This window comes from Zea mays, chromosome 2 (assembly GCF_902167145.1).
Source record: "Zea mays cultivar B73 chromosome 2, Zm-B73-REFERENCE-NAM-5.0, whole genome shotgun sequence".
NCBI lineage: Eukaryota > Viridiplantae > Streptophyta > Magnoliopsida > Poales > Poaceae > Zea > Zea mays.
Window position 1 is genome coordinate 157132131 of NC_050097.1, and position 129687 is coordinate 157261817.

The following is a 129687-nucleotide window of genomic DNA, read 5'->3' on the forward strand; positions in this document are numbered from 1 at the left end:
CGATAATTGTTTCCCCGAAGCATGTCGCACAATAAACTCAAATTCTTTGGCAGGCGCTTCGGAAGCAAGAGACTTGGACTTCTCAGGGGCACCTTCTTTTTCCAAAATTAGTGGTGCAGTCTCCGAAGGTCTTGCTTCGGCAAAAATTGAGGGTGCAGCCTCAGAAACAGCTTGCGCAGTGCCAGTTTCGTCAGATTTCTTTAAAATTTCGCCTTCCAAGCTAGGAACTTCAGCAGAAGCAGGAGTTGATGCCTTCACAGATTCCATGACAGCGTCTAGCACGCTGTCCATTCTCCTCTTCCTCAGAGTTGTTGCAGGGATCCTTGACGCCTTCGGCAATTCCATCTCACGTGGTGGACTCAGGGCCTTCAGCTACTCTACCGCCTTCTTCAGTTTTGGCTCTTCAGTCGGTCTTGTCTTAGCTTCGGTAGGCACAGAGCGACTTGGCTCAGATATAGAAGCAGACCCTTCAACTAGCTTCGGCACTTCAACTGTTTCAATGCGCTTGGGCCGATGAGTCAAAACTTTAACCTTCTTTGACTTCGGCGCGCTAGAAGTCACCGAAGTAGCAGTCTTTCTTTTCTTTCCTTGCTTTTGTGAAGGATAACAGTAACCTGGATATACGAATCCAATGACATCAAACACCTTGTTCAGCCTTTTCTTGCCTCGAGCCCCGAAGGCCGTTGTCATGGCATCATCTTCAGCCTTCGAGTAGGCTCCAAGCAATTCATCGTTGGTTGCTTCAATGGCATCTAGCAAGTCATCATTTGGCTCATCAAACTGACTCCTGTATTTGAAGGTGTACTTCAGGTAGATAAAACCACCTTGGCTAGAGCCAGCAGCAGCCTCCTTCGGCATCTCCCACCCATTTGCAAGTGGCCATACTCTATAAGCAATGTGCTCCTGGACTAAGTCCCTTGTGCCTATATAAGTGCATCCTGTATTGAAAGTCACCTGGCATGCTTGTATATCATTCCCAAGGGCAGTGGATGGTCTCCTAATGCCGAAGCAAGACCATATAGGATGTTGAATAATCCCCTTAATATCCTCCCTTTCACTTAGGTCATTCTTCACGTAGAACCATTCCTGCATCCATGCCTCCGACCATCTCTTCCGAAATGTGGGAACTGGGTAGCTCACCTCAGAGCGAGGCACGAAGCTATAACAACTGAAGTTGTTGTGATATTGCTCTTTTCCGGTAGCTTTCATATCATAAGACAGCTCATGGATGTTGCAGAAACATTTTGCATTTGGCTCAAGTCCAATGGCTCCTCATGGCCCATATAAAGATCCCCACCTTGATGATAGCTTCGGGAGTAAGCTGATGAAGGTAAATTTTGAAGGTTCTTAGGACTTCGACCAGCAATTTATCTAGAGGGAACTGAAGCCCTGCCTTCATGAAGCTTCTATAAACTACCACTTCGTCAGCTTCGGGCAGTGGGAAATTATTCTCCCCTCTAGCTCTCACAATTGAGATATCACAAAAGTACCTCCCCTCATTGCATCAATTTGCCCTTGCTTAATAGTTGATTTCCCGAAGACAACATGGCTTGGTCTCCAGGGCTGATCTTCAGCATCTTCATTCCCACTTTCTACATCGAAACTTTCACTATCGCTGGAGTTCTCATATATCCCAGCCAGCATCTCGTTTGCAATCTTCTCTGCGTTGGTTTTTTTCCATAGCTTCATAAAACCCGAACAGCGCCAGATCAACAATCTTCTTCTCATCGGACATTAAGCCGATGGTTGTTGGAATGCCAAAGCTTGAAATCCAATTAAACTCGACAAAGCAAGAAATGACACTAGAAATGCTTACAATGCAAGCTCCTATTTATATGTGCAAAGCCCCACAGTTTGGTGGGTCCCGCAGGTCCTTGTCATTCACTATTCTAGCGAAGGGAAGGTGTTTTTCGGACCTTCGGCTAAAGGCCTTTGTTCACGTCACAGTCTAAATTTGTTACAAAGAAACAAGTCAATACTGCGAGGGGCTACTGTTGGGGGCCTTCCTCCTCCGAAGGTCCTCAAAAATGTAACTAACCATATGTCTTCAGCATGACAAAGATTATTGCTGGAGGCTTTAGCTTCGGAATAGAGATCTTCTTCTGTAACAAGAGTAGAGGTGTAACCTGAAGGTAATGAAAATGGGCGACGAAGCTATATTCAAGGGACTTCGGCTCGGGTTGATGACGAAGACCAAATACAACAGTGACCAAAAAAGGATAAAGACTATTTAGTCCATAATATTTCGTATTATAATTGTAGACAGATGACAAGGACATAAATGTATTTTTACTCCGGCTGTGTCCTGTACCTATAAATATATGAACAGTAGCATCGTACTGTTCACGCTGGATTGTAATCGCTCTCCTGCATTTACACCTTCGAGCAAGCCGAATGTGTGGCAGAACCTCCCAAGTTATTGGGCCCACATGCACCTGTCCTTGTCTCAAAGACCTCAGACGGCTATGCATGTGCACCAGATAACTTAACAGGATCCGTCCGATTGCCCCAAGGACATCGGATAAACCACTTACAACCAGGACCGCAAGATTAAGTAACACAAATCACACACACCAATATTTTTGCAGCGGAAATCTTATTTCCAAATTTTACAAGTTACAAAAATTTTACATTAATTTATCAGAGTGATTACAAAAGTATAAGTTTGAAATATATGCTAGCTCAAGTGACCATCCTCAATAAGAAGTATGTAAGGGAGTTACTTAGACTTATAAGAAGGCCGAGCCCACCGGCACTTAACACCATCATCAGCAGCACAACACTATAACCTGAAAAACAATAGAGAAAAAGCCCTGAGTATGGAATTACTCAGCAAGACTTACTTGACTAAAGAAAAGACTCTCAAGGTTATGCTGGCTAGAGGGATTCAAGGTATGGCTTATCAAGAATCAAAGACTCTATTTTGCAGAAAAGCTTACTATGAGTGGATCCTTAAAATCTATTTTTATTTGTTAGGTTAAGTAAAGTTACCTGCATCTAGAGTTCTTTCTACCCTAGTTCAAGCACTTGACCTATACTAGCCAATTTCTTATCAACCCTTCTTATTCACTGGAATGCTACGCGTAGGGCAGTGACCAAGTCTTCATGTCCGCGAAGTTACGGCGATCCGAATCGATTATACTCAGCTGAGGATCTCCAATCACACGACATATGTAGCACTTAACCCTTGCATATGTCAACTCGCCACCGGGGTTCTTAAGACCAGATCAGGTTCACGCCAACCGAGAGCACAGATACACCACCGTCCAGCCTCTTGCCATGGAGGGTACACGCTACTCTCGCCATCTCTCCACTCCCATTGCGTGTTATCTTATTCTGGTATTAGTCTGCCCGAGGCAAAGCTTACCCATGATGAGGCATGTGACCAGTTAAAAGGTCCTCGATCAGCAAGCCTACATCGAGACGGTCCTTAATCGACTCAGACGGAGACACTACACCGAGACTCCCTTCTCATGCAAGTCAACCGCCCGGTCTTAGCTTTATTATTTTCAACCCAAAGTTTGGTACCTGGCAGAGGTACATCTTTTTCGATGTTGAACCCATCAAGGCCTTGATGGATCCACCATCACAAGTTTTTCTTTTTGAAAACATTCCCACCCATTGAAGCATCACTTTTGTTTTAAAACAAAACATTTTTGTTTGCTAAAGCAAGGCTAAGCATCATAAAATTCTTTTCAAAAAGGGTATCAAGGAAGGGTAATCAATTTTCAAGGAAGGAAATGCATCAGCGGTTTAGCACACAACTCCTATCACCTAATGCATCAAACAAGGTGATAAAGATGTTAAAACACAAGGAGGTGGCAAATGCACCGGGGCTTGCCTGAATAACACTAGGTTAGTGTTGTTAGACGATGTCCACTTGACGATCATCTTTGTCCTAGCACTTGATCAGGTAGGTTCGTCCATCAGCATCACCATGCGGATTAGCCCGCGCTTGGGGTCGACTTGGTTCGTCTTCCGCATCACGCGATTATTTATCGTACCTCATGAGATGCACGATGCACATGTATGAGCATGAGTATAAAGAGTATAAGATAGATATCTACACCGAAGAGAATGAAACACTTATAACAAAACATTAATCAAATACTAGCTAGCAATGTACGACTAATTATAATAATTACGCTTTTCTAGCCTATTCGGATGTAGTGCATACATCGCAATACAATAAAATATACACATGCTCTACTTTCTTTTATGATTTATTTACAGATTCATATTACTACATATATTTTTACCTAGTCAGCATATTTTATACAATATACCATCACACCAATCACTAGATAAGAAAATCATCGATCATATCCTACTCCAACATTATCGATCACAAACATAGATGACACTAACTACTAGCGCAGGACATCGATTTCATCTTACGCGCACTGAACACAACTAGCATCGACTGTTTTATCGATAATTGCATAAAATACTAAAGTTAACCTACACATCACCGAAATACTACACTCTGCAAAATAGAACTAGTTCAAATATACTTGATAACTAAATACAACGAAGCACACCTCGCATCACTGGTATTTCTAACTTAAACTTCATACACAAACTACGCGTCTTATTTCACGATCATAAAATCTATAGTAAAAATAGTGATTTAGCTCACCGTTATCAACTTGATTCAGTGTTTGCGGGAACGATGACAGTCTTCGATTGAAGTCTTCGATCAAACAACTGACGAGTATGGAATGGAGCTTCACTTTCTTTTCCATCCACAACTCTTGGAATCTCTCTATATTAAGTAGAACTCCGCATAAACGACGATGATTCTGGTTCTGGCCTTTCACCGAGCACTTGGGCATCGACCAGGAGCTTGCTTCTCTATATTTTCTTGGGATTCTTTTGTCGACGCGAACACAAGTCGGAGACAGCACGTAGGGACTGGCGTCGAAGCGAGGCGACGGAACAACGACGACGGGGTGGGGCAGTGTTGAAGGAGTTTGGCGGGATGACGAATATGAGTTCGACGGAGACGGAACCGATTGTCGAATAGGAACTGCGCAGATCAACAACCAAAGCATGGCGCGATAGACGGGGATGTCGGGGATGTCGTGATGGCCGACGAACTCTGAAGGCCAAGCACACGGAACAACGACATCCACGAGCTGGGGGAAAAAGAACATATGGCTAGGCGTTAACGGCCGGATCCAAGCGCGAGGGAGAAGCTCGACCGGCGAGCTGGGCACACGACGACTTGAGGAAGCTGCGCACACGCACGAACTCAAGGAGATATGCGGATCGACACAGTGGAGCAGTGCGCGCAGCGAGCTGAGGAACGACGGCGAGGTCGCGGCCGATCCGGACGAGGAGCACGCGGCAGGGAGTTGGGAGAGAACCGCGGCGCGAGCAAGGAACCGGCCTCGGCGAGCAGAGAGCTTCGTGCGTGCAACAGAGGAGCTCGACACACGCAGCAGGGAGAAGTGACCGAAGTGGGGATTGGGCAGAGCGCCGGCCGAGGGTGAGAGAGTTGATAGGCCTCGGCACAGAGGCTGGGCGCCGTGAGAGCTTGGTGAATCGGCGAAGTTGAAGGAGCGAGCAGAGAGATGCCATGGCATGGAGCTCGGCCAGGGTGCGAACACAGACCGACCATGGGCACCGACCGGACGAGCAGAGAGAGACAGAGAAACCGCGCGGCATAGCGGGGAGCTGGGCGAGCAGTGAGGAAGACGCGCGCGAAGCTCCGATCTGTGGCCAGCGCAGAGCACCAGAGAGACGCGGCAAGGGAGGAGCAGAGGCCAAGGACGCATGGAGGGGCGAGCCAGGGAACAGGAGCGTCGCACAGAGGAAGCTTCAGTCGGAGCAGGAGAAGCCCGAGCGCCATGGGAGGAAAATTGGAGCTGGACGGCGCGCACAGAGGAGCTCAGTTGCGGCGCGCAGAGGAGCTCTGAGCTGGAGGGCGCGCCATGGGGGCAAGCAGCGGACACGGCACCAGGAGATGGCAGAGGGAGATGGGAGGAGATGGAGACATCGTGAGAGCCGAGCAGAGACTGAGCGCCATGGAAGATGAGCGCCGGCCGAGGAGGGAGAGAAGCAGGGAGGGCACGCGGCTGGAGAGAGGTGGAGGGAGGAGAGAGGAGCGCGCACGGGAGAAGAAGCGCGCGCGGGGAAGAAGAAATGCCAGAGAACGGCGACGCTGAAAAAATCAGGGAGGGAGAGCGGTGGAGATAAGCGCGGTACTGGAAAAAAATCTGGAGGAGAGTGGCTGGGCGGTGGGGATCAGGACGGCTGGGGATTTTTTTTGATTTTTCTTCTGTTGAGCTGAGCTGCGCCTAGGAGATGAACATCGCTGAAAAAAATCCGCGGACGGCTGAAAAAGATAAGACGTTGGGATATTTGTTTCCCTTCCATTTTTAAGCAAAGTCATAGATATTTTGATGTTATAAAATCAATGTCTAAAAAGATATAATCGATGTATCCGTACCGTTAATTCACCTTTTTGATCGAGGCGAGAAGCAACGAACCAAATTAAACGGATTTCGGCTTCGTTAATTTGCTCTGTGTGATTCGACTAAAATTAGCTGAAACCATATCTGCTAATGTATACGCGATTTTGTCGCCACAACAGCGTGCTGAAGAATAAATTGAATCATCTCCTCGCGCACGATTTTTCTCGGACAGTGCGCGATTTAGATTGGTTTGCTCCGAACATTTCTATCGTCGAGTCCAAATTAATTTGTTCGGGACAAAATCATTCGAGTGGGTCGAGCTTCCGAATTTCGTATTCGCGCGAGCGATGAGTTTTAAATATTCACCGGACGTACCGATTTTCGGAACAACGATATTCCGAACATCACGAAAATTTAGGAAGAGCCCGGATAAATAAAAACGATGTCGAACTCGCGACCGACGAAACAGATGCGATATTAAAATCGCGATAGGCGAAGATGATTAAAATTTAGCATCTGTTTTATCCACTGATATTATGTTCTTAAATCCATACTCGTTGTCGAGCGGAATATAAACACCTGGGGTGTTACATAATGTATCAATGTAATATGAAATTTGTTAATATTCATACATGTTTTGTGAGATGCAAGTATAGATAAATCAATGATATACAATCATTGTCTACATTGTTCTGCATTCTTATTCATATAATAGATGATGAAGCTATGTCTTTCTTAACCTTCGTCTGATGAGTATTATACCCATGAGGAGATAATGCTTGTGAGAACGAATGTCCATTATAATCAACAATTATGTTGCCTTGTTCTTGATTCACATCATTTGAGAATAAGTGACCAACAATCACTATATCCAATTTGTAGAGCTACATCAGGTGTACAAACTTTATTAATTCACTTTACCCTAAATCCATATGGAATTGGTAGAAAAAGGGGCCTAAAGATGGAAAATTCAGTCTGAAAAATCAGACTGAGGCATTTCAGTCTTGCTGGTTTTGTAATCTGAAGCAGTTTTGTGATCTCCTTAATGGCTGATCCATATAGTTCTAGGCTATGAGTATTGAAACAAAGTGGAAGACCACGTGTTGGTATGTAAGTTTGATAAAGGATCCTACCCCTAAAGCCATATGAGACTAGCAGTAATAGTGGTCTAAATGTTCAGTGTTTTTAAGTCTGTATTCAGACTTAGTCCCATTTCAGCTCACTGAAATTGGTGTGATTGATCTAACTTTGGAGTTCTTTTGTGGATGATCCGTGAAGTATTGAGCCATACTCGTTATAGAAACGTTGTAGAGTATCTATTAGATTACATGTTTGATTAAGGGTGGTGGACTTGATACTACACAGAACATAGAGTAAATGATGCTTAAAGATAGGCTGTAGACTTCTAAAATTTTAGCTGGGGAAGAGTGCCCTGAATTGAAGTTGCTAAATTTGGCGCAACTTCAGAGAGTTCTTGCGGCAAATCCATGCAATTTAGGACTAGGAATTCTTCAAGGAAATGGTAGATCATATATAGTAGTACAAGGTTCCTTCAGTGGGTTTGGGTTGAGTCCACAGCAAAAAGTGAAGGTAAGGCTGTCCAATAGTAGATTTTCAGGTTCCAGGTCAGACTTAACCCAATGGCTAAGTGCTGAATTTCAGCAGGGGTTAGCCGTATTCAAGCATATGTATTAACTAATCCATAGAGATTCAAGTGGGAACTGTGTAGTAAAATGGGGACACTGTGTAGAGGAACAAATCTCTCTGAGTAATTCTGATTTGATGCCATAATAATGTAGCAGTAAAGGTGCCTCTAGAAAGGTGTTGTCAGCATGTGGGTTCTAAAAACCTAGTTTAGTGATAACAAACCAGATTTTGGGTCTTGCTGTGTTAAACCCATGCGGCTGTGACCCATGTTCTCTATAGAGAAGTTGTAGTTCATACGTTAGGGAACAATTTTGGTTAAGGAACATTAGCTTGTTACCATATGAAATAATGAAATAAAGAGGCATAAACACGAGTCGTTTAGGTGGATGCTGGAGTGCGAATTCAGTTTTGACAGATCCAAACTCTGGAAAAGATTTTCCCCTCCCTGCTGTATTCCACCGTGCTATACAAGTTCGGATGAGGTTGGACGTGGCTAGAAGTGAGTTAGAGAGGGCCTAGGAGTTTCTAATGCTGAGCCGGAAAGGGGGGCTTCACCTTGTAAATATTTGAAGCCTGGTACAGTCAAAAGAAATTGGTAGAAGCTAGTGACTCAGCTGGGGTACGCTCCTCTGTCAAAACACTAGCAAGCGCTGGCCTTTGCCTCACTGTAGTTGGAGCTTGCATGGACATGGGGTCGAAGCCGCGTGCCCAGTCCATGCCAACCTTAGCCAAACCTTGTCGTCGCTCAGATAAGGACAGGTCTTGCCGAGTGTCCGTTTTTTACTATAACTGTGGCCACCCGGGCAGTACACCATCTCTCGTTGCTTGTGCTCTTTATCTAGAACTGCTGCTCAAGGTCTTACTGTCACTACGTTCTCGTCCGTACTCATCTGGTCACGTGAAGTCTTTCAGGCTGAAATCACCTTGGCAACTCCTTGCTGTTCTGTCCGGTGAGCATGTCACCGTTGTTTCATCCTGTCGTGGCCAGTCGAGCTTGATTTTATTTCTTAGTTTTGATCACATGTTTTGTACTCTTTTGATAGTGGTGAAGCCGAACCGTTGTAGGTTGTTTAGAACGAAGTCGAACCGTCGAAGAACGTTGTTGTGAACCACCAAATCATTGACTAACCTAATTATGCCCTCTCCGTGCTCACTCATGTGAGCACCATGGTCTACGTTAGTCATTGATATTCTCTATGCGTTTCGTTTGAACTCTACCAAGTTGTTATCGTAGGAGCGAGCTTGCCAAATCAAGCTCTGAGTCGCGCCCATGGCCAGGAGAAACTGTGAACTTGGGAATCCAGTGAGAGCCCTAAAGCGGTTCATGGGGGTCATGACTAAGTTTTTGTGGCTTTTTAGGGCCCTTTTTGGACTGCGTCGTCGTGCTTTTGGTTTTTAGCTCGTCGGAGCCGCCGGCATGACAGAAGGACGTGGTTTTGTGAAAACGAAGAAGTCCAGAGGACCCTTGTGTGGTTGTTAGTGACTCACTTAAATAGTGATTAGAACCTGTGTGTGTTTACCCATTTCGACAAGGGTGTTTGTGCAAAACATGTGGCGCAGCGCGCGCGGAGCTGACCTAAGGCCGTTTTCGCGTGCGTGTGGGCCAACTTTTTAGATTTAGGCCTGGTTGCATCCATAGGATTTCTTATTTTTCTTTTCTAGTGACTTATAAATTCAACTAAAAATTGAGAAAACATACTAAAAATTCAAACTAAATTTTGCAACAACAAGTATTTTTGCATGATTATGTAGTTTCTGTAAAAAATTAGTTATAGGATTTTTTGCAGCAACAAGTATTTTGTTTAGTTATATAAAAGTACCCTTAGAAGGCTTAAAAGAATTTTAGAAATAAAACTATAGATCCAAAATTGATAAAAAATTGGGGAATGGTAATTTACCCTTGGAGTAACCCTTGGTAAAAATCCAAGACTGAGTGGGATAGCTTTACCTAGAGAACCAGAAATTAGCTAAGTATAAATATTTAAAACCCTAAACTTTGATACTAATTTAGGGTTAAATCAAACTTGAGCCATACCTAGTGTTAAACAGCAAATTGACCCACTAGAACCTATATAGTTCTCTGATTTTCTAAAGAAATGTTGATTTGATTCCTTTTAGGCAAAGCTATATAACATAGAAATATGAATATATTTATCATCTGTCTATTTAAAGAATATGTGAGTCTTCCACCTCTCCCTTCGTGAGAGTTTACATAGCATATCATTACATGAGCATTCATATACTTTTAATTGACTTGTAGAGCACCTAGAAGAAGAAATTGAAGTGGAAGTGGAAGAGGAGACAACTCCTCAATCTGAAGTTTCCCCAACTGAATGTGTTCATGAAGGCCTTTCCGAAGGTGCTCCAGTAGGGTTTGCTGCTAACTGCAATATTCTAGTCGAAGAGCCTGACTCTCCTCCTCATCAAGGCAAGCCCCGGTGCATTTGCCACCTCCTTGTTATTTTTAAACTTTTATCACTTATATGCTGCATTAGGTAGTAGGAGTTGAATGATTAAACCTTTGCTGCATAACTTCCATGAGTTATTGACTATCATCCTTGACACCGGATTTAAAAATCTAGTTGTGCTTAGTATGCTCATAGACTAGGAACAAAATGTTTTGATCTCTAAATCATGTTTTTACAAAGCAAAAGAGACTGGAATGATGAAGATATCAAAGGCCTTGATAACTTCATCATTTCAGTAGGGTATCTCTGATAGGTACCAGATTTTCAGAAATAATTTAATGTGAGACCAGACGTTGAGCAGGAAAGGTCGCCCGTCTGTGTCGCTTAAGGACCGTATGATTGTTGGCCTACTGATATAGGACCCTTTAACTGGCCACATGCCTCATCATGGGTAAGCTTAGTCTCGGCCGGACCAATACCAGAACAGCTCGCACGCACTGGGAGTGGAGAGATGGCGGGAGTAACGTGTGCCCACCTGGCAATTGGCTGGATGGTGGGGTACTGTGCACTCGGGTCGCGTGAACCCATTCTGGTCTTGAGAAACCCAGTGGCGAGTTGACATATGCAAGGGTTAAGTGCTACATATGTCGTGTGGTTGGAGATCCCCAGCTGGGTATTAATCGATTCGGATCGCCGAACTTCTTGGATATTAAGACTAGATCTTCGACCCTCATCGTAGATAACAAGTGAAACTAAAGTTGATAAAAGGAAGCTAGTGTAGGGAAAGTGAATGCTCTAGATTAGCCAAATCTAGATTCATGAAAAGTACTTAACTTGTGAAGTAAAATTTCGGCATAAGGATCCACTACTAGTAAGCTTTTCTGCAAAAATTGAGTCTTTGAACTTTGGTAAGCTTTACCTTGATTCCCAACAAACCAGCATACTCTTGGGAGTCTTTTGTTTAGTCGGGTCAGTCTTGCTAGTAATTTTATACTTAGGGTTTTATTCCCATTATTTCTACAGGAGAGACTATTAACACCTTTGAGTTTTGTTAAACTCACGATGGAGGCTTTTGTTTATTATGTGTGTGCTGCGGGAAGATGGTCTTTTCCCAAATGTTGTAATAAGTTAGCACTTGACTCTACCTCGGGCATGTAATAATAAACACCACTTGGTTTGGATACTTAAAAGTTTGCTAATGTATATTATCTTATTGTAAAGTCTTCCGCCCAACTCCTATGGTTAAAGTTTATGTTCATATCTGGTTATTGTAATATTTGCAACTATGGGTGAATGGTCCTTGGAAATGAACGAGTTCATCAAAACTCGGCACCTCGGGTAAGTTATCTGATCCGCTTACATATCTATCCAAGGTCTTGATGGAAAGGGTTGGTGTACGTGGGCCCGATAACTTGGTTGGGTTGTGGCAGCTGGTATCGGAGCCCTTCACACATTTTTGCAAGTAATAGAATAATCGTCAGAACCTATCTTTAAAGGAATTTGAGATCAAATGAATCTTTGGAAAAATTTAAGCTAGGATTACATGTCTGGTAGTAAAAGTGCAGTTAGTACTATATTAAGTTAAGGACTAATAGGTGGCTTAGTTGGAGGTACTAACCACTAACCCACAACTTAGGCTGGAATAGAATTGTCGGCGTTTCAGACCCACGAGGTCCGTCAACCGACCAGTGAATTTGTTGCTGCGTGTCCTTGCCCAGATGGGTTGATGCAAGATGGAACACAAGAGGGAAATGAGGCTTATGTTATCTCGCACCGGGGTGCTTGTAGTAGGGGTTACAAGCGTCACGAGGGAGCGAGGGCGAGAGCGAGAGAGAGAGAGAGAGTCTCTGCATGCCTCCGTCTCTATCTCAACGTATTGTGTCAATGTGTCTCCACGTCTGTCCTCGCGCTGTAATGTGTCGGTGTTGTCCCGTGCCTTAGGAAGGCCCTAGACATCCCCTTTTATAGATACAAGGAGATATCCAGCTGTACAACGGGGTGTAGCTATGCGCTACGTGGCTGGCGGGGAAGTGCCTTGAGCCCTGTACATGAGCCAATGTGACCGTCAGAGAAGTGCCTTAAGCCCTGTAGAAGCACAACTGTCGGGTGGCATGGATCCTGCTGACGTTGTCTTGCTTCCGTAGGGAGCTGAGAACCCTCGACGTCATGGGCGCACGCGAGGAACCATCATTACCTGCTATCGGAGTAGTTTGATGTGACTCCGGTCTTGTTCCTTCGTAGCAAAGGATGGCTAGCTAGCGGTAGGGTAATGATGTCTCCCCTGTAGCGTAGTCGGTCTGAGGCCCAGGTCGGGCGAGGCAGAGACTTCTCCAGAGGCCGAGGCTGGGGTCGGGCGAGGCTGTGACTCCTCCCGAGGCCGAGGCTGTGGCCCAGGCCTGGGGTCGGGCGAGGCAGGGACCTTCTCTCGAAGCCGGGGCTGAGGTCGAGGCCTGAGGTCGGGCGAGGCAGAGCTCCCTGTAGCGCCCGAGGCTAAACTCGGGAGAGGTCATGACTTGTCGTTGCTAGTCTTGCCCTGGTGGTTGGCATAGTAGCCAGAGCGGGGTGAATAGCGCTGTTTTCCTATCAGATTGGTCAGTAAAGGGGCAAAGTGACTGTGGTCAATTCGACCTTGCCGACTGAGACACGCGTGTCAGGATAAGGTGTCAGGCGATCCCCGCAATAAATGCGCATGCGATACGGTCGGTTGGGAGGGTGATCCGGCCGAGGTCGCTGTATGACAAAGTCCGTCGAAGTTGAGCTTCAGGCGAGCCGAGGGTGCACTCACTGCCTGAGGAGGCCCTCGGGCGAGGTGTGAATCCGCCCGGGACCACTATTTCCGCCCGAGGCTGAGGCTGGGCTCGGATGAGGTTGCGTCCCTTGGTGGACGAGGCCCTGACTTGAACCGCGCTTTATCAGCTGTTTATGGTTTGTTCTGAAGATGTTTTCCGGCCGGATTAAGGAGCATTGGGGGTACCCCTAATTATGGTACCTGACAGTAGCCCCCGAGCCTCAAAGGGAGTGCGGGCACTCGCTTGGAGGTTCTATCGGATGTTTGCAAGGGGACTGGCCCTTCTCGGTCGTGCTTGGTTCCGATGGGTGCGCGCGAGCGCACCCGTCGGGTGTAGCCCCCGAGGCCTCGGAGGAGTGGTTGGACTCCTCTGAGGTCTTAATTCTTTTTGCGATGCCTCGGTCGGCCTTGTTGTTCCGTCATGCGGCCTGGTCGTAGCCCGAGTGCACGGTCAGGCTCCGAGTTTTCACGCTGGTTTGTTGACGTGGTCAATGGTTCAGCCGTAGCCTAGTGCGAGAGCAGCCCCTGAGCCTCTGCACGAAGCGAGAGGACGATCAAGGACTGTCTCGACTTTTATTGTACGCCCCTTCGTCGCCTTTCCGCAAGGAGGAAGGGGGGAAAGCGCCATGTTACCCTCGGAGGGCACCGAACATGGTGTTTCCAGTGAGTTGCTAGCGGGTGATCCGAGTGGACGCCCGAGCCCCGTTCAATAAGGGTCGGCTAGTGGCCCAGAGGCACGCTCCAAAAGTACCTGCAGGTGATTTACCGGACCCGGACCCATTCAATAGGGTCCGAGGGCTCGATGCCTCCCTCCGGTGGGATTCTATTACAAATTGTTCCCGCTGGTCTCGGAAATGTCCTAGGGTACCTCGGGAGCGTAGCCCGAGCCTCGGCCATGTAACGGACGTACCCAGGGTCATCCCTGACTCTGCGTGATCTGGGGCGGCTGTCGAACCCTTCCGAGGGGCCAGCATTCGAACCCCTGATCAGTAAAGGGCACGGAGCCCGAGTGCTCTGGGGCGGTTGCCGAACCCTGGAGGGCTCAACCTTCGAACCCCTGATCAGTAGGAGGGCTCGGGGCCCGTTTCCTTCGCTGGGAAGGATCCTTTTTCGAAATACCCCCTTTCTCGGTCCCTGTGGCAAGAGAGAGAGAGGGAAAGAAAAAGGACATGAATTTAAATAAGACGGCACACCTTTTTTGACGCGGTCATCATGACGGAGGTGAAACGGCACCCGCTTCTCCTGCCAGAGGTGTCGCTTGCCCTGCCAAGGAGTTAATGCGACGGGACGGGTGATTCGCGGGGCGTCTGCTGCGCGTGCGCGAGCCGTTCGAGGAACAGAACACAGGTGCATCGTCTTTACTCCGCGGGAGAGGGCTCCCCTGCCGTTTCAGGAGAGGATGCGAGCCTGTAGGTGATTGGACTACTGCTTCCACACGTCTGTTGCTGCAATTACTGCCGGTCCGCTTTTGGCCATATTGACCGTCGCGCCTCTCCCCGCGGCTGACTGACCCGCGATCGTTGCACTCAATTGGCACTGTTGGGTCACGTGCAGGGCTACCTCGAGTCGCGGCGCTGGTTCCGCAGTCGAGAAGACGCGGCATTGGCACGAGTGGCGGTGCGGTTTCCTTGGACGTAGTAACCGTTGCGCCGGTTACATGACATGTGGGCCCGGGCCTCCATGCTGGACCGCCGGATGCGATGAAGCCGAAAGGGTGCACAACCATGGTGCGGTTGCATGCCTCCTGCGTGGCGGTCCGCCCTTCCGACCGCTGGTTTCGGCGAGGATGGGGGAATGCTTATAACCGCGGGGCGGTTACATGCTTCGTGTGTGGTGATTTGGCTTCTTCTATTTCGGGTCAGCTTGTAGGATGTGTGGGACCCAGCCCCCGCGTCGGAGGGTGAGAACCCTAGAGCACGTCGGTGGAGGCTTTGCCCATGACGCTTGGGGGTGTGAGTGAGGAGATCTGCCTTTAAAAAGGGATCAACCCCCCTAGGCAGTAGTCATGCCTCCACACTCTTCGCATTCATCGTGCCCTTCCACCTCCCGAGCCCTCGGATGGGGTGCACCTGTGTTTCCTTCTTTTTGCTGCTGTTTGAGGAGCACGACCCCGTGGGGGTTGGCGCTCTTCCGTCATTGCTCATCTTCAAGGATTTTCATCAGGCAGCCCGGCTGCAGTCCCTCACCAATGATCATCTGTAGGGATGATCACTAGCCTTGTGGTGGGGAGAAGCAAGCCGGGCTGCAGCCTCTGCCCCGCCCTCAGCTTCAAGGATGTTCATCATCTGGGCTGGGGAGGAGGGCGCGCCGAGTTGGGTCCTACCTCCGTGTGGGCCAATGGCTCGCTTCTTCCTCCAACATTCGGGGGGAGAAGGGCATCCTCCAGCCCTGCGGAGGAGGCATCCTCCAGCCATGCAGGGGAAGGCAAACTGCTGCTGCCTAGATAGGGTGTAGCTGTCCGTCCTCCACCCGGGTGACGGTCGCGCCATGCGCAGGTGGCTGCTGTCATCGGTGCTGAAGTGGTGGCCGCCGCTGGTGAGGCTTTCCACCGCAGCGGTGGTTGCTTCCGTCGACGAGACCGTTAGTGCCACCTGCGCTCCGGGCCTCCGGCTCTTTGGCTTTAATGGCTGGTTCTCGTCCCCCGTGAGGGGACGTGAACGAGGGCCTTTCAGCAGTAGCGTTTGCCCTGAGGCCATCGCTGCTGCTGTCTAGCCGTCCGAGACGGAGGTTGTTGTCGCGCTGCTGGTGCAGTGGTCGTCGGCGAGCCACCTGGAGTTTATTATCCCACAGGCCTTCTGGTGTGGAGGTTGTTCATTCCTGCGGGAATGGACCCGGAGTTCTATTTGTAATGGTACCCTCTTGAGGGCGAGATGTAATAGCTTTAAGTACTAAGACATCTGTCGTAGGTTGGGACAACCGCCGAGGGCGCTGCCGACGTCTAAGTCTAGGTACCATTGTTACCCCAAGTACGTGTGTTTGTTCTTTGTGGCTGCTGAGGCCTAAACATTTGGGTATAAAGCTGTGCTTCTTTCCTCTTGTTTCGAGCATTAGGACTTGTCCGTCGGTAGCAGAATCACTTATCCGAGCGTGAGCTACCTTTCGCGGAAGGTGACAAGTGAGGTATCCGTATCCCGGAGGCGTAGGAGTCCCTCGGCTCGGTCGGCCTTGCCATTCAAGGTCTCTCTCGCTCGTCATTAGGATTCCGTTATCGACACGGTCAAAAGGCACGAAAGTTGTTTTGGCGGAAAACTTTTCCGAGGAAAGATTTGACGCAGAGGGGGCTTCCCCCTTTCTAGACCCGAGGTGACCGCTCGGGCCAGGACCCTTGTGGAGGGTCTGGCCGTGGTCGTCGGGTCTGCCCGGTCTGCCCGAGCCATGGCTTCACAGCAGCGTGCCCGGGCCGAAGGTATGTTTTGCCCACTCTGTGACTTTGTTTTTGTATCCATTCTTCTCCTTGCGTCTGAAGAATGTTGTCCTGCTGTCTGCATGGTTCGAGACGGCTCTTGACGAGGCCATCAAGAACTGCAAGGCGCTTGCCGAGGTGGCTGGGCAGAAGGAGGTCGAGCATGTGTCCATGTTCGAGGCTATCTTGGCCCTGGAGGCCGAGCGTGTGGCCATGTCTGAGGCCATCTCGGCTTTCTGCCAGGCCTTTGGCCTCGACGGCGTCCCCTCAGGTAGCTCCCCCCAGAGTCATTTCGGGCCTTGGGCGGCCATGTGCGCAACAGACTCTGCGGGGCGCTGCACCATGGCGTTAGGCGGGCCTTCGCCGTGTTCGCTTCCCACTACGATGTGGATCTGGAGCGGGTTAGCGAGGGGTACTGCTTACCCGACAATGAGGAGGCTGCCTTAGCCGAGGTCCAGAGGCTTGACACGACTGTCGAGGGCCCAAGTGTGGCGCTGGCTTCCTCCTTTGAGGTGGAGGTCCTTTCGCCCGTGTCGCCGTCTAGGGCCGTGCCAGATTCTACCGAGGGTGGAAACGACGCCGAGAGTGCCGCTCCTCCCCCTGCCGGTGTCTGAGCCTGCAAGAACAGTTTGCTTGAAGTATGCGTATGTTTTTTGCGGCCGCTGAGGCCTAAACATTTTAATGTCGGATTATAAAGATGTGTTTTATTTCCTCTCGTTTCGAGCGTTAAGACTTGTTCGGTAGCAGAATCCCTTGTCCGAGCGTGAGTCACTTTTCGCGGAAGGTGATGAGTGAGGTATCCGTATCCCGGAGGCGTAGGAGTCCCTCGGCTCGGTCGGCCTTGCCGCTTACGTGTTCTCTCGTCGTTTTTAGGATTCCGTTATCGATATAGTCGAAAAGCACGAAAGTCGTTTTGGTAGAAAAGTTTCCGAGCGTTAGGACTTGTTCGGTAGCAGAATCGCTTATCCGAGCGTGAGCTACTTTTCGCGGAAGGTGATGAGTGAGGTATCCGTATCCCAGAGGCGTAGGAGTCCCTCGGCTCGTTCGGCCTTGCCGTTCAAGGTCTCTCTCGCTCGTCTTTAGGATTCTGTTATCGACGCAGTCGAAAAGCACGAAAGACGTTCTAGTAAAAGACTTTTCCGAGGAAAAATTTGACGCAGAGGGGGTTCCCCCCTTCTAGCCCCCGAGGGAGGGTCGGGCTTTGCCGAGGTAAGGCTGATCCTTCCTTGATGGTTAGACTTTACTTATGTATGTAAAGAAAGCGAGGTACGTAAACGACTTGAAACATTTTAAGGGTAAAAGCGACGTAGCTGTTGGATGTTCCAAGCGTTGTTGTAGACCTCGCCTTGATCGTTGGCCAGCTTGTATGTCCCGGGCTTCAAAATCTTGGCGATGATGAAGGGCCCTTCCCAGGGGGGAGTAAGCTTGTGGCGCCCTCGGGCGTCTTGTCGCAGCCGAAGTACCAAATCTCCCACCTGGAAGCCTCGGGGCTGAACCCTTTGGGCGTGGTAACGTCGCAGAGACTACTGATACCACGCCGAGTGTAGTAAGGCCACGTCCCGAGCCTCTTCTAGCTGGTCCAACGAATCTTCTCGGTTGGTCTGGTTGCTTTGGTCGTCGTAAGCCTTTGTCCTCGGGGAACCGTATTCTAAGTCCGTGGGTAGGATGGCCTCGGCCCCATAGACTAGAAAGAACGGCGAGAAACCCGTGGCCCTGGCTCGGCGTCGTCCTCAGACTCCAAACCACCGAGGGTAGTTCTTTTATCCACCGCTTGCCGAACTTGTTGAGGTCATTGTAGATCCTCGGCTTCAGTCCCTGCAAAATCATACCGTTGGCGCGCTCCACCTGCCCATTTGTCATTGGGTGAGCAACGGTGGCCCAGTCCACACAGATGTGGTGGTCTTCACAGAAGTCCAGGAACTTCTTCCCAGTGTACTGCATGCCATTGTCAATGATGATGGAGTTTGGGACCCCGAAGCGATGGATAATATTTGTGAAGAACTCCACCGCCTGCTCGGACCCGACGCTGGTTAAGGGTCAGACCTCGATCCACTTGGAGAATTTGTCGATGGCGACCAGCAGGTGCTTGAAGCCCCCGGGTGCCTTCTGCAAGGGACCGACGAGGTCCAGACCCCATACGGCAAATGACCAAGTGATGGGTATTGTCTGCAGGGTCTGAGCGGGTAGGTGCGTCTGTCTCGCGTAGAATTGACACCCTTGGCATGAGCGTACAATCCTAGTGGCGTCGGCCACTGCGGTCGGCCAGTAGAAACCTTGTCAGAAAGCGTTTCCGACGAGGGTCCGAGGTGTTGCATGGTGACCGCAAGCCCCCGAGTGTATTTCTTGTAACAGCTCTTGTCCTTGGGCGACGGATATGCATCGTTGGAGAATGCCTGAGGGGTTGCGGTGGTACAACTCTTTTTCATCACCCAGTAAAACGAACGACTTGGCGCGCCGAGCCAGTCGCCGAGCTTCGGCCTTGTCGAGGGGCAGCTCTCCTTGGAGGAGATATTGCAGGTACGGGGTTTGCTAATCCTGGTTTGGCGCAACCCCATTCCGCTCTCCCTCGATGCGCAAGGCCTCACCCTCGGCGGCTGAGGGTACCTCGGGCTAGGCCGAGGTCTCGTCGGGCTGGGGCACGTCATCGAGTTTGACGGATGGTTGATGTATGTCCCTAGAGAAGACGTTCGGGGGAACCGTCGTCCGCCCCGAGGCTATTTTAGCCAGCTCATCCGCAGTCTCGTTGTACCGTCGAGCAACATGGTTGAGTTCCAGCCCGTGGAACTTATCCTCCAAGCGCCGAACTTCGTCGCAATAGGCTTCCATTTTTTTATCGCGGCAGTGGGAGTTCTTCATGACTTGGTCGATGACGAGCTGCGAGTCGCCCCGAGCGTCGAGGCGCCGAACCCCTAGCTCGATGGCGATGCGCAACCCGTTAACCAAAGCCTCATACTCGGCCACATTGTTTGATGCTGGAAAATGGAGGCGAATCACGTAGCGCACATGTTTCCCGAGGGGTGAGATGAAGAGCAAGCCAACACCTGCTCTAGTTTTCATCAGCGACCCATCGAAGTACATGGTCCAAAGTTCGGCTTGGATTAGAGCTATCGATAATTGGTTGTCGACCCATTCTGCGAGGAAGTCTGCCAAGACTTGAGATTTTATGGCCTTCCGAGGGGCGAATGAAAGTGTTTCTCCCATGAGTTCCACTGCCCATTTCGCTATCCTACCCGAGGCCTCTCGGCACTGGATGGTCTCTCCCAGGGGGAAGGATGACACCACAGTCACCGGATGAGACTCGAAGTAGTGTCGCAATTTTCGTCGTGTCAGAATTACTGCGTACAGTAGCTTCTAGATTTGTGGGTAGCGGATCTTGGTCTCGGATAGCACCTTGCTGATGAAGTAGACCGGCCTCTGGACGAGCAGTGCATGTCCTTCTTCCCGTCTCTCGACTATGATCGTGGCGCTGAACACTTGAGTGGTTGCGGCTACATAGATCAAGAGGGCTTCTCTCGGAGCGGGGGGCACCAAGATGGGCGCATTGGTAAGGAGTGCCTTTAAGTTTCCGAGGGCTTCTTCGGCCTCGGGGGTCCAAGTGAAGCGCTCGGCCTTCCTTAAGAGGCGGTACAAGGGCAATCCTCTCTTGCCAAGGCGCGAGATGAAGCGGCTCAGAGCCGCAAGGCATCCCATGACCCTTTGTACTCCTTTCAAATCCTTGATGGGTCCCATGTTGGTGATGGCCGCGATTTTCTCCGGGTTGGCCTCGATGCCTCGTTTGGAGACGATGAACCCTAGAAGCATGCTTGGGGGACTTCGAAGATGCACTTCTCGGGATTGAGTTTTATGCCCTTTGCACGCAGGCACCCAAAGGTCACTTCGAGGTCGGAGAGGAGGTCGGAGGCCTTCCTTGTCTTGGCAACGATGTCATCGACGTAAGCCTCGACCGTTCTGCTGATGTGCTCTCCGAACACATGGTTCATGCACCTTTGGTAGGTTGCACCTGCATTCCTCAAGCAAAATGGCATAGTAGTATAACAATACATGCCAAAAGGTGTGATGAAAGAAGTCGCGAGCTGGTCGGACTCTTTCATCTTGATTTGGCGATAACCTGAATAGGCATCGAGGAATGACAGGGTTTCGCACCCAGCAGTATAGTCCACAATTTGATCGATGCGAGGCAGAGGGTAGGGAACGTTTGGACATGCTTTGTTTAGACCAGTGTAGTCTACGCACATCCTCCATTTCCCACCTTTTTTCTTTACAAGCACAGGGTTAGCTAGCCATTCGGGATGGAATACCTCTTTGATGAACCCTGCAGCCATCAGCTTGTGGACCTCCTCGCCTATGGCCCTACGCTTTTCTTCATCGAAACGGCGTAGGTGCTGCTTCATGGGTCAGGCACCAGCTCGGATATCCAGCGAGTGCTCGGCGACATCCCTCGGTATGCCTGGCATGTCCGAGGGACTCCACGCAAAAATTTCGGCATTTGCGCGGAGAAAGTCGACGAGCACCGCTTCCTATTTGGGGTCGAGCTCAGAGCCGATCCTGACTTGCTTGCAGGCGTCGTTGCTGGGGTCGAGGGCGACGGTCTTAACCGCCTCGGCCGGTTCGAAGTTGCCGGCGTGGCGCTTCGCATCAGGCGCCTCCTTGGAGAGGCAACCCAAGTCGGAGATGAGGGCCTCGAACTCGGCGAGGGCCTCATCATACTCCACGCATTCCACGTCGCACTTGTAAGCGTGGCGGTACGTGGATCCGACGGTGATGATTCCCTTGGGGCCTGTCATCTTGAGCTTGAGGTACGTGTAGTTGGGGACGGCCATGAACTTGGCGTAGCATGGTCTTCCCAGCACCGCGTGGTAGGTCCCTCAGAACCCGACCACCTCGAAAGTGAGGGTCTCCTTTCGGAAGTTGGAGGGAGTTTCGAAGCAGACTGGCAAATCAAGTTGCCCAAGGGGCAGGACGCGCTTAGCGGGGACGATCCCGTGAAAGGGTGCTGCACCGGCCCAGATTATGGACAGATCTATCCCCAAGAGCCCTAGGGTCTCGGCGTAGATGATGTTGAGGCGGCTACCTCCGTCCATGAGGACCTTGGTGAGCCTGGCGTTGCCGATGACGGGGTCGATGACGAGCGGGTACCTTCCTGGGCTCGGTACGCAGTCGGGGTGGTCGCCTTGGTCGAAGGTGATGGGCTTGTCGGACCAGTCTAGGTAGATCGGCGCTGCCACCTTCACCGAGTAGACCTCCCGACGCTCCTGCTTGTGGTGCCGAGCCAAGGCGTTCACCACCTGTCCGTCGTAGATCATGAAGCAGTCGTGGACCTCTGGGAACTCCTCTTCCTTGTCGCCCCCCTTCTTGTTGATGCCTTGGTCCTTGCCACCTTCTGCCGAGGGTCCCGCCTTGATGAAGTAACGTCGGAGCATGTCGCACTCCTCAAGGGTGTGCTTGATGGGACCCATGTGATAGGGGCACGACTCCTTGAGCATCTTGTCAAACGTGTTGACTCCTTCGGGAGGCTTTCGAGGATTCCTGTGCTCGGCAGCAGCGACGAGATCCGTGTCAACGGCGTCGCGCTTTGTTTGCACCTTCTTCTTGGCCTTCTTTTTCGAGCCATGCTAGACGGACGTCTCAGGGGCGTCTTCCTTCTGTCTTCCCTGAGGCTGCTTGTCCTTCTGGAAGATGGCTTCGACGACCTCCTGACCAGAGGCGAACTTGGTGGCGATGTCCATCAATTCGCTCGCCTTGGTGGGAGTCTTGCGCCCCAGTTTGCTCATCAGGTCCAGGCACGTGGTGCCAGCGAGGAATGCCCCGATGATGTCCGAGTCGGTCATGTTAGGCAGCTCGGTGCGCTGCTTTGAAAACCGCTGGATGTACTCTCGCAGGGATTCCCCTGGCTGTTGGCGGCAACTTCGGAGATCCCATGAGTTCCTAGGGCGCACGTACGTACCTTGGAAGTTTCTAGCGAAGGCCTTGACTAGGTCGTCCCAGTTGTAGATCTGCGCAGGAGGCAGATGCTCCAGCCATGCCCGGGCAGCGTCGGAGAGGAAGAGAGGGAGGTTGCGGATGATGAGGTTGTCGTCGTCCGTCCCTCCCAGCTGGCATGCCAGCCGGTAGTCCGCAAGTCACAATTCCGGCCTTGTCTCCCCTGAGTACTTGGTGATGGTAGTCAGGGCTTAGAACCGGGCCAGGAACGACGCCCGTCGTATGGCCCGGCTAAAGGCTCGCGGACCTGGCGGTTCAGGTGAGGGGCTCAGATCCTCCTCACTATCGTAGCGTCCTCTGCGCCTGGGGTGGTAGCCTCGGCGCACCCTTTCCTCGAGGCGGGCTCGACGGTCGCGGCGGTGTTGCTCGTCGCCGAGGCGATCTAGGGCTGCGGGCGTCCCGTCACGTGCGCGCTCGGGGCGGACCGAGGCCTCCCGCATGCGTCGGGAGGGCGTTGCGCGATGCTCCGAGGGGCACCCTTGCCTTCGGGAGGCAGAGCTCTCGGCTCGCCGAACTGCGGCATCTTCCAGGAGATCCTTGAGTTTGCCCTGGATACGCCGCCCCTCGGTGGTGGATGGCTCCGGCATTGTTCGAAGCAGCATCGCCGCTGCAGCTAGATTCTGGCCGACCCCGCTGAAGGCCGAGGGCAGCCCTGCCCTGGCATCGTCAACGATACGGCGCTGGACGTCTCGGGTCCGACGACACGCTTCTCCGGCAAGTGCTCGGCCTGCCCACTCTTCTTCGTCGAGCTTGGCGTACATCTCACGGAATTGCTCGAGCTGTGTGTCCTGACCCCCCGCAGGGACTGGCACCACAGCTAGCTCCCGCGGGATGTCAACACGATACGCAGGCAAAGGGGTGTTGTCATCTTCTGGCATGCCGAGGTGGTTGTCTTCGCCGTGATCCCCCTGATCGATGTGGAAACACTCGCGACTCGGGTCGCAACCCTCATCGCCGAGGCTGTGGTCATCGTCAGAGCAGCCGAAGAGGCAGTAGTCACATGCGGACATGAAGTCTCGCATGGCACTGGGATCACAGAGTCCGGAGAAATCCCAACCGAAGTCGGAGCCGTCGTCTTCCTCGGAACCCGCGAGTCCGGAGGCCGAGACAGCCGTCAGTCGGTCCCAAGAGGACCACATATGGTACCCCGGAAGGTTAGGATATGCCTTTACGAAAGCGCTTACCGAAGCGGGGTCACTTGGTGGATCGAAGCTGAATCTAAAAGGGACTGGGTGGAAAACGGACGGTACCTTTTGGTCGATGGACGGTGGGGAAGTCGCGTCGGGGACGGACTGCACCGTTATCTCAGGTACGAGGCTAACGCTCAGCAAGTCCTTCACGAGGGTGCTGGCTTCATGAGTCAGCTTGGGGTTGGCGTGTTGCAGGGAAGTGACACCCGTCGTTGTCTCAGGTGCGAGGACAACACCCGACATGGCCCCCGCAGGGGTGACGGCGTCGTCGACTCGCTCTGGCCTGACAGCCGACGATGTGCCGCCTCCTGCATGGCCACGGTTGCCCCGTCTCCTCCTCCTTTGGCGAGGAGGGTGGCGGGGCAAACCCGAGTGTTCCTCTTCTGCCACGGGGGGAAGTCGTCGTCGAGTTCGCCACCGGCGGGCGAGCTGACGACCGTTGTTGCTGTCGCGCTGCGAGGGGAGCAGCAGCATGTCGTAGCTGCCGTCACGGGACACGAACTCGAGACTCCCAAAGCGGAGCACCGTCCTGGGCCGAAGAGGTTGCTGATGGCTACCCATCTTGAACTCAATGGGAAAGTATTCGTTAACACGCAGCGAGCCCCTACCTGGCGTGCCAACTGTCGGCGTTTCGGACCAGCGAGGTCCGTCAACCGACCAGTGAATTTGTTGCTGCGTGTCCCTGCCCAGATGGGTTGATGCAAGATGGAACACAAGAGGGAAATGAGGCTTATGTTATCTCGCACCGGGGTGCTTGTAGTAGGGGTTACAAGCGTCGCAAGGGAGCGAGGGCGAGAGCGAGAGAGAGAGAGAGTCTCTGCGTGCGTCCGTCTCTATCTCAATGTATTGTGTCAAAGTGTCTCCCCAACTGTCCTCGCGCCGTAACGTGTCGGTGTTGTCCCGTGCCTTAGGAAGGCCCTGAACATCCCCTTTTATAGATACAAGGAGATGTCCAGCTGTACAATGGGGTGTAGCTATGCGCTACGTGGCTGGCGGGGAAGTGCCTTGAGCCCTGTACATGAGTCAACGTGGTCGTCGGAGAAGTGCCTTGAGCCCTGTAGAAGCACAGCTGTCGGATGGCATGGATCCTGCTGACGTTGTCTTGCTTCCGTAGGGAGCTGAGAACCCTCGACGTCATGGGCGTACGTGGGGAACCATCATTACCTGCTATCGGAGTAGTTTGATGTGACTCCGGTCTTGTTCCTTCGTAGCAAAGGATGGCTAGCTAGCGGTAGGGTAAAGATGTCTAACCTGTAGCGTAGTCGGTCCGAGGCCCAGGTCAAGCGAGGCGGAGACTTCTCCTGAGGCTGAGGCTAGGGTCGAGCGAGGCTGTGACTCCTCCCAAGGCCGAGGCTATGGCCGAGGCCTAGGGTCGGGCGAGGCGGAGACCTTCTCTTGAGGCCGGGGCTGAGGCCGAGGCCTGAGGTCGGGCGAGGCGGAGCTCCCTGTTGCACCCGAGGCTAAACTCGGGAGAGGTCACGACTTGCCGTTGCTAGTCTTGCCCTGGTGGTTGGCACAGTAGCCGGAGTAGGGTGAATAGCGCTGTTTTCCTGTCAGATCGGTCAGTAAAGGGGCAAAGTGACTGCGGTCACTTTGACCTTGCCGACTGAGGCACGCGTGTCAGGATAAGGTGTCAGACGATCCCCGCATTAAATGCGCATGCGATACGGTCGGTTGGGAGGGCGATCCGGCCGAGGTCGTTGTACGACAAAGTCTATCCAAGATGGGCTTCAGGCGAGCCGAGGGTGCACTCACTGCCTGAGGAGGCCCTCGGGCGAGGTGTGAATCCGCCCGGGACTACTGTTCCCGCCCGAGGCCGAGGTTGGGCTTGGATGAGGTTGCGTCCCTTGATGGACGAGGCCCTGACTTGAACCACGCTTTATCAGCTGTTTATGGTTTGTTCTGAAGATGTTTTCCGGCCGAATTAAGGAGCATTGGGGTTACCCCTAATTATGGTACCCGACAAGAATCTTCTGCAGGTACACTAACAAAACCTTAGAAGATTACGACTAGTGAACTTCGGAGTGAGTAGGATTGCCACCGCCATAAAGTGTGATAGCCAAATATGTTGGTAGTATTTGAGAGGCGAATAGGAAATGAAGCATGCATCATAACATTCACTCCTTTAATAAAAGCTTTCCCCTAAAGCTTGATGGTTATCATAATATATATATATATATATATGGGTTTTCCAATTATTCTTACTAATCCTACTAATTCCTTGATCTTTTCTTTTATCTTTATTCCTTAAAAACTCAGAATGGCTCCCCCTAAGCAGACGCCCTGCATGCGTGTTGGACCGTGAGGCGTGCCCAAGCATCAGTTGGCCTCCCGTACAGTGGAGACCGGCAGTAATAGTCGTACACCTCCGTTGCAGACAGACAGTGGCTGTCGTACACCCCAGTCGCAGGTGGAGCAGCTACAGCAGAATCTAAATGCATCCTTCAATGAGCGGTGCCTCGACGCAGCTCATATTCTGGAGCTGCTGGCAGAAAAGAAGCAGCATCAGATGGAGTTAGCTGAGCAGAAGGAACAACTGGCCGCGACAATGTGATCCAGGGAGGCAGCTTTTGCCCGTGAGAACCACCTGAGGGGTTGTTTCCAGGATTTGGTCCTAGCTTACAATGATCTGGAGGACTACTCTAGCTGTACTACCAACTGCACCCCGATTACGCACCAGGAGCCTGATGTAGATCTAGAGGCAGAGGGTGGTGTTGTGTTAGCTGATGGGGGTGAGCCTGATGTAGATCTAGAGGAAGAAGCAGCTCCTATGGTTGCATCAGGTGGTGGTTCTCCAGGGGGTAGTAGTGTGTCAGAGATAGACACTGACACAGAGGAATAAAATGGGCACTAGGTCTATGAGTGCATCCTCTGTTGTAATATTAGTACCAGCAGTAGTCTGGAAATTTTGGTATTTTAGCCACTAAGGATCATGTACTCTGCTTTTGTAATATATTATTGGTTGTGGACACGTATTTATGAGTTCTATTTTATTTCAGATGCCTAAGCGTGTTCGATTGTCTGATGTGGCTGGTACCTCTCAGAGTGGTGTGGAAGACGATCCTAATCCTCCACCGCCACCAATTCCTCCAACACTAGCTGCTGCAATTGCCGCGCTGGTAAATGCGACGGCTGATAATGCACGTGTGCTGAGTGAAGTGCTCCAGAATCAGAATCAACATGGGACTCGGGTACCTCCCAATAATGCCAGAAATGCTTCTTATATGGAATTCATGGAGACTCGACCTCCCACTTTTATAAAGGCCGAGGAGCCACTCAAAGCTAATGAATGGCTTTGGGTGGTGGAGCAAAAGTTTGGTCTGATCCAGTGTACAGAAGTGCAGAAGCCTCAGTTTGCGGCTTAGTTACTTCGTGGTCCCACCAGCACTTGGTGGGCAAACTTTATGGTTGTCCAACTAGCAGGACATCAAGTTACTTGGACTGAATTTAAGGAAGCTTTTCGAGCACACTATATTCCTGATGGAGTCTTGCAAATGAAACTAGAGGAATTTTTTAGGTTAAAGCACGGTCCTGACACGGTAATGCAGTATCTCGGAAAGTTTAATCACTTGTCTCAATATGTTGTTGAACATGTGAACACCGATGTTAAAAAGCGAGATTGCTTCATGAGGGGTTTGAGTTTTAAGCTGTAGAAGAAAATGACTACATGTTATGACCTGACATTTAACAGAGCAGTCAGTGTGGCGATTGCAGTAGAAGACAAGGGGCGGGTGCACCAAAATGCTAAAAGGATGTGGAAAGGATCTGGAGCTGGATCTTTCCAGGACCCAGCAAAGCGTTAAAAGGTAATAATCAGAACAGCTGGCTCTACCAACACTCCCTATCGTTCAGCCGCTTATCCTGCTAAAACTCCTATCTACATTCGTCCCACCAATATGCAACTCTAATCCCTACCCACAAATAGTCAACTTCCCTATTTGCCTGCTCCCACTGGCACCAAATATCCTTGCTACAACTATGGAAAATCAGGACATTTTGTTAAAGACTGCCCCTACCCCTGCCAAAATAACTCCAATTTCTAGAGACCAGCAGGAAATAGTTCTCAAAATCAGAACAAGAATACTCCTGTCAACAATGCAAAAGGAAAGGATAATAAGAAATCTGGGTGAGTGTTCTATACTCAAGTTGATGTGACTTCAGAAGGGCATCCTGTACTTATGGGTACATTCCTTGTTTCCCATCATCCTACCAAAGTACTTTTTGACACTAGTGCATCCCATACATTTCTCAATAAAGATTTTTTCATGCATCATAATATTTTTATTCAAGAAGCGAGATGGGGTGTGGCAATACAATCTCCTGGGGTCGATTGTTTACGAAGGAAATGGCTTTTCAAGTGCCAATAGAATTAGTTGGGCATAACTACCCTACCAATATGATAGTACTTAAGGGCCAGGACATAGATGTAATCCTAGGTATGAATTGGCTAGCTCAACATGAAGCCATTATTGACACAAACAAGTGGATTATTCAGATACATACAGTGTTAGGAGAAAGTTAGTTAAAAATCCAGTTGTCTTCTCTAGAAGAAGTTTCGGGAAGGGCTTATAGCGTAGTAGTTGAAGAGTTAGCCAATATCCCGGTGGTGCAAGAATTTCTAGATGTGTTTCCAGAAGAGTTGCCAGGTTTGTCGCCAGAACGTGATGTGGAATTCTCTATTGAACTGAAACCTAGTACATCTCATGTTTCTCGGAGATCATACAAAATGCCCCCAAATGAACTAGCAGAGTTGAAGACTCAATTGCAAGATTTGCTAGAAAAGGGTTTTATCCGACCCAGTTCCTCACCCTGGGGCTGCCTTGCAATTTTTGTGAAAAAGAAGGATCAAACCCTAAGGATGTGTGTTGACTATAGACCTTTAAATGAAGTAACTATCAAGAACTAGTAGCCGCTGTTGCGAATAGATCTTTTGTTTGACCAGCTTGTTGGGGCAAAGGTATTTTCAAAGATTGATCTCCGTTCCGGTTATCATAAAATTCGGGTTCGACCGGAGGATATTCCGAAGACGGCTTTCACGAGAAGATATGGGTTGTATGGGTATTTGGTTATGTCGTTTGGACTTACTAATGCTCCTGCCCATTTCACATATATAATGAACTCGGTGTTTATGCCCGAGTTGGATAAGTTCGTGGTGGTTTTTATCGATGACATCCTAATTTATTCCAAAAGTAAGGAAGAACATGCTACTCATCTTCGGGTTGTGCTGACTCGACTTTGGGAACACAAGTTATATGCTAAGTTCAGCAAGTGTGAGTTTTGGTTAGATCAAGTTCTATTTGTTGGTCATATTTTATCATTTGAAGGAGTAGCAGTGGATCCTTGTAAAGTGAAGGATATTCTAGAACTGCCTACCACGGTTCATCTTGTTCGAAGTTTTCTGGGCATGGCAGGATATTATCGTCGGTTCATTCCCAATTATTCAAAAATCTCCAAGCCTATTACTGAGTTATTAAAGAACAATGTGAATTAATTGTACCCCAGAATGTAATGAAGCTTTTGAGAAGTTAAAGATGTTGCTAACCACGACACCCGTGTTGGCCCAACCTGACATTGAGAAGTCCTTTGATGTCTGTTGGGGGCCTTCGTCTTCCGAAGGTCCTTAAAAACATGATTAACAATGTTTCCCAAGTGTAATATATGTACAGGAACCTTCGGACTCGGAATGAAACTGTACACAATATAAGGAGCATGGTTGGACGAAGGTTGAACCAGCTACGAAGCTACGCGCAAGGAAGCTTCGGCTCAGTAGCAGAAAAAGGAACCGACTTAAGGAGGAAAAGGCTATCTAGTCCTCGATAGATTGTCTTTAAGTCAATAGTAAACATAAAGGGCATGAATGTAATTTGACACAAGCTGCGCCCTGTGCATATAAATAGATGAACAGTACCCCTGTACTGTTCACGCTGTCTGGTATTCATTCTTGCGTCATGCTTGGACTTTTACCTTCTGTCAAGCCGAAGGTACAAATGTAATTCGATATTATTCATATTCATTTATGATGATTTAATAAAGATATGTTAAAGATGTTGTATAATTATTCATGTTGACTCTCATGTCTCACACGCTTCTTCTCTCATCAATATATATACCGAGATGATGAAGGTACGTCCTTCATGACCTTCGTCTGATGATCATTATATCCTAAGGGAAATAATGCTTCGGAAGATGAGGGTCTTTAATCATTAACATTTTGTGTTGCCTTGTTCTTAACTCGTAGCATTTGAGAACAAGTCCCCAACATTGGCGCCCACCTCTAGTGTACTCACTTCCACAATCTTCGGCAAAGCATCAACCTTCGTCATGCCGCCTAAGAAGATAACAATGCTAGGGGCTGCACTGCAGCCACTGGATACAAACCAGGAAACTCTCTGTCTCCGAGAGGCCAGAAGCCAAAAGAGAAAGGCCATCAGTCCAACACTTCAGGAGGAGGAGTTGGACCAGGAGATCAGGGACATGGAGATCATTCACCAGCAGGTGCAAAGGAAAAAGGAGAAGATGGCTCGGCTGGCTGACCTTCAAAAAAAGATCGATGAAGCTACTGAGGAAGTGCGTCATCTTACTCAAGATGATCATGACCAAAGGCCCCAACACAGGGAGCTTCGTCAAGAGGGCTCATTCAACGAAGATGAATGGTACGATGATTTTAATCATGGTAGCTTTACTTTTGATGATGCTTCTCCCCTGGCAGCAGAATTGCAGGCTATCCCATGGCCATAATCCTACAAGCCACCCCAGCTACCCATGTACGATGGGCACTCGGACCCAAAGCAATTCTTGATGAGCTATGAGGCAACAATATCCTCATATGGAGGCAACACAGCTGTCATGGCAAAGTCCTTTGTCACAGCAGTCCGAAACGTGGCCCAGACATGGTACTCTTCTCTTCTGCCAGGGACAATTACGTCATGGCAGAATCTCAAGGACATGCTGGTTACTAGTTTTCAAGGCTTTCAGACGAAGCCAGTCACAACTTAGGCCTTGTTCCAGTGCACACAAGACCATGAGGAATACCTTCAGGCATATGTCCGAAGGTTCTTGCGACTTAGAGCACAAGCGCCCATAGTTCCCAATGAAATTGTCATTGAGGCCATGATCAAGGGTCTTCGGCCAGGACCTACAGCCTAATACTTCGAGGAAACCTCCCCAAACTCTAGAGAAGCTGCTTCAGAAAATGGATGAGTACATTTGGGCTGACAATGACTTCCGACAAAGAAGGGAGGAAGCTTACAGATTTTCTGAGATGACTAGGGGCTTCGGAGGGAGAATCCACCCTAGGCATGTCAGATCAATCCACAACTCCAGTCAGAATGATGACAAAGGAAGCCAGCTTCAGAGGCCACAACACACCTCACAGTCTTCGGGAGAGCAGCAAAGCTCCTTCAGGTCACCAGCTCCAAGGGCCAGAGGCGGCAGGGGCTTCGGAGGAAGATATGGGGATCAGCCTAGGAAAATCTATTGCTTATTCTGTGGTGAGGACAAAGGCCACACTACAAGAACCTGCCAGATCACTATTCTAAAGCAAAAAGAGATTGCCGAAGCAGAAGCTCGGTAGAATCAACCGAAGCAAGTCCTACATACTGCTTCGTGCCACTCTCCCTACATACCAGAATATGTGGGCAACCAACGTGCAGCTTCTGTTGCTTCGGCAAGCCATTCACAGGCTTCTTGGCCTCAGCTTCCACCACCACCACTACTGCAACCTACTTACTCCCAAAGCCAGCAGCCAGAAGGGCGCCAGCACTCCCAACAACAACGTGAATTCAGGGAGGAATTCGAAGCTCGTACAGTCATTAGTACTGTACCAGAATCGAAGCACATATACTGAGCGATATCCTGCTTCTGAAATACTTTTATGTTCTATGCCATTTTGCTTTTTAATAAGGAACAAGCAATGTAAATTTAGTTTTAATTTCTTGTAATGATTTTGCTTCTATCAGAATGAAATATATCTTCTTCACAGATTTACGAAGCTCAAAAGTCGTTCCTAAGGGAATGCAGAGCTAAATTTGCCGAAGCTACAAAAAAGTCGTTCCTAAGGGAGCGCAGCGTAAGTTTTGAGCTCAAAAGTCGTTCCTAAGGGAATGCATAGCCTAAATTGCCAAAGCTACAAAAAGTCGCTCCTAAGGGAGTGCAACGTAAGTTTTCTGCTCAAAAGTCATTCCAAAGGGAATGTAGAGCCAAATACCACCGAAATATAAGGCGAAGAAGTTCAAAAGTCATTCCTAAGGGGATGCAGAACTTATACCGCCGAAATAGAAGGCAAAGAAGTTCAAAAGACGTTCCTAAGGGGATGCAGAACTTACATCACCGAAATAGAAGGTGAAGAAGCTCAAAAGTCGTTCCTAAGGGGATGTAGAGCTTGTGTGTTCCAGTGTGGGCGTGTGGGTGTGTGTCTTCGGCATCCTCATCATTTTGCATCATATCATCACATCTGTTGGGGACTTGTTCTCAAATGCTATGAATTAAGAACAAGGCAACACAAAAATAGGTTAATAGTTAATGCCCTTCGTCCTTCGAAACATTATTTCCCTAAGGATATAACGATCTTCAGACGAAGGTTATGAAGGACGTACCTTCATCATAACAACATATATCAATGAAAGATGAAGCATATGAAACATGGGAAATAACATGGATAATCATATGACATCATAATATATCTTTCATTATATGATCATGAATGAATGAGAATAACACGAGATTACATTTGTACCTTTGGCTTCATAGAAGGTAAGAGTACAAGCGTGACGCACAAGCAAGTACAAGTCAACGTGAACAGTACGGGGGTATTGTCCATCTATTTATTAGCACAGGGCGTAGCCTGTGTGAAATTACATTTATACCCTTTACAACCGATTACAATCATGACACAAACTATCATGGGTCGATCTGTCTTTTCATCTTTAAGTCGGTGCAACCCTTCGTCTCAAGCCATGTCGTTATGCCGAAGTTCCCTGGAAGGTAGCTTCGGCGTTATTTCTGTGCTGATCTTCCGAAGGTGTTTCTTCTTACAGGACCTTCAGCGACAAAGCAGACCCCCAACAATAGCCCTTCGCGGTGCTAGATCGTTTTTCGTAACGAGCTTGATCCGTGAAAAATTGTCCTAGGCTTCGGAATGCCGAAGGTCCAAAAAAAACACCTTCTCTGAGCTCGTTGTCGAAAAACAATTAAAATATTTCGAGCGCGAGGTGGCCCCACCATGCAGCGGGTACGCGCGATCTGGTGATTCATCTCGCACGCGCCGTGGTCCACCGTTCAGTGGGTGTGGGTGACTGTTGAGCGGGTGCGGGCGACTTGACGATTCACCTTCACACCTGCAGCACTATATAAACAGACGAGTAGGTGTGAAGTTACCACAGCATTCATTGCCATTGCACTGTTGTGCTGCTGAAAAATTTAACCATGGCCGAAGCTTTCTCATTGCATTCTCAAGCAAATCATCATTTTGATCTAGCTTCGGCATAAGAGGGAGCTTCGTCAAAACTATAAAAATCATCAACATTCGTAAGAACTGCAAGGAATTCAACACATGATGGCCAGAGTACGTTCAACTGCTAGGGTGACCCGTGACGGAGAGGAGGCCGAAGCCACAGAGACTGCCCGATCTCTGAAGTGATGAAGCAATCGGGACTGGTTGCGACAGAGGGAGCTGCTGACGAAGGTGCATCTGCTGCCGAAGCTGAACATGCTGACATCGAGGAAGATGTTGTTGATGAAGAAGAGGAAGATTATAACACTCTCATGCTAGCCAAACCCAGCCACTTGGACTTTGGAAAATCTACCGTTTCTGAGGCTGATATGCCCATGATGATAAAGCTAGGCTACTTCGGAGAAGCTGAGAAGAAGCTGATTCGTTTCACTGGGGAAGAAACCACTCCGACACCGGAAAATGATGAGGTGGTAGTTTTCAGGAGTTTCTTCAGAGCGGGATTGAGGTTTCCTTTGAACGAAATGATTGGGGAAGTTTTGGAAAATTACGAAATCTATCTTCATCAGCTGACTCCTAACGCTATCGTTAGGCTCAATGTCTGCATCTGGGCACTCCGAAGCCAAGGAATATACCCAAATGCCGAAGCTTTCTGCCGAGTGCATGAGCTTCATTATCAGACGAAGGCTAGAAAAGATGGACTTCATGAGAGTTTTGGTTGTTACAACTTCGCTTACCGCAAAGATATGAAGTCTCCAGTGGTTAGCTATCGCACCAAGTGGCCAACCGGTTGGAAAAATGAGTGGTTCTATGTTAAGGCCGATGAAAAGAAGAGGGAGAAGCTAAAGACGCTAGTACTGAGCCCGCTGAGCTTAAGCTTCGGGTTGACTAGGCCTCTATGCCGCATGATGCCGGGGTCACCGTGCCAAGAAGATGTGGTAGAATTCAGGGTGGTAGCCGAGCAGATCAGCACCAAAGATCTAGTCCAAGAATATTTGGCCTATAAGGTGTTCCCGACGCTGAGTGAATGGCATATGCCGAAGCTAAAGGGGACAAAGGAAAAGAATGAACTTGTGCGACTGCCTTATCGGTTCAAATTTGAGAAGCAATTCAAAGGGCCATGCCAAGAATGGTTAGAAATGATAGAAACTATGTGCAACGAAATTTTGGGTAATTACACTAAAAAAGAAGATCAGCTGATGACTGCAGCCTTCGACACCCAACCAAAACGAAGGTTGAATCGGGTGATGGATGCCCTGAACTTTGAATATCCTGACTATGAGCGATTGAACAAGGGTGCCGAAGGGCAAAAGAGAAAAATGATTGTTAGTGTTCTGAGCAGACAAGCTGCTAGGATGGTGAAAGAAGATGAAGAAACTCTAAAAAAGAGAAAATCCAGCCCTGAGCCGAAGGTGGCAGCTCCGAAGAAGAGGAAGGCGCGGCTCCGAAGCCAAAAACAACTGAGATAGAAGAAGAGACTCCTTCAACACCTTCTGCTACTGACATAGAAGAAATTCTAAAGGTAATGACCGAATCCTTACCTATCAAGCTAAGTCCACTGGGGCCGCATCTAACGAAGCTTTTACAAAAGAAGAAGGAGCCTTTGGCAGCCAAGAAGTCTGCTGGGCCAAAAAGGCAGAGGATTATTACTGTAATTGAAGCTATTGAAGAAACGCCACCGCTAGCCTCAACATCGAAGATAACACCGGCTGCCAAAGTTGCTACAGCTACCGAAGCTACAACTGCCGAAGCTGCAACAGCCGAAGATACAAATCTAGAGAGCACGTTTTCTGATATTGATAAAATGCTATTGAATATGGCCGCGGAAGAAGCTAGTGCAGCTGCCGAAGAAACCCTGGCCACAGTGCCTGGAAAAGGGAAGAAGATCGCCGAAGATATTTCGGAAGAAGAGGAATTTGATTTTCAAAACATAATTGGTCAAGAGTTATCTAAAGCTAAGAAAGAGGAGTTGAGAGATTATGCTATATCTTGTGGCTACCAGCCAGGAGCACTGATCTTCGGCAGCATTGACGAAGAAAGCTTAGGATGCCTCCGAGACCGAACTAGAGCGAAGGTTATCAATACTCTGTCGAAGAGTGTTGGTTTCCCGAAGCTTGAAGCTGACATCAGTCGCTACCGATGACAACATATAGTCGTTAGTTTATTCTATTCTAATTTCAAGGTAAAATTTTTTCCTTCGGCTTTTCATTGTTTTACAATGAAGGTAATTGCTGATGAAGGTTATTTTGCACAGAGTATGCTATTAAGTAAAGCCTTGAGGATGCAACAAGACCTCGAAGATAAGAAAAATGAGGTTATAATTGAAGGCTTGGAAAGGAAAATTAAAGATCATGAAGCTGCTCTTGAGAAGAAAGATTTTGTTCTTCAGACGATGGAGGGTTCACTGACAGAAGCCCAAGCCGAGATCGCCAAATTAAACAGTGAACTCCTCCTGAAATCAGAAAGCTTTGAGCGAGAAAAGAAGGATTTCGATACGAAGCTTAAAGCCGAAGTCGAAAAGAGTTCAAATTTGCAAAAATCCTTGATAGAGCTTCAAGACAAGTGCCTAAGCTTCGGCAAACGATGTGTGCAACGGTTGAAGCAGGTCTTCAACTCAGTTGGAGCCAGCTCTGAAAAATTTGAACCTTCGGTTGAAGACCTGCCAGGCACCTTCGATTATATTGAGGGCAAAGTTGATGCTCTTGACGACGTTATAGCTAGGCACGGTGACTTCTGTGCCCTGCTAGCTTCTCGGGGCACAGCTGTTGCTTTCATGAAGACTGGTTGCACGCATGGGAAGATCGTGAACATGCCAAACTTCAGCCTGTCACCAGCAGATTTGACTGACATCCCTAGTCTAGCCCGAAGCATTGGAAATAGATTTATAACTCAAATCTGGACGAAGGGTGGGCGAGACTTAGCTGGTGACGAAGCTCGAAGTCATCTCAAACCGGTAATACACTTGTACCTATTGCTTACCTTGTCCTTCAGATTTATGTTTACCTTATACCGCTTCGTTATGTACAGGATGCCGAAGCCAAGGAGCAATGATCCGAAGCTTTGGCGGATAGTGATGAAGTGATGAAGCTGAAGACACTGCTGTGAAAAAGCTCTAGAGAAATTTTTGAATTAACCTTGTAAAAGATACTGTAATTTAGGAATCAAACACTACTCTGTAAATTTGTCCATACCTTGTAATATATTTTTACCTTTCCATCCATGTATGAACTGCTTTGATGTGGACGAAACTTGTATTTTTTGAGCCGAAGGCGAAAAACACCTTCCCTTCTTTTAGTACACAACGAAGCATAAATCTGCTTCTTTTTGCTCTCGCTGAAGCCTTGTCATTAGAGCCGAAGCAACTGTTTGTACTTCTATGATATGATGATGATGATCCTACGAATGTCTAAATGAATGTATATGAATGCAATGAATGATGTGATGTATTGTGCAAATGAATGTCCAGACACACGCTTACGAAGCCAAATCCAGACTCTGCATTCCCTTAGGAACGACTGAAACCTCTTTGCCGTTTATTTTTCGGCTTCATCGCTTATTTTTCGGTGTAAGTTCTGCATCCCCTTAGGAACGTATTTTGAACTTCTTCGCCTTCTATTTCGGCGGTAAAAGTTCTGCATCCCCTTAGGAACGTATTTTGAACTTCTTCGCCTTATATTTCGGCAGTATTTGGCTCTGCATTCCCTTAGGAACGACTTTTGAGCAGAAAACTTACGATGCGCTCCCTTAGGAACGACTTTTTTGTAGCTTCGTTGTGCTCTGCATCCCCTTGGGGACGACTTTCGAGCTTCTCAATGCCCTTCTTTTTTTCCTGCACTCGATGGTGCATGCTCAGATTTTACATTTTACATTCTTTTGGGGGATTTGGCTCTCGTAGAGCTAAATAAGAAACGAAAAATTACAAACTATGGCCCCATTAAAAACCTTTCTCCCCTTTGTAAAGGAAAAGGGTGCCATAGGGAAGAATGAAAAAAGATTACATCAAATTGCACATAATATCTTCGAAGCTCATCTGCGTTCCAAGATCTAGGAATGTCGTTGCCGTCCATATCCTTCAATCTGTAAGAACCGGGCCTTGATGAAGATACCACCAGAAAAGGTCCTTCCCACTTCAGCTGTAGTTTGCCTACTGTATCCGGATTAGCCACTCTCCGAAGCACCAAATGCCCTGGTTTAATATTTTTCAACCGAACTTTTCTATCGCGCCATTTTATTGATTCGGCTTGATATTTATTGATATTCTCCATAGCCTGAAGTCTTGTCCCTTCTATAGTATATTTTGCCACGTGATAATCAGCTTCATCTTCTGCCGAAGCTACCGTGCTTATTGACCCCGCTTTAGCTTCTTCTGAGGTTATAGCTTCGTCACCAAATAATAATTTGAACGGCATAAAAGTTGTTGATCTTGATATGGTTGTATTGTGGCTCCACACCACTTTAATCAACTCATCTGGCCACTTTCCTCAAGGCTGATTGAAGATTAGCTTCATTATTCCCGTCATTATAATGCCATTTGGTCTTTCGACAAGTCTGTTTGACTCCGGATGCCTGACTGATGCAAAATGAATCTTCGTGCCAATCTGATCACAAAATTTCTTGAAAGTTTCGGCATCAAACTATGTTCCATTATCCACAGTTATAGCCATCGGCACGCCGAAGCGACAAACAATGTTTTGCCAGAAGAATTTCTGGACTGTGACCGAAGTTATTGTAGCCAGAGGCTTCACTTCAATCCACTTAGAAAAATATTCCATAGCTACCACAACATATCTCAAATTGCCTTGCGCTGGTGGGAGTGGGCCTAGCAAATCCAGGCCCCATCTTTGCAACGGCCAAAAGGGTTGTATTAGCTGAGTGAGAGATGAAGGTTGTTTCTGGTCTCTTACACATTTTTGACAATTTTCACATTTTTGAACTAGCTCTGCTGCATCCGAAGCTGCCTTCGGCCAATAAAATCCTTGTCTGAACACTTTTCCTAGCAAAGGTCTAGACCCAATATGAGATCCACACAGACCTGCATGTATCTCCTTCATTAATTCAACACCTTCAGTTCTTGATAAGCACTTAAGAAGTGGAGAACAAACTCCATGCTTATATAATTCCCCTTCTATTATCACATACGGTCTTGTCCTTGCTTCCATTCTCTTATTGTAAGCTTTGTCATCTGAAAGGCAATTACCTTGGAGAAAAGATATAATTTCAGTCCTCCAATCTTCACTATGTACTGGAGAAATAGTAAGCACTGCTCTCTCCATGAGTTCAACTGAAGGAGCCTTTATTGTTTCAAAAAATACTTCCGAAGGTAGAGGGAGCCCCTGAGCCGCTGATTTGGCTAGCAAATCTGCATGCTCATTTTCACCGCTTGGAATATTCTTGACAGAAAAACTTTCGAAAGAAGCCTCCAACCTTCGAACTGTATCCAGATATTTTTCAAGCTTCGGATCTCTTGCCTTGCTACTTTTGTCTACATGGCTAGAAATGACATGAGAATCAGTTTTCAGGATGGCCCTTTTTATTCCCATTGCCCTTAACTTCCGAAGCCCAACAGAAGTGCTTCGTACTCAGCAATATTATTTGTGCAACTAAAGTCAAGCTTGGCTGCATAACATGTTCTAACTTTCGAAGGTGCCACTAGGACAGCAGCCGCTCCTGCAACGAAGGTTCCCTAGGATCCATCACAGAACAACGTCCAAGCTTTGGCGTCTTTGTTTATTTCTTCGTCCTGAGCCCCTGGCGTCCAATCAACGATGAAGTCTACCAACGCTTGGGACTGAATTGAGGATCTATGCACATAGTCAATGGTGAATTCATTAAGTTCTGCAGCCCATTCCCAATCCTTCTAGTAGCTTCTCTATTCCTCATAATGTCCTTCAGAGGCTGTGATGAAGGAACAATTATGCGATATGCTTGAAAATAATGCCGAAGCTTTCTGGAGGCCATTAACACAGCATATAGCACCTTCTCCAATTCTGTATAATTTTTCTTTGACAGACTTAAAACTTCAGAGACGAAGTACACTAGAGCTTGCTTTTTGACTTGGCCATCTAGCTTCTCCTGTACAAGTGACACACTCACTGCAGAATGCGAAGCTGCAACATATAAGAGCAATGGAGCCCCTAGCGAAAGTGGAGTTAATGTTGTTAAATCAATCAAATATTGCTTCAACTCTTCGAAGGCTTTTTGCTGAGCCAGGCCCCATTGAAAGACTTTGGCTGACTTCAGTATTTCAAAGAATGGCAAATTTCTTTCTCCTGATCTGGATATGAATCTGTTTAATGATGCTAGTCTACCTGCCAGCCGTTGAGCCCCTTTCTTTGTACTTGGCGGTTCCATCCGAAGGATAGCTTCAATCTTGCTTGAGTTAGCTTCAATTCCCTTCGTTGATACTAGACAGCCAAGGAACTTGCGCTTCTTTACCCCAAAAACACATTTTTCTGGATTTAACTTCAAACCAGCTTGCCTGAATTTGGCAAATGTCTTGCAAATCAGCAATGTGATTTTCTTGCTTCGTGCTTGATATCATCAACATAGGTCAGCACATTCCTGCCTATTTGAGAATGAAGGACTCTGGTTGTCATTCTGCTGAAGCTTCCTCCAGCATTTTTAAGCCGCTCAGGCATCCGAAGGTAGCAATATGTGTCATTGGGGGTTATGAAGCTAGTCTTTATCTCATCTTCCTTCTTCATCCAGATTTGGTGGTAGCCTGAGTAACAATCAAGTAGACTCATGAGCTCTGACGAAGCTGCTGCATCTACTAGAGAATCTATTCTTAGCAATGGGAATTCATCTTTTGGACAAGCCTTGTTAAGATCTATAAAATCAATGCACATTCTTCATTTACCGTTGGCCTTCTTCACCATAACAGTGTTGGCTAGCCACTCTGGGTATTTCACCTCTCTGATAACGCCAGCGCTAAGAAGCCTCTTCACTTCGTTCCGAGCACCTTCAGCTTTGTCATCAGACATTTTCCGAAGCCTTTGTTTTCTTGGCCGAAAAGATGGATCCACATTGAGTGAATGCTCAATGACATCTCTGTTGACACCACAAAGATCATTGGCTGACCAAGCGAAAACATCTTTGTTGTTGAATAGAAATCTTAGCAAATTGTTCTCCTGCTCTTCAGATAACTGAGACCCCAGTAGTACCTTTTGTTCTGCTATATCTTCGCATAGAAGCATGGGCTTCGGCTGATCTGCCGAAGCAGCCTTCTCTCTCTTGTATCTGTACTGCTCACAAGCTTCGACTCCATCTATGTTATGGATTGCCTTTGTATCTATCCAGTTCCCTTCGGCCTTCCTGGCAGCTTCTTGACTCCCATGAACAGCAATGGGCCCCTGTTCTGAAGGTATCTTCATGCATAGATATGCTGGATGAAGTATTGCTTCGAAAGCATTAAGTGTCCCACGACCAATGATTGCATTATAGGGATACTCCATGTCAACAATGTCAAAAACAACCTGTTCAGTCCTTGTGTTATGAACAAAATAGAAGGTCACTGACATTGTGATTTTGCCGAGTGCTACAATCTACCTTCCTCCGAAGCCACATAGAGGATGTGTAGCATCATGAATCTTATCCTCTGGTTCTTGCATCTGTCTGAAGGCCTTAGCAAATATGATATCCGCTGCACTGCCTGTATCAACCAGAACATTATGGACCAAAAATCTCTTGATGACACAAGATATGACCATAGCGTCATTATGAGGGTAATCTTTAAGCTGAAGGTCCTCCTGGGAGAAGGTGATTGGGATGTAGGACCATTTTGACTTGATGAAGGGTCCCTGCACCCCAACATGTTGTACCCTTCTCTGTGCTTCCTTCTTCTGCTTCTTGTTAGCCGGCTCTGAACCTAAGCCGCCTGTTATCGGAAACACCAGCTTCGTAGCTGAAGATGCTTCGGCTTGGTTGCTGAACGAAGCCATCAGCTCAAAAGTGGAAGTGAGTTCACCGGAGGTGGACGCCAATGTTGGGGACTTGTTCTCAAATGCTATGAATTAAGAACATGGCAACACAAAAATAGGTTAATGGTTAATGCCCTTCGTCCTTCGAAACATTATTTCCCTAAGGATATAACAATCTTCGGACGAAGGTTATGAAGGATGTACCTTAATCATAACAACATATATCAATGAAAGATGAAGCATACGAAACATGGGAAATAACATGGATAATCATATGACATCATAATATATCTTTCATTATATGATCATGAATGAATGAGAACAACACGGGATTACATTTGTACCTTCAGCTTGACAGAAGGTAAGAGTACAAGCGTGACGCACGAGCAAGTACAAGTCAACGTGAACAGTACGGGGGTACTGTGCATCTATTTATAGGCACACGGCGCAGCCTGTGTGAAATTACATTTATACCCTTTACAACCGATTACAATCATGACACAAACTATCATGGGCCGATCTGTCTTTTCATCTTTAAGTCGGTGAACCCTTCGTCTCAAGGCATGTCGTTATGTCGAAGTTCCTTGGAAGGTAGCTTCGGTGTTATTTCTGTGCTGATCTTTCGAAGGTGTTTCTTCTTACAGGACCTTCGGCGACGAAGCAGACCCCCAACAACATCATTTTGCATAACATCACATCATACATCATATTGCATCAATGACTCGAGAATTGAATACGGAGCTGGTCTTCGGAAAATGCTTCGTCATAATGAACATGTGCTAAGGCACAAACTAAGCTTCGGGAAATACAGTTTCATTAGCCTTGTCACAAGAAGGGATCTCTCTTTGTGAAGCATGGATGTTTTTCTTTGTGAAGCATGGATCTTATTCTTTATGAAGCATGAAAAGAAGGGAAGGTGTTTTTTTGTCGAAGGCTCAAAAATGGTATGCATGTAAGTTTAATGCATCGCAAATAAATAAGTTACAATAATTTACATATTTGATTCAAAGTTACACACATCAAATTTCATAGTTTTGTTACAATAGAAACCTAATCTCCCTTCATTTGTTATATACATCAAGCTTTTCAAAATGTTTATTACAATGAAATCTATTCCTCTTTAAGGACTTCCTCTGCAACTTCATTCAGCAATTTGTTGACGACTTCGTTGATAATGGATTCAACCATGTTTATGATGTCCAGCGCTTCCTTCATTTCTGGATCAGCTAGGGGATCGTACGGTTCCGGCGGCAGAGGTAGTTCAGCTGAAGTAGGAAAAATTGATTAATTCAAAGCCACAAAACAAGTTCTGAAGCTAAAAAGCCAAAAGATAATACCTATACGCTTTTCACGCTCTACAGCCTCTTCAGCTCGTCTTGCTTCCGCTCGGGCGTCATGGGTGTCTTGTTCACTCTTTTTTATAATTTCATGAGCCATCTCTCGGCCACCATTCACCCAGACATCATAATAAAACTTCCCACCCATCAAGGTTGCTTCAGATCATGGATCCTTCGTATCATCCATGGAGAAGGCAGCTTCGGCCTGGGCCATGGTCTTGACGTGATCACACCTGGCCTTCTCCAAGATGGCTAAAATCCCCCGCGCACCGGAAAACGCACAAACATCCCCCCGATCACTCAGAATTCCTTCGAAGGCTTCGGCTTCTCCACTTATCCATTCAATAACGCCTTCAGGGTCGCCTCGTACGAAGTTTTCTTCGGCAGAGTAGGCACCCACTTTGGCGAAGCTAGTTTTCAATTTTTCACACAATCCAAGGGTTTCTCGAAACACCTTTCCTTGGATTGGCGAAGTTCTTCAACATTTTTCTCCAGATAATTTTTCCAGTATTCGCTAATTTCTTGGTTAGCCTGTGCGAGTGCGCAGTTTTCCTTAGCTTCGGCCAGTTGTCTTCGAAGGTCTTCAATTTCAGTTTTCTGGGCTTCGACCTGAGCTTTGAAACTAGCTTCGTCTTCCTTCACTTTGTTTACCAATGAAATTAAGATTTTGTCTTTTTCAGGACCTTCTTTTCTCAATTCAATCACCTCTGAATGAAGGCTATTCAGAGCCATTGTATAGCCTTCGTCTTCAATATTCTTCTGTGCCCTCAGGGCATTACTAAGAATCAAGCCCTATAAAAAAGAAGAAAGAATTGAATATGACAATGAAATACGTTAGTTTCCAACATAAAAGTTAACTTTTATACCTTTATACTGTTGTATGCTAGGATGTTGGCAAGATCATCCTTCGACAAAATTGAAAGGCCATTTTCCAGCTTCGGGAATCCCATATTCTTAGCTATCTCCTGGCAAACGAATATTTCTTTATTGTCCAGGAGACAGTATAGGAAATCATCTTCATTACTTCCGTTAAATACTAAGGCTCCTTTCAGATATTTCAGTTTTTGAGCATAATGCCTTGCCTCCGCGATTTCATCTTCGGACAGTTTTTTCCCCGAAGCATGTCGATAAATGTAATCAACAGCTTCGACCTGCGCTTCGAAGGCAGGAGATTTTGCCCTTTCTGCCATATCTTGCCTTGCTGTCAGAATGGTATCTGGAGTTTGTTGATCAGCTTGGACTTCAGATGTGACAGCCTTCGTCTCGCTGGGCATTAGTGGCCCAGTCTTGGTTTCGGCTTGCCCGGTTTCCCAATTGTGGCTTCGGCTTGCCCAGTTTCGACTTCAGCCTGCCCAATTACGACTTCAGTTTGTGCTTTGGCAATTTTCTTTGAAGGAGCGGGGCTCAAAGCTTTCGTAGTCTCCAGCACATCGTCCAACACGTTGGCCATTCTTCTCCTCTTGGGAGTCGCGACAGAAGCTTTTTGTACCTTCGGCAGTTTTGCCTCCGTTGAAGGGCTCAAAATTTCTGCATTTTCATTGTTTCTTTTGACTGTGGCTCTTCGGCCTTATCATCTTTAGATAAGGTTGGCTCGACTGTAGGCACCTTTGGCACTACAATCAGCTCTTCAGTGCTCTGCATAATCAGAACAGTTTGCTTTGCTTCGGTAGCTGAAGAGGACTCTACGCCAAATACAGATACTATTACAGCCGGTTCAATATAATGCGGCCGGTGGGTCAGAACCTTCACCTTTTTGCTCTTTGGCTCAGCTGGGGTGACTGAAGCGGCAATCTTCCTCTTTTTCTCTTGCCCTCGCAGTGGGTAGCGGTAATCAGGGTATACGAAGCCAATAGCATCAAATACCCTGTTTAATCTTTTCTTACCCCGACCTCCAAAGGCTGCGGACAGAGCATTATCTTTAGCCTTGGAGTATGCTCCAAGTAGCTCATCACTAGTAGCTTCGATGCACTTCAGCCAGTCGTCGTTTGGCTCATCAAACTTCTCCCTGAATCTAAAGGTGTACTTCAGCCGGACCAGACCACCCTCACTAGAATCGGCTATGGTCTCCTTCGGCATATCCTAGCTTTCCACAAGTGGCCATACCCTGAAGGATATATGCTCTTGAATCAAATCCCTTGTGCCAATGAAGGAACAAACAGTGTTAAAAGCCCTTTGACATGCTTCAACAGCGTCATCAATTTCCACCTTCGGCCTTCAAAGGCCGAAGCGAGACCAAATGGGTTGCTGTATGATTTCTTTGATCTCTTCCCTTGCCTTTAAGTCATTTTTAACATAAAACCACTCCTCCATCCAGGCTCCGGGCCATCTCTTCCAGAATGTTGGCACCGGGTGGCTTGCGTTGGGGCGTGCAATAAGTCCATAACAACCGAAGTTGTTATGGTACTGTTCTTTGCCAATAGCCTTCGTCTCATACAAAAGCTCGTGCATACTACAGAAGCACTTCGCGCTTGGCTCTAGCCCCTGGATCCGTATAGCCGAGACAAAAATCTCCATCCTCATTATAGCTTCGGGGGTGATCTGATGAAGGAAGATCTGGTATATCTTTAGCACTTTAACCACAAACTTGCTTAAAGCGAACCGAAGACCAGCCTTAAAAAGCTTCGGTAGATAACAACTTCATTTTCCTCAGGAGCAGGGACGTTGTTGTCTCCGCCAACTCTCATGATAGACATGTCCCGAAAGTACCTTCCTCCCATGTTGTCAAGATGACTCTGTTTAATAGTCGATTTTCCGAAGACAGTATGGCTTGGTCGCCAGGGCCGATCTTCAGAATCTTCGTCTCCACTTTCGACAACATAACTATATCACTGTCATCATAATCTTCTCTGTGTTTGTTTTTGACATAGACTCAACAAACCCGGTGATGAAAGGATCCACAGTCTTCTTTTCTTCAAACAACTTCGTCTCTTCAGCTAGCTTCGTCTCCACAGTCATCTTCTTTTCCTCAGTCATTTTCCCCAGACATGGTGAAAACGTCTTTGAACCGAAGCTCAAAAGGCTCAAGAATCAAGCAAGATCTAGTGAGCATGAGCTAAAAATTTGACACAATAACACAAATGGCAGAAATGGCGTGCCAAATGCTGCCGGTGTGGGTTTATATTTATACGCTCCGTGTGTTGCAACTTGAAGGGCCCCATCTGTCATTGACTATTGCTATTCTAGCAAAGGAAAGGTGTTTTTTCAGACCTTCGGTTTAAGGCCTTCGTTCATGTCGCAGTTTGAATTCGTTATTATAACAAATTAATACTGCGAGGGGCTACTGTTGGGGGCCTTCGTCTTCCAAAGGTCCTCAAAAACATGATTAACAATGTTTCCCAAGTGTAATATATGTACAGGAACCTTCGGACTTGGAATGAAGCTAAACACAATATAAGGAGCATGGTTGGACGAAGGTTGGACCAGCTATGAAGCTACGCGCAAGGAAGCTTCGACTCAGTAGCAGAAAAAGGAACCGACTTAAGGAGGAAAAGGCTATCTAGTCCTCGATAGATTGTCTTTAAGTCAATAGTAAACATAAAGGGCATGAATGTAATTTTACACAGGCTGCGCCCTGTGCCTATAAATAGATGAACAGTACCCCCGTACTGTTCACGCTGACTGGTATTCATTCTTGCGTCACGCTTGGACTTTTACCTTCTTTCAAGCCGAAGGTACAAATGTAATTCAATATTGTTCATATTCATTTATGATGATTTAATAAAGATATGTTAATGATGTTGTATAATTATTCATGTTGACTCTCATGTCTCACACGCTTCTTCTCTCATCAATATATATATATACCGAGATGATGAAGGTACGTCCTTTGTGACCTTCGTCTGAAGATCATTATATCCTAAGAGAAATAATGCTTCGGAAGATGAGGGGCTTTAATCATTAACATTTTGTGTTGCCTTGTTCTTAACTCGTAGCATTTGAGAACAAGTCCCCAACAATGTCTATTGTGATGCTTCAGGTACGGGCATCGGATGTGTATTAATGCAAGAAGGCCGTGTAACAGCATATACTTCACGGCAGTTGAAGAGACATGAAGAACATTATCCTACTCATGATCTAGAGCTTGCTGCAGTTGTTCATGCTTTGAAGATTTGGCGTCACTATCTTCTAGGCAATATTTGCCATATTTATACAGATCATAAAAGTCTCAAGTACATCTTCACTCAAGAGGAATTAAATATGAGACAACCAAGGTGGCTTGAACTAATCAAGGATTATGATCTAGAAGTGCATTATCATCCCAGAAAGGCAAATGTGGTCGCGGATGCGCTCAGTCGCAAGGAGCATTTATGTTATTTGTCGGCTAGTCTGTTCAAAACAACAATCTATCAAGAAATGGAACGACTGAATCTGAGTATGTTCCAACCAACCCTACTAGCCAATCTGCAGTTGGAATCAACTCTAGTTAATCAAATCGTGGAAGCTCAAAAGACTGATGCAAGAATAGCCCATATTAAAGCGCATATGGCAGTGGATCCCACTACATGTTTTCAACTTGATGACAAAGGTATTCTTTCGTTTAAGAACCGGCTAGTAGTCCCAAAAGTTCCGAAGTTAAGGCAACAGATACTTGATGAATCTCATACTTCCCGGTATTCTCTCCATCCTGGGAGTAATAAGATGTATCAAGACTTGAAACATCGATTCTGGTGGACAAAGATGAAAATAGAAATTGCTCGTTATGTTGCTAGGTATGATGTTTGCCAACGAGTAATGGCTGTACATCTAAAGTCTGCTGGACCATTGCAATCGTTGCCTATTTCAGAAGGGAAATGGGAGGATATCAGTATGGATTTTATCGTAGGTTTACCAAAGACATCAAAGGGTTATGACTCTATCTGGGTGATTGTGGACCATTTTACTAAAGTCGCACACTTCTTACCGGTAAAGACTTTGTATCCAACGAAGACTTATGCTGAACTATATATTGCTCGGATTATGAGTCTGCATGGTGTGCCTAAGACCATAGTGTCTGATCGAGGACCTCAATTCATCTCTAGATTTTGGGAACACTTTCACAAATCTCTTGATACTAAGCTAGTTCATAGTTCAGCCTATCATCCCCAAACTAGTGGGCAAACCAAAAGGGTGAATCAAATCTTGGAAGATATGTTAAGGGCATGTGTATTAGCCTATTCCGGAAAATGGGATGAGTGCTTGCCATTGGCTGAATTCTCCTATAACAATAGTTACCAAGAGAGTATCAAGATGGCACCTTTTGAGGCTCTTTATGGCTAGCGATGCAGAACTCAACTGAACTGGTCAGGGCTCGGTGAACGGTACTTCTTTGGACCAGATCTAGTAAAGGAAGAAGAAGAGAAAGCGAAACTTATCCAACAGTGTTTAAAGATAGCACAACATCGTCACAAACGTTATGCAGATAAGAGAAGACGACCCTTGTATTTCCATGTTGGCAATTTTGTGTATCTGAAAGTTTCACCTATGAAAGGAGTAACTCGTTTTGGCGTCATGGGAAAGCTGGCACCACGATACGTTGGTCCTTTTGAAATAGTAGCACAGTGTGGATCTATGGCTTACATAGTAAAGCTGCCTGAACATCTTTCGGTCATACATAATGTATTCCATGTATCCCAACTAAAGAAATGCCTTCAAGTACCTGACAAGGTGGTGGAAGCTTCTGATGTTGATCTAGAACTAGATTTAACTTATTCCGAGCACCCTATTAAGATTGTAGATCAACAAGGAAGGATTACCCACAGAAAGACTATCAAATTCTACAAAGTGCAATGGAATAAACATTCTGAAGATGAAGCTACATGGGAATCTGAGGAGTTCCTAAGTAATCAGTTTCCTAAGTTTTTAGAGTCTTGTAAGTCTTAAGTTTATTGTAATTTATCCTTAATGTAAACCAACCGGGGCACCTGAAAGTCGCCTAGAGGGGGGGTGAATAGGCGAAACCTGAAATTTATAACTTTAAACACACACTACAAGTTGGGGTTAGCGTTAGATTTATATTCAAGTCCAAAAGAGAGGGAAAACAAATCAACCAAGAAATAAGGCGAGTGAACATAGTGATTTGTTTTACCGAGGTTCGGTTCCAAAGAACCTAGACCCCGTTGAGGAGGTCACAAAGACTTGGTCTATTTCAACCCTTTCCCTCTCACAAACGGTCACTTAGACCGAGTGAGCCTTCTTCCTTAATCTCACGAGTCACTAAGACCCCGCAAGGACCACCACACACTTGGTGTATCTTGCCTCGATTACAAAGCACTTGAGAGTAAGAGAAAGAAAAGAAAAAGCCCAAGCCAAGCAACCAGAGCAACAAAAGAACACAAGAACACCCTCTCTCAAGTCCCTAATGGAATTGAGTTGAATTAGAGGCTTTGGAGAGGATCAAATCTATTTGATGTGTCTTGGAGTGGAGTCTTTTTCTCTTGTATTGAATGCAATGTTTGGAATGCTTGGATGGTTATGAATGAGGTGGTTGGGGGGTATTTATAGCCCCCAACCACTTCCATAGCCGTTGGGGAGGCTGCTGGCGATGGGTGCACCGGACAGTCCGGTGCGCCACAGGACAGGTACTGTGCGCTGTCCGGTGCGCCGCCACGTCACCCAACTGTTAGGCTTCAGAGCGAAGTCGACCGTTGGAGCTTTGTCTTCTTGCAGCACCGGACAGTCTGGTGCCACATCGGACAGTCTAGTGCCACATCGGACAGTCCGGTGCCCTATAACTTCGTGGCTCTGACTTCTGTCACAGCACTGTTCACGTGGCAGGTACTTTTGCAGTCGACCGTTGCCCATAGATAGCCGTTGCCCGCTGGCTCACCGGACAGTCCGGTGAATTGTAGCGGAGCGCGTCTGCATTTTCCCGAGAGTGGCTGGTTGACCCCTGTACGGTCCTGGTGCACTAGACACTCTTCGGTGGCACACCTGACAGTCCGGTGCGCCAGTCCACAACACACTCAAGTCCTTTTGCTCCTTTAAAATGGTGTACCTAACTTGAATCTTTTATTGGTTTGTGTTGAACCTTATGCACCTGTAATACATGAATTCTAGACAAACTAGTTAGTCCATGAGTTTGTGTTGACGATCAACCACCAAAAATAATTATAGAAAAAGGTTAACCCTATTTCCCTTTCAATCTCCCCCTTTTTGGTGATTGATGCCAACACAAACCAAAGCAAATAGTAAGTGTAGAAATATAACTAGTTTGCATTTAAAATGTGCATAGGTTACTTGGAGTTAAACCAATTGAATGTCTCACTAAATTTGAATGGCTTGCTTTTCTTTTATTTAACATTTTGGACCACATTTGCACCACTTGTTTTGTTTTTGCAAATCCTTTTGGAAAACCTTTTCAAAATCTTTTGCAAATAGTCAAAGGTATATGAATAAGATTGCAAGAAGCATTTTCAAGATTTGAAATTTCTCCCCCTGTTTCAAATGCTTTTCCTTTGACTAAATAAAACTCCCCCTGAATGAAATTCTCCTCTTAGCTTTCAAGAGGGTTTTTGAAATAGATTCCAATTTTGAAAATTGACTTTTAAAGATACCAATTGAAGAATTAATTGTAAATTAGATACAATTGAGAAATTGCCATGACATAGATACCAATGTGAAAAATATCAATTAAAACTTCATTTCAAATTTTTTTGAAATTATGGTGGTGTGCGGTCCTTTTGCTTTTGGCTTAATATTTTCTCCCCCTTTGGCATTAAGCGCCAAATACGGAGACCTTGAGAGCCCTTTTTGCATCTTTCTCCCAAATGGTAATATAAATATGAGTGAAGGGTTATACCAATTGAGAGTGGAGAAACAACGGCAAAGGGTAGATGTTACCGTTAGAGTTGTGGAGTGGAAGCCTTGTTCTTTGCCGAAGACTCCATTTCCCTTTCAATCTACGACTTAGTGGAGAAATACACTTGAAAACATATTAGTCGTAGCCTTGGTACAAGAATAATAAGAAATATGCATTTGTACCAAAATGAAAGAGACATGATCAAAGGTATATAAATGAGCTATGTGTGTAATGTTTCAATCAAAGTTCCGAGAATCAAGTATATTTAGCTCATTCCTAAGTTTGCTAAAGGTTTTTTCATCTAGTGTCTTGGTAAAGATATCGGCTAATTGATTCTTGGTGTTTACATAAGCTATTTCGATATCCCCCATTGTTGGTAATCTCTTAGAAAGTGATACCGAATGTCTATGTGTTAGTGTGGCTGTGTTCAACGGGGTTATCTGCCATGCGGATTGCACTCTCATTGTCACATAGGAGAAAGTTTTGTTTCTTTGAAGCCCAAGACACTAGGGATCTCCCCAGAAACTGACAAGTCCCTGATGTGCTCTTTCTATCAATTTTACACCCTGCCCAATCGGCATCGGAATATCCTATTAGATCAAAAGTGGATCCCTTGGGGTACCAAAGCCCAAACTTAGGAGTGTAAACTAAATATCTCATGATTCTTTTCATGGCCCTAAGGTGAACTTCCTTAGGATTTGCCTGGAACCTTGCACACATGCATACAGAAAGCATAATATCCGGTCGAGATGCACATAAGTAGAGTAAAGATCCTATCATCGACCGGTATACCTTTTGATCTACGGATTTACCTCCCGTGTTGAGGTCGAGATTCCCATTGGTTCCCATGGGTGTCTTGTTGGGTTTGCCATCCTTCATCCCAAACTTCTTAAGTATGTCTTGAATGTACTTTGTTTGGCAGATGAAGGTGCCATCCTGGAGTTGCTTGATTTGAAATCCTAGGAAATACTTCAACTCCCCCATCATAGACATCTCGAATTTCTGTATCATGATCCTACTAAACTCTTCACAAGTTGATTTGTTAGTAGACCCAAATATGATATCATCAACATAAATTTGGCATACAAACAAATCTTTTGCAACAGTTTTAGTCAAGAGAGTAGGATTGACTTTTCCGACTTTGAAGCCATTAGTGATAAGAAAATCTCGTAGGCATTCATACCATGCTCTTGGGGCTTGCTTGAGCCCGTAAAGCGCCTTTGAGAGTTTATACACATGGTTAGGGTACTCACTATCTTCAAAGCCGGGAGGTTGCTCAACATAGACCTCTTCCTTGATGGGTCCATTGAGGAAGGCACTATTCACGTCCATTTGAAAAAGCTTAAAGCCATGGTAAGTAGCATAGGCAAGTAATATTCGAATTGACTCAAGCCTAGCTACAGGTGCATAAGTTTCATCAAAGTTCAAACCTTCGACTTGTGAATAACCTTTGGCCACAAGTCGGGCTTTGTTTCTTGTCACCACACCATGCTCATCTTGCTTGTTGCGGAATACCCACATGGTACCTACAACATTTTGATTAGGACGTGGAACTAAATGCCATACCTCATTCCTTGTGAAGTTGTTGAGCTCCTCTTTCATAGCCAGCACCCAATCCGGATCTCTTAGTGCATCTTCTACCCTGTATGGCTCAATAGAGGAGACAAAAGAGTAATGTTCACAGAAATGAGCAACTCGATATCTAGTGGTTACCCCCTTATGAATGTCACCAAGGATGGAGTTGACGGGGTGATCTCGTTGAATTGCTTGGTGGACTCTTGGGTGTGGCGATCTTTGACCCTGTATTTATTGCTCATCTTCCTTGTCTTTATCATCATCTCCCCCTTGATCATTGTCCTCCTCTTGAGGTGGCTCATCCTCTTGATCTTCATCTTCATCATTTTGAGCCTTATCCTTGTCTTGAGTTGGTGGAGATGCTTGGTTGGAAGATGACGGTTGATCTTGTGCTTGTGGAGGCTCTTCGGATTCTTTAGGGCACACATCTTCAATAGACATGTTCCTTAGCGCGACGCACGGAGCCTCTTCGTCATCTAATTCATCAAGATCAACTTGCTCCACTTGGGAGCCATTAGTCTCATCAAACACAATGTCACAAGAAACCTCAACCAATCCAGTGGATTTGTTGAAGACTCTATATGCCCTTGTGTTTGAGTCATAGCCAAGTAAAAAGCCTTCTACAGCCTTAGTAGCAAATTTAGATTTTCTACCTCTTTTAATCAGAATAAAGCATTTACTCCCAAAGGCTCTAAAATATGAAACATTGGGCTTTTTACCACTGAGGAGTTCATATGTTGTCTTCTTGAGGATTCGGTGAAGATATAACCGGTTGATGGAGTAGCAGGCGGTGTTAATCGCCTCAGCCCAAAACCGGACCGGAGTCTTGTACTCATCAAGCATGGTTCTTGCCATATCCAGTAGAGTTTGATTCTTCCTCTCCACTGCACCATTTTGTTGAGGTGTGTAGGGAGAGAACTCATGCTTGATGCCCTCCTCCTCCTCAAGAAACCCTTTAATTTATGAATTCTTGAACTCCGTCCCATTATCGCTTCTTATCTTTTTTATCCTTAATCCGAACTCATTTTGAGCCAGTCTTAAGAATCCTTTTAAGGTCTCTTGGGTTTGTGATTTTTCCTGCAAAAAGAATACCCAAGTGAAGCGAGAATAATCATCCACAATAACTAGACAGTACTTACTCCCGTCGATGCTTATGTAAGCAATCGGGGCGAATAAATCCATGTGGAGTAGCTCGAGCGGCCTATCAGTCGTCATGATGTTCTTGTGTGGATGATGGGCTCCAACCTGCTTTCCAGCTTGGCATGCGCTGCAAACCCTGTCTTTCTCAAAATGAACATTTGTTAGTCCTAAAACGTGCTCTCCCTTTAGAAGTTTGTGAAGATTCTTCATTCCAACATGGGCAAGTCGGCGATGCCAGAGTGAACCCATATTAGTCTTAGCAATTAAGCAAGTGTCAAGTTCAGCTTTGCTATCATTAAAATCAACTAAATATAACTGACCTTCTAACACTCCCTTATATGCTACTGAATCATCACTCCTTCTAAAGACAGTAACACCTACATCTGTAAATAGACAGTTGTAGCCCATTTTGCATAATTGAGAAATAGAAAGCAAGTTGTAATCTAAATAATCTACAAGAAAGACATTGGAAATAGAATGGTCAGGGGATATAGCAATTTTACCCAAACCTGGTTTTCCATCCCCGAATGTGATAGCTCGTTGGGGATCTTCATTTTTCTCATAGGAGAAGAACATCCTTTTCTCCCCTGTCATGTGGTTTGTGCACTCACTATCGATTATCCAACTTGAACCACCGGATGCATAAACCTACAAAACAATTTTAGGCCTTGTTCTTAGGTACCCAAACAGTCTTGGGTCCTTTGATGTTAGAAACAAGCACCTTGGGTACCCAAACACAAGTCTTTGAACTCTTGTGTTTGCCCCCAACATATTTGGCAACTACTTTGCCTAATTTGTTAGTTAAAACATAAGATGCATCAAAAGTCTTAAATGAAACATTATGCTCATTTGATGCAGTAGGAATTTTCTTTTTAGGCGATTTAATATGAGTTGTATGCCTAGAGCTAGAAGCCTCATTTTTATACATAAATGCATGATGAGAAACAATGTGAGGTTTTCTAGCATGAATTCTCCTAATTTTGTGTTTGGGGTAGTTTGCAGGGTATAAAATATAGCCTTCATTATCCTGAACCATGGGAGCCTTGCCCTTAAAAAAATTAGACCATCTTTTAGGGGCATTAAGCTTGACATTGCTCCCCTATTGGAAACCAATGACATCCTTAATGCCAGGGCGTCTCCCATTATAAAGCATGCTACGAGCAAATTTAATTTTTTCATTTTCGAGCTCATGCTCGGTAATTTTAGCACTTAGTTGAGCTATGTGATCATTTTGTTTCTTAATCATGGCAAGGTGATCATTTATAGCTTCAACATTAACATCTCTACATCTAGTGCAAATGGAAACATGCTCAATAGTAGATGTAGAAGGTTTGCAAGCATTTAAATCCTCTATCTTATCATTTAATCTAACATTCTCATCTCTAAGATAGTAAATAAAATCATTGAAAACATTCAATTTTTCAATCTTAAAAATTAAATTAGAATTTTTAGTTCTAAGACTAGAAATTGAATCATGGCAAATGCTAAGCTCCTTAGATAAGTTTTCACATTTTTCTACTTCCTGAGCACAAGCATTTTTCAACTTAACAATTTTTTTGTTTTCTTTAATGAGGAAGTCCTCTTGGCTATCCAAGAGTTCATCCTTCTCATTAATGGCTTCTATTAATTCATTTAATTTTTTCTTTTGGTCCATGCTAAGGTTGGCAAATAAATTTCATTAAATTATCTTCACTATCACTAGAACTACCCTCATCACTAGATGTTGTATATTTGGGGGTGGCTCTAGAGTGTACCTTCTTATTTTTGCCGTCCTTAGCCATGAGACATTTATGGCCGACGTTAGGGAAGAGGAGGCCCTTGTTGACGGCGATGTTGGCGGCATCCTCGTCGGAGGAGTCGGTGGAGCTCTCGTTGGAGTCCCATTCCCGACATATGTGGGCATCGCCGCCCTTCTTCTTGTAGTATCTTTTCTTCTCCTTCTTCTTCCCCTTCTTGTCTTCGTCCCTGTCACTTTCACTAGAAATTGGAAATTTAGCAATAAAGTGACTGTACTTACCACACCGGTAGCACACCTTCTTGGAGTGGGACTTGTAGTTTTTCCCCCTCCTTTGTTTGAGGATTTGGCAGAAGCTCTTGATGATGAGCGCCATTTCCTCGTTGTCGAGCTTGGAGGCGTTAATTGGAAGCCTACTTGATGTAGACTCCTTCTCTTCTTCCGTCGCCTTGAATGCGACGGGTTGCACCTCAGGTGTAGAGGTGGTGCCTTGCTCCAAGTTGACAATGTGTTTGGAGTCTTTGATCATAAGTTCAAAGCTCACAAACTTGTCAATCACTTCCTCGGGAGACATTAGTTTATATCTAGGATCCCCACGAATTAATTGTACTTGAGTAGGATTGCAAAAAACAAGGGATCTTAGAATAACCTTGACCATTTCATGGTCATCCCATTTGGTGCTCCCAAGGTTGTGCACTTGGTTCACCATGGTTTTTAGCCGGTTGTACATTGTTTGCGGCTCTTCTCCTTTGTTGAGGACGAAACGACCGAGCTCCCCCTCGATCGTCTCCCGCTTGGTGATCTTGGTCACCTCATCCCCTTCGTGTGCGGTTTTGAGGACATCCCAAATTTCCTTGCGCTCTTTAACCCTTGCACCTTATTACACTCCTCTCAACATAAAGAGGCGAGGAGTATAGAAGTTGCTTGGGAGTTAAAGTGTCGTATTTGGGCGGCCTCGTCCGAGTCATAATCCTTGTCCCCCACTTGGGGTACCTGTGCTCCAAATTCAACTATGTCCCATATGCTTTCGTGAAGTGAGGTTAGGTGATGCCTCGTTTTATCACTCCACATACAATAATCTTCACCATCAAAATATGGTGGTTTGCCTAGGGGAACAGAAAGTAATGGAGCGCGCTTAGAAATATGGGGATAGTGAAGAGGCGTCTTACTATACTTCTTGCGCTCATGGCGCTTAGAAGCGGTGGATGACTCGGAGCTCGATGTGGAGGGTGACGAAGAGTCAGTCTCGTAGTAGACCACCTTCTTCATCTTCTTCCTCTTGTCACCTCTCCGATGCGACTTGATGGAGGAAGAGGATTCCTCCTTGTGTTTGTTGCCGGACTCCTTTGAGAGAGTCCTCCCTGTGGGGGACAGATATCCCCCGGGTCCACTAGAAGGTTAAAAGACCTCGCGACAGGCCTTGGGCCCGATAGTTCGCAAGGTCATCCCTTCGTGGGCCTGGGGAGGCACGCCCGCTAAAGTGGATTGACACAAGATTGGATTGACGCAGGCCCAGACGGCCCGATGAGTTTGAACGGCAACCGCAACAAGGATCCGACCTTCCCGCGCAGGGGCCTCGTACATCAGAATAGAGCGGAGATTGGTTAGCAGAATTATAGGAAGACAGGCTCAGTCGGTTCACTATTACTTAGGCTCACGTTGTTATCATATCCACATGTAATGCCCCACGGTCGAGTATATAAGGCCTAGGGGGCATCCCCTCAAAAACAACTCTCACTACTTAGCCACCCACCCAGTTCTCTAACATCCTCGGTACTAGAGAACCTCCTTGTAACCCACCACACAAAGTATTCACGCCAGGACGTAGGGTGTTACGCATCTCAAACCGCGCCAGGAGAAGAACCTCTTCAGCAGGAATCTCGCTGGTGAAGGAACCGACGCCGAAATATTCGGCGACATCAAGAAGCTGGAGAGCGGGACCCGGAGCAGCCCATGTCACGAGATGAGGTCTCAGAGATGGGAGAGACTCCAGAAGAACGGGCCTTCAGAGAAAGAGCAGGCTGAGCAGGAAGCGAGACAACGCCGAGAGAATCCACTTTTTAGATGAAACCTGAACCCCGACTTCGCCTGAGCCATGAACACACCGAGTGAGGTCGGTGGAGTATTGGCTCGGATAGCAGATGGCCTCCCTCGGACTCCAGACGCCGAGGGCTATCGGCAACTGTTCACCCGAGCAGCTAATCACATTCTGCCTCTCGCTCATCCACTGAGTGATATACGACACGCCATCAATAATCGGCGAGACGCACGGAGCTCGATCAATGCCTCACACGAACAACGACATGAGAAAGAGATCTGGCGCCGGGAAGAATATGACTGGGATCACGGCATCCCTGCGCGGAGTCAGGCCACTAGAACTGAGTCGGCAACGGCTTCGACTGGTGGCACGACCTGGGGACGGTCGAGGCACCACGACAACTCCCCTCCCTGGGACAGACATCATCATCGACGACAAGAGGACACGTGTGGAGTATCGGCGCTCACTCCACTGTGACGGAACCTCCCAAGTAATTAGGCCCACCTACAGTTGTCCTTGTCCAACGGACCTCAGACAACCCTGTAGGTGCCCCTGAACTACTTGACAAGCTCGGTATCTTTCCTTACCTTACCAGGAACGATTTGAGAGCACCTAGAGGGGGGGGTGAATAGGTGATCCTGTAAAAACTTGAAACTTAAGCCACAAGAACTTGGTTAAGTGTTAGCACGATAATTGCCAAGTGGCTAGAGAGGAGTCAAAACACAATAACCACAAGAAATCAATCACAGAGATGGCACGGTGGTTATCCCGTGGTTCGGCCAAGACCAACGCTTGCCTACTCCACGTTGTGGCGTCCCAACGGACGAGGGTTGCAATCAACCCCTCTCAAGCGGTCCAAAGACCAACTTGAATACCACGGTGTTTTGCTTGCTTTTCTCAATCCCGTTTGCGAGGAATCTCCACAACTTGGAGCCTCTCGCCCTTACACTTGAAATTCACAAAGAAGCACGGAGTAAGGGGGAATAAGCAACACACTCAAGACAAGAAATCACAGCAACACCACGCACACAAGTCGCAACAAGAGCTCACAACACAACTCAATGAGTTCTCAACTCAACAAGAGCTCTAATTGCTATCGCAAAGAATCAAAGGCGCGGAATCGATGTCTTGGTGCTTAGGAATGTTGTAGGAATGCTTGGTATACTCCTCCATGCGCCTAGGGGTCCCTTTTATAGCCCCAAGGCAGCTAGGAGCCGTTGAGAGCAATCTAGGAAGGCTGATCTTGCCTTCTGTCGACTGGCGCACCGGACAGTCCGGTGCACACCGGACACTGTCCGGTGCCCGATTTCCTTCCTTAAATAGCGAAGCCGACCGTTGCGGATTTGGGAGCCGTTGGCGCACCGGACAGTCCGGTGCCCCCTTCTAGCCGTTGGCTCGGCCACGTGTCCCGCGCAGATTGCGCGGCCGACCTTTGGCCCGGCCGACCGTTGGCTCACCGGACAGTCCGGTGAATTATAGCCGTACGTCGCCGGTGAATTCCCGAGAGCGGCCACTTTGCTCAATACAGCCTGGCGCACCGGACACGGTCCGGTGCACCACCGGACAGTCCGGTGCACCCAGACTGAGCAGAGTCTTGGCTGCTCGAGCCAAGACATTTCTAGTTGGTCTTTTCCTGTTTCCAGCACTTAGACACAATACATTAGTCTCTAAAACAATGTACTAGGTCTGAGAAACATACCTTTATCCTTGATTTGTACTTTGTCCACCATTTTACATTTAGGCACACTTGTGTTGGACACTAAATCACCAAAATACTTAGAAATGGCCCAAAGGCACATTTCCCTTTCAATCTCCCCCTTTTTGGTGATTTATGCCAACACAACATAAAGCAAGTAGAACAAGTACAAAATCAATTCAAATGAAAACTCAAAGTTGTTTTGAATCAAATTTGACATATATGGATCACTCTATGCCACCACTTGGTTTGTTTTTTTTTTTTTTGCAAATCAAACTCAAATTCCTATCTCTAAGTCAAATCCACTTGTAGAGACATAAAGAGAGGTATTCCAAAGAAATTTGATCAAGGATTTCAAAAAAAACTCCCCCCTTTTTTCATAATCAACACTTCTCCCCACAAAAGGCCAACTTTTGACATAAGAGACAATAAAAGAGTTTTGACAAACCAAAAGCTCTAATCTACTATTTTCAAAATTTCTCAAGTGGTAGCTGATCCATCTATTGCTTTGGCCTTTATTTTCTCCCCCTTTGGCATCAAGCACCAAAACGGGATCAATCTTGGCCCTAGAACCCCATTGCCTCACCAAAATCTTCAATAAGAATACAAAGGCAATAAGAGTACATGAGATGAACTTGGAAGAAGTTACCCTCTCATCGGAGTGCAGTGGAAGTCTTTCATGGTCCAAGTCCACCTTTTCCCTTTCAATCCTTCTCCGAGACTAAATCATCAAACTCAAGCACATGGTTAGTCTCAAATGGTCAAGTTGTAACACATCTCCCCCTCAACATGTGCATCACTTTGCAACGGACTTGTGAGGTCCAGGGAGTGTTTGTACAACTTGAGCACTATTGTTTAACAACAATATGCATAAGGAACATGATCAAAGGCATAAACACATGTATGCTGTAAATCAATCCAGGTTCCGCGAATCTAAGACATTTAGCTCACTACGCAACCTGCAAAAGGTCTTCTCATCTAGAGGCTTGGTAAAGATATCGGCTAGCTAGTTCTCGGTGCTAACATGAAACACTTCAATATCTCCCTTTTGCTGGTGGTCTCTCAAAAAGTGATGCCGGATGTCTATGTGCTTTGTGCGGCTGTGCTCAACAGGATTTTCCGCCATGCAGATAGCGCTCTCATTATCACATAGGAGTGGGACTTTGCTCAGATTGTAGCCAAAGTCCCTGAGGGTTTGCCTCATCCAAAGTAGTTGTGCGCAACACTGTCCTGCGGCAACATACTCGGCCTCAGCAGTGGATAGGGCAACGGAAGTTTGTTTCTTAGAATTCCATGACACCAGGGACCTTCCTAAGAATTGGCACGTCCCCGATGTACTCTTCCTATCGACCTTACATCCAGCATATTCGGAATCTGAATATCCAATCAAGTCAAAGTTAGACCCCTTTGGATACCAGATCCCGAAGCACGGCGTAGCGACTAAATATCGAAGAATTCGCTTCACAGCCACTAAGTGACACTCCTTAGGATCGGATTGAAATCTAGCACATATGCATACGCTAAGCATAATATCCGGTCTACTAGCACATAAATAAAGCAAAGAACCTATCATGGACCGGTATGCTTTTTGATCAACGGACTTACCACCTTTTTTGAGGTCGGTGTGTCCGTCGGTTCCCATCGGCGTCTTTGCGGGCTTGGCATCCTTCATCCCAAACCGTTTTAGCAAATCTTGCGTGTACTTCGTTTGGGAGATGAAAGTGTCGTCCTTGAGTTGCTTCACTTGGAACCCAAGGAAGTAGTTCAACTCGCCCATCATCGACATCTCGAATTTCTGCGTCATCACCCTGCTAAACCCTTCACAAGACTTTTGGTTAGTAGAACCAAATATTATGTCATCGACATAAATTTGGCACACAAAAAGATCACCATCGCAAGTCTTCGTGAAAAGAGTTGGATCGGCTTTCCCAACCTTGAAAGCATTAGCAATTAAGAAATCTCTAAGGCATTCATACCATGCTCTTGGGGCTTGCTTAAGTCCATAGAGCGTCTTAGAGAGCTTACACACGTGGTCGGGGTACCGTTCATCCTCGAAGCCAGGGGGTTGCTCCACGTACACCTCCTCCTTGATCGGCCCGTTGAGGAAAGCGCTCTTCACATCCATTTGGTACAACCTGAAAGAATGGTGAGCGGCATATGCTAGCAAAATACGAATTGATTCTAGCCTAGCCACAGGAGCAAACGTCTCCTCAAAGTCCAAACCTGCGACTTGGGCATAACCTTTTGCCACAAGTCGAGCCTTGTTCCTTGTCACCACCCCGTGCTCGTCTTGTTTGTTGCGGAACACCCATTTGGTTCCCACAACATTTTGCTTAGGATGAGGCACCAGTGTTCAAACTTCATTCCTCTTGAAGTTGTTGAGCTCCTCTTGCATGGCCAACACCCAGTCCGAATCTAGCAAGGCCTCTTCTACCCTGAAAGGCTCAATAGAAGAGACAAAGGAGTAATGCTCACAAAAATTAACTAATCGAGATCGAGTAGTTACTCCCTTGCTAATATCACCCAGAATTTGGTCGACGGGATGATCCCTTTGAATCATCGCACGAACTTGGGTTGGAGGTGCCGGTTGTGCTTCTTCCTCCATTTCATGATCATCTTGTGCTCCCCCTTGATCACACGCCTCCTGTTGATGAACCTGTTCATCGTCTTGAGTTGGGGGTTGCACTATAGTTGAGGAAGACGGTTGATCTTGCTCCAAATGTTCCTGAGGCCGTACATCTCCAATCGCCATGGTGCGTATCGCGGCCGTTGGAACGTCTTCTTCATCTACATCATCAAGATCAACAACTTGCTCTCTTGGAGAGCAATTAGTCTCATCAAATACAACGTCGCTAGAGACTTCAACCAAATCCGATGACTTGTTGAAGACCCTATACGCCTTTGTATTTGAATCATAACCTAATAAAAACCCTTCTACAGCTTTGGGAGCAAATTTAGAAGTTCTACCTTTCTTCACAAGAATATAGCACTTGCTCCCAAATACACGAAAATAAGACACATTGGGTTTGTTACCAGTTAGCAGCTCATATGAAGTCTTCTTGAGGAGGCGGTGAAGGTAGACCCTGTTGATGGTGTGACAAGCCGTGTTCACGGCTTCCGACCAAAAGCACTCGGGGGTCTTGAACTCTCCAAGCATAGTCCTCGCCATATCTATGAGCGTCCTGTTCTTCCTCTCTACCACACCATTTTGCTGAGGTGTGTAGGGAGCGGAGAACTCGTGCTTAATCCCCTCCTCCTCAAGAAACTCCTCCACTTGAAGATTCTTGAATTCGGACCCGTTGTCGCTTCTTATCTTCTTCACCTTGAGCTCAAACTCATTTTGAGCTCTCCTGAGGAAGCGCTTGAGGGTCCCTTGGGTTTCAGACTTATCCTGTAAAAAGAACACCCAAGTGAAGCGGGAAAAGTCATCAACAATAACTAGACCATACTTACTTCCTCCTATGCTCAGATAGGCGACGGGTCCGAAGAGGTCCATATGCAGTAGCTCTAGAGGTCTTGAAGTGGTCATCACATTCTTGCTGTGATGTGCTCCTCCCACTTGTTTACCTGCTTGACAAGCTGCACAAGGTCTATCTTTTTCGAATTGCACATTAGTCAAACCTATCACGTGTTCTCCCTTTAGAAGCTTGTGAAGGTTCTTCATCCCCACATGTGCTAAGCGGCGATGCCACAGCCAGCCCATGCTAGTCTTAGCGATTAAGCATGTATCTAGACCGGCCTCCTCTTTTGCAAAATCAACTAAATAAAGCTTGTCGTCTAGTACACCCTTAAAAGCTAGTGAACCATCACATCTTCTAAAGACAGACACATCTACATTTGTAAATAGACAATTATATCCCATTTTGCATAATTGACTAACAGATAACAAATTATATCCAAGCGACTCAACTAAAAACACATTAGAAATAGAGTGCTCATTAGATATTGCAATCTTGCCTAATCCTTTCACCTTGCCTTGGTTCCCATCACCGAATATGATTGAATCTTGGGGATCCTTATTCTTGACGTAGGAGGTGAACATCTTCTTCTCCCCCGTCATATGGTTTGTGCATCCGCTGTCGATAATCCAGCTTGATCCCCCGGATGCATAAACCTGCAAGGCAAATTTAGGCTTGGGTCTTAGGTACCCAACTCTTGTTGGGTCCTACAAGGTTAGTCATAATTTCCTTAGGGACCCAAATGCAAGTTTTATCACCCTTGCATTTTGCCCCTAACTTCCTAGCAACTATCTTTCTATCCTTTCTACAAATAGCAAAGGAAGCATTTAAAGCATGATAAATTGTAGACGGTTCATTAACTTTCCTAGGAACATTAGCAACATTTTTCCTAGGCATATTATGAACAACATTTTTCCTAGCGACATTTCTATCATGCACATAGGAAGAACTAGAAGCAAACATGGCATGAGAATCAAAAGCATCATATGCATTATAACTCCTATAAGCATTTCTATATTGCCTCTTGTCATGATACATAAAAGCATGGTTCTTTTTAGCACTCATAGCCATAGGGGCCTTCCCTTTCTCCTTGGTGGAGATGGGAGCCTTATGGCTTGTTAAGTCCTTGGCTTCCCTCTTGAAGCCAAGTCCATCCTTAATTGAGGGGTGTCTACCAATCGTGTAGGCATCCCTTGCAAATTTTAGCTTATCGAAATCACTTTTGCTAGTCTTAAGTTGGTCATTAAGACTAGCTATTTCATCATTTAATCTAGAAATTGAAACTAGGTGTTCACTACAAGCATCAATATCAAAATCCTTACACCTAGTGCAAATCATAACATGTTTTATACAAGAATTAGATTTATTAGCTGCTTCTAATTTAGCATTTAAATCATTGTTAACACCTTGTAACGTAGAAATGGTTTCATGACAAGTAGATAGTTCATAAGAAAGCATTTCATTTCTTTTAACTTCTAAAGCATAGGATTTTTGTGCCTCTACAAATTTATCATGTTCATCATACAACAAATCCTCTTGCTTTTCTAAAAGCCTATCCTTTTCATTCAAGGCATCAATCAATTCATTGATTTTATCAATTTTATTTCTATCCAATCCCTTGAACAAGCTAGAGTAATCTATTTCCTCATCGCTAGAATCATCACTTGAAGAATCATAAGTAGTACTGTCTCGAGTACATACCTTCTTCTCTTTCGCCATGAGGCATGTGTGATGCTCGTTGGGGAAGAGGGATGACTTGTTGAAGGCAGTGGCGGCGAGTCCTTCATTGTCAGAGTCGGAGGAGGAGCAATCCGAATCCCACTCCTTTCCGATATGTGCCTCGCCCTTGGCCTTGTTGTAATTCTTCTTCTTCTCCCTCTTGTTTCCTTTTTCCTGGTCACTATCATTGTCGGGACAGTTAGCAATAAAATGACCAAGCTTACCACATTTGAAGCATGAGCGCTTCCCCTTTGTCTTGGTCTTGCTTGGCTGCCCCTTGCGACCCTTTAGCGTCGTCTTGAATCTCTTGATGATGAGGGCCATCTCTTCATCATTAAGTCCGGCCGCCTCAATTTGTGCCACCTTGCTAGGTAGCACCTCCTTGCTTCTTGTTGCCTTGAGAGCAAGGGGTTGAGGCTCGTTGATTGGACCATTCAATGCGTCGTCCACGTACCTCGCCTCCTTGATCATCATTCGCCCGCTAACGAATTTTCCAAGGACTTCTTCGGGCGACATTTTGGTGTACCTGGGATTCTCACGAATATTATTCACCAAATGAGGATCAAGAACGGTAAAGGACCTTAGCATCAGTCGGACGACATCGTGGTCCGTCCATCGCGTGCTTCCGTAGCTCCTTATTTTGTTGATAAGGGTCTTGAGCCGGTTGTATGTTTGTGTCGGTTCCTCGCCCCTTATCATCGCGAATCGTCCAAGCTTTCCCTCCACCAATTCCATCTTGGTGAGCAAGGTGACGTTGTTTCCCTCATGAGAAATCTTGAGGATGTCCCAGATCTGCTTGGCATTGTCCAAGCCGCTCACTTTATGATACTCGTCCCTGCACAAAGAGGCTAACAACACAGTAGTAGCTTGTGCATTTCTATGAATTTGTTCATTAATAAAAATGGGACTATCCGAGCTATCAAACTTCATTCCATTCTCAACAATCTCCCATATGCTTGGATGGAGAGAGAATAGGTGACTACGCATTTTGTGGCTCCAAAATCCGTAGTCCTCCCCATCAAAGTGTGGAGGCTTGCCGAGAGGAATGGAGAGCAAATGTGAATTTGAACTTTGAGGGATACGTGAATAATCGAAAGAAAAGTTCGAGTTAACCGTCTTTCGTTTGTCGTAGTCGTTGTCGTCGTTGTCCTTGTGGGAAGAAGTGGACTCATCACTGTCGTCGTAGTAGACGATCTCCTTAATGCGCCTTGTCTTCTTCTTCTTCCCATCTTTTCGTCTATGTCCCAAGCCCGAGTTGGTAGGCTTGTCATCCTTTGGCTCGTTGACGAAAGACTCCTTCTCTTTATCGTTGATCACGATACCCTTCCCCTTAGGATCCATCTCTTCGGGCGGTTAGTCCCTTTGTGAAGAGAACGGTTCTGATACCAATTGAGAGCACCTAGAGGGGGGGGTGAATAGGTGATCCTGTAAAAACTTGAAACTTAAGCCACAAGAACTTGGTTAAGTGTTAGCACGATAATTGCCAAGTGGCTAGAGAGGAGTCAAAACACAATAACCACAAGAAATCAATCACAGAGATGGCACGGTGGTTATCCCGTGGTTCGGCCAAGACCAACGCTTGCCTACTCCACGTTGTGGCGTCCCAACGGACGAGGGTTGCAATCAACCCCTCTCAAGCGGTCCAAAGACCAACTTGAATACCACAGTGTTTTGCTTGCTTTTCTCAATCCCGTTTGCGAGGAATCTCCACAACTTGGAGCCTCTCGCCCTTACACTTGAAATTCACAAAGAAGCACGGAGTAAGGGGGAATAAGCAACACACTCAAGACAAGAAATCACAGCAACACCACGCACACAAGTCGCAACAAGAGCTCACAACACAACTCAATGAGTTCTCAACTCAACAAGAGCTCTAATTGCTATCGCAAAGAATCAAAGGCGCGGAATCGATGTCTTGGTGCTTAGGAATGTTGTAGGAATGCTTGGTATACTCCTCCATGCGCCTAGGGGTCCCTTTTATAGCCCCAAGGCAGCTAGGAGCCGTTGAGAGCAATCTAGGAAGGCTGATCTTGCCTTCTGTCGACTGGCGCACCGGACAGTCCGGTGCACACCGGACACTGTCCGGTGCCCGATTTCCTTCCTTAAATAGCGAAGCCGACCGTTGCGGATTTGGGAGCTGTTGGCGCACCGGACATGTCCGGTGCGCACCGGACAGTCCGGTGCCCCCTTCTAGCCGTTGGCTCGGCCACGTGTCCCGCGCAGATTGCGCGGCCGACCGTTGGCCCGGCCGACCGTTGGCTCACCGGACAGTCCGGTGCACACCAGACAGTCCGGTGAATTATAGCCGTACGTCGCCGGTGAATTCCCGAGAGCGGCCACTTCGCTCAATACAGCCTGGCGCACCGGACACTGTCCGGTGCACCACCGGACACTGTCCGGTGCACCACCGGACAGTCCGGTGCACCCAGACTGAGCAGAGTCTTGGCTGCTCGAGCCAAGACATTTCCAGTTGGTCTTTTCCTGTTTCCAGCACTTAGACACAATACATTAGTCTCTAAAACAATGTACTAGGTCTGAGAAACATACCTTTATCCTTGATTTGTACTTTGTCCACCATTTTACATTTAGGCACTTGTGTTGGACACTAAATCACCAAAATACTTAGAAATGGCCCAAAGGCACATTTCCCTTTCACGTTTCACCCGTCTTGCAGACATTACAGAACATCGGAGATAAAGAATTGCGAAAGCGATTACATAACTTACATTTATTTTAAAAGCAGCTCGAGTTGTTTTATTACAGACCAGAACTAAAAGCGAGTGCTGAGAAGTAATATTATACAAACCAAGGGAGGCACAAACTCCTCCCGATAAGTTTAAGCAAAAGGTTTCTAATGGAGGATCCAAGTCCTCCCGCACTTCAGTCTTGTTTTTCTTCCTTAGGAACCACCTTAGCACAGAAGCAACAGAAATCTGCTACTTCCTCACCTGAAAACAACGAAGGGATAAACCCTGAGTATGGAATTACTCAGCAAGTCTTACCCGACTAAAGAAAAGACTCTCAAGGGTATGCTGGTTATATGGGAGTCAAGATAAGGCCTTTCAATAATCAAAGACTCTGTTTTGCAGAAATGCTTACTAAAGTGGATCCTTAAAATCCAATTTTATTTGTCAAGTTAAGTAGAATTACCTGTAACTAGAGTTCTTTCTACCCTAGTTCAATCACTGGTCCTGCACTAGCCAATTTCTTACAAAAACCCATCATCTTTAGTGGAATGCTACGTGTAGGTCAGTGACCAAGTCTTCATAACCGCGAAGGTACGGCGATCCGAATCGATTATACTCAGCTGAGGATCTCCAATCACACGACATATGTAGCACTTAACCCTTGCATATGTCAACCCGCCACCGGGGTTCTTAAGACCAGATCAGGTTCACGCAAACCGAGAGCACAGATACACCACCGTCCAGCCTCTTGCCACGGAGGGTACACGCTACTCTCGCCACCGCTCCACGCCCATTTCGTGTTATCTTATTCTGGCCTTAGTCTGCCCGAGGCAAGGCTTACCCATGACGAGGCATGTGACCAGTTAAAGGGTCCTCGATCATCAAGCCTACATCGACAAGGTCCTTAATCGACTCAGACGGAGACACTACACCGAGACTCTCTTCTCGTGCAAGTCACCCGCCCGGTCTCAGCTTAATCATTTAACCCCAAAGGTTGGTACCTGGCAGAGGTACATCTTTTCTGATGTTGAATCCATCATGGCCATGATGGATTCACCATCAAGTTTTATTTTCGAAAACAACCCTCCCACTTTGCCAAACATCTTTTGTAAAACAAATCCTTTTGTTTTTCTAAAGCAATACTAAGCATAGTAAAACCTTTTTGTAAAAACAGGATGTCAAGGAGGGTAATCAAGATCAAGGAAGGTAATGCAGGAATTGTTTAATCAATCAACTCCTATCACCTAATGCAGTAAGCAAGTGAGAAAGATTTTAAAAACATAAAGGGAGGTGGCAAATGCACCGGGGCTTGCCTTCGTTAACAGGTGAGTCGGGTTCGGATCCACAAATATCAAAGTAGAAGCAGTTGCTTGCTTGAGAATCCGAGGGTGGTGGTGTCCTTTCTTCGGTGACTTCTATTTCTTCTTCACGTTCTAATCATAACCATACATATGTATAAGAATGGATGCCATGGGATGCTCATGAGGATGCAAAGACAATATAAACTTATTATCTATGTCTTGAATACAACTTTCCTTCACGGAACTCCGAGAACTTAGGGTTTCCGGAGTCGGTAAAGGAGCTCAAAGGGCAGGGGGGTGGTTTAGGGTTCTAGTTATCAAACATGGTTTAAATCAATTCAAACTCTACCCAAGGCTTCTAAATATTGTGTTAAGTCCTCATAAAAAGTTTGGGCATTTTTGGATTTACCCATTATTTTCTAAAAATCCATAACTAATACTTTTAACTACTTTAAATACCCTAAAATTTCTTATTTCCACTAAAAATCACAAAACTATTTTTATTAAATTCTAGGGAAAATAACAAGCCTAGGAAAATTGGTTTCACAATTTTAGGATTTTTCTATAATTTTTAACAGATTTCCAAAGTCTTTCGGAAAAAGAAAAAGAAAAAGATCAAATAGTGTTGGGCCGGTTCTGGCCCAGACGGCCCAGGTCCAGGGCAAAACGCGCCCGCGCTGGCAACTTTACAGGAAAGGCCTTGGGGTTTTCACTATCTGCGAACGGGTTCTCTCACTGTTTAATAGAGTCACTAACACTTTGCAAGAAAGTCCCTCGAGTTCTATTCCTTTACGTTTCACGGTCCCCGACGGCGTGGAGCACGGCCGAGCTCCGGCGAGCTGTCTGTGCCGGCCGATTGGGGCAAGGACTAGTGCCCAGCTTCGGATTAAACCAAATTCGAGACCCAGGGAGGATTTTCCCCAACATAATTGCACGAATGGCGACCTATTAAGCTCTGTCCGCGTGAACCGAGAATGTTGCGGATGGGTGAAGGTGTTCCCGGTGATTGGTGGCGATATAATTCAATTAAGTGGGTCAGTGAGCATTGCGGACATATGAGAATGTACGAACAACACTACAACAACAGGATTGGACCTGATTTGCGTTGGCCGCGGCGAGGTGTTCTTCGCGGCGGCGGAGACCAGTTTGGGGGAAAACTAAAATTCAAGCTCTCTGACGAACGATTGCTAGTGATTTTTGGTGGCTGGGTGTGTGATGACCTTGCGGGGCTGGCGGGGGCTTCAATTTATAGGGATCGACGACGGTGGCCGGGAATTTCAGTGGGGACGCGCGGCGGTCGGAGGAGGAAGAAGAGTACTGGCGCAATGGATTCGTGGCTTCTACCGTGGCGGTCATTCCGGCGATCAACGGAGAGTCACTAAGGCTTACGGCGATGTGGTGGAGATACTCAGGCACGTGGCACAAGGCCGGAAGGCGGCTGTCACCGGTGAACTTATCTGCCACAGCCGCAGAGCACGAGGGGTACGGCGGTGAGTCACCGGAGTTATCCCCAGGTGCATGGCTTTTACTTGGCGGCCTTATCGGGTCATCGGCGACGTGAATCACAACGGCGGTGGCGCGAATCACGGCGAAGATCGGTCGTCGGCGGTGAGGACAGCCGCGCTGGCGGTCTGATCCGATGCAGACACTGTACCATGGGAAATGGTATTCAGTCGACTAACAGAGCAAGTTGGAGCTTGATTTTCTCAAATTTACATGGCAACCTATCCGAGGTTCTGCAGCAAAGTTGTTGTCCATTATACCATCTTCATCTTTGTTACAGCAGCCATGGGCAAATTCTTACTAGATTAGTCATAAACTGTTTCCAAAGATGATCCAATGTCACTGTCAGTCTGATTTTCAGACTTAATCCGCCTGACAGCCAAAGTTTGGGCATGATTATCTCCCATTTTCTTACAAGAACATGGCTTGCACTCTTAAGCAAAATTGTCCTTCTATGATTGGGCTACAACTTTGATGTGGTGACCTAGGGTAAAAATCCCTATATTCTGAAAGATACAAGGCTCCAAAGTTGAGCCAATATGAGTGAAATTCAGACTTAGAATAGAACCTAATTGAGGTCCATTTGCATTTAAGTCCAAAATCCAAAGTTTGGCCTACAAGTCCACACATTTGTGAACCAAATGACTTCAAATACTTATTTGACTTGGTTTTTGCACTTTAGTCCAAAAGTGGACTAATTTTGCACATAGGTCCCTAGGTTTTTGTTTTAGGGTTTTCCAGGGTTCCAATTAGGGTTTCTATTATCTTCAGGGGTATAAAGGTGATTCAACTTTATTTTTGGGGGTATGTTATAACTATTTCCCTAAAGTATTTAGGTTTTCTCAATTTGGGTTAGGGTTTACCCCTTTAATCCCTATGTAGGGTAAAGCTTCCTATCCAGGGTCCTATTTGCAAAACATTAAAACAATACAACTTGCTTAAAATTTTTGCCTAGTGAATGCACTCTAGGTGTGTCAAACATATGCAATGCCAATGCTTATGATGCCATGCTCAAATTTTAGTTATAGTAACACCAGGGGTGTTACATCCTTCCCCTCATAAAAGAATCTCGTCCCGAGATTAAAAGTCCTAGGGTAAGTAATGGAAAAGGAAACGCGAAATACTTTTATTTCTTTATTTTGGGTACAAGGCAGGGGTGATGTGGGGGTCACTTCTTTATTACACAGTTATACATGCTTTATAATTTACATGAGGCTAAAAAGCCTGGGAAATTCTTTTCTAGAAAGTTTTGAGTTTCCCATGTAGCCTCATCTTCGGAATGTTGGTTCCACTGTATCTTATAAAACTTGAGAGTTTTTCTCTGGGTAACCCTGTCCTTTTGATCCAAGACTCGAATAGGATGCTCAGAATATGTCAAGTCCGGCTCAAGGACAACATCGGTTACTTCAATGGTTTGATCGGGAACCCGAAGACACTTCTTCAATTGTGACACATGGAACACATTATGCACAGCAGACAAGGTTTCGGGTAGTTGGAGTCGGTATGCCACTGGTCCACATTGCTCAAGTACCAGGAATGGACCAATGTACCTGGGTGCAAGCTTCCCTTTAACCCCAAAACGCGATACTCCTTTCATTGGTGAGACTTTCAGGTAAACATAGTCTCCTTCCAGGAAATATAAGTGCATTCGCCGTGTGTCTGCATAACTCTTCTGACGAGCTTGTGCTTTCTTCATATTATGGATAATTTTCTGAACCTTATCCTCGGCCTCTTTCACCATATCAGGCCTAAAGAAGCACCTTTCACCAGGTTCAGACCAATTTAGCGGAGTACGACATCGACGTCCATATAAAGCTTCAAAGGGTGCCATCTTGATACTTTCTTGATAGCTATTATTATATGAAAACTCCACCAAAGGCAAACATTCATCCCATTTCTGTGAGAAGTCCAGAACACATGCCCGCAGCATATCTTCAAGTATTTGGTTCACTCTCTCAGTCTGTCCACTGGTTTGAGGATGATAGGCCGAACTGTGGAGTAACTTAGTACCCAGGGATTTATGAAGTTCTTCCCAGAATTTGGATACAAATTGTGGTCCACGATCCGACACTATAGTCTTTGGGACACCATGCAAACTGAGAATACGGGCAATGTACAACTCCGCATAGGTAAGTACCGGATAATATGTCTTGACCGGTAGAAAGTGAGCAATCTTTGTAAGTCGATCAACAATCACCCAAATAGAGTCATATCCTTTTGCGGTCCTGGGCAATCCCACAATAAAGTCCATACTGATGTCTTCCCATTTCCATGTTGGTATTGGTAGCGACTGTAATGGACCAGCAGTTTTCATGTGTATGGCCTCGACACGTCTGCAAATGTCACACTTAGCCACATAGCGTGCAATTTCGATCTTCATCTTTGTCCACCAGTAATGTTGCTTTAAGTCTTGGTACATCTTAGTACTTCCGGGATGAATAGAATAACGACTAAGATGTGCTTCATCAAGTATTTGCTAGCGGAGTTCTTCGTTCTTTGGCACTACTATGCGGTTTTTAAACCATATCACACCTTGATCGTCTTCCTTGAAACATTTGGCTACTCCAGCCCTTATCTTTTCTCGTATGTGCTTCATACCCAGATTATCCTTTTGAGCATCAATTATCCTTTGCAAAATGATTGACTCAAGCTTTAGCTGATTTAGAGTCCCTTGTTGGATTATCCCCAGGTTTACCTTTTCCATTTCTTGACACAAAGTGTTGTCAGAGGTCTTCACCATAAGACAGTGGCAGGAAGCCTTACGGCTCAGTGCATCTGCCACCACATTGGCTTTGCCTGGGTGATAATGGATCTCCAGTTCATAGTCTTTAATAAGCTCAAGCCATCGTCTTTGCCTCATATTTAATTCTGACTGGGTGACGATGTACTTCAAGCTTTTATGATCTGTATAGATATGACAGATATTTCCCAGCAGATAGTGACGCCATATTTTCAGGGCATGAACCACAGCAGCTAGCTCCAGATCATGAGTTGGGTAATGCTCCTCATGTCGGCGCAACTGCCTTGAAGCATATGCAATTACTCGGCCCTCTTGCATTAGTACACAGCCAATACCGGAGCAGTGGTTAATAATGTCTTCAATTGCTCAAAGGCTTCATTACACTTAGAAGACCAATTGAATTTAATGTCATTCTTCAATAAACTTGTGATTGGCTTCACAAGCTTAGAAAAATCTGGTATGAATCTGCGATAATATCCAGCTAGTCCAAGAAAACTCCGGACTTGGTGAACAGTGGTCGGGGGTTTCCACTCCAGAATATCTTTGACCTTGCTAGGATCTACCGCAATTCCTTTAGCCGATAACACGTGCCCCAAAAATTGAATTTCCTCCAGCCAGAACGCGCACTTGCTGAACTTGGCATACAACTGATGTTCCCTCAGGCGCGTCAATACAATCCGTAGATGCTGAGCATGGTCCTCTTCATTTTTAGAATATATCAAGATATCGTCGATGAAGACCACCACGAACTTGTCCAACTCGGGCATGAACACCGAGTTCATCAAATAGGTGAAGTGGGCAGGAGCATTTGTGAGCCCGAAAGACATTACCAGGTATTCAAACAATCTGTACCGCGTCGTAAACGCGGTCTTCGGTATATCCTCGGGCCGAATACGGATTTGGTGATAGCCCGACCTGAGATCAATTTTGGAAAATACTCTTGCCCCAGTCAGTTGATCAAATAAGATGTCGATCCTTGGAAGAGGGTACTTATTCTTGATGGTGACCTCATTTAGGGGTCGATAATCCACGCACATTCGCAAGGTTTGATCCTTCTTCTTAACAAAAATGGCGAGGCAACCCCATGGGGACGAGCTTGGCTGGATGAATCCCTTATTCAGTAGATCTTGTAATTGAATCTTCAATTCCGCCAACTCATTAGGGGGCATACGGTACGATCTTCGGGAGATGGGAGCCATACCGGGCTTTAGCTCAATTACGAATTCTACATCTCTTTCAGGGGGCAGTCCAGGCAAATCTTCCGGAAATACATCTGGAAACTCACATACTACCGGAATGTTCTTGATCTCCGGTACAATGGCTTCATATATTCTACCAGAAGCTTTGGCTAGATTGGTTACGGGGAGAGACAAAAGAATCTCTTCTTGATTATAGCTCAACCTGACGGTTCTGAGTTCAGTGTTGAGAACTGTCTTGTGTTGGGTTAACCAATTCATACCCAAAATTACATCTATATCCTGGCCATTCAGAACAATCATGTTAGCAGGAAAGTTCCGTCCGGCCATTGTTACTGGCACTTCATAGGCCACTTCTCTAGTAAAAATGTGTCCCCCAAGTGAATGAATTTTAAATCCCTCTTTTGATTCATGGCATGCAATGTGATGTTGCTCCACAAATTTCTTGCTAATGAACGTATGCGAAGCACCAGAATCAAAAAGAATAATTGCAGGGTGACTGGCCATGGGAAACGTACCCATCATCACCGGCTCTCCTTCCGGTGTAGTGGCCACTTGGGTGTAATATACACGCCCCGTCTTCTTTGTATTTTTCCCCACAGCATTTCCTTTGGGCTGAGCCGAACTCCCAGATCCTTGCGGAGCATTTGATTGATTTTGCTTAGGATATGGGCAGTCTTTGATGAAATGTCCCGACTTGCCGCAATTGAAACACCCGGTTGAAGAACTGGGCAAGGCAGGGAATCGGGTGCCTGGGGCACTCGGCTCATTTGGGGTAGTGGGGGTATTGTTGGGGCGAATAATGATTGGCTGTTTGAAAGGGAATGAGGGTGGACGAGAAAAAGTGCGATTTTGGCTTGAAGGCCGGATCACAAACCATTGCCTCTTCGCCTGGCCCTGATTAGGCCTCTCACCACCGAATCCCTTGTTCTTCCCAGAACTTGCGTATTTTGCTTCAACAGATAAGGCTGTGCTGACAGCCTTTCCATACGTGAGATCTATACATGTGGTCATCTTTCTCTGCAACCGATCATTTAAACCCCGCATAAAGCAGTTCTTTTTCTTTAAATCAGTATTCACCTGGTCGATGGCATACTGCGACAGGTGATTAAACTTGTTGAGATACTGATTGACGGTATCTCCTCCTTGTTTTAATTTCATAAATTCTTCTTGTTTCATATGCAGCACTCCTTCGGGTATGTAGTGCTCACGGAAGGCTGCTTTAAACTCTTCCCAGGTGATTTGATGGTTGACAGGTTGAATAGCCACAAAATTTCCCCACCAGGTACTGGCAGGGCCACGTAGTTGTTGTGCTGCGAATAATGGCTTCTGCGTTTCTGAACAGCGGAGAAGACCAAACTTTTGTTCAATAACCTGTATCCACTCATCGGCTTCTAGTGGATCTTCAGCTTTCACAAATAGTGGTGGACGGGTTTCCGAGAAATCCAAATAAGTAGTTTCGCGGGGGCCTTGCTGATAACCCCTTCCTGCCTGCTGCTGGAATTGCTGTTGACCCGCCATTTCCCTAAGAAAGCGGGTATTATCTGCGGTGGCATTCACCAAGGCGGCAATCGCCTCGGCTAATGTGGGAGGAACCGGAGGTGGGTTTGGGGTAACATCCCTTCCCCCAGAAGTTCCTGCTGCGTCCTGTCCTCGAGTCCTGGTCGGCATCTATGGCAAAGAACATTTGAAGTAAACATAATATGCCAGAGAAACCTTCCATTTTACATTACTATAAACAGTAATGATACAGACTCGATATTACATAACAGGATACATTACCCATTATACAAAAGTTCAACCTATTATACAACAGTACAACCCACAATACACTACTCTACTTCTATTACACCATTAGTCCTGCTTCCCATTACTCTTGGCGGCCTCATCGTCAGGTGTGGGAGTCCAGACATCAACCAACCTCAAGGAAGGAGGGGGCTCAAAAAGGTCTAACTCCCCACCCAGCGCGCGTCCCGCAACGTGAGAGGGTCCGGCTTCCGCCTCAGCAGGGTGTGCAGGTGCACTAGGGTCTAATTGTGAGTATAGTACATGGACTTCCTCATGCAACGTATTGCAATAGACCTGCAGGTTGTCGACAGTTGAGCTAAGTTCTTTAATTCGGGCCTGAGCCCTTGCTTCCTTAGCACATGCCAGCAAACGGGACTGTACTGCCCAGTCAAGTGCTAAGTCCCGATCAGCAAGCTGATCCTGCAGGTGACGGATGTCCCTTCTCAGTTCATTTATTCTATCTCCGTCGGCGACCCAAGCATCGGTCCGGTGTTGCAGCGCTGCTTGAAGTCGACTCACTCGGGCTTCAAGATCTCCTATGGGGTCATTACTCCCACTGCTACTGCTTTCATGTCGAGGGGCCAGTTGATGCCGGGGTACTCCAATTGGTCCAGTGGACTTGCGTGTCGTTAGCCTTGTGCGTGGTGGCATCTTTCTACGGGGGAAAATGTTATTAGTATAATTCTTAGCATGATGCATGTGTAAGTACAGAATCAACCTTAGTCGATTCAACCTTCTATACATTGCACTCTTCCTATCTGGTCTTTAAGATAGACTCTTCAGAATACTTAGGTAAGAAGAGAAGAGAATTTCTAGGTAAGACTTTTGAAAATCCTTTTGAAGATGCCACATAATATCTGCAAAGAAGGGCTACGCTCCGATACCAGCTATGACGGAACCTCTCAAGTAATTAGGCCCACCTACAGTTGTCCTTATCCAACGGACCTCAGACAACCCTGTAGGTGCCCCTGAACTACTTGACAAGCTCGGTATCTTTCCTTACCTTACCAGGAACGTTTCACCCGTCTTGCAGACATTACAGAACATCGGAGATAAAGAATTGCGGAAGCGATTACATAACTTACATTTATTTTAAAAGCAGCTCGAGTTGTTTTATTACAGACCAGAACTAAAAGCGAGTGCTGAGAAGTAATATTATACAAACCAAGGGAGGCACAAACTCCTCCCGATAAGTTTAAGCAAAAGGTTTCTAATGCAGGATCCAAGTCCTCCCGCACTTCAGTCTTGTTTTTCTTCCTTAGGAACCACCTTAGCACAGAAGCAACAGAAATCTGCTACTTCCTCACCTAAAAACAACGAAGGGATAAACCCTGAGTATGGAATTACTCAGCAAGTCTTACCCGACTAAAGAAAAGACTCTCAAGGGTATGCTGGTTATATGGGAGTCAAGGTAAGGCCTTTCAATAATCAAAGACTCTGTTTTGCAGAAATGCTTACTAAAGTGGATCCTTAAAATCCAGTTTTATTTGTCAAGTTAAGTAGAATTACCTGTAACTAGAGTTCTTTCTACCCTAGTTCAATCACTGGTCCTGCACTAGCCAATTTCTTACAAAAACCCATCATCTTTAGTGGAATGCTACGTGTAGGTCAGTGACCAAGTCTTTATAACCGCGAAGGTACGGCGATCCGAATCGATTATACTCAGCTGAGGATCTCCAATCACACGACATATGTAGCACTTAACCCTTGCATATGTCAACCCGCCACCGGGGTTCTTAAGACCAGATCAGGTTCACGCAAACCGAGAGCACAGATACACCACCGTCCAGCCTCTTGCCACGGAGGGTACACGCTACTCTCGCCACCGCTCCACGCCCATTTCGTGTTATCTTATTCTGGCCTTAGTCTGCCCGAGGCAAGGCTTACCCATGACGAGGCATGTGACCAGTTAAAGGGTCCTCGATCATCAAGCCTACATCGACAAGGTCCTTAATCGACTCAGACGGAGACACTACACCGAGACTCTCTTCTCGTGCAAGTCACCCGCCCGGTCTCAGCTTAATCATTTAACCCCAAAGGTTGGTACCTGGCAGAGGTACATCTTTTCTGATGTTGAATCCATCATGGCCATGATGGATTCACCATCAAGTTTTATTTTCGAAAACAACCCTCCCACTTTGCCAAACATCTTTTGTAAAACAAATCCTTTTGTTTTTCTAAAGCAATACTAAGCATAGTAAAACCTTTTTGTAAAAACAGGATGTCAAGGAGGGTAATCAAGATCAAGGAAGGTAATGCAGGAATTGTTTAATCAATCAACTCCTATCACCTAATGCAGCAAGCAAGTGAGAAAGATTTTAAAAACATCAAGGGAGGTGGCAAATGCACCGGGGCTTGCCTTCGTTAACAGGTGAGTCGGGTTCGGATCCACAAATATCAAAGTAGAAGCAGTTGCTTGCTTGAGAATCCGAGGGTGGTGGTGTCCTTTCTTCGGTGACTTCTATTTCTTCTTCACGTTCTAATCATAACCATACATATGTATAAGAATGGATGCCATGGGATGCTCATGAGGATGCAAAGACAATATAAACTTATTATCTATGTCTTGAATACAACTTTCCTTCACGGAACTCCGAGAACTTAGGGTTTCCGGAGTCGGTTAAGGAGCTCAAAGGGCAGGGGGGTGGTTTAGGGTTCTAGTTATCAAACATGGTTTAAATCAATTCAAACTCTACCCAAGGCTTCTAAATATTGTTTTAAGTCCTCATAAAAAGTTTGGGCATTTTTGGATTTACCCATTATTTTCTAAAAATCCATAACTAATACTTTTAACTACTTTAAATACCCTAAAATTTCTTATTTCCACTAAAAATCACAAAACTATTTTTATTAAATTCTAGGGAAAATAACAAGCCTAGGAAAATTGGTTTCACAATTTTAGGATTTTTCTATAATTTTTAACAGATTTCCAAAGTCTTTCGGAAAAAGAAAAAGAAAAAGATCAAATAGTGCTGGGCCGGTTCTGGCCCAGACGGCCCAGGTCCAGGGCAAAACGCGCCCGCGCTGGCAACTTTACAGGAAAGGCCTCGGGGTTTTCACTATCTGCGAACGGGTTCTCTCACTGTTTAACAGAGTCACTAACACTTTGCAAGAAAGTCCCTCGAGTTCTATTCCTTTACGTTTCACGGTCCCCGACGGCGTGGAGCACGGCCGAGCTCCGGCGAGCTGTCTGTGCCGGCCGATTGGGGCAAGGACTAGTGCCTAGCTTTGGATTAAACCAAATTCGAGACCCAGGGAGGATTTTCCCCAACATAATTGCACGAATGGCGACCTATTAAGCTCTGTCCGCGTGAACCGAGAATGTTGCGGATGGGTGAAGGTGTTCCCGGTGATTGGTGGCGATATAATTCAATTAAGTGGGTCAGTGAGCATTGCGGACATATGAGAATGTACGAACAACACTAACAACGACAGGATTGGACCTGATTTGCGTTGGCCGCGGCGAGGTGTTCTTCGCGGCGGCGGAGACCAGTTTGGGGGAAAACTAAAATTCAAGCTCTCTGACGAACGATTGCTAGTGATTTTTGGTGGCTGGGTGTGTGATGACCTTGCGGGGCTGGCGGGGGCTTCAATTTATAGGGATCGACGACGGTGGCCGGGAATTTCAGTGGGGACGCGCGGCGGTCGGAGGAGGAAGAAGAGTACTGGCGCAATGGATTCGTGGCTTCTACCGTGGCGGTCATTCCGGCGATCAACGGAGAGTCACTAAGGCTTACGGCGATGCGGTGGAGATACTCAGGCACGTGGCACAAGGCCGGAAGGCGGCTGTCGCCGGTGAACTTATCTGCCACAGCCGCAGAGCACAAGGGGTACGGTGGTGAGTCACCGGAGTTATCCCTAGGTGCATGGCTTTTACTTGGCGGCCTTATCGGGTCATCGGCGACGTGAATCACAACGGCGGTGGCGCGAATCACGGCGAAGATGGGTCGTCGGCGGTGAGGACAGCCGCGCTGGCGGTCTGATCCGGTGCAGACACTGTACCATGGGAAATGGTATTCAGTCGACTGACAGAGCAAGTTGGAGCTTGATTTTCTCTCAAATTTCCATGGCAACCTATCCGAGGTTCTGCAGCAAAGTTGTTGTCCATTATACCATTTTCATCTTTGTTACAGCAGCCATGGCCAAATTCTTACTAGATTAGTCATAAACTGTTTCCAAAGATGATCCAATGTCACTATCAGTCTGATTTTCAGACTTAATCCGCCTGACATCCAAAGTTTGGGCATGATTATCTCCCATTTTCTTACAAGAACATGGCTTGCACTCTTAAGCAAAATTGTCCTTCTATGATTGGGCTACAACTTTGATGTGGTGACCTAGGGTAAAAATCCCTATATTCTGAAAGATACAAGGCTCCAAAGTTGAGCCAATATCAGTGAAATTCACACTTAGAATAGAACCTAATTGAGGTCCATTTGCATTTAAGTCCAAAATCCAAAGTTTGGCCTACAAGTCCACACATTTGTGAACCAAATGACTTCAAATACTTATTTGACTTGGTTTTTGCACTTTAGTCCAAAAGTGGACTAATTTTGCACATAGGTCCCTAGGTTTTTGTTTTAGGGTTTTCCAGGGTTCCAATTAGGGTTTCTATTATCTTCAGGGGTATAAAGGTGATTCAACTTTATTTTTGGGGGTATGTTATAACTATTTCCCTAAAGTATTTAGGTTTTCTCAATTTGGGTTAGGTTTTACCCCTTTAATCCCTATGTAGGGTAAAGCTTCCTATCCAGGGTCCTATTTGCAAAACATTAAAACAATACAACTTGCTTAAAATTTTTGCCTAGTGAATGCACTCTAGGTGTGTCAAACATATGCAATGCCAATGCTTATGATGCCATGCTCAAATTTTAGTTATAGTAACACCAGGGGTGTTACATCCACGCCGCAGGGCCATTCAATGGCCCCCTAACTTCAAAGTCTGCAACGTCGACAAGTACGAGCCTAAGTAGGATCCGGGAGGTTGGTTGGTCGTCTACACCACTGCTGCCCGAGCCGCTAGGGCAACCGAAGATGTGATGACCGCATACTTGCCTATCGTCCTTGGGCAAGATGCACTGCAATGGCTGCGACACCTACCCCGACACTGCATCGACGACTGAAGCAACTTCAGTCGGCGCTTCACCGCCAACTTCCAATCTCTCTCCGACAAACTGGTGCAACCATGGGACCTCAAATCCATCAAGCGCCGAGGGGACGAGACTCTCCGGTCATACCTCAAAAGATTTCAGACCATGAGAAATCGTATCCCAGAGGTCGCAGAAGCAGCAGTGATCGAGGACTTCTACCGGGGATCTAATGACTCGACCTTCGTCCGAGCCATACTGCAGAAGGCGTCGACCACCTCCGAGCAGCTGTTCTGGGAAGTCGACCTCTACATCACCGCCGACGAACGAGCTCAGGACCTCATCGGAGGAGCAAAGCCTGCACTGGCGGCACCGCGACGCGACACAAACTAACAACCCGACAAACGTTGGGTGAAGAGGCCTCGTGAAGAAGTCCACGCCGCCGGACCACCCGCCTCTCGCGCCCGAGGAGGACCTCGCGGAGGCGAATGCACGCTGGACAACATCCTCGACGCCTAGTGCCCGTAGCACAAGGACATGCGCCACACCCTTCGGAACTGCAGAGACTTCAAGCACTCCATGGGGAACGGCTGACCCTTCCAACCTCTGCCACCTCCCCCACCACGAGGAGGACCTGGAGAACCTCGACAACCCCAACAGCAGGAGGGGGAGGAGGTGGAGCCTTCCCGCGCGTCGACGGAGAAGTCAACGTCATCTTCAGCGGACATGGGTCGCAAGAAAGCAAGAGACAACAAAAGCTCAATGACCGTCAGATACTGGTGGCGACCACTGGACCTCCCGCCCCGTATCGATGGTCCGAACACCCGATCACCCTCACTCGGGCGGATCAGTGGCTCAACTTCGACCACCCGGGCAAGTACCCGCTCCTCGTCGATCCGGTGATCCAAGAAAGCAGGGTAAAGAAGGTATTAGTGGACGAGGGAAGCAGCATCAACGTCACCTTCCCCTGGACGCTTCAAGGCTTGGGAGTTCCCCTCAAAGAGCTCCACGAGTCAGACACTCCTTTCTTCGGCATCGTGCCGACTGAAGGAGAATATCCACTGGGACACATCTACATGTCGGTCACCTTCGGAACTCTGGAAAACTACAGAACCGAGTTCCTGAGGTTCGAGGTGGCAAACTTCGACTGCGGATACAATGCCATCATCGGCAGGCCTGGATTGGCGAAGTTCATGGCCATTCCACATTATACGTAGATGATATTGAAGATGCCAGGACAACAAGGAATCATAACTGTGCGCGCTGACTTCCAAGGCGTCGCAGAGTGTTTCCGAGTGGCCATTCAGGCGGCCCTCACCACCAAACCATCAGCGACTTCTTCTGCGTAGGCGAACTCAAAGCCTAAGGAAGACCTTGCAGTACCCACGAATGAAGCTCAAGCTGTGACCTCTATGCGGCCGACCGAAGAAACCAAGAGAATCAACCTCGGGTTCGCTGATGAGCGCAAGACTGCCATCATCAGTTCCAACCTGGATGACAAATAGGAAGGCACGCTCATCCAGTTTCTGCAAGATAACCGATACGTATTCGCATGGCAACCTGCGGATATGCTGGGAGTCCCGAAAGAACTGGACGAGCACAAACTGAAGGTCTACCCCCAGGTGAGGCCGATCCGACAAAAATTACGTCGTTTCACGCCCGACAAGAGAGAAGCCATTCGTGCACAGCTGGCTCGCTTGGTCGCGGCCAGATTCATTAGAGAAGTGTTACATCCCGAGTGGTTGGCAAATCCTATTCTTGTACTCAAAAAGAATAAAGTGGATTGGCGCATGTGCGTCGACTATACAGTTCTCAACAAACATTGTCCGAAGGATCCCTTCGGACTCCCTAGAATAGACCAGGTGGTAGACTCAACCGCTGGGTGTTCTATTTTGTCTTTCTTAGATTGCTATTCTGGATATCATCAGATCAGCTTAGCAAAAAAAGACGAGGAAAAAACAGCATTCATCACCCCGTTCGGAGCCTTTTGCTATACCTCCATGCCGTTTGGCCTCAAAAACGATGGAGCGACTTACCAGAGGGCTATTCAGACATGCTTAGCCGACCACTAGGGCAAGCATGTGGAAGCTTATGTGGATGACGTGGTGATCAAGACAGAAAACTCAGAAAATTTCATTGAAGATTTATAGCTGGTCTTCAACAGCCTGCGGCAATATCGATGGAAGCTCAATCCTGAAAAATGTATCTTCGGAGTACCAGCGAGAAAATTGCTCGGATTCATTGTCAGCCATCGAGGAATTGAAGTTAACCCAGAAAAGATCGAGGCTATCATGAGAATGGAAGCACCACGGTCACAGAAAAAGTACAAAGACTTACTAGGTGCATGGCAGCTCTAAGTAGGTTCATATCGAGGTTGGGAGAAAAGGGACTGCCGTTCTACAAGCTGCTCAAAAAGGTGGACAAATTCCAGTGGACCTCAGAGGCTCAGGAAGCCCTAGATGCACTGAAGAAATTCTTGACAACACCACCAGTGCTAAAGCCGCCGCGCCGAGGCACGCCGAGTCCACCGGCCGAAGACCTGCTGTTATATATCTCTTGCACAACTCACGTGGTGAGCACCGCATTGGTAGTCGAGCGAGCAGAAGAAGGACATGCCTATCCAGTACAACATCCCATCTACTTTATTAGTGAAGTTCTGGGACCCTCGAAGAACAAATATCCTCAAGTTCAAAAATTATTGTATGCGGTACTTCTAACTGCACGCAAGCTCCGTCACTACTTTGACGACAACAAAGTCATAGTAGTCACTGGATTTCTAATAGGGGATATTCTCCACAACAAGTAAGCCATCAGAAGGATAGCAAAGTGGGCCTGCGAGCTGGGAGCTCACGACATTGAGTTTTGACCTCGTACTGCAATCAAGACTCAAGCGCTAGTTGACTTCGTATCAGAATGGACCGAGCAACAAGTACCAGATAACCCGGAGACTGCAGAAGTATGGCGGATGTATTTCGATGGCTCGCTGAAACTACAGGGGGCAGGCGTAGGAATCCTCTTCATTGTACCTGGAGGTGAACAACTCAAATATGCTCTTCAGTTACTATTCTTAGCGTCCAACAATGCAGCAGAATATGAAGCTTTGATTCATGGGCTGAACATTGCCATATCACTGGGCATCAAGAGATTGATGGTATATGGAGATTCACTAGTGGTCATAAGTCAGATAAACAAAGAGTGGGATTGCTCGAATGACTCCATGGGGAAATACTGCACTACCGTCCGAAAGCTAGAAGATAAGTTTGAAGGTTTGGAATTTCATCATGTGGAGAGAGACCGCAACACGGCAGCTGATGCATTGTCAAAGCTAGGATCCAGTCGGACTCAGGTCCCGCCTGGAGTTTTCGTCCAAGAAATACTACGCCCGAGCATTTCATTAGATCAGGCAGAAGAGTGTAATATTTTGAGCCAACCAGAGTTAGATTCTGATGACTGGAGGAAACCAATCATCAGATACATAAAGAATGAGGAAGAACCAGATGACAAAAATGCAGCAGAGCGCATTGCAAGGCAGTCAGCTCATTATACCCTCATTGGGGAAACACTATACAGAAGGGGCGCGACAGGAGTTCTCATGAAGTGCATTCTTTCGGCCACTGGGAAACAACTGCTAGATGAGATCCATGCTGGGCAATGTGGGATACACGCAGCGTCCAGGACTCTGGTTGGGAAGGTCTTCAGGTCTGGTTTCTACTGGCCAACAGCAAAGAGTGACGCCGCCGAGTTAGTCCAGAGATGTGAAGCTTGTCAATACTTATCAAAACAGCAGCATCTACCAGCACAACAACTGCAAACCATACATGTGACATGGCCATTTGCATGCTAGGGACTGGATATGATTGGACCCTTAAAGAAAGCTCAAGGGGGATACACTCATGTACTGGTTGCTATTGACAAATTCACTAAGTGGATAGAGTACAAGCCCATCGCTTCTCTAACTTTGGCTAAGGCAGTGGAATTCATACAGGACATAATATTCAGGTTCGGAATACCGAATAGCATCATAACCGACCTGGGATCCAATTTCACAAGCTTAGAGTTCTTCGATTTCTGTGAACAAAAAAGCATTCAAATCAAATATGCCTCGATGGCGTACCCAAGAGCCAACGGGCAAGTAGAAAGAGCCAACGAGATGATATTGGAAGCACTCAGAAAGAAAGTCTTCGACAAGAATGAAAAGTTCACAGGAAAGTGGATTAGAGAGTTGCCATATGTTGTCTGGAGCCTAAGAACTCAACCTAGTCGAGCTTTGCATGGAAACACTCCTTTCTTTATGGTCTATGGTTCGGAGGCAGTGCTACCCGCTGATCTCAAGTTTGGGGCACCGAGATTAATCTTCAAAAACATAGCAGAAGCTGAGGCTACTGGACTGGAGGATGTTGATATACTAGAAGAAGAACGATTGAATACGGTGATTCAGTCAGCCCGATATCAGCAAACTCTGAGGCGCTATCATGATAAGGCCATACGGCATCGATCCTTCGCAGTGGGAGATCTTGTCCTCCACCGAATTCTAACGGGGGAGGGACGGCACAAATTGTCGCCACTATGGGAAGGACCATTCATAGTGGCAGAAGTCAGTCGGCCTGGATCATAACGTCTTACTCAAATGGATGGCACGGAAATTGGGAACTCAAGGAATATAGAACATCTCAGGAAGTTTTACCCCTAGCTAGATTTCAAAAGCTATTGGGACGGCCTTGTATTCTGTAAATTGGGAAATACATCATCAATAAAAAGACTTCATTCTCAAAGGCACTCAAACTGTTTACTGTCAACCTGCATGCTTACTCGACTCAGGGTGACCACTATACCCTACTAACGGAGCAATCGACTTAAGTCGGCGATGACTTAAGGCGGTGTGACATGCTCACGCTTACTTAACTTAGGGTGACCACTATACCCTACTAATGGAGCAATCGACTTAAGTCGGCGATGACTTAAGGCGGTGTGACGTGCTCACACTTGCTTAACTCAGGGTGACCACTATACCCTACTAACGGAGAAATCGACTTAAGTCGGTGATGACTTAAGGCGGTGTGACATGCTCACTCTTAACTCAGGGTGACCACTATACCCTACTAACAGAGCAGTCGGTTTAAGTCGGTAGTGACTTAAATCGGCACGGCGTGCTCACGTCTACTCGATCCAACACAAGCACGCTTGCGATTACTCATCTTAGGGCGATCTCTATGCCTCGCGAAATAAAAAGAAGTTTCAAAACCATCACACTGCACTTACTTCTGCAATTATAACTACTGTTGGATTCTAACAACAGGAAAATAATAATGGCATTCAGTACTGAAAACACTTTCTGACAGAATATTCGAGCACACTAACCACATACACAATGCATTCAGTGTTTCTACTTGGTAATGTTTTTCTCAGGAGCGACCGATGAAGAAGGGTGACTCGAAGAATCAGGAGTAGCATTGACATCCGCAACTATGTCGTCAGGAACAATCACATCGGGTCTCCTCATCGCGCTGGGCCTTCAAAGTAGCGGAAGTGTCTTCAGCAGCCTTGACAGCCAGCCGAGCAGCTTCTAGCTCCTGGACGACTGATCTTTTGGAAACGCGCAGATCCTTGATGATAGAATCTTTGCTCGACACCAATTGCCTAAGACGAATCATATCATCCTGGGACTCTTGCAGCTTGTAACGATGATTATCCAAGTCCATGGTGAAACGATGGCTCCTCTCCAAGATAGTCAAAGAATTGATGGCGTCACGATACAACTTGTCAAGGTTGTCACGAGAAGTGGCAAGGGCACGTTTTTCCTCCTATAGACAAGAATCAGCTCTCAAACATCAAGCAAGCAGTAAGAACATAGTAGAGAAAGTCAAGTAAAGCTTAATTCATTGGCCACCTTTTCAGAGTCAAGCTGAGCATTGAGAGAGGAATTCAACATGTTGGCATCATTCAGAAAAGCAGAATCCCGGGCCAAGTCCGTCTGACCTCGAGAATATTTCTCCTCAAGATCAGAGTACTACCAGGCCATATCTAGCAAGAAACGGTTAAACAAGGATATTCAGCCAAAAAGCATATTAATCAAGTAGCCAAGGAGGAAACAAAGGGAACTAACCAGCATTTGCCATCTCCAAATCAGATACATGCTGCTGAAGCAGCACTGGATTCCAATGTGTTAGATACAGAGCTCTTTCTGGGACAGAGGCACCCTGCGATCTCAGCTGACTAGCCATCTCGTCAACCAAAGCCTGACATTGAAAACAAATGAGTGCAAAGACAGTATTTCACCCAGAGTATAGTCAGATCAGGAAAAGCCAAATTACCTGGAGATTGGAGAAGAACGAAGGAAGCCCCAAATCATGGGAAGTCAGTTGGTGACTTGATGAAGGATTATCAACTGAGGCAATTTGCAGAGCATCATTGGGGACCAACTCAGCATCACCAGCAGGAATCAAAACTCTAGCATCAGGTGCGCCGGCCTCTAAGGCGACTTCCTGACCCAAAGCATGTGTTGCTGCCATGCAATCAGAATGTGGAGGAGAAGACCCGACGTGGACATCCATGGAAGTATGAGAAGGGGAACCCGCTCGGACACCCTTGGGGGCTGGGTCACAGCTCGGGCTGCCCACCCGAGCCGGATCATTACCGGCAACACCCTCGGGGGCTGGGTAAACGCTGGCGCTATCCTTGGGGACCGGGTTCTCTGCAGCAGCCACCTCTAAGGCTGAAGGATTTTCAGCCACTTCCATGGGAACAGAGCAATCTAGATCAGCCTCTTGACTCTTAAGACTGCGCTCCAAGGTCGATGAGGCATGAGACGCTGCTCGGGATAATTCTAACCCGACATCAGGCATATCAGTGCAAACGTCCATCATACCACCATCTGTCGGCTCGGACAGCAGATCTTTAGGGACCACATCCTCGAGAGCCTGATCAAAATTTGCCAGAGATAATTCTTGCAGACCAACGAGAGCAGACAAAGCTGGAGAAGGAATATCACTACTCTCCCCACTGACTATATAACATCAACTGTTTTTCCGAATTAAGGGTATTTCCTCCTCCTCTTCCTCATCCTCGTCAATAATACGAACAACACACCCATTGGGATCAGCTCTGGCCGGATTGCACCCATTGGGATCAGCATCATCAAGGTCACACCCATTGGGGTCAGCATCAGCCGGGTCACGCCCATTGGGATCAACTCCACTAAAAAACTCCACTGGCACTTCCTCGGCAGCAGGAGCAGGAGGGCCGACATCTTGATTCAAGCATGACACTCGCTGAAGCCGTCTCTTTTTCTTTTTCTTCCCCTCAGCAGGAGAAATTGGATGGCTGGCCTGGCGAGGACATTTCGGGTGAGTGCTATCAGGTCTTTGAGTGTCCAAGGTCTTTCCAGGCTCTGGGATAGTTGCTACAGCTAGTGTTTCAGCAGGGACCGAATCAGAGGAATCCTCAGCCAACATGTCCAGCATAGCACTTATTTCTGCATCGCTCGGGTTTGTAGGCATCTCAAAATGAACCTGCCTCTCATCATTGGGGATATCACCAAGCGAAACAACCAATGCCTCAACCTCTTCGGGAGAGGGTCGTACTCTATGACCCAAACCACTGTCACCAGCAGGAGGATTTGACACAAAACTGATGAAAGCCTTGGAAGGAGGCAGATTCCAAGCAGAATACGCAACAGGAGCACCGATATTCGACACCTTGCCTCTAAGAATCATCTCAAGCCAGCTTACCAGATCCACAGCAGGAATCCTTCTGTTGGTAACCCGGGTTGAGTCAGTGATACCATGATACAGTTAAGCCGGGTACGCTCTGTCCTTCAGTGGCTGAATGTTCTTAAAAACAAAATTGGCGACTACAGCTTCAGCAGTCAGACCTTTCTCCTTCAACAAACCAACTTTGGCAAGCAGAACCCTGGCCTCGGCTATCTCCAAGTCTATGGGGGATTCAATCCAACTTGGAGCACGAACATCCGGCTTTCTCCCTGACCGAGGGGGAGAGACTGGCTGTGATTCTCTACAATAAACCATTCCAGGCGCCATCCTTTGATGCTGTCCTTGAGTGGGATGTCGAGGTACTCTGTCTTCCTCCCACGGCGCATCTCCAAACTCGCACCACCCACGAGCTAGTACTGCCCCCCGGCCATTCCAGGCCGACAGTGATACAAGTACTTCCACAAGCCAAAATGTGGCAGAATACCAAGGTAGGCTTCGCACAAATGAACAAAAACAGAAACTTGCAGAATAGAATTGGGATTCAGATGGGTTAGATTCAGATGGTAGAAATCAAGGAGACCACAGAAGAAAGGAGAAATAGGAAGAGCAAGGCCGTGGATGAGAAAAGGAATATAAATAACGGACTCGTGGGTGTCCTCCGTCGGGACAGTGACCCCACGGCAGATCTGCCAAGAACAAAGCTCCTTCGGAGGAAGAACTCCGATGGAGACAAGACGAAGAAGGTCGGACTCTGAAACAACAGACATGTGGTTACCTGCAAAAGGCAACTGGTTGTTGGGATCGATGGGAGGAATAGTCGCAGAAGAGGAATTCTGACTCTTCCGCTTGGGCGCCATCTCAATCTCACTGGCGAACTGAGCGGAAGCGAGATCACAAGGAAGCAGAGAAGGTCTGGAAGCAGAAAAGCAGGGCTAGGGCTCAGAATGCAGAGGCATGCGACGGCGCGGTATAAATGGGGTTTCCCCGGGCCAGATGCCATTTCTAAAAAGTGCCCAATCATCACTCGGCCGTTATTTTCAAAAACGCTGACGTGGCCCAATATAACTCAGCTGTTATTTATAAAACGCCGACGTGGCCCAATATAACTCAGCTGTTATTTCTAAAACACTGACGTGCCAAGTCATCACTCGGTCGTTATTTCCAAAAACGGCCGATGTGGCCCAATATAACTCAGCTGTTATTTCTAAAACGCTGACGTTGCCAGTCTTCACTCAGTCGTTATTTCTAAAACACTGACGTGGTCCGTTATCACTCGGCTGTTATTTCTAAAACGCAGACGCCACCAGTAATCACTCGGCCGTTATTCCTAAAACGACGACATGGCTCAAAAGGACTCGGTTGTTACCTCTAAAACGTCGGCGTCGCAAAAAAGAACCACTCAGTTACTACCTCTGAAAATACTAACAGTAAATCAGCCGTTTTTTTCTCTACGAATATGCAGGCAGATCTAAAATGCGACTCGATGATTCCAAGTCGTTACTCAAGCATTACTTCCGAGAACAATGGCTACGTTAAGCATAAACATGATCGACCGACCGACTGGAAAAAGAGCAATGGGAAAGCAAAGAAACGCACACAGAATGGGATGAAATCTTCTTTATTATAAAAGGAGGGGAAGTATTACCAAACTTAAAAACCAACTCATTATGAGTTAGTCTTCTTCCCACTGTTCGATACATTACACTACTACATCACATTTCACTACACTATACTACTAACTACTACTACATTATTCTACTAATACTACTTCTACTACTACCTATCTATACTAACATTTAAAACCAGTGGCGCCTAGCCACTGGCCTTGTTGCTGCCCTTGCTGCTGCCCTTGCCGTCACCTTCGCTGCCGTCGCCGTCGCCATCGCCGTCGCCTCCGTCGTCGTCATCGCCCTCGCCATCGCCATCACCGCCGCCCTCCTCGGACGAGTCCGAGGAGTTCTCCTCGTCCAAGGAGACCTTCGACTCATCTGAGCCCTCGAGCCCAGCGCGCTCGACGGCACAGATGTAGGTCCACACCTCTGCGGTGATCCCCTGGGAGTCGTCTAAGTCGTCAGACGACGCCGGGGGAGAGGCATGGACCGGCGAACCCTCGGACTCGGAGGAGAACTCCTCCTCCGAGTACTCGGAATCGCCGAAGTCCTCTGAGGGAGGAGTCGGCTCGCGCTGCCGCTTATCGCCTGAATGGTGTGAGGAACTTCCACCTTTCTTGCTCTTGCCCATGGTGGAGTAGAAGAGAAGAGAAGAGAGTAAGCAACAAGCGGCAGTAAGATATGTGAAGATGCCGGAGAAGCAAGCACACTATTTATAGAAGAAGAAGGCAACTGTTCACCTCCTACCACGGCCACCAAACAGTCACAAAAATTCAATATGCAATTCAAATCGTCTGGAAACACGTTAGGCGGCTGGCGTCGTTTCACGTAACACGACACCTATTGGGTCTCAAGTCAACCGCTTGGATGATATGATTACACCCGCGGTCACGTCAAGTTACTACTCAGGAGCAGTTTGCTAAACGCTCAGCGCACCAAGCCGTCCCTTGCTTACACCCATTGGGGGGGACGTCCAGGAATTTTCAATAGATTTTCCCAAGCAGTCACATCCATACAGTATACGCAATGAATGTATCAAGACAGAAGGAAGATATCGACGGAGATCAGAGGAAAGCCAAAAATAGCCGATGAGGTACAAGTCTAATCAACAGAAGCATTGAAGCGCGAAGTGATATGAAGACTAGCCAAAGGCCATCTACTGAACGTCCAATCTGTCGCAGATCAAATAAATTTCAGACCTAACAAGATATGGGCAGATTGCATGCTCGATCTCGAAGGCAAAATCGTATGCTGACCTCTAAAGAATAAAGTTGATGATATAATGCTGATTTCTAAGGCATTCGATGAAAAGGAAAGGATGATTTCTAAAAAACAACGTGAGATGAAGACCTTCGAGTGGATTATTTTCAGTAATCCACTCAAAGCTCGAGGGCTACACCAATTGGGTGCACCTCTGGTGCACCCAATGAATCATCAACCCCAAAAGGCAGAATGTTGATTTCTAAAGCATGAGTGGAAGATAAAAATGATTCCTGAGAAGACTTAAAAGAAGGACCTTCAAGTAGATTATTTTTAAAAATCCACTCGAAGCTCGGGGGCTACACCCATTGGGTGCACCTTCGGTGCACCCAATGAATCTTGAATTCCAAAGAGCAGGATGCTGATCTCCAAAGCATAAACCCGAGTCAGAGCACCGATTTTTGAGGAATAAAGTGAAGGCCGATGAATAATAGCAGAAGACAACAACAGAAGATCGTTTTTGCCGAGTTATTCAGAATTCAGAAGCAACGGCTTGACGGACCTATTTTCAAGGCATTCCTTATCAAAATCAAAAAACCTCAAGCTGGACCTGGAATCTTTGGGCCGGTTATTTCAAAATCAACCCAAAGATTGGGGGCTTGTGGGGGACAGATATCCCCCGGGTCCACTAGAAGGTTAAAAGACCTCGTGATAGGCCTTGGGCCCGATAGTTCGCAAGGTCATCCCTTTGTGGGCCTGGGGAGGCACGCCCGCTAAAGTGGATTGACACAAGATTCGATTGACGCAGGCCCAGACGGCCCGATGAGTTTGAACAGCAACCGCAACAAGGATCCGACCTTCCCACGCAGGGGCCTCGTACATCGGAACAGAGTGGAGATAGGTCGGTGGAATTATAGGAAGATAGGCTCAGTCGGTTCACTATTACTTAGGCTCACGTTGTTATCATATCCACATGTAATGCCCCACGGTCGAGTATATAAGGCCTAGGGGGCATCCCCTCAAAAACAACTCTCACTACTTAGCCACCCACCCAGTTCTCTAACATCCTCGGTACTAGAGAACCTCCTTGTAACCCACCACACAAAGTATTCATGCTAGGACGTAGGGTGTTACGCATCTCAAAGCAGCCCGAACCTGTACAAAATTGTCCACTGTCCCTCGTGCATCTAGCGCGAACCATCGAGCTACAGTCGGTAACACCGTCCTACTCCAAAAAGCACCTCGAGGGGCAACCCCGGGTGCGCGGTCGGACCCAAAACACCGACACTCCCCGAGCTTGCGAATTTGTCGCCGGTCATAATCTCCCTCTTGGCGTGATCTCCCGACATCACTTCGAGTTGTTAGACTCTAATGAAGAACCAGGCTCTGATACCAATTGAAAATCGCCTAGAGGGGGGTGAATAGGCGAAACCTAAAATTTATAACTTTAAACACACACTACAAGCCTGAGAGCACCTAGAGGGGGGGTGAATAGGTGATCCTGTAAAAACTTGAACTTTAATGCCACAAAACTTGGTTAGGAGTTAGCACGATAAAGCCAAGTGGCTAGAGAAGAGTTCTTGCAAGACACTATAACCACGAGAAGATCAACACAGATAGACACAGTGGTTTATCCCGTGGTTCGGCCAAGTTCAACACTTGCCTACTCCACGTTGTGGCGTCCCAACGGACGAGGGTTGCAATCAACCCCTCTCAAGCGGTCCAAAGACCCACTTGAATACCACGGTGTTTTGCTTTTTACTATATCCCGCTTGCGAGGAATCTCCACAACTTGGAACCTCTCGTCCTTACAATATGATGTTCACAAAGAAGCACGGAGTAAGGGAGGGATGAGCAACGCACACAAGACACAAAATCAGAGCGACAATATGCACACAAGTCACAACACGAGCTCTCAACACAACTCAAAGAGTTATCTACTCAAACGGAGCTCTAGTTGCTATCACAAAGAATCGAATGCGCGGAATTGAAGTCTTGGTGCTTAGGAATGCTTAGAGAATGCTTTGTGTCTTCCTCCATGCGCCTAGGGGTCCCTTTTATAGACCCAAGGCAGCTAGGAACCGTTGAAAGCATTCCAGGAAGGCAATTCTTGCCTTCTGTCGCCTGGCGCACCGGACAGTCCGGTGCAGATTTCTTTCCTTCTTTGGCGAAGCCGACCGTTGAAAATTCAGAGCCGTTGGCGCACCGGACACTGTCTGGTGCACACCGGACAGTCCGGTGCCCCCTTCTGACCGTTGGCTCTGCCACGCGTCGCGCGCGGATTACGCGGCCGACTGTTGGCTCACCGGACAGTCCGGTGATTTATAGCCATACGCCGCCGTCGAAGTCCTGAGAGAAGCCAGTTCGCCAGAGTCAGCCTAGCGCACCGGACACTATCCGGTGCACCACCGGACACTGTCCGGTGCACCACCGGACAGTCCGGTGTACCCAGACTGAGCAGACTCTTGGCTGCTTCGAGCCAAGCTTTTCCAATTGTATTTTCTCTGATTCTAGCACTTAGACAAACATGTTAGTACACAAAAACCAATGTACTAAGTCTAGAATCATACCTTTGTATTGATTTGCACCTTATCCACCATTTGGCATAGTTTATCACTTAAGCACTTGTGTTGGATACTAAATCACCAAAATACTTAGAAATGGCCCAAGGGCACATTTCCCTTTCAATCTCCCCATTTTTGATGATTTATGCCAACACAACATAAAGCAACTCAAAGAAGTGCAACATCAATTCAAATGAGAACACAAATTTGTTTTGAATCAAATTTGGCATATTTGGATCATTCTTTGCCACCACTTGGTTTGTTTTTGCAAATCAACCTCAATTTCCTATCTCTAAGTCAAACACACTTGTTGAGACGACATAAAGAGAGTTGTTCCAAGAGAAATTGATCAAAGATTTCAAAAACTCCCCCTTTTTCCCATAATCAACCATTCTCCCCACAAGAGGTCAACTTTTGACAAAAGAGATAATAAGAGATTTTTGACAAACCAAAAGCTCTACTCTAACCAAAGCTCTATTCTACTATTTTCAAAATTCTCAAGTGGTAGCTGATCCATTTGTTGCTTTGGCCTTATTTTCTCCCCCTTTGGCATCAAGCACCAAAACGGGATCAATCTTGGCCCTTTAACCCCATTGCCTCACCAAAATCTTCAACTAAGAGTAAAAAGGCAATAAGAGTACAAAGATGAACTTGGAATCAGTTACTCTTTCATCGGAGTGCAGTGGAAGTCTTGCATGGTCCAAGTCCACCTTTTCCCTTTCAATCCTCCTTTGAGACTAAATTAAGAAAACTCAAGCACATGATTAGTCTCAAAGGGTTAAGTTGTAGCACATCTCCCCCTAAATATGTGCATCACTTGCAGATGGACTTGTGAGGTCCAGGGAGTGCTTGTACAACTTGAGCACCATACATAAACAACAACTTGCATAAAGAATATGATCAAAAGCATAAAACACATGTATGCTATAAATCAATCCATGTTCCGCGAATCTAAGACATTTAGCTCACTACGCAGCTTGCAAAAGGTCGACTCATCTAGAGGCTTGGTAAAGATATCGGCTAGCTGGTTCTCGGTGCTAACATAAAACACTTCGATATCTCCCTTTTGCTAGTGGTCTCAAAAAAGTGATGCCGAATGTCAATGTGCTTTGTGTGGCTGTGTTCAACACGATTATCCGCCATGCGGATAGCACTCTCATTATCACATAGGAGTGGGACTTTGCTCAGATTGTAGCCAAAGTCCCTGAGGGTTTGCCTTATCCAAAGTAGTTGCGCGCAACACTGTCCTGCGGCAACATACTCGGCCTCAGCGGTGGATAGGGCAACGGAAGTTTGTTTCTTAGAACTCCACGACACCAGGGACCTTCCTAAGAATTGGCACGTCCCTGATGTACTCTTCCTATCGACCTTACATCCAGCATAGTCGGATTCTGAATATCCAATTAAGTCAAAGGTAGACCCCTTTGGATACCAGATCCCGAAACAAGGCGTAGCGACTAAATATCTAAGAATTCGCTTCACGGCCACTAAGTGACACTCCCTTGGATCGGATTGAAATCTAGCACACATGCATACGCTAAGCATAATATCTGGTCTACTAGCACATAAATAAAGCAAGGACCCTATCATAGACCGGTATGCCTTTTGATCAACGGACTTACCTCCTTTGTTGAGGTCGGTGTGTTCGTTGATTCCCATTGGAGTCTTTGCGGGCTTGGCGTCCTTCATCCCAAACCGCTTGATCAAGTCTTGCGTGTACTTCGTTTGGGAGATGAAGGTGCCATCCTTGAGTTGCTTCACTTGGAACCCAAGGAAATAGGTTAACTCGCCCATCATCGACATCTCAAACTTTTGAGTCATCACCCTGCTAAACTCTTCATAAGACTTTTGGTTAGTAGAACCAAATATTATGTCATCGACATAAATTTGGCACACAAAAAGATCACCATCACAAGTCTTAGTAAAAAGAGTTGGATCGGCTTTACCAACCTTGAAAGCATTAGCAATTAAAAAGTCTCTAATGCATTCATACCATGCTCTTGGGGCTTGCTTAAGTCCATAGAGCGCCTTAGAGAGCTTACACACATGGTCGGGGTACCATTCATCCTCAAAGCCAGGGGGTTGCTCCACGTACACCTCCTCCTTGATTGGTCCATTGAGGAAAGCGCTCTTCACATCCATTTGGAACAGCCTAAAAGAATGGTGAGTAGCATAGGCTAACAATATGCGAATTGACTCTAGCCTAGCCACAGGAGCAAAAGTCTCCTCAAAGTCCAAACCTGCGACTTGGGCATAACCTTTTGCCACAAGTCGTGCCTTGTTCCTTGTCACCACCCCGTGCTCGTCTTGTTTGTTGCAGAACACCCACTTGGTTCCCACAACATTTTGCTTGGGACGAGGCACCAGTGTCCAAACTTCATTTCTCTTGAAGTTGTTGAGCTCCTCTTGCATGGCCAACACCCAGTCCGGATCTAGCAAGGCCTCTTCTACCCTGAAAGACTCAATAGAAGAGACAAAGGAGTAATGCTCACAAAAGTTAACTAATCTAGAACGAGTAGTTACTCCCTTGCTTATGTCACCCAATATTTGGTCGACGGGATGATTCCTTTGAATCGTCGCTCGAACTTGGGTTGGAGGTGCCGGTTGCACTTATTCCTCTATCACATGAACATCTTGTGCTCCCCCTTGATCACACGCCTCTTCTTGATGAACATGTTCATCGTCTTGAGTTGGGGGATGCACCATTGTTGAGGAAGAAGGTTGATCTTGCTCCTTTTGTTCTAGTGGCCTCACATCTCCAATTGTCATGGAGCGCATTGCGGCCGTTGGAACGTCTCCTTCATCTACATCATCAAGATCAACAACTTGCTCTCTTGGAGAGCCATTAGTCTTGTGGCGGAACTGCCCGAATTATTCCGACTTAAGTGCCTAAGCCCCGCCTTAGAGGCTAGACCACACTTAAATGGGAATAACTCGTCAATCCCTCGGATCTAGTCCGACGCGGCCACTGACAGGATCAAGTACCACAATCTCACTCGATGGTGAGTCACAGAGCAAATACAATAAAGCATAAAACCATACATGTTAGAGTATTAAATTATTACATCATCATCATCATCATCATCATCGGAGTTTTTGCAAAAGTAACCATCATTGTTCGAAGTGCAGCGGAAATAAACTAACGGTAAATAAATGGAGAGATGGGGAAGCCTGTCCCATCACTCCTCATGCTCCTCCTCAGCCGAGGCGGGGTCCCACTCGACAGTCCAACCGGGTGGCAAGGTGGACGGCCAAGTTATCCCAGCAACCATTTCCTCCAGAGAACCTGTAAAAATTATGCCACAAGCAAGGCTGAGTATACTAATACTCAGCTAGACTTACCCGGTGTGAGGAGTCTACTCCTCTACCTCTAGACATGCAGCTGTTTGGCTGTGGGGTTTGGTTGCCAAAAGCACTAGCTGAGTTTCTAAATCAAGATTTTAACTTTGTCAAAATTAAGTGTGACTCTCTTAAGGCTAAAGATGTACTATCTATTCATACATGGTCACAAGCATTTTTAGCAATCAACATCTTGTATCATCTCAACATAGTTCCACTTGTTACTCAATGTAGCAGCATGGATCAAGCAGTCTCATTAGCTGCGAGAAGCAGACGATTCGAATCGAGTTTTTATCCTTGCAAGGTAAACCTAAACACACGACATGCAGGGGCACTCCGTCCCCACACACATCAACCGTCCCCATCGATTCCCCGTCAGCAGATCAGGGCTCACCGCCTTGGCGTACAATGCCTCACTGACCCCGACTGGCCGTCGTGCAGTGACCGCACTTGTACCCACCATAACCGGAATGGGAGACCTCGTCTCAGGTCGCGTGAGGGGATATGTCCACTGCCAGGTTCACTCAGGTACTAGGCTTACCGATTTACCATATTTCTCGGCATGTGCTTAGTACGTTCAAACGCTTGACTCACGGTACCACACCTTAATCCTTATTCCAGTTCCCACCTCGTAGACAACCAATCCCCATGGATTGTTGTCCACAGACCAACACCATTATGATATAAAAATGGATACAACCAATTTCCTGATCTCGCGCGAGTGCTAGAAAAATCACTCGGCTTCTACCGAGATCCTACTTAATAAAGCAGCTACTCGACTTAGCATACTAGTATTCATCACAATGGGGTTCCTGAGATCATGCAACTAGGGTTTCAAACAACTCCTACACTTAAGTGCACAAACAATCCTACAATCATTAAGTGCAGTAAAATAGTATAAATAATAGGTTATGCATAAAACCGGGGCTTGCCTTCCAAAGCTGTGGCAGGCAGGTCCTCTGGTGTAGGCTCGGGTGCTGGATCTGGGGCTACCTCCTGAGCAGCTCCTTGCTCCGGCACGAGGATGTACTCTCCGTCAGCAAGATTACAGTCTATCGAAATGCAAAGAACATGTATGTCATGATTATGCAAGATTTAAGAACATAAGCTAAAAGAAACTAAGTTAAGAATTAACTTAGGGTTTCCTGGTTATGTGGGGCTTCTAGTGGTATACATATACATAGACTTATTACCTTTTAGGTTTAGGTTTTCCTTTAGGATAACATAGTGGATTGGTATTGTCTTTATAGATTTCAGTGGACAATTTTATAAAGGTTTTAGGATGACATTAATTTACATTATTTATCCTCCTTTCTTTAATTTCCAATTAGGGTTTCTAGTGTAGGTTTGAACTACGACAGTGTTTTAATAATTTCCAAAAATTCTGTAAAAATTACAGTGGGTTGTCATTTGCTATTCTAGCCTGTTTTAAGAATTTGAGGCTTAAAGTACAAAGGCTAGGCTTTAAACAAAAATAACAAAAGTTATGCAAAAAGGGCCACTTTACGCTACACCTCCTAGTTAGGGGTGAGTTCTGTCCTAAAGGTTATTTTTGCCGACATCCCATAGTAATAATAGTCCTCTGTGCTAAAAATCACAGAAAACTAAGGGGTGGTTATTTAGTTACGATTTTCTTAAGTTTAATGCCAAAAAGGCTCTTTCTACTACATTATTATTTGAAAAAGGTCAAACAGCAGATTTTATATTTTTCCTAAGTTCTTATCAACAAAACATTTGTTATCCCAAGGGTGGGGGTGTTTTTACCTTGGGGTTATTTTTGTAGAGTTTTTCTAAGTTTCACTTGTTTTATTAAAACAAAAGGGATCCTACTTATTTTATACTGAAACAGGGTATGATATATTTTTCCACTGAACTATATTGAATAAGTATCCTAACAAAAATAGGGGTACTCTCTGGTTCATTAATTAAATTACATTTTCTATTTTCCTTATCCTTAAACATATTATAGAATGAGGGGTAAAAACTAACTTAATGGAGTGGACAGAAAAGTTTAACATTTTTACTTGGTTTAGTAGGTAGATACAAACTTCTCAAAATTTTTCTAACCCCAGTCCAAAAGTGCAACTAATTTTGGCCCTATTATTAAGCTTTTGGTCAAAACTATAATTAAATCAGAGCTTTAAAGTTTTCTATAGTTCATAGGGGGTTTTATATTTTTTCTTAAATATGTTACATTAATTGGAGTCTGGCAAAATTTGTTTGACCAAATTTGGATGAACTAATCATAAGTTATGAATTTTTAAAGTTTCTGTCCAATTTAAAAACAGATTTAATAAAGGTTTTCTGGAAAAACAGTTTACACCGGGGTCCCTGAGTTTAAACTAATTCCGCCTTCGCAAGTCTACCCCCACGCCACTATTCCTCTGTGTCTCTGACATTTCACAAAACCCCCTGACCTTCTCTCCCTCTCACCCGCAGTCCTTCCCCTTATGCAAACAATAACCGCGGGAAAGAAAAGGGTGGCGCGGCTTACCGGCGGCGAGGGAGGTCCGGCGAAGGGTGGGGTTGGCTCGGGGAGACTCTGGCGGTCACGTCGAGGTACGGCTTGACGTCGGAGATGGCCGGAATCGCCCGGTCCACGAGCGCAGGCGGGTGTGCTCGTCGGCGGCGAGTGTACCGGTCAAACCACGGCGAACTGGTTCAATCCGAGGGCATGGTGAGCTTCACGGGGTATCGTAGCGACCGTGTGCGCAAGGAATCGAAGGATGGTTGAGGGATTTACCCGGTCCACGTACTCCGGCGGGGTTGAGAGCTCCGGCGAGCGTGGACTGGCTTCTCCGGCGAAGTAAACTCCGATTCCTCGCTCGGGGAGCCTCACGGAGGTGTGCACAGTCTACTCCGAGGGTTGGACGGGGTTGGGGATAGCTCTATTGGCCGGTCTACGGTGGCCGAGGGATTGGGCGGCCACGGACTCGCTGCGCACGGGAAAACGGCGATGAGCTAACTCCGGTGAGGTTTGGAGGGTGCGCGGAAGGGTGGAGTCGAAGCCTGGGAGGGCTTTATAAGCTCGGGCGCGGGCCACGGCGCTGGCTTGGCTCGGGCGCGGCGCTGTGCACGCGGGGGCGCGCGCGGGCGTGCTCTGGCGCGGGCAGAAGGCGTCGAACACGTGGAGGTGAGTTTCTTCCAGTGTTCAAACGTCTCCAGAGATCGCAAACGTGCGAATCTCGCCATGAATCCGGCGCAGACCTCCTCCTGGCACCTAGGGCTATCTCACATGTGTGAGTTCCAAGGGATGATACGCCCTAGATCGGGAGATAGACGGGCGCCAAAACTGGCTTGTCTCACTGCCCACACAGCGACAAAACTGATGTCAAGAGCTGTCAAATGTCAAGGTCTCGGTGTCCACTTTTTCCAGGGGGTGCCTTAGGTGGTATACCACATTTTTGGTATAGAACCCAAGTGGTTTTGGCGCCATCTTTAAGGTGAACACGGCTGGTCTTTAACTTAGGATTAGATTTTGACTTAGAGGGAAATAGAGAGCTCTAGCTCTCTCTCCACTTGGAGATTTGAATTGGGGTTTCTCCAGGGGTCTTTTTGCAATATTTCCCTCCCCTAATTGATGGTTACAAGGTTAGTTAAGGTTTGGGTAAAAGTTACACATGCTTTGCACACTTGCTCACTTTCTTTCCCCCCCCCCTTACCTAGGGTTTTGGGAGATAGTGTTTAGGAGAGGTCTAGGGTTCCTCTCCCCTCTTATCCAAGGTAGTAAGTGTGCAAGGATTAGAGAAAAGCTTCTTATGTCATTGGCATCTTTATTAGCACATGATCACCAAGTTCTCAAGTGTTGCCCTAAGCCTCTAGCACATGTGACCACAGCTTCTAGTGCCAAGGTGGGCTCTAGCCAAGGTAACACCTGGGGTGTTACAGCCCTCCCCCCTTAAAGGAATCTCGTCCCGAGATTTTAGGTGGAATCCCTAGGGGGTGCTTGAAGGTGTGCTAGTGCTACTCTTCACTTTACGTTCAAGTTTCACTTATTAACTGCTCTTCGAATGTCATCCTCTTTGCAACTTCAGAAGGAAGCCCTTCTTAAGTTAAATCCATAACTTAGACTGTCCTTGCTATCTAAGTTTTTCTTATAATTGAATTCAAAGGGCAGGTGGGGGTGGGGTTTTGGGGTTACGTACCGACTCCTTTGGGCAAAAAGTCGGGGAAGCGAGAGCGTAGAAAATCCTCAGTCTCCCATGTAGCTTCTTCTACTGAATGGTGATTCCACTGGACCTTGTACATTCTGACTGACCTTGCCCGAGTTGATCTTTCCTTTTGATCTAATACTTTGACGGGGTACTCTTGGTAGGACAAGTCTGGTTCTATCTCAAGGTCCGGTTCTGGCAGCACCTCAGTGGGTAGGCGAACACATTTCTGCAGCTGAGACACATGGAACACATTGTGAACTGCTGACATGTGAGGTGGCAACTCCAACTGATAGGCTACAGATCCACAACTTGCTTTGATCTCATAGGGTCCAATGTAGCGAGGAGCTAACTTGCCCTTGATCCCGAATCTCTGGACACCCTTGGTGGGTGATACCTTAAGATAGACATGATCTCCCACCTCAAATTGTAGAGGCTTCCGCCTCTTATCATGATAGCTCCTTTGCCTGGCCTGAGCCGCTTCTAAGTTCTTGGTAATAACTCTGACTTTTGCCTCTGCCTCGAGTACTAAGTCTGGCCCAAAAATTTCCCTTTCTCCTGCTTGAGACCAATTTAGTGGGGTCCTACACCTTCTCCCATACAATGCCTCAAAAGGTGCCATCTTCAGACTGGACTGATAGCTGTTATTGTAAGAAAATTCTGCCAAAGACAGACACTTGTCCCAATCCTTCCCGTAGTGTAGTGCACAGGCTCGCAACATGTCTTCCAAAATCTGATTCACCCTTTCTGTCTGGCCATCTGTTTGAGGGTGATATGCTGAGCTTCGGATGACATGGGTCCCAAGTGACTCTTGCAATTGCTCCCAAAATCGTGCCACAAACGGTGCTCCCCTGTCAGATATAATGGTCTTGGGAATACCATGCAACCTTACTATCTGATCAACATACATTTCAGCGTACTTCTCTGTCCTGTGGGTGGTATGCACTAGCAAGAAATGAGCAGTCTTGGTCAACCTGTCCACGATAACCCATATAGAATCATGGTGCCTGGAGGTATTGGGTAATCCTACTATGAAGTCCATGCAAATGTCCTCCCATTTCCAAGATGGTATGGGAAGGGGTTGCAAGGGGCCTGCTGCCTTCAAGTGACTAGCTTTAATTCTCTGGCAGGTGTCACATTCGGATATGTACTTGGCAATTTCCCTTTTCATTCTAGTCCACCAATATAGAGATCTGAGATCGTGGTACATCTTGTTGCTACCAGGGTGCATGGAGAATTTGGAAAGGTGAGCTTCATCCAGTATCTTCTTTCTGAGCTCAGGGTCCTTGGGAACAACCAATCGATCTTCAAACCATAGAATTCCTTTGCTGTCCTGACAGAAACACTTGTATTTCTTTGCCTTTTGCTTGATCATTTCCTTAATTATTTGAACACCCTTATCCTCAATCTGTGCCCTGACTATTTGCTCTTGCAATGTGGGTTCCACCGAGATATAACTTAATTCGCCGGAAGGAACAACTTCCAGGTTCAGTTTGCACAACTCATCGCACAGGGTGGTGACTCTTGCATCCATGCTCATACAATTGCATTGGGCCTTTCTGCTCAAGGCATCGGCCACAACATTGGCTTTACCAGGATGGTAATGCACCTCTAAATCATAGTCCTTGATTAACTCCAACCATCTTCTCTGCCTCATGTTCAGATCTGCCTGAGTGAAGATGTATTTGAGACTCTTGTGATCAGTGTAGATGTTACAGTGAGCTCCCATCAAGTAGTGTCTCCATATCTTCAGAGCATGCACCACAGCTGCCAATTCCAGATCATGTGTAGGGTAGTTCTGCTCATGGGGCCTGAGTGCTCGGGAAGCATAAGCAATCACTCTGTTCTCTTGCATCAAGACACATCCCAATCCTGTACCAGAAGCATCACAATAAACTTCGAAGGGCTTAGTGTTATCAGGTTGAGCCAGTACTGGGGCTGATGTCAAATGTTGTCTCAAAGTGTGAAAGGCATCTTCACACTTTTGGCTCCACTCAAATTTGACTCCCTTCTTCAACAGCTCAGTCATTGGTTTGGCAATTCTGGAGAAATCCGGAATAAATCGTCGATAATACCCTGCCAATCCCAGAAAACTCCGAATCTGCCTCACTGTAGTCGGAGGTTTCCAATTCATTACCTCTTGTACCTTCTCAGGATCAACTGATATCCCATCCTGAGAAATTGTGTGACCCAAGAATTTAATCTCCTTCAGCCAGAACTCACATTTAGACAACTTAGCATAAAGATGATGATCGCGCAGCCGCTGAAGCACGATGTGCAGGTGCTCAGTATGTTCGTCTTCATTCTTGGAATAGACCATAATATCATCAATGAAAACGACCACGAACTTATCCAACTCTGGCATAAACACTGAGTTCATCAGGTACATAAAATAAGTCGGGGCATTGGTCAGCCCAAAAGACATCACCAAAAACTCATACAGCCCATATCTGGTAGAAAAGGCCGTCTTGGGAATATCACTGGCACGGATCTTGATTTGATGGTACCCTGAGCGAAGATCTATCTTGGAGAATACCTTGGCTCCTACCAACTGATCAAACAGAACATCAATACGGGGCAGTGGATATTTGTTCTTGATAGTCACCGCATTGAGAGGGCGGTAGTCAACACACATTCTCAAACTCTCATCCTTTTTCTTCACAAATAATGCTGGACATCCCCATGGTGAAGTACTTGGACGAATAAACCCCTTGTCCAACAACTCTTGCAATTGCTTCTTCAATTCTGCCAATTCCGCGGGAGGCATCCTATAAGGTCTCTTGGAGATAGGAGCAGTCCCGGGTTGCAACTCAATTGCGAACTCAATGTCTCGGTCGGGTGGCATCCCTGGCAATTCATCAGGGAAAACATCTGGGTAGTCACAGACCACTGGGATCTTTTCCACTGGGGATTCTAACATAACAAAGGCACAAGATCGGGTACAACCCTGGTCAGGCAAATATAGTGTGGTTTCACCACAAGTTGGTGAGTGCACCTCAATGGCTCTAGCTGCAATATCCATCACAGCCTGATTTCTGGTCAACCAGTCAGTTCCCAATATAATATCCACACTCTCCAAACCCAAAATGAGGAGGTTGGTTTTAATTATCAGACTACCAAACTTTATAGGTACATTCTTGTTGATTTGGTAGGTGGCAACCCTGCCTCCTGGTGTTGAAATTGTGATACTTCCATCGGTGTGGTGAAAAGGTAAATGGCACTTGGCACTAAATTTGGCACTGATAAAACTATGTGAAGCACCGGAATCGAAAAGAACAATAGCGGGATAATTTAAAACTGTAAAGATACCAGTCATGACGGGGGCTCCCTCTGGAATATCAGCCATGGTGGTGAAGTTTAGCCTGCCCTGCCTCACTTGCACCTTCTGCCTCTTCCCTTGGTTCTGATTAACATTCTGCCCCTGCCTCTGCTGGTTCCTGGGGCAATTCTTGGCGTAATGCCCGGTGTTGCCACAAGTGAAGCACCTGTTGTCATTTGCCTGGCGGTACTGCTGCTGCTGATTGTTCCTCTCAGCTGGAAACTGGTTGCGGTTGGGTGCCTGTGGCTGCTGTTGCTGAGGTCGGATTACCCACCGCCCTTGCTGCTGGGGTCCCCTGCTCTGAGTGTCGAACACAATCCTGAAGCGCTGGGGTTGAGCTGAGGGTCCTGCCACAGGGGTCTTCCTCTTCTTCTCTGCCTGTCTAGCTATAATGCAGTCCTCTTGGGAGATAGCCATGTTGACCAACTCATTGTAGCTGTTGGCCCTAACGGTGTTGAGACGGTCACGGAGCTTAGTGCTGAGCCCCCTCCTGAACCTGTCCCGCTTCTTCTCATCTGTATCCGCATGATATCCCGCATACTGGCACAAGTCATTAAAAGCTTGGGCATACTGCAACATTGTCCTGTTGCCCTGAGTGAGTGCCAAAAACTCATTAAGCTTCCGGTCCATGATCCCGGCTGGTATATGGTGTCCCCTGAAAGCTGCCTTGAACTCTCTCCACTACACCTCTCGGTCCTCTGGCTGCATAGCAAGAAAGTGATCCCACCAAGTCCTTGCAGGTCCGCGAAGCTGCTGGGTGGCGAACCTGACTTTGGTGACCTCTGAGCAAGCTCCATGGAGTAGTGGGAATTTGGATTCCACCACTCGCAACCATACATCTGCATCAAGTGGGTCCTCTGCCCTTGTGAACAATGGTGGCTGGGTGCTAAGGAATTCCTGGTATGTAGCCGCCGCGGGGTGACGCTGATGGTCTCCACCACCATAGTGCTGAGGTGCTGACTGACGTTGAGCAAGCTGCCTCAGGATCTCATTCTGCTGAGCCATTAGCTCCTGCAGAGTGGGAGGTGGTGGCGGCGGTGGAGGAACGCGCTCATTCTGGCCACGACGCTGCCTCCCGGCCATCTGTAAAACCACATACATGCTTAACACCATATCTCCAAGCTCAAGATTTTATCGCGGAGAAAAAGTTAAATTCAACATGATAGACTCCAACTTCAACATAAGGATTTAAAAAAACATCATTTCCTCTTTCCAAATTTAAATTGATAATAGCATCCATCAAACAAGCTTCCACGAGAGTTTAGCATGATTACATCAAATTGTTCCAAAATGACTCAACTCTATCTAGCCTAGTACCCCAAGGGTGCAAAAGCTAAGCTAGCTGCGAGGAGTCCTACCATCACCAACGTCTATCTCTACTCTGGACATCTAGTGAGCGAATGAGGCCACACTCGACTCGGGGGAAGGTGGTCTTCCCGAGCCAGCAGTGTCCACACTGGAGGCAGGCTCATCTCCTCCCTCGATGTCGACGTCCTCGTTGGCCTCCAGGTCCTGGATCTCCTGGTGATGCATATCCAGGTGCTCATTAGCCTCAGCAAGCTGCTGCTGAGTATTGATGAGCTGATCCTCAAGAACCTCAATGGTGTTCTCCCTGGTGCCTACCAGCTCCTCCAACTCCTGAATATCAGTGGATAGTTGCTCCACCTGCAAGTCCTTCTCCACCATTTCTTGAGACAAGTCAACCACGAGTTCCTCTCTGTTGTCCAATGTAATCTTTGTTGCCTCCAGCAGTGCCATCAGATGGGACATCGCCTCACCGCGCATTACTTGCAGACGGTACAGAGCATTCATGCACCATACTGTCAAGTGCGCAGTCTGTCCTGGGTAGATGGCCCAAATGTCCTTGGCATGCTCCACCCGATCCTTCCACATTGGGTCGTCCTCCCTCTCAGCGGGGAACAAGCCAATGGGGTGGGTAGCCAGCTCCAAAGGATGAAACCCGCAGAAAGTAGTCAACCCATGCAGAGCGATCGCCTCGAGCATGTCCTTTGCTCGGTACCCGAAAGACTCGGAGTCCAAAGAGCGCCAGCCTGGCTGCAGGGGATGAGGCTCCAAAGTCATCCTCACCCTACAGCGGGGCACTCGGTGCTTCTCAAACTGCTGCACCGCATACTGAGGGGGTGTTGTGTATCCGGCCCCCTGAAGTACCTCCCACAAAATGCGGGGAAAGCCCTCTCGTGCAAGTCCGTCAGTGTGGGTCAGTGCACTTCCGTCATCGGAGGATCCGTGGGAAGTCATCTGTGTACGGTTAAGCGTAAGTAAAAGAAAAAGAATTATAAAAAGAACAAGGAAAATAACACTCAGCCTGTCTCCAATTAAAAGAAAAAGGCACTGGGTTGTTATCTTGTTTTCAAGTCCTTACTCAGTTATCCACTTGTTTAATTAAGAATGCATGCATGCTCGTCCTGAACGACCTCACAACAAGATAAAAGGAATAGGGAAGAGCTCCCATCCTGTAAATGTGGCCTGTAGGGCCTAGTTACTTAGCCACCTAGCTACCCTCTATCATCCTAAGGCTTCACGTCCTAAGTCTATCCTGCTCGTCCTACTATCTATCCAACATTGTTTCTATTAAGTTTTACTTTAGAAAAGGATGGCATTCATGTTTTATTGATTCCTCTGTGGTGGTACAAGCTCCGATACCAGCTGTGGCGGAACTGCCCGAATTATTCCGACTTAAGTGCCTAAGCCCCGCCTTAGAGGCTAGACCACACTTAAATGGGAATAACTCGTCAATCCCTCGGATCTAGTCCGACGCGGCCACTGACAGGATCAAGTACCACAATCTCACTCGATGGTGAGTCACAGAGCAAATACAATAAAGCATAAAACCATACATGTCAGAGTATTAAATTATTACATCATCATCATCATCATCATCATCGGAGTTTTTGCAAAAGTAACCATCATTGTTCGAAGTGCAGCGGAAATAAACTAACGGTAAATAAATGGAGAGATGGGGAAGCCTGTCCCATCACTCCTCATGCTCCTCCTCAGCCGAGGCGGGGTCCCACTCGACAGTCCAACCGGGTGGCAAGGCGGACGGCCAAGTTATCCCAGCAACCATTTCCTCCAGAGAACCTGTAAAAATTATGCCACAAGCAAGGCTGAGTATACTAATACTCAGCTAGACTTACCCGGTGTGAGGAGTCTACTCCTCTACCTCTAGACATGCAGCTGTTTGGCTGTGGGGTTTGGTTGCCAAAAGCACTAGCTGAGTTTCTAAATCAAGATTTTAACTTTGTCAAAATTAAGTGTGACTCTCTTAAGGCTAAAGATGTACTATCTATTCATACATGGTCGCAAGCATTTTTAGCAATCAACATCTTGTATCATCTCAACACAGTTCCACTTGTTACTCAATGTAGCAGCATGGATCAAGCAGTCTCATTAGCTGCGAGAAGCAGACGATTCGAATCGAGTTTTTATCCTTGCAAGGTAAACCTAAACACACGACATGCAGGGGCACTCCGTCCCCGCACACATCAACCGTCCCCATCGATTCCCCGTTAGCAGATCAGGGCTCACCGCCTTGGCGTACAATGCCTCACTGACCCCGACTGGCCGTCGTGCAGTGACCGCACTTGTACCCACCATAACCGGAATGGGAGACCTCGTCTCAGGTCGCGTGAGGGGATATGTCCACTGCCAGGTTCACTCAGGTACTAGGCTTACCGATTTACCATATTTCTCGGCATGTGCTTAGTACGTTCAAACGCTTGACTCACGGTACCACACCTTAATCCTTATTCCAGTTCCCACCTCGTAGACAACCAATCCCCATGGATTGTTGTCCACAGACCAACACCATTATGATATAAAAATGGATACAACCAATTTCCTGATCTCGCGCGAGTGCTAGAAAAATCACTCGGCTTCTACCGAGATCCTACTTAATAAAGCAGCTACTCGACTTAGCATACTAGTATTCATCACAATGGGGTTCCTGAGATCATGCAACTAGGGTTTCAAACAACTCCTACACTTAAGTGCACAAACAATCCTACAATCATTAAGTGCAGTAAAATAGTATAAATAACAGGTTATGCATAAAACCGGGGCTTGCCTTCCAAAGCTGTGGCAGGCAGGTCCTCTGGTGCAGGCTCGGGTGCTGGATCTGGGGCTACCTCCTGAGCAGCTCCTTGCTCCGGCACGAGGATGTACTCTCCGTCAGCAAGATTACAGTCTATCGAAATGCAATGAACATGTATGTCATGATTATGCAAGATTTAAGAACATAAGCTAAAAGAAACTAAGTTAAGAATTAACTTAGGGTTTCCTGGTTATGTGGGGCTTCTAGTGGTATACATATACATAGACTTATTACCTTTTAGGTTTAGGTTTTCCTTTAGGATAACATAGTGGATTGGTATTGCCTTTATAGATTTCAGTGGACAATTTTATAAAGGTTTTAGGATGACATTAATTTACATTATTTATCCTCCTTTCTTTAATTTCCAATTAGGGTTTCTAGTGTAGGTTTGAACTACGACAGTGTTTTAATAATTTCCAAAAATTCTGTAAAAATTACAGTGGGTTGTCATTTGCTATTCTAGCCTGTTTTAAGAATTTGAGGCTTAAAGTACAAAGGCTAGGCTTTAAACAAAAATAACAAAAGTTATGCAAAAAGGGCCACTTTACACTACACCTCCTAGTTAGGGGTGGGTTCTGTCCTAAAGGTTATTTTTGCTGACATCCCATAGTAATAATAGTCCTCTGTGCTAAAAATCATAGAAAACTAAGGGGTGGTTATTTAGTTATGATTTTCTTAAGTTTAATGCCAAAAAGGCTCTTTCTACTACATTATTATTTGAAAAAGGTCAAACAGCAGATTTTATATTTTTCCTAAGTTCTTATCAACAAAACATTTGTTATCCCAAGGGTGGGGGTGTTTTTACCTTGGGGTTATTTTTGTAGAGTTTTTCTAAGTTTCACTTGTTTTATTAAAACAAAAGGGATCCTACTTATTTTATACTGAAACAGGGTATGATATATTTTTCCAGTGAACTATATTGAATAAGTATCCTAACAAAAATAGGGGTACTCTCTGGTTCATTAATTAAATTACATTTTCTATTTTCCTTATCCTTAAACATATTATAGAATGAGGGGTAAAAACTAACTTAATGGAGTGGACAGAGAGGTTTAACATTTTTACTTGGTTTAGTAGGTAGATACAAACTTCTCAAAATTTTTCTAACCCCAGTCCAAAAGTGCAACTAATTTTGGCCCTATTATTAAGCTTTTGGTCAAAACTATAATTAAATCAAAGCTTTAAAGTTTTCTATAGTTCATAGGGGGTTTTATATTTTTTCTTAAATAGGTTACATTAATTGGAGTCTGGCAAAATTTGTTTGACCAAATTTGGATGAACTAATCATAAGTTATGAATTTTTAAAGTTTCTGTCCAATTTAAAAACAGATTTAATAAAGGTTTTCTGGAAAAACAGTTTACACCGGGGTCCCTGAGTTTAAACTAATTCCGCCTTCGCAAGTCTACCCCCACGCCACTATTCCTCTGTGTCTCTGACATTTCACAAAACCCCCTGACCTTCTCTCCCTCTCACCCGCAGTCCTTCCCCTTATGCAAACAGTAACCGCGGGAAAGAAAAGGGTGGCGCGGCTTACCGGTGGCGAGGGAGGTCCGGCGAAGGGTGGGGTTGGCTCGGGGAGACTCTGGCGGTCACGTCGAGGTACGGCTTGACGTCGGAGATGGCCGGAATCGCCCGGTCCACGAGCGCAGGCGGGTGTGCTCGTCGGCGGCGAGTGTACCGGTCAAACCACGGCGAACTGGTTCAATCCGAGGGCATGGTGAGCTTCACGGGGTATCGTAGCGACCGTGTGCGCAAGGAATCGAAGGATGGTTGAGGGATTTACCCGGTCCACGTACTCCGGCGGGGTTGAGAGCTCCGGCGAGCGTGGACTGGCTTCTCCGGCGAAGTAAACTCCGATTCCTCGCTCGGGGAGCCTCACGGAGGTGTGCACAGTCTACTCCGAGGGTTGGACGGGGTTGGGGATAGCTCTATTGGCCGGTCTACGGTGGCCGAGGGATTGGGCGGCCGCGGACTCGCTGCGCACGGGCAAACGGCGATGAGCTAACTCCGGTGAGGTTTGGAGGGTGCGCGGAAGGGTGGAGTCGAAGCCTGGGAGGGCTTTATAAGCTCGGGCGCGGGCCACGGCGCTGGCTTGGCTCGGGCGCGGCGCTGTGCACGCGGGGGCGCGCGCGGGCGTGCTCTGGCGCGGGCAGAAGGCGTCGAACACGTGGAGGTGAGTTTCTTCCAGTGTTCAAACGTCTCCAGAGATCGCAAACGTGCGAATCTCGCCATGAATCCGGCGCAGACCTCCTCCTAGCACCTAGGGCTATCTCACATGTGTGAGTTCCAAGGGATGATACGCCCTAGATCGGGAGATAGACGGGCGCCAAAACTGGCTTGTCTCACTGCCCACACAGCGACAAAACTGATGTCAAGAGCTGTCAAATATCAAGGTCTCGGTGTCCACTTTTTCCAGGGGGTGCCTTAGGTGGTATACCACATTTTTGGTATAGAACCCAAGTGGTTTTGGCGCCATCTTTAAGGTGAACACAGCTGGTCTTTAACTTAGGATTAGATTTTGACTTAGAGGGAAATAGAGAGCTCTAGCTCTCTCTCCACTTGGAGATTTGAATTGGGGTTTCTCCAGGGGTCTTTTTGCAATATTTCCCTCCCCTAATTGATGGTTACAAGGTTAGTTAAGGTTTGGGTAAAAGTTACACATGCTTTGCACACTTGCTCACTTTCTTCCCCCCCCCCCCTTACCTAGGGTTTTGGGAGATAGTGTTTAGGAGAGGTCTAGGGTTCCTCTCCCCTCTTATCCAAGGTAGTAAGTGTGCAAGGATTAGAGAAAAGCTTCTTATGTCATTGGCATCTTGATTAGCACATGATCACCAAGTTCTCAAGTGTTGCCCTAAGCCTCTAGCACATGTGACCACAGCTTCTAGTGCCAAGGTGGGCTCTAGCCAAGGTAACACCTGGGGTGTTACAAGTCTCATCAAATACAACGTCGCTAGAGACTTCAACCAAACCCGATGATTTGTTGAAGACCCTATACGCCTTTGTATTTGAGTCATAACCTAACAAAAACCCTTCTACAGCTTTGGGAGCAAACTTAGAATTCCTACCTTTCTTCACTAGAATGTAACATTTGCTCCCAAATACACGAAAGTAAGACACATTGGGTTTGTTACCGGTTAGAAGCTCATATGAAGTCTTCTTGAGGAGGCGATGAAGGTAGACCCGATTTATGGTGTGGCAAGTCGTGTTCACGGCTTCTGACCAAAACCGCTCGGGTGTCTTGAATTCTCCAAGCATTGTCCTCGCCATGTCTATGAGCGTCCTGTTCTTCCTCTCTACCACACCGTTTTGCTGTGGTGTGTAGGGAGCGGAGAACTCGTGCTTGATCCCTTCCTCCTCAAGGTACTCCTCCACTTGAAGGTTCTTGAACTTGGACCCATTGTCGCTCCTTATCTTCTTCACCTTGAGCTCAAACTCATTTTGAGCTCTCCTTAGGAAGCGCTTGAGGGTCCCTTGGGTTTCAGATTTATCCTGCAAAAAGAATACCCAAGTGAAGCGGGAAAAATCATCAACTATAACAAGACCATACTTACTTCCTCCTATACTTAGATAGGCGACGGGTCCGAAGAGGTCCATATGAAGTAACTCCAGGGGTCTTGATGTTGTCATCACATTTTTGGCATGATGAGAGCTTCCCACCTATTTACCTGCTTGACAAGCTGCACAAGGTCTATCTTTTTCGAAAGTTACATTAGTTAGACCTATCACGTGTTCTCCCTTTAGAAGCTTGTGAAGGTTCTTCATCCCCATATGTGCTAAACGGCGATGCCATAGCCAGCCCATGCTAGTCTTAGCAATTAAACATGCATCTAGACCAGCCTCCTCTTTTGCAAAATCAACTAAATAAAGTTTGTCGTCTAGTACACCCTTAAAAGCTAATGAACCATCACTTCTTCTAAAGACAGACCCATCTACATTTGTGAATAAACAGTTATATCCCATATTACAAAGTTGACTCACAGACAACAAGTTATATCCAAGCGACTCAACTAAGAATACATTAGAAATAGAGTGCTCGGATGAAATAGCAATTTTTCCTAACCCTTTCACCTTGCCTTGGTTCCCATCACCGAATATGATTGAATGTTGGGAATCCTTGTTCTTGACGTAGGAAGAGAACATCCTCTTTTCCCCCGTCATGTGGTTTGTGCATCCACTGTCGATAATCCAGCTTGAGCCCCTGGATGCATAAACCTGCAAGGCAAATTTAGGCTTGGGTCTTAGGTACCCAACTCATGTTGGGTCCTACAAGGTTAGTTACAATAGTCTTAGGGACCCAAATTCAAGTCTTGTCTCCCTTACATTTGGCCCCTAATTTCCTAGCAATTACCTTCTTATCCTTTCTACAAATAGCAAAGGAGGCATTGCAAGCATAATAAATTGTAAAAGGTTCATTCATTACTTTCCTAGGAACATGAACAACATTTCTTCTAGGCATATGATGAACAACATTTTTCCTAGCCAAATTTCTATCATGCATAATAGAAGAACTAGAAGCAATCATGGCATGAGAATCAAAAGCATCATAACTTCTATAAACATTCCTAGAATGTCTCCTATCATGATACATGAAAGCATGGTTCTTTTGAGCACTACTAGCCATAGGGGCCTTCCCTTTCTCCTTGGTGGAGGTGGAAGCCTTATGACTTGTTAAGTTCTTGACTTCCCTCTTGAAGCCAAGACCATCCTTAATTGAGGGGTGTCTACCAATCGTGTAGGCATCCCTTGCAAATTTTAGTTTGTCAAATTCACTCTTGCTAGTCTTAAGTTGGGCATTAAGACTAGCCACTTCATCATTCAATTTAGAAATTGAAACTAGGTGTTCACTACAAGCATCAACATTAAGACCTTTACACCTATTGCAAACTACAACATGTTCTACACAAGATGTTGATTTATTAGCTATTTCTAACTTAGCATTCAAATCATCATTTATGCTCTTTAGACTAGAAATAGAGTCATGACATGTAGACAATTCACAAGAAAGCATTTCATTCCTTTTAATTTCTAAAGCAAGGGATTTTTGTGCCTCTACAAACTTATCATGTTCTTCATACAAAAGATCCTCTTGCTTTTCTAATAACCTATTTTTATCATTCAAGGCATCAATTAATTCATTAATCTTATCAACCTTAGTTCTATCTAGGCCCTTGAATAAACATGAATAGTCTATTTCATCATCGCTAGATTCTTCATCACTTGAGGAAGCATAAGTACTAGTATTATGAGTGCTTACCTTCTTTTCCCTTGCCATGAGACAGGTGTGATGCTCGTTGGGGAAGAGGGCCGACTTGTTGAAGGCGGTGGCGGTGAGTCCTTCCTTGTCGGAGTCGGACGACGAACAATCCGAGTCCCACTCCTTTCCAAGGTGTGCCTTGCCCTTAGCCTTCTTGTAAACCTTCTTCTTTTCCCTCTTGTTCCCTTGTTCCTGGTCACTATCATTATCGGGACAATTAGCGATAAAATGACCAATCTTACCACATTTGAAGCATGAGCGCTTCCCTTTCGTCTTGGTCTTGTTGGGATGCTCCTTGCGACCCCTTAGCGCCGTCTTGAAACGCTTAATGATGAGGGCCATCTCTTCCTCATTGAGTCCCGCTGCCTCAACTTGTGCCACCTTGCTAGGTAGCACTTCCTTGCTCCTTGTTGCTTTGAGAGCAACGGTTTGAGACTCGTGGATTGGGCCGTTCAACGCATCGTCAACGTATCTTGCCTCCTTGATCATCATCCGCCCGCTTACAAACTTTCCAAGTATCTCCTCAGGCGTCATCTTGGTGTACCTAGGATTCTCATGAATATTGTTCACAAGATGTGGATCAAGGACAGTAAAAGACCTTAGCATTAGGCAGATGATGTCGTGGTCCGTCCATCGTGTGCTTCCATAGCTCCTTATTTTGTTGACGAGGGTCTTGAGCCGGTTGTACGTTTGGGTTGGCTCCTCGCCCCTGATCATTGCGAATCTCCCAAGTTCGCCCTCCACCAACTCCATCTTGGTGAGCATGGTGACGTCGTTCCCCTCATGAGAGATCTTGAGGGTGTCCCAAATCTGCTTGGCGTTATCCAAGCCGCTCACTTTATGGTATTCATCCCTGCACAATGAAGCTAGAAGAACAGTAGTAGCTTGTGCATTTTTGTGAATTTGCTCATTAATGAACATGGGACTATCCGTACTATCAAAGTGCATTCCATTTTCTACTATCTCCCATATACTTGGATGGAGAGAGAACAAGTGGCTACGCATTTTGTGACTCCAAAATCCGTAATCCTCTCCATCGAAGTGGGGGGTTTACCGAGGGGAATGGAAAGCAAATGAGCATTAGAACTTTGCGAAATACGAGAATAATCAAAGGAAAAGTTTGAATTAACCGTCTTCTTTTTCTCGTAGTCGTTGTCGTCGTCCTTTTGGGAAGAGGAAGATTTGTCGCTGTCATAGTAGACTATCTCCTTGATGCGCCTTGTTTTCTTCTTCCTCCCGTCTTTTCTTTTGTGGCCCGAGCCTGAGTCAGTAGGCTTGTCATCCTTTGGATCATTAACGAAGGACTCCTTCTCCTTATCATTGACCACCATCCCCTTGCCCTTAGGATCCATCTCTTTGGGTGATTAGTCCCTTTCTTGAAGAGAACGGCTCTGATACCAATTGAGAGCACCTAGAGGGGGGGTGAATAGGTGATCCTGTAAAAACTTGAACTTTAATGCCATAAAACTTGGTTAGGAGTTAGCACGACAAAGCCAAGTGGCTAGAGAAGAGTTCTTGCAAGACACTATAACCACGAGAAGATCAACACAGATAGACACAGTGGTTTATCTCGTGGTTCGACCAAGTTCAACACTTGCCTACTCCACGTTGTGGCGTCCCAATGGACGAGGGTTGCAATCAACCCCTCTCAAGCGGTCCAAAGACCCACTTGAATACCACGATGTTTTGCTTTTTACTATATCCCGCTTGCGAGGAATCTCCACAACTTGGAGCCTCTCGCCCTTACAATATGATGTTCACAAAGAAGCACGGAGTAAGGGAGGGATGAGCAACGCACACAAGACACAAAATCCGAGCGACAATACGCACACAAGTCACAACACGAGCTCTCAACACAACTCAAAGAGTTCTCTACTCAAACGGAGCTCTAATTGCTATCACAAAGAATCGAATGCGCGGAATTGAAGTCTTGGTGCTTAGGAATGCTTAGAGAATGCTTGGTGTCTTCCTCCATGCGCCTAGGGGTCCCTTTTATAGCTCCAAGGCAGCTAGGAGCCGTTGAGAGCATTCCAGGAAGGCAATTCTTGCCTTCTGTTGCCTGGCGCACCGGACAGTCCGATGCACCACCGGACCCTGTCCGGTGCGGATTTCTTTCCTTCTTTGGCGAAGCCGACCGTTGGAAATTCAGAGCCGTTGGCGCACCGGACACTATCCGGTGCACACCGGACAGTCCGGTGCCCCCTTCTGACCGTTGGCTCTACCACGCGTCGTGCGCGGATTACGCGGCCGACCGTTGGCCCGGCAGACTGTTGGCTCACCGGACAGTCTGGTGCACCACCGGACAGTCCGGTGATTTATAGCCGTACGCTGCCGTCGAAGTCCCAAGAGTAGCCAGTTCGCCAGAGTCAGCCTGGCGCACCGGACACTGTCCGGTGCACCACCGGACAGTCCGGTGTACCCAGACTGAGCAGACTCTTGGCTGCTTCGAGCCAAGCTTTTCCAATTGTATTTTCTCTGATTCTAGCACTTAGACAAACATGTTAGTACACAAAAACCAATGTACTAAGTCTAGAATCATACCTTTGCATTGATTTGCACCTTATCCACCATTTGGCATAGTTTATCACTTAAGCACTTGTGTTGGATACTAAATCACCAAAATACTTAGAAATGGCCCAAGGGCACATTTCCCTTTCAAAGCTGGGGTTAGCGTTAGATTTGTATTCAATTCCGAAAGAGAGGGAAAACAAATCAACCAAGAAATAAGGCGAGTGAACACGGTGATTTGTTTTACCGAGGTTCGGTTCCAAAGAACCTAGTCCCCTTGAGGAGGTCACAAAGACCGGGTCTATTTCAACCCTTTCCCTCTCTCAAACGGTCACTTAGACCGAGTGAGCCTTCTTCCTTAATCTCACGGGTCACTAAGACCCCACAAGGACCACCACACACTTGGTGTCTCTTGCCTTGCTTACAAAGCATTTGAGAGTAAGAGAAAGAAAAGAAAAAGGCCAAGCCAAGTAACAAGAGCAACAAAAGAACACAAGAACACCCTCTCTCAAGTCCCTAATGGAATTGAGTTGAATTGGAGGCTTCGGAGAGGATCAAATCTATTTGATGTGTCTTGGAGTGGAGTCTTTTGCTCTTATATTGAATGCAATGTTTGGAATGCTTGGATGGTTATGAATGAGGTGGTTGGGGGTATTTATAGCCCCCAACCACTTCCATAGCCGTTGGGGAGGCTGCTGGCGATGGGCGCACCGGACAGTCTGGTGCGCCACCGGACAGGTACTCTGCGCTGTCCGGTGCGCCGCCACGTCACCCAACCGTTAGGGTTCGGAGCGAAGTCGACCATTGGAGCTTTGTCTTCTTGCGGCACCGGATAGTCCGGTGCCCTCTGACTTCGTGGCTCTGACTTCTGCCCCGGCACTGTTCACGTAGCAGGTACTTTTGTAGTCGACTGTTGCTCACAGATAGCCATTGCCTGCTGGCTCATCGGACAGTCCGATGGCACATCGGACAGTCCGGTGAATTATAGCGGAGCGCGCCTGCGTTTTCCCGAGAGTGGCTGGTTGACCCCTGTATGGTCCTGGTGCACCGGACACTGTCCGGTGGCACACCGGACAGTCCGGTTCGCTAGTCCACAGCACACTCAAGTCCTTTTACTCCTTTAAAATGGTGTCCCTAACTTTAATCTTTTATTTGTTTGTGTTGAACCTTATGCACCTGTAATACATGAATTCTAGACAAACTAGTTAGTCCATGAGTTTGTGTTAACGATCAACCACCAAAAATAATTATATGAAAAGGTTAACCCTATTCCCTTTCAGCACCCACACCCCCTGCCTTGTAACAGAAATAAGGAAATGAGATTGTGACGCGTTTCCTTTTCCACTACTTAGCCTCGGGCTTTCATCTCGGGACGAGATTTATTTTTAGGGGGAAAGGATGTAACACCTCTGGTGTTACTAAAACTAAAACCTGACATGGCATCATGTGCATTGGCATCTCTGTGATTGTAATGAATCTAGAGTGCATTTATTAGGCTTAAGAAAACTTTGAATGTGAGTAGTAGAGAGTAGAAAGTTTAGAGAAAAACCTTCATATTTGATCCCATAGGTGAAATGTGTGATCTGGCAATATTCTGCCACAAGTCAAAATATCAAACTCATAGAGTTTTCTATGCCTAGTAACTTTCATGTGTATGGGTTTTCAAATGTTATGGGGAAAGGTGGAGAAAAACACAGTTTGATTTGGACCTAAGGTTTGAATCCTGAAATTTGTACTAACTAGCTATGTTTAGGCCTTAGTAGTTTTCAATCCATGGACAGTTTGAAGATAATCACTATATCCAATTTGTAGAGCTACACTAGGTGTACAAACTTTATTAATTCACTTTACCCTAAATCCATATGGAATTGGTAGAAAAGGGGGGCCTAAAGATGGAAACTTCAGTCTGAAAAATCAGACTTTGAGGCATTTCAGTCTTGCTGGTTTTGTAATCTGAAGCAGTTTTGTGAGCTCCTTAATGGCTGATCCATATAGTTCTAGGCTATGAGTATTGAAACAAAGTGTAAGACCACGTGTTGGTATGTAAGTTTGATAAAGGATCCTACCCCTAAAGCCATATGAGACTGGCAGTAACAATGGTCTAAATGTTCAGTGTTTTTAAGTCTGTATTCAGACTTAGTCCCATTTCAGCTCACTGAAATTGGTGTGATTGATCTAACTTTGGAGTTCTTTTGTGGATGATCAGTGAAGTATTGAGCCATACTCGTTATAGAAACGTTGTAGAATATCTATTAGATTACATGTTTGGTTAAGGGTGGTGGACTTGATACTACACAAAACATAGAGTAAATGATGCTTAAAGATAGGCTGTAGACTTCTAAAATTTCAGCTAGGGAAGAGTGCCCTGAATTGAAGTTGGTGAATTTGGCGCAACTTCAGAGAGTTCTTGCGGCAAATCCATGCAATTTAGGACTAGGAATTCTTCAAGGAAATGGTAGATCATATATAGTAGTACAAGGTTCCTTCAGTGGGTTTGGGTTGAGTCCACAGCAAAAAGTGAAGGAAAGGTTGTCCAACAGTAGATTTTCAGGTTCCAGGTCAGACTTAACCCAATGGCTAAGTGCTGAATTTCAGCAGGGGTTAGCCGTATTCAAGCATATGTATTAACTAATCCATAGAGATTCAAGCGGGAACTGTGTAGTAAAATGGAGACACTGTGTAGAGGAACAAATCTCTCTAAGTAATTCTGATTTGGTGGCATAATAATGTAGCAGTAAAGGTGCCTCTAGAAAGGTGTTGTCAATCTGTGTGGGTTCTAAAAACCTAGTTTAGTGATAACAACCCAGCTTTAGGGTCTTGCTGTGTTAAACCCATGCGGCTGTGATCTAGGTTCTCTATAGAAAAGTTGTAGATCATACGTTAGGGAACATATTTGGTTAAGGAACATTAGCTTGTTACCATATGAAATAATGAAATAAAGATGCATAAACACGAGCCGTTCAGGTGGATGCTGGAGTGCGAATTCAGTTTTGACAGATCCAACCCCTGGAAAAGATTTTCCCCTCCGTGTTGTACAAGTTCGGATGAGGTTGGACGTGGCTAGAAGTGAGTTAGAGAGGGCCTAGGAGTTTCTAATGCTGAGCCAGAAAGGGGGGCTTCACCTTGTAAACATTTGAAGCCTGGTACAGTCAAAACACTAGCAAGCGCTGGACTTTGCCTAACTGTAGTTCGAGCTTGCATGGACATGGAGGTCGAAGCTGCGTGCCTAGTCCATGCCAACCTTAGCCAAACCTTATCGTCGCTCAGATAAGGACAAGTCTTGCCGAGTGTCCGTTTTTTTACTATAACTGTGGTCACGCGGGGAGTACACCATCTCTCGATGCTTGTGCTCTTTATCTAGGACTGCTCAAGGTCTTACTGTCACTACGTTCTCGTCCGTACTCATCTGGTCACGCGAAGTCTTTCAGGCTGAAATCACCTTGGCAACTCCTTGCTGTTCTGTCTGGTGAGCATGTCGCCTTTGTTTCATCCTGTCGTGCCCAGTCGAGCTCGATTTTATTTCTTAGTTTTGATCACATGTTTTGTACTCCTTTGATAGTTGCGAAGCTCACGGAACCGTTCGTTATATTGCTATCGTCGTAGGTTGTTTAGAACGAAACCGCACCATCGATGAACGTCGTTGTGAACCACCAAATCATTGACTAACCAAATTACGCCCTCTCCGTGCTCACTCATGTGAGCACCATGGTCTACGTTAGTCATTGATATTTCTATGCGTTTCGTTTGAACTCTACCAGGTTGTTACCGTAGGTGCGAGCTTGCCAAATCAAGCTCTGAGTCGTGCTCGTGGCAAGAGAAACTATGAACTTGGGAATCCAGTGAGAGCCCTAAAGCGGTTCATGGGGTCGTGACTAAGTTTTTGTGGCTTTTTAGGGCCCTTTTTGGACTGCGTCGTCGTGCTTTTGGTTTTCAGCTCGTCGGAGCCGCCGGCATGACAGAAGGACATGGTTTTGTGAAAGCGAAGAAGTCCAGGGACCCTTGTGTGGTTGTCAGTGACTCACTTAAATAGTGATTACAACCTGTGTGTTTACCCATTTCGGCAAGGGTGTTTGTGCAAAACATGTGGCGCAGCGTGCGCGGGGGGCTGACCTAAGTCCGTTTTCGCGTGCGTGTGGGCCAACTTTTTAGATTTAGGCCTGGTTGCATCCATAGGATTTCTTATTTGTTTTCTTTTCTAGTGACCTATAAATTCTACTAAAAATTGAGGAAAAATACCAAAAATTCGAAATAAATTCTGCAACAACAAGTATTTTTGCAGAATTATGTAGTTTCTGTAAAATTAGTTATTGGATTTTTTTTGCAGCAACAAGTATTTTGTTTAGTTATATAAAGGTACACTTAGAAGGCTTAAAAGAATTTTAGAAATAAAACTATGGACCCAAAATTGATAAATATTTGGGGAATGGTAATTTACCCTTAGAGTAACCCTTGGTAAAAATCCAAGACTGAGTGGGATAGCTTTACCTAGAGAACCAGAAATTAGCTAAGTATAAATATTTAAAACCCTAAACTTTGATACTAATTTAGTGTTTAATCAAACTTGAGCCATACCTAGTGTTAAACAGCAAATTGACCCACTAGAACCTATATAGTTCCCTGATTTTCTAAAGAAATGTTGATTTGATTCCTTTAGGCAAAGCTATATAACATATAAATATGAATATATTTATCATCTGTCTACTTAAAGAATATGTGAGTCTTCCACCTCTCCCTTCGTGAGAGTTTACATAGCATATCATTACATGAGCATTCATATACTTTTAATTGACTTGTAGAGCACCTAGAAGAAGAAATTGAAGTGGAAGTGGAAGAGGAGCCAACTCCTCAATCTGAAGTTTCCCCAACTGAATGTGTTCCTGAAGGCCTTTCCGAAGGTGCTCCAGTAGGGTTTGCTGCTAACTGCAATATTCTAGTCAAAGAGCTTGACTCTCCTCCTCATCAAGGCAAGCCCAGGTGCATTTGCCACCTCCTTGTTATTTTTAAACTTTTATCACTTATATGTTGCATTAGGTAGTAGGAGTTGAATGATTAAACCTTTGCTGCATAACTTCCTTGAGTTATTGACTATCATCCTTGACACCTGATTTAAAAATCTAGTTGTGCTTAGTATGCTCATAGACTAGGACAAAATGTTTTGATCTATGAATCATGTTTTTACAAAGCAAAAGAGACTAGAGTGATGAAGATATCAAAGGCCTTGATAACTTCATCATTTCAGTAGGCTATATATGACATGTACCAGGTTTTCAGAAATAATCTAAGGTGAGACCAAACGTTGAGCAGGAAAGGTCGCCCGTCTGTGTCGCTTAAGGACCGCATGATTGTTGGCCTGCTGATCTAGGACCCTTTAACTGGCCACATGCCTCATCATGGGTAAGCTTAGTCTCGGCCGGACCAATACCAGAACAGCTCGCACGCACTGAGAGTGGAGAGATGGCAGGAGTAATGTGTGCCCACCTGGCAATTGGCTGGATGGCGGGGAACTGTGCTCTCGAGTCGCGTGAACCTGTTCTGGTCTTGAGGAACCCAATGGCGAGTTGAAATATGCAAGGGTTAAGTGCTACATATGTCGTGTGGTTGGAGATCCCTAGCTAGGTATTAATCGATTTGGATCGCTGAACTTCTCGGATATAAATACTGGATCTTTGACCCTCATCGTAGATAACAAGTGAAACTAAAGTTGATAAAAGGAAGCTAGTGTAGGCAAAGTGAATGCTCTAGATTAGCCAAATCTAGATTCATGAAAAGTACTTAACTTGTGAATTAAAATTTCGGCATAAGGATCCACTACTAGTAAGCTTTTCTGTAAAAATTGAGTCTTTGAACTTTGGTAAGCTTTACCTTGATTCCCAACAAACGAACATACTCTTGGGAGTCTTTTCTTTAGTCGGGTCAGTCTTGCTGAGTAATTTTATACTCAGGGTTTTATTCCCATTATTGCTGCAGGAGAGACTATTAACACCTTTGAGTTTTGTTAAACTCACGATGGAGGCTTTTGTTTATGTTTATTATGTGTGTGCTGCGGGAAGATTGTCTTTTCCCAAATGTTGTAATAAGTTAGCACTTGACTCTACCTCGAGCATGTAATAATAAACACCACTTGGTTTGGATACTTAAAAGTTTGCTAATGTATATTATCTTATTGTAAAGTCTTCCGCTCAAATTCTATGGTTAAATTTTATGTTCATGGCTGTTAATTGTAATATTTGCAACTATGGGTGAATGGTCCTTGGAAATGAACGAGTTCATCGAAACTCGACACCTCGGGTAAGTTATCTGATCCGTTTACATATCTATCCGAGGTATTGATGGCAAGGGTTGGCGTACGTGGGCTCGATAACTTGGTTGGATTGTGGCAGCTGGTATCGAAGCCCTTCACACATTTTTGCAAGTAATAGAATATCGTCAGAACCTATCTTTAAAGGAATTTGAGATCAAATGAATCTTTGGAAAAATTTAAACTAGGATTACATGCCTGGTAGTAAAAGTGCAGTTAGTACTATATTAAGTTAAGGACTAATAGGTGGCTTAGTTGGAGGTACTAACCACTAACCCACAACTTAGGCTAGAATAGAATCTTCTGTAGGTACACTAACAAAACCTTAGAAGATTACGACTAGTGAACTTTGGAGTGAGTAGGATTGCTACCGCCATAAAGTGTGATAGCCAAATATGTTGGTAGTATTTGAGAGGCGAATAGGAAACGAAGCATGCATCATAACATTCACTCCTTTAATAATAGCTTCCCCGCTAAAGCTTGATGGTTATCAGAATATATATTTATGTGGGTTTTCCAATTATTCTTACTAATCCTAATAATTCCTTTATCTTTTCTTTTATCTTTATTCCTTAAAAATTTAGAACAGCTCCCCTAAGCAGACGCCCCGCATGCGTGTTGGACCGCGAGGCGTGCCCAAGCATCAGTTGGCCTCCCATACAGTGGAGACCGGCAGTAACAGTCGTACACCTCCGTTGCAGACAGACAGTGGCTGTTGTACACCCCAGTCGTAGGTGGAGCAGCTGCAGTAGAATCTAAATGCGTCCTTCAATGAGCGGTGCCTCGACGCAGCTCATATTCTGGAGCTACTGGCGGAAAAGAAGCAGCTTCAGAAGGAGTTAGCTGAGCAGAAGGAACAACTGGCCACGACAATGCGATCCAGGGAGGCAACTTTTGCCCGTGAGAACCACCTGAGGGGCTTTTTCTAGGATTTAGTCCTAGCTTACAATGATCTGGAGGACTACTCCAGCTGTACTACCAGCTGCACCCCGATTACGCACCAGGAGCCGCAGAGGCAGAGGGTGGTGTTGTGTTAGCTGATGGGGGTGAGCCTGATGTAGATCTAGAGGAAGAAGCAACTCCTATGGTTGCACCAGGTGGTGGTTCTCCAGGGGGTAGTAGTGTGTTAGAGATAGACACTAACGCAGAGGAATAAAATGGGCACTAGGTCTATGAGTGCATCCTCTGTTGTAATATTAGTACCAGAAGTAGTCTGGAAATTTTGGTATTGTAGCCACTAAGGATCATGTATCTGCTTTTGTAATATATTCCTGGTTGTGGACACATATTTATGAGTTCTATTTTATTTCAGATGCCTAAGCGTGTTCGATTGTCTGATGTGGCTGGCACCTCTCAGAGTGGTGTGGAAGATGATCCTAATCCTCCACCGCCACCAATTCCTCCAACACTAGCTGATGCAATTGCCGCGCTGGTAAATGCGACGGCTGATAATGCACGTGTGCTGAGTGAAGCACTCTAGAATCAGAATCAACATGGGGCTCAGGTACCTCCCAATAATGCCAGAAATGCTTCTTATATGGAATTCATGGAGACTTGACCTCCCACTTTTATAAAGGCTGAGGAGCCACTCAAAGCTGATGAATGGCTTTGGGTGGTGGAGCAAAAGTTTGTTCTGATCCAGTGTACAAAAGTGCAGAAGCCTCAGTTTGCGGCTCAGTTACTTCGTGGTCCCGCCAGCACTTGGTGGGCAAACTTTGTGGCTATCCAACCAGCAGGACATCAAGTTACTTGGACTAAATTTAAGGAAGCTTTTCGAGCACACTATATTCCTGATGGAGTCTTGCAAATGAAACTAGAGGAATTTTTTAGGTTAAAGCAGGGTCCTGACACGGTAATGAAGTATCTCGGAAAGTTTAATTACTTGTCTCAATATGCTGTTGAACATGTGAACACCGATGTTAAAAAGTGAGATTGCTTCATGAGGGGTTTGAGTTTTAAGCTGTAGAAGAAAATGGCTACATGTTATGACCTAACATTTAACAGAGCAGTCAGTGTGGCGATTGCAGTAGAAGACAAGGGGTAGGTGCACCAAAATGCTAAAAGGATGTGGAAAGGATCTGGAGTTGGATCTTTCCAGGACCCAGCAAAGCGTTAAAAGGTAATAATCAGAACAGCTGGCTCTACCAACACTCCCTATCGTTCAGCCGCTTATCCTGCTAAAACTCATATCTACATTTGTCCCACTAATATGCAACTCTAATCCCTACCCACAAATAGCCAAGTTCCCCGTTTTCCTGCTCCCACTGGCACCAAATATCCTTGCTACAACTATGGAAAAGCAGGACATTTTATTAAAGACTGCCCCTACCCCCGCCAAAATAACTCCAATTTCCAGAGACCAGCAGGAAATAGTTCTCAAAATCAGAACAAAAATACTCCTATCAATAATGCAAAAAGATAGGATAACAGGAAATCTGGGTGAGTGTTCTATACTCAAGTTGATGTGACTTCAGAAGGACATCATGTACTTATGGGTACGTTCCTTGTTGCCCATCATCCTACCAAAGTACTTTTTGACACTGGTGCATCCCATACATTTCTCAGTAAAGATTTTGTCATGCATCATAATATTTTTATTCAAGAAGCGAGATGGGGTGTGGCAATACAATCGCCTGGGGTCGATTGTTTACGAAGGAAATAGCTTTTCAAGTGCCAATAGAATTGGTTGGGAATAACTACCCTACCAATATGATAGTACTGAAGGGCAAGGACATAGATGTAATCCTAGGTATGAATTGGCTAGGTCAACATGAAGCCATTATTGACACGAACAAGCAGATTATTTAGATAAATACAGTGTTAGGAGAAAGTCAGTTAAAAATCCAATTGTCTTCTCTAGAAGAAGTTCCGAGAAGGGCTTATAGCGTAGTAGTTGAAGAGTTAGCCAATATCCCGGTGGTGCAAGAATTTCTAGATGTGTTTCCAGAAGAGTTGCCAGGTTTGCCGCCAGAACGTGATGTGGAATTCTCTATTGAACTGAAACCTGGTACAACTCCTGTTTCTCGGAGATCATACAGAATGCCCCCAAATGAACTAGCATAGTTGAAGACTCAATTGCAGGATTTGCTAGAAAAGGGTTTTATCCGACCCAGTTCCTCACCCTGGGGCTGCCCTGCGATTTTTGTGAAAAAGAAGGATCAAACCCTAAGGATGTGTGTTGACTATAGACCTTTAAATGAAGTAACTATCAAGAACAAGTATCCGTTGCCGCGAATAGATCTTATGTTTGACCAGCTTGTTGAGGCAAAGGTATTTTCAAAGATTGATCCCTGTTCAGGTTATCATCAAATTTGGGTTCGGCTGGAGGATATTTCGAAGACGGCTTTCATGACAAGATATGGGTTGTACGAGTATTTGGTTATGTCGTTTGGACTTACTAATGCTCCTGCCCATTTCACGTATTTAATGAACTTGGTGTTTATGCCCGAGTTGGATAAGTTCCTGGTGGTTTTTATCGATGACATCCTAATTTATTCGAAAAGTAAGGAAGAACATGCTACTCATCTTCGGGTTGTGCTGACTCGACTTCGGGAACACAAGTTATATGCTAAGTTCAGCAAGTGTAAGTTTTGGTTAGATCAAGTTATATTTCTTGGTCATATTTTATCAGTTGAAGGAGTAGCCGTGGATCCTGGTAAAGTGAAGGATATTCTAGAATGGAAGCTGCCTACGACGGTTCATCTTGTTCGAAGTTTTTTGGGCATGGCATGATATTATCATCGGTTCATTCCCGATTTTTCAAAAATCTCCAATCCTATTACTGAGTTATTAAAGAACAATGTGAAGTTTAATTGGACCCCAGAATGTAATGAAGCTTTTGAAAAGTTAAAGAAGTTGCTAACCACGGCACCCGTGTTGGCCCAACCTGACATCGAGAAGTCCTTTGATGTCTATTGTGATGCTTCAGGTACGGGCATCAGATGTGTATTAATGCAAGAAGGCCGTGTAACAGCATATACTTCACGGTAGTTGAAGAGACATGAAGAACATTATCCTACTCATGATCTAGAGCTTGCTGCAGTTGTTCATGCTTTGAATATTTGGCGTCACTATCTTCTGGGCAATATTTGCCATTATTATACATATCACAAAAGTCTCAAGTACATCTTCACTCAAGCGGAATTAAATATGAGACAGTGAAGGTGGCTTGGACTAATCAAGGATTATGATCTAGAAGTGCATTATCATCCCGGAAAGGCAAATGTGGTCGCGGATGCGCTCAGTCGCAAGGAGCATTTATGTTATTTGTCGGCTAGTCTGTTCCAAACCACAATCTTTCAAGAAATGGAACGACTGAATCTGAGTATGTTCCAGCCAACCCTACTAGCCAATCTGCAGTTGGAATCAACCCTAGTTAATCAAATTGTGAAAGCTCAAAAGGCTGATGCGAGAATAGCCAATATTAAAGCGCATATGGCAGTGGATCCCACTACGTGTTTTCAACTTGATGACAAAGGTATTCTTTGGTTTAAGAACCGGCTAGTAGTCCCAAAAGTTTCGAAGTTAAGGCAACAGATACTTGATGAATCTCATACTTCCTGATATTCTATCCATCCTGGGAGTAATAAGATGTATCAAGACTTGAAACATCGATTCTGGTGGACAAAGATGAAAATAGAAATTGCTCGTTATGTTGCTAGGTGTGATGTTTGCCAACGAGTTAAGGCTGTACATCTAAAGTCTACTGGGCCATTGCAATCTTTGCCTATTTCAGAAGGGAAATGGGAGGATATCAGTATGGATTTTATCGTAGGTTTACCAAAGACATCAAAGGGTTATGACTCTGTCTCGGTGATTGTGGACCGTTTTACTAAAGTCGCACACTTCTTACCGGTAAAGACTTTGTATCCAACGAAGACTTATGCTGAACTATATATTGCTCGGATTATGAGTCTGCATGGTGTGCCTAAGACCATTGAGTCCATAGCAAAAACTGAAGGTAAGGCTATCCAATAGTAGATTTTCAGGTTCCAGGTCAGACTTAACCCAATGGCTAAGTGCTGAATTTCAGCAGGGGTTAGCCGTATTCAAGCATATGTATTAACTAATCCATAGAGATTCAAGTGGGAACTGTGTAGTAAAATGGGGACACTGTGTAGAGGAACAAATCTCTCTAAGTAATTCTAATTTGGTGCCATAAAAATGTAGCAGTAAAGGTGCCTCTAGAAAGGTGTTGTCAGTCCGTGTGGGTTCTAAAAACCTAGTTTAGTGATAACAACCCAGCTTTTGGGTCTTGTTGTGTTAAACCCATGCGGCTGTGACCCAGGTTCTCTATAGAAAAGTTGTAGATCATACGTTAGGGAACAATTTTGGTTAAGGAACATTAGCTTGTTACCATATGAAATAATGAAATAAAGAGGCATAAACATGAGTCGTTCAGGTGGATGCTAGAGTGCAAATTCAGTTTTGACAGGTCCAAACTCTAGAAAAGATTTCCCCTCCCTGCAGTATTCCACCGTGTTGTACATGTTCGGATGAGGTTGGACGTGGCTAGAAGTGAGTTAGAGAGGGCCTAGGAGTTTCTAATGCTGAGCCAGAAAGGGGGCTTCACCTTGTAAACATTTGAAGCCTGGTACAGTCAAAAGAAATTGGTAGAAGATAGTGACTCAGCTGGAGTACGCTCCTCTGTCAAAACACTAGCAAGCGCTGGCCTTTGCCTCACTGTAGTTCGACCTTGCGTGGACATGGGGGTCAAAGCCACGTGCCCAGTTCATGGCAACCTTAGACGAACCTTGTTGTCGCTCAGATAAGGACAGGTCTTGCCGAGTGTCCGTTTTTTACTATAACTGTGGCCACCCAGGCAGTACACCATCTCTCCTTGCTTGTGCTCTTTATCTAGGACTGCTCAAGGTCTTACTATCACTACGTTCTCGTCCGCACTCATCCGGTCTTGCCAAGTCTTTCAGGCTGAAATCACCTTGGCAACTCCTTGCTATTCTGCCTGGTGAGCATGTCGCCGTTGTTTCATCCTGTCATGGCCAGTCGAGCTCGATTTTATTTCTTAGTTTTGATCACATGTGAGCACCATGGTCTATATTAGTCATCAATATTCCCTATGTGTTTCGTTTGAACTCTACCAGGTTGTTACCGTGGGTGCGAGCTTGCCAAATCAAGCTTTGAATCGCACCCGTGGCCTGGAGAAACTGTGAAATTGGGAATCCAGTGAGAGCCCTAAAGCAGTTCATGGGGGTCATGACTAAGTTTTTGTGGCTGTTTAGGGCCCTTTTTGGACTGCGTCGTCGTGCTTTTGGTTTTCAGCTCGTCAGAGCCTCCGGCATGACAGAAAGACGCGGTTTTCTGAAAGCGAAGAAGTCCAGGGACCCTTGTGTGGTTGTCAGTGACTCACTTAAATAGTGATTAGAACCTGTGTGTGTTTACCCATTTCGGCAAGGGTGTTTGTGCAAAACATGTGGCGCAGCGCGCGGGGCTGACCTAAGGTCGTTTTCGCGTGCGTGTGGGCCAACTTTTTAGATTTAGGCCTGGTTGCATCCATAGGATTTCTTATTTGTTTTCTTTTCTAGTGACCTATAAATTCTACTAAAAATTGAGGAAAAATACCAAAAATTCGAACTAAATTTTGCAGCAACAAGAATTTTTGCAGAATTATGTAGTTTCTGTAAAAATTAGTTATAGGATTTTTTACAGCAACAAGTATTTTGTTTAGTTATATAAAGGTACCCTTAGAAGGCTTAAAAGAATTTTAGAAATAAAACGATAGACCCAAAATTGATAAAAATTTGGGGAAAGGTAATTTATCCTTAGAGTAACCCTTGGTAAAAATCCAAGACTGAGTGGGATAGCTTTACCTATAGAACTAGAAATTAGCTAAGTATAAATATTTAAAACCCTAAACTTTGATACTAATTTAGAGTTAAATCAAATATGAGTCACACATATTGTTAAACAGCAAATTGACTCACTAGAACCTAAATAGTTCTTTGATTTTCTAAAGAAATGTTGATTTGATTCCTTTAGGCAAAGACTATATAACATAGAAATATGAATATATTTATCATCTGCCTACTTATAGAATATGTGAGTCTTCCACCTCTCCCTTCGTGAGAGTTTACATAGCATATCATTACATGAGCATTCATATACTTTTAATTGACTTGTAGAGCACCTAGAAGAAGAAATTGAAGTGGAAGTGCAAGAGGAGCCAACTCCTCAATCTGAAGTTTCCCAACTGAAAGTGTTCCTGAAGGCCTTTCCGAAGGTGCCCCAGTAGGGTTTGTTGTTAACTGCAATATCCTAGTCGAAGAGCATGACTCTCCTCCTCATCAAGGCAAGCCCCGGTGCATTTGCCACCTCCTTGTTTTTTTAAACTTTTATCACTTATATGTTGCATTAGGTAGTAGGAGTTGAATGATTAAACATTTACTGCATAACTTCCTTGAGTTATTGACTATCATCCTTGACACCTGATTTAAAAAGCTAGTTGTGCTTAGTATGCTCATAGACTAGGAACAAAATGTTTTGATCTATAAGTCATGTTTTTACAAAGCAAAAGAGACTGCAGTCATGAAGATATCAAAGGCCTTGATAACTTCATCATTTCAGTAGGGTATCTTTGACAGGTACCATGTTTTCAGAAATAATTTAATGTGAGACTAGATGTTTA

The 129687-nt window shown here is 46.1% G+C and overlaps 1 protein-coding gene and 1 pseudogene across 1 annotated transcript; both read right to left on the reverse strand.

Annotated features, from left to right (window-relative positions):
* Positions 1 to 4430: 4430 nt before the first annotated feature.
* Positions 4431 to 6154, reverse strand: LOC100502307 (uncharacterized). The gene has a single exon (NM_001196785.1). It carries the CDS (start codon positions 5778 to 5780, stop codon positions 4572 to 4574), a length of 1209 nt encoding a protein of 402 aa, NP_001183714.1. The 5' UTR covers positions 5781 to 6154; the 3' UTR covers positions 4431 to 4571.
* A 36157-nt stretch (positions 6155 to 42311) lies between these two features.
* On the reverse strand, positions 42312 to 116934 carry LOC109944313 (uncharacterized; annotated as a pseudogene).
* Between the last annotated feature and the right edge of the window lie 12753 nt (positions 116935 to 129687).

Coding starts and splice junctions, on each gene's coding strand:
- LOC100502307 (NM_001196785.1), bottom strand. CDS start 5,780: ATGCGTCCTTGGCCTCTGCTCCTCCCTTGCCGCGTCTCTCTGGTGCTC.